At 37.7% G+C, this 125298-nt stretch overlaps 6 protein-coding genes and 1 long non-coding RNA gene across 7 annotated transcripts; 2 read left to right on the top strand and 5 right to left on the bottom strand.

The window, feature by feature from the left end:
- Window positions 1-4: 4 nt before the first annotated feature.
- Window positions 5-1335, bottom strand: LOC143598957 (glyceraldehyde-3-phosphate dehydrogenase, cytosolic-like; the record flags this gene model as incomplete). Its single annotated transcript, XM_077077037.1, has 8 exons — window positions 1306-1335; window positions 1134-1234; window positions 943-1058; window positions 748-847; window positions 450-596; window positions 294-354; window positions 120-217; window positions 5-31 (listed from the first exon to the last, which is right to left on the bottom strand). Coding segments are annotated over exons 1-8 (678 nt in total), but the record flags the coding sequence as incomplete, so codon positions are not given.
- Window positions 1336-38117: 36782 nt separating this feature from the next.
- Window positions 38118-43721, bottom strand: LOC143598962 (exocyst complex component EXO84C-like). Its single transcript, XM_077077041.1, has 7 exons — window positions 43608-43721; window positions 42980-43074; window positions 41862-42885; window positions 40391-40915; window positions 39500-39691; window positions 38672-38808; window positions 38118-38605 (listed from the first exon to the last, which is right to left on the bottom strand). The coding sequence occupies exons 1-7, from the start codon at window positions 43710-43712 to the stop codon at window positions 38323-38325; spliced, it is 2361 nt and encodes a 786-aa protein (XP_076933156.1). The 5' UTR covers window positions 43713-43721; the 3' UTR covers window positions 38118-38322.
- A 12221-nt stretch (window positions 43722-55942) lies between these two features.
- Window positions 55943-57389, bottom strand: LOC143598961 (putative ribosome biogenesis protein C8F11.04). Its single transcript, XM_077077040.1, has one exon. It carries the CDS (start codon window positions 57348-57350, stop codon window positions 56073-56075), a length of 1278 nt encoding a protein of 425 aa, XP_076933155.1. The 5' UTR covers window positions 57351-57389; the 3' UTR covers window positions 55943-56072.
- Window positions 57390-65133: 7744 nt separating this feature from the next.
- LOC143598960 (uncharacterized) lies at window positions 65134-67894 on the top strand. Its single transcript, XM_077077039.1, has 5 exons — window positions 65134-65432; window positions 65809-65985; window positions 66061-66285; window positions 66356-66484; window positions 67422-67894. Exons 1-5 carry the CDS (start codon window positions 65142-65144, stop codon window positions 67653-67655), a joined length of 1056 nt encoding a protein of 351 aa, XP_076933154.1. The 5' UTR covers window positions 65134-65141; the 3' UTR covers window positions 67656-67894.
- An 8223-nt stretch (window positions 67895-76117) lies between these two features.
- On the top strand, window positions 76118-82799 carry LOC143598959 (copper-transporting ATPase RAN1-like). The gene is made up of 9 exons (XM_077077038.1): window positions 76118-76427; window positions 77068-77682; window positions 78393-78822; window positions 79492-79817; window positions 80497-80555; window positions 80635-80977; window positions 81044-81244; window positions 81911-82168; window positions 82246-82799. Exons 1-9 carry the CDS (start codon window positions 76131-76133, stop codon window positions 82720-82722), a joined length of 3006 nt encoding a protein of 1001 aa, XP_076933153.1. The 5' UTR covers window positions 76118-76130; the 3' UTR covers window positions 82723-82799.
- A 461-nt stretch (window positions 82800-83260) lies between these two features.
- On the bottom strand, window positions 83261-84154 carry LOC143598956 (polygalacturonase QRT3-like). Its single transcript, XM_077077036.1, has one exon. It carries the CDS (start codon window positions 84152-84154, stop codon window positions 83261-83263), a length of 894 nt encoding a protein of 297 aa, XP_076933151.1.
- A 20397-nt stretch (window positions 84155-104551) lies between these two features.
- On the bottom strand, window positions 104552-104971 carry LOC143598958 (uncharacterized). The gene is made up of 3 exons (XR_013147218.1): window positions 104930-104971; window positions 104774-104852; window positions 104552-104680 (listed from the first exon to the last, which is right to left on the bottom strand). It is a non-coding gene; the product is annotated as an uncharacterized LOC143598958 (long non-coding RNA).
- Between the last annotated feature and the right edge of the window lie 20327 nt (window positions 104972-125298).

The raw sequence follows: 125298 nt of genomic DNA, 5'->3' as shown, positions 1-125298 counted from the left end.
CGTTAAGTGCAGGCAAAACTTTTCCAACAGCCTTCATAACACAAACGAGTACATTTGTGTTAAACAAGAAATATCACAATCTTTAACTCACAAATAATAATCTTTTTATCAAAAATTACCTTAGCAGCTCCAGTGCTACTAGGAATGATATTGAAAGAAGCAGCTCTTCCACCTCTCCAGTCCTTCATTGATGGACCATCCACCGTCTTTTGAGTTGCTGAACGATACAGAGGACTCGTTAATCAACAACCAAATAAACATGTTGAATAAAACCGAATGGAAGCATATGCAACCTGTTATGGAGTGAACGGTGGTCATGAGTCCCTCAACGATGCCAAATTTGTCATGAATAACCTGCATATAACGAATAACTAGATTAAAGACGAATTCATCCAGATAATGAAATGTTGATAATCTACAATTAGTGTATCAGTGGTGGTAAAGGTGACCTTGGCTAGTGGAGCGAGGCAGTTAGTGGTGCAGCTAGCATTAGAGACGATTGTGATATCGGGCTTGTACTCTTTCTCGTTGACGCCCATGACAAACATGGGAGCATCTGCACTCGGAGCAGAGATAACCACCTTCTTTGCACCTCCCTAATAAGAAAATAACACCAGTGTTATGAACAATTTATTAAAGAAAATAGTGTAAACAATCGTGTCGGGTACTAATTTTATTAAGTAGGTTATACAGGTTAATCAGAACATGACATGTTTAATTAAATCGGTTAAATAGGTCAAAACCAACCTTCAAGTGAGCAGCAGCTTTGTCCTTAGCGGTGAAAACTCCGGTGGATTCAACAACATATTCAGCTCCAGCTTGGCCCCATGGGATCTCCTCCGGGTTCCTATACAACGAATCAATAAAGGCTAACCGGTTAAAAGAATATTCATCGGTTTTAGGTGTATTGCAATGCAAGGATGAAGAAGCATGCATGCATACTTCATGCAAAAAACAGTAACCGGTTTGTCTCCAAAGAGAAGAGTCTTATCATCCTTCACTTTGATCTCATGCTTCTTCCATGGTCCATGAACACTATCATACTTGAACATGTATATCTGAACAACAACACGAACATTACGATGGATTCATACATAGATTCGATTGAAAAGCATTGAATAACCGAGATGTACCATGTATTCGGTAGTAATGAAGGGATCGTTAACAGCAACGAGTTCAATGTCATCGCTCAAAAGCGCAACTCTAGCGACCAATCGGCCGATTCTTCCAAATCCTGCATGACACAAAAGAATTTTAGTGTAACATGAAATGAAAGTGGTTATATATGGATAACAGGCTAATTACCATTGATTCCGATCTTGACCTTGCCCATTATGACTGAATGTATAATTAGTATAGAGATAGAGATTAATTCAGGTAGATTGTGTTGTAGAGAGTGAGATTAATATGGTTCATATATATACATGCAAACTTAGCATAAATGGCGGAGAAGAGGTGATGGTGATTATAATGTGGCGGATCTCTAGTGGTTTGAGGTGGACCAAAGACTTTACCAATTTAGCATAGTTTTTTTTTTTTTTTTTAAATTACAGTATTATTATTATTATTATTATTATTATTGTTTATCTTTTCACTATGTTTTTCTTTATCTTAAGTGTCTTTGTTATCTACGTTGCAAATTTGGTCTTCATAAACATATTCATCTGTAATTATCCTAGCCAGTGGTATCAAATTTTATAAATAAATCTTGTTGCTAGGGAACCTATTTGCTTAGGTTATAAATATATAACCAAAATTTATGATTTTATCAAATAATTAAGTTGTGGCATGTCGAAGAGGACACGGTAACTTATAATGTTGTTTGTTTGTAAATCATTAGACCATCCACGATAATGAGACATGAAACTCTCAAAAGCATGATTAGTTTTCACATTGAACACTAATTTTTCAAAAATACTGTCACATCAAATGCAATTTTTTCTAAAATTATTCAAAAATATTGTCACATCTCATCATTTTTTTTATTATTTCTTAACACTTTTTCTCTATCCGTATATATTATAATATTAAAAGGTCAAAGGAGCTCACCACCAACTCGGTTTTGATTATGTGGCATCTTTTTTTAGGGATAAGACCACACTATTAGTAATGTTTTAGGAACATCAAAATAGAGCTAAATAAAAGTATACAAAGTTTTATTGTAAATGGTTAGTTATTTTCTTTGTTAGTTACAGAATAGAATACCCTCTTATTTGGAAGAGATTTTATACTTCGGTTTACATATTAACAAATCCTAAGTTTTTATTTTAAATGGTTGGTTATATTCTTAACTAGGTTATTAACCCGTGTACGACACGGGTGGAAATATTGAAATTTTCGAACAAACACATGTAATTTGAAAAGACAACATAAGTTGTTATATGATATTCAGGACGACAACATACTTTAAGTTGTAAATAATATTGGTACGAAAACCAATGATTGTGAAATACAAAGATAAACCCAAACAACATTCAAATTACAATATTTGAAAACATAATCAAAAGTTAAAAATGTAAAATTCATAAGCTACTAAAAGACTTTCTTATAAACCAGATTTATTCTTTATTTGTAACTTTGTCTTCCTTGTTTAATATAAGAATTTTAACACCACTCTTCACTCTTGATAAAGCTACATAGAGTTGTCTATGTGTAAACACCGGGTCTTTGAGATATATGTCAACTATTGCTAGAGATTGACCTTGGCTTTTGTTAACTATTATTTTGAGAACTAACTATCCTGTAAAGAATGTTCTTAGAAAACCAGAGTTGTCAGGTAGAATGGCTAAGTGGGCTGTAAAATTGAGTGCATATGATGTCCAATACGAGCCAAGAACAGCAATCAAGTCTCAAGCGCTAGCGAACTTTGTGGCTGATTTCACTAGTGCTCTACAAAAAGAGGCTGACTTGGAAGTTCAACAACTAGAAAAGACCAAGCATCCTTGGATACTCTTCACAGATGGAGCATCCAACGTAAGAGGAACAGGATTAGGGATCCTATTGAAATCGCCACAGGGGGACATATTACCCCAATCCATAGCTTGTGAGTTCCAGGCAACAAACAATGAAGCAGAGTACGAAGCTTTAATCGCAGGTTTGCAATTAGCCAAAAGCATGAGGATCAGGTATCTTCAAGTTTATGTAGATTCTTTGTTGATAACTAACCACTTTAACGGCTCGTATGCTGTTAAAGGTGAGAAACTAATGAAATATTTAGATGTTGTGAAGGAATTGTCAAAATCCTTCGAAATATTTAATATCAAATAGGTACCGAGGGAAGAAAACGCTGGGGCAGATGCCTTAGTAAACTTAGCCTCATCTCTGAAGATCCCTGAGGATTTGAAAATCCCAATAATCCACATTCTCGCGCCAGCAATAGGAGAACAGGAAGTTGGGGAGATAACAAAAGACAAAGAAATCATGCTCTAGGATCCTTTATCCTCAAATAACAAAGGATCATGGATCCATCCTATCAAACACTATATTCAGACTGGAGAAATTCCAGCCACAGAAAATCCCAAGTCCTTCAAGCTCAAGGTATCCCAATATATTTTATTAGATAATATGTTATATAGAAAATCTCTTGCAGGTCCATATCTGAGATGCATCGAAGATCCTGAGACCCAAGAAGTACTTAAGGATTTTCACGAAGGATATTGCGGCAATCACACAGGTGGAAGAGCATTATTTTCCAGGATACTCAGAACTGGATACTTCTGGCCAACAATGAAGAAAGATGCAGTGGAGTATTCAAAGAAGTGTGATGCTTGCCATAGACACGCGAACATCCTTCATCAACCAGCGGAGCCTCTATATCCTATATCCTCCCCATGGCCTTTAATGAAATGGGGTATGGATATTGTAGGCAAACTACCAAAAGCACCAGGTGGAAAAGTCTTTATGCTTGCTATGACTGACTACTTCTCCAAGTGGATTGAGGCAGAAGCATTTGTACAAGTCCGAGAAAATGAAGTAATATCTTTTATTAAACGAAATATTATAACTAGATTTGGTATTTCCGCTGAAATTGTTTGTGACAATGGTTCCCAGTTTATCGGGAAGAGAGCCACTAACTTTTGTGACAGTTGGGGCATCAAAATGATCACTTCGACTCCAGTTCATCCTCAAGCCAATGGTCAAGCAGAGTCCAGCAACAAGATCATCATCAACAATCTAAAGAAGAAGCTAGGATCCAAGAAGGGAAAATGGGCTGAAGAACTTCCTTATGTTCTCTGGGCAGACAGAACTACACCCAAAAATGCGACAGGCCACACACCCTTCTCCTTGGTGTTTGGATCAGAAGCAGTGATTCCCACAGAAATGGTGGTTCCTACTGCGAGAACCAGCATCGTGATCCTGAAGCCAATAAAGAAATCCTTCTTGAAGACTTGGATACTATAGAGGAACTCAGGGATCTAGCAAAAATTAGAATGGCAGCTTATCAACAAAGAGTAGCTGGGGCATATAACAAAAATATCAGAATCAGGAGATTTCAAGAAGGAGATCTAGTATTGAGGAAAGCCTTCCAAAACAAAACAAATCCGGCTGATGGGAAGCTAGCGCCCAAATGGGAAGGACCTTATCAAATTGAGTCGGAAGCAGGAAAGGGGGCATATCATTTGCTCACAATGGAAGGCAATAGGTTACCAAGAGCATGGAATGCCATCCACCTCAAGAAATATTTTTTCTGATCGGGATCCCCTATCCTGAGAAGATATATTATCCAGAAAAGGATCTAGAATCCTTAAATCAGTAACATCTTTCTGATCTATTATTTCTTTTGAATTATTATTAATTTAAGGATAATATATTCTTAATACTTTATATTTTCCAAGTTTTGAGTAACCATGTAGGATTGTAGTGATTCATTTGATGTTCAAGAGGTTGGCCACCTCTCCTTTGCGTTTAAGGTACTTTACTATTTCCCTTGGCCTTACCCACGTTTGGATATGACCCCAGTTTATTGGGCTTGTCCCCAGATTATTTTATGGGCTTGTCCCCAGTATGTTGGGCTTGTCCCCAGTTGCACGGCTTGTCCCCAGATTACACGGGCTTGTCCCCAGTTGCACGGGCTTGTCCCCAGAATATTTGTTGGGCTTGTCCCTAGTCTAATGGGTTTGATCCTAGTTAATAATATGAATTATTTGCAGTGAACTTTCTAAGTTATTATTGAAGATTAAGAAACTAAGGATACCGGATCCTAAAGCTACTCTAGTAAGGAACATTAAGAGTTCAATACTTCTAGTAACCTAGGTCTATCTAGACCTTCTGGTATGATCTTTATTGATTAACTTAAGTTTGATATTTATTGCAATAACTTTGGATATTCTGGTTAGAAAGGCTAATCTTTTAAGAGGTTATTTGATTACTAAAGTCTTTAGCTATTTTCAGGATGCTTTATCCTAAAATTTTCTTTAAAGATGTTATATCCTAAAATCTATGATTTAAGGATATTCTATTCTAGACGATTTTTAAAGATCTTTTATCCTAAAAATCTTTTACTCAAGATTATTTATCAAATTATTAATAATGCTAAACTTATAAGCAACAAGTTTTTGAAAATAAATAACAGGTAGATAGTCAAAAGATTTATATATTAAAATAAGCCGCTAGGAATTATCCAAAATCCTTAACCCGGACTTCGCCATACGAAAAGATGGACCATCCATCCGGGTTAAGTGAAAGTTACTAATAGTTCATAAAGTGCAGGGAAATTAAAAACAGGGACAACAAAGGCTTCATCCCCAAAAACAGAGGATCCCTCCACCTTTGTCACCCCCGCATATTGTCTTAAGGATCATAGATCCTTTACCCTAAATACTATTGTTTATTACAGACCATAGAAATTGTTCATAAAAACATCAGCACCAAATAAAAAAAATGGGCTCGAGCCTTATCTTTTGTATCCTTCATCGCCCATCGTTGCCTTATTTCTACCTTCAGTTCCATCCAAACCCTTCACCCCGCTAGTTCCTGCTTCACCCACATCATCCATCACAACCTCAATTTCCTCCTCGCCTCCACCTAAGTCAATCAAGGCATGCTTCCATTCTTTGATTTCCCATGAAGACTTATCAAAGGATGGATCATTGGCTTCGGTAACTAACTTGATTCTAGCCTCTAAGATAGAGTTAGCTGCCCATACCTTCGCCTCTTCGGCTACCCGATTGATTTCATCATGCCTCTATTTCTCTTTTCTCTTTGGTCATCTTAGCGAGGGCCTTCTCAATAGCAGCAGCTGTTGATCTCAGCATGGCGAGGGTCTTTTCATGTTCTGCAACAGTCTTCTCATAATAATGTCGGGCAGAATCAATGGCCTATGAATAAAAGTAGAATAAGCCAAAGAAAATGTTCGAGATAATGGAAATTGGTGAAGATAAAGGATCCTTACAGAAGAAAGCATGTCCAGGATTTGCTTTTCGGCATCAAAGGGGTTCTCTGTGTATGAGCTTTTCTTTCTCTTGGACCCAGACTTTGTTCGGGTTGTGATTGGACAAGTCTCGGATGTTGGAGTCGAGTTCGAAGTCTTTTTCTTGCTAAGCATGCAGTCGATATCCTTGAGGGAGAATTTGGAAGCAGACTTTCCTGGTTTGGGGGCACCTATAAATAGCAGATAGCAGATAAGTTTTCAACTTTTAATGCTTTTTACTGAAAATTATTATTCTTACTTGACATGATTGATTCTGGCCTTGGTCTTTGAAAGGCTTCAACAGACTTTGCCTGAAAAGTTCTGATTGCAGGATCCAATGACAAAAACCTCCTTACTCTGTCTTCAACTCCTGGAAGATCGGTCAGCAGATCGAAGTTTTCAATTACACAAATAATAGAAGTGGTTAGCGAAACAATAAAATATCCTATTTATGTTATCTAAGGATCCTGGATCCTACCTTTGGTATCCACTTTTTGGGAAGATTAGTTCCACCCAGAATAGAATCTCTTCTTACGAAGAAAAATTGATTTTTCCAGAGGGTACTCTTAAGGGTGACTTTAAAAATGGGGTTCTCTTGATTAGGTTTCGATTTAAAGACGAAACGTTTGGAACCATGGATAACAAGGTTGTACAGGTATGCTAATTTTGCTAAGCCAAACTCGATTCCTTCCTCCACTGTAATCCTTTCTATGGTATGAAGGACTCTCCACAACATTGGCATGGTCTGAATATAAAAAATTCCCGCTAGGTTGAAGAACCTTTGAGTAAAGTTGGGGAATGGATACTTATAACCTATGAGAAACGGTTGGGCCGGAAAGCAAACCCAGGTTTTCGAGATGCTGTCACTACGAGCTGTGGAATCGAAAGGTCGGAAAACCGTGTTGATTGGAAAACATGATCGAATTTCATCAATTTCCGAGTCTGTGAATTTACAGACTTCGGAAGAAGGTGATTGAAGGATGTTTTGCGAATAAATTTCATCATGAAGGAAAAAAGAGGAGGAAGAGGATGTGGAAACAGTCGACATATCGGTTAAAGATGAATAAAAAAGATACCTGAGAGGCGCTTAGATGTGTGATTATAAAAGTATTATAATTACCACATATATAGGCGGCTTGTAATTATGGTTTGTGAATATCAACCGCCTGGCACACGTCTAATCATCTACTATTTTGCAGGATTTTGAATTTCAAAATGACAGCTGTGCACCGCTGTCACCCGCCATTTTGGGGGAAATTGTTAGGCCACGCTTTTTATACTGAGGATCCTTTATCCTTGACTGTCTTATGGATAGTTTGTCCTTGAAATATACGTCAGGATATAAAGAATCGACGATTCTCGGTATTATTTGTTTACTAATTATTGCATTTAGTATGGTGATGTGTTAGACAGGTATATCGACTTCAAGACGAACTTGCATCAATTATCCTCATGGGACATCCTGTAGCTGGAACATGGATCTAGGATCCTAATTCAACATAGCTAATTATGGACGAACTCTCTAGAAGATTGACGTTTAAATAACAACAACGGTATCTAGATTTGGTCTACCGCTTTATTCGCTAGTGGGTGGCTATCAGCACGTGGTCAAAGAGCACGTTGGTGAAGAATGGAAGACTAGCGGATTTATAGGAAGAAGTCGGTAAGTTTGTTAATTACTTTTTCCTTATATATTTGAGTATGATCGATAGGAAAAGACACATGTACTTACACACACACACTAGAGCAGAAGCAAATACTCACTCTAGACACTAGCTTTCGTTGTAATCTCGATCATATACTCCACAAACACTTGTAATCACTTTTTATTCATTAATAAACTCGACGGTGATAGTTTTCACCGTCCGGGGGTTTTTTGTGCCGGAAACCGAGATAACCATATACTCATCGACCAAAGGTTATCTTGTTTATCATTGACTAAAGTACTTCGACCAAAGATTATATTATTAATCATTGACCGGAGCTATTTTACCAACGATTACCTTGATAAGTTTTGACCGAGGTAAGACTATCTTGGTTAAGGGCTTTTTCCCTCATGATCAAATCATCGTGTTCATCAATATCACGCTTATATACTCGTTATTATTGAATTGGTACCTTACCTCACATAACAGATTTGGATACTTGATCCTTAGCTGATTTTTGTCCAAAACAATATATAACATATTTTAAATTTATTATTATCATTACTATCATTATCATTAATAATATTGTTATAAGCTTTATTATCAATTCTTTTTTTATAAAAACCTAACTCTTGATTTAAAACCCGTCATGTTTCTATTTAATATTGATTTAGCTATTTAAAAGCCCAAATAAAATAATATTATTTTTATTTTAAATTATCAATTAAGTACGAGTCCCTAATCGTTAACAAATTAACCGGTAACCCGATTAACAACCGAACCTTCTCGTTCAATGTTTCAAATGTAGTTCAACTAAATTTCAAGTTCATTAATATATTATTTATTCGTTTTCAATTAGTTTTCAAGTTGGATTCGTTCATTTCGTTCATAAGCTTTCTACATTTCGATCATTTATTATTTCTCGATTCGTCAATCGAGGTGAGTACTTTCATATCCCGTTTTCTATCTTTCGTTTTAGGGTGACATTTCATACTTATCAAACTAAATGCTTTATTTTCTTGAATCTTAAACCCACAAACGTGATTGTATACTTTACTTAAATAATTGCTCGATTTGGTGTTCTATGCTTACATGCTTATGTGTTTAACGCTTTTGGATGGTGGAACTATAAATCCTAGACCATTTGGCAACCCCTCATGGCAAGGTGTCGTTAAAGTAATGCAATTAACGATAACTATAAAATCTTAGACTATTTGGCATCCCCTTATAGCTAGGTGTCGCTAACGTAGTTCTATTAGCGATATCTATTTATCCAAGTTGTTGCTTTTATCTATTGTTTCGTATACAAGTTTTGTGGCTTTTTATTACTATATACTTATATGCTCAAACTTATGAATTGCTCACCAACCTTTGCGTTGATAAACTTTATATTATGTAAAGTTACACGTTTGACTTTTGTTGACCCAAGGACTTGATGAAAAACGTTACCAAAACTATTAGGATATTAGTAAAACGAATAATATAATTGTTACTTGTATTCAATTTGTTTGTATGAACGAGATGTGTTGATTACTGATTTATGAAATAAAATGAGTTGAATAAATATTGTCACTTTAAATAGTGTCTTGTGTTTTTGGGCAATCGGTTGCATCCCGGCATGTTCCGCCGCCTTTGGTCGGGGTGTGACAAAGTTCAAGGCTTGTTGTTATTATCATCTTTGCCCGAAAGTTGGTCGCAAACAGTGACTGCAGTTTGTAGTTCATCTACAAAATTACTTTTGATGGGATTCCCGATTTGATTCTTGGAGAAGATTCAAGACGCAGAAGTTCAGGTGAATCATCAAGTAATATATTAGTCACAGAATTTAGAGGTAGGGATAAACAACGAGATAGTGAGAGCAGGAAGAGGAGTCAGTCTAGGACTCGTAACGATATTGAATGCTGGGGTTGTAAAGAGAAGGGACACTTCAGGAATCAGTGTCCGAATGGTAAGAAAGAGGTGAATGTTACAGAAGACGACACATATGACGGGGTCAGTAGTGATGAGTTTTTAGTTCTTAGTGTTGAGAGTAACGTTGATGCTTGGGTGATGGATTATGGTGCATCGTTTCATGCCACTCACTGTAGTGAAACGATGAAGAATCTTAAGGTTGGGGATTTTGGAAAGGTTCGACTTGCGAACGATGATATCCTAGATGTTACGGGTATGGGAGATGTTGATTTGATAACTTCAGCAGGTATTTCTTGGACTTTGAAAGACGTGAGGGTTATTCCAAGTTTAAAGAAACGTTTGATTTCAGTTGGGCAGTTGGATGACCAGGGGCACGATGTTAAGTTCGGGAATGGGCAGTGGACGGTAGTCAAAGGGAATCTCGTGGTTGCTTGTGGAAAGAAAATGGGTTTGTTGTATATGGTCGATATGTCACCTAAAGGAGTGGATCCAGTTTTGTTGAAAGACAAAGTCCGGCTAACAGAATCTCGTGGGCAGAATAATGTTCGTTTTGCAAGTAACAAACCCAGAGCCAAAGTGAAGATTCAGGATGAACGAGCTAGAAAGGTTAAATCAGTAAAGAACATCGTGATAGTGGGAGCACAAGTCGTGTTTCAGTTACAGTTCCAGGTCGACAGTGGATTAAAAAAACCAGTATTCCAGCTGTAAAAGTCTCTCCAGTGGATTACTTGCTTAATATGGAGAGTGTTTGTTCTAAGGTTATCTCAGGATCCAGTAGTTTGTTTCAGTGGGAGCCGGTAGGGACAGAGAACGGGTCAGGGGCAGTTTTAGCCGTGACTGATGTGTTGGAGCTCCGGGGAGCTTCAACGGGCCTTCAGGTTAATTGATGAGAAGGCGGTGACAACTAGAAGTTAAATGTTTAGATTACAGAAGTACAATCAGGAGTGCAGACGAGAGTACTCAAGGCCTCCGAGTGGGAGATTGTTGGGTTCGTTGGCATTGTTGGCCCGATTTATTATTTGAAGTCCAAAGGGCAGACGGGTGTTGGGTGGCCAGACCGAAACCCGACCCGGTTTGGATTTCTTGTTCACTAATTTACAAACCCTAGACTAGTCTCTATTTAAACAACGTTATGTACTTGTAATCCTTCGTCACTCAATAAAAGAAATACCTAGTTGTCACTCGTGGACGTAGGTCAGTTTAGACCGAACCACGTTAAATCTTCGTGTTCGTTTATTGCTTTCGTGTGTCGTGTTCAGTTCGTGTGTGTGTTTAATCATAACAAATTTGATTTGGTAATATGTTTTTTTCACATTCTAAATTAGTTTTGATATTTTCAAAAATCATAAGATGATTAATGATTTTTATACGTGTGAACAAATGCATATTCAAAATATGAAAAACACGACTAATTCCTAAATTCAAGTCTTTGGCTAATAATTTTAAAATGTAAAATACATATCAAACTAATAAATTTTTAAAACCTGACTCGGGAGGTTTTCTTATAACGCTGAATTTTCTTTTTGATGGTGTTCTTGTATAAGTCAGGCTAGAGCGTCAAAATCAGTATATACGACTGACATTCTATTTCAGAAATGCTCACTCGAGTACTGGAGGTGATTTCATACGCTGTTAAAAATAAAAATAACCAGAACCAGCCACCTTAGTTTTTATTAATGGTTTTGTCGCCCTCCATACTTTATACCCACATGTAAATACTATTCAAGCTATATGATATTACCATGAAAAATGGTTGAAATTTTCTAGTTCAAAATCTGGATACTTCTCTATAGAATTGGTTCAATAACACTTTTCAATTCAAAGTATGATTGTCTTTTATGTACATTATATAATAGGAAAAAAGAGAGTAGAACTTTCTTTTCGTCTCCAAAGCACGCGTTAATGAATTTGACAATTAAATTTGTGTTACTATTTATATATGAAAAAAAACTAATCAATTTATATTATATGAAATATGTTTTAGAAATAAAATAAAAAGAAAATCGGTTGACCAGAACTTTAACACCCCGAGTTTTGATTAAATTAATAAAAGTTTTTATTTAATTTTGCTATGCTTGAAAGATAGATATGGGTAATGAACAATTACTTCAAAAGTTAAAACACCCACCATTTACATCACCTTCTTTTCAAACATTTTCTTAGTTTTAAAAGTGGAGCTCGGTTTGTGATTTCTGGTAGATTATGTGTAGTTATAAAGCCTCATCTCAGATATTATGTGTCACGTGACGCCCAGTCAGAGTTATGATTTTTTTCAAAAACATGGTGTAGTCATAAAGCCCCACCCCCAGACGTTATGCGCCACGTGGTGCCCAGTCACTTATAAACTTTTTTTGTTTTTTATTTATTATTAAGAATAATCAAATAACAATAATATTTTATTAAATAAATATTACATTAAAATAAAAATGTAATTTTTTTATTTTGATTCTCGTTTTCACCAGGCGAACGCCGATTCATCGTTTTGATAAAATTAAATAACCAGAACCAGCCACCTTAGTTTTTATTAATGGTTTTGTCGCCCTCCATACTTTATACCCACATGTAAATACTATTCAAGCTATATGATATTACCATGAAAAATGGTTGAAATTTTCTAGTTCAAAATCTGGATACTTCTCTATAGAATTGGTTCAATAACACTTTTCAATTCAAAGTATGATTGTCTTTTATGTACATTATATAATAGGAAAAAAGAGAGTAGAACTTTCTTTTCGTCTCCAAAGCACGCGTTAATGAATTTGACAATTAAATTTGTGTTACTATTTATATATGAAAAAAAACTAATCAATTTATATTATATGAAATATGTTTTAGAAATAAAATAAAAAGAAAATCGGTTGACCAGAACTTTAACACCCCGAGTTTTGATTAAATTAATAAAAGTTTTTATTTAATTTTGCTATGCTTTCGCCTGGTGAAAATCGGTTGACCAGAACTTTAACGCCCAGTCAGAGTTATGATTTTTTTCAAAAACATGGTGTAGTCATAAAGCCCCACCCCCAGACGTTATGCGCCACGTGGTGCGCAGTCACTTATAAACTTTTTTTGTTTTTTTATTTATTATTAAGAATAATCAAATAACAATAATATTTTATTAAATAAATATTACATTAAAATAAAAATGTAATATTTTTATTTTGATTCTCGTTTTCACCAGGCGAACGCCGATTCTCGTTTTGATTCTCGTTTCGTCGTCTTCGCCCTTTTCGTCTTCGTCGTCGTCATCATCGTCTTCATCGTTTTGATTCTCGTTTTCACCAGGCGAACGCCGATTCATCCAAAGATGTTGGACCAAATCCTCCCTTAGTGCGTTATGTATCTCTTTTGACCGCACAAAATCCGAGTTTTCGAGTCTTTGCTCCATACTTGATGGAGTTCGTGGTGGATCCGGGTCCGGTATGAAAGTTGGACATATTGCTCTTCCCTCGTACTCGATGATCATGTTATGCATTATGATACACGCATACATAGCACATTTCATTATTTCTAAAGATCATAGACGACAAGGATTTTTAACAAAATGCCATCGTTATTGAAGAACACCAAAACACTTCTCGATATCCTTATCGCAGACTCTTGCACTTTCTTAAAATACTGTCTTTTTTCATCCATCAATTCTCTGAATGTTTTAACGATTATCGCATACTCTGGATATATTCCATCACCCATATAATACCCATGATGGTAGAAGTTGTCGTTAGCCCAACATGAAGCGACGGGAACGGTCCTAGATATGTAAGTCTCCATCACAGGAGACTGCTCTAAGACGGTTATGTCATTGTTGGAACCGGGAACACCAAAGAATGTCGACCAAATCCAAATATCGTATGAAGCAATCGCTTGAAGGCTGACCGTTGGTCCCTTTTGGTCACCTCGTGTGTATTGACCTCGCCATGCAGTTGGACAATTAGCTCATTTCCAATTTGTGCAATCTACACTCCCTATCATGCTGAGTAACCATGCATCCTTATATGTGCCTCGTAAAGACGTTGTAAATCGCTCCAGTTGGACTCTCTTAGATAATGTGGGCCATATAGTTTCAATATTCCAATATTTTACACAACTTTTATTAAATAATTGATTAAAGTAAACAAGTGATATAATTATTTAAAAAAAAAAACAAAACGTACCGTAACAAAAATAATCCAAGGTGTCCTGAGTTGTTTTATCGGCCATATTTAAATACTCGTCATTGATGTCGACCGTGTTTCCATTGGCGAGCACGCGTACGGCTGACATAACCTTCTGAATAGCCGTGAATCCTAGCGTCCTTCGCCCGTCCGGCTTTTGCTTAAAGTAATCAAGCTCACGCTCCAAATAATTGGTGAAGCGCATAACTAAATTTTTAGAAATCCTAAAACGATGCCTAAAGGTCTTCGGGTTCTTGTATCTCGGCGAGTCGCATAAGTAATCCGCCATCAACCGGTTGTCGGCTTCGGTACGATCTCATTCGAGATATGCTCTTTTTGAAACCCGGGATGGTGGAGAGCTAATCGCACTCGTAACGGAACTCATATAAGTTGTCGCCAGCACAATCGCACTCGTAACCGCCTCTTCCTCCGCCTCGTCTTCGGCTTGTTGGTCAGGCCCGAAAAACCGTTTATATATAGATGGATGATCCATTTATAGTGAAGTTTGTGTGAAGAAATAAAGAGTTGAAAGTGATATTTTATAAATTTGATGAGTTTTGATTGGGGATGAATAAATAATAATTTTTTTTATATAGTAACGATCATATAACCGTTGTGTTTAAAATGATGTTTTTTTAATTATCCTCCCTTTCCAAGCGTTTTGTAAAACGCCAAAAAAAAGCCGAAACGCCGGGGGGTGTGTGCCCCCGGCGTTTCAGCCTATAACGCCGGTGATAAATCTCCACTACGGTAGGTCTTAGCAAAGGAACTTTTGATAGATCTAGAAATTAGGAAAATCAATAACTTACATATTGATATTCTATCAGTTGTATGCATATAGGGGGATCGATTGTTTTGTACAATTCATACCCAATAATATAATTGAGTAACCTTTATGGTATCCACGTCGGGTTTTAAAACCCTAGCCGTCGATCCCTATTCCCCAATTTTTTTCGGCGATTATCTCATTGCTATAGGAGATAACTCAAATAACGCAGCCACGACTGTAGAAAACAACAAAACTCTTTATCACGTTTATTCTGTGTCCAACATATAGAATAAGATTTGCATTCTTGATGGCGTAAAAACAACCTTAATAATGGGTTAAGCTCTTTAAACTCCATGCGAAGGGTTAGGATGTGAATACTCACATCATGGAACCACCGTTCCAGCGAAGACTGATCCGACTTACGAGTCATGAAACTTTATCTGGCGATTTATTGAGACAAGTCATAGAATCCAATTCAACCGCTTACGGAGCATGGACCAAGATCGAATCCATATTTCTTGATATTAAAGAAGCAAGGGCTTCTGCACTTCTAAACCATTTCACCGCCCTGATCGTAACAGTGTGTGCCTCGCTTGATGATTATTGCTAGCAGCTTAAGGATCAGGCCGAGGAACTAAAAGATGTCGTCTAGGGGTGGGAAATCAAATCCAAATGGGTTGTTTTGGGTCAACATAGATAACTTATAATTGGAATGGGTCATGATGGATCAAAAGAATTTTCCAAGGAGGTAAAGAAATGTTAGTGACTTTTGGTTATGGGTTAGAATGAGTTTGTTTATGGGTTATGATGGACTAAAAAAAGATCCATCCAATTTCATTTCGAACAAAATCCACGAAACCGAATAGAAACCGAGAAATCGAAACCGAAATCATTGAAACTGAATAGATACCGAAACCGACCGAAATGAAAAAAAAAAGCAAAACCGAATTGTAAAAAAGCCCGAAAAAATCAAACCTGAACCAATACAAAACCGTTTTTATAATGAGCGAGAACGACAGAGGAAACATTTTAGTTATTTTAAATTTTACGTTTTTTGATTTATATTCTGAGTTATCATTTTTTTGAATTTTTAAGGGGTTTTTGAAACCATTTGTATTTTAACTTTCACTTGGGTAAAGATGAATTAACTTTACACATCGGGAACCATACCCATCCTAACTCTCTTATTTTAAATTCCATCCTGACCCATACCATTCTAACCCATCACCCAAATGAACCCAACCCATTCACATTGTGACCTCTAATGTCGACTATCTCATTGACAAAGCATACCTAGTCTTACAACTGATTGACGACCTCCTTATTGAATACGATGTGGATGTTTCCATCATTAATCAATCTCACAACACATCGAATAATGCCCACACTCTCATTGACATCGAACAAAAATGGATTGTTGCTCGTAACTATCTCACTCAACCTACATGGTGTCCCAAAACCATCAAAATCAACAATCCAACGGAAAGAAATATTTAAAATAAAATTTAAAAATTTATCATAGCAAAGAACTTTGAATAGTTAAAATAACGCTCCAAATGCAAATATGATAAGAGCACTTATATATAGGATGTACCAGCGGCGTATCCACCATGTCCTTATCATTTTTACATTTATACCGTTATTCCAACCACTTTCAATCCTATATTATAATACACAACTTTACGCTTCATGATTTCCATGTGATGACTTCGATATTTATGTTCTGGACCATAATTATTGTTATCGTTGGATGGTCCACATGATTCGTCTCATCGTGTGAGTTTACAAAACATTTGAGTAAAACATGACTTTTGAGAAAACAAAAGTTTTAATTTTATAACACTAGAAAATCAACAATGTATAAAACCATTTCAAAAGTTGTAGTGAAATTTTAAGACGACTTTTAAACGTAAAGATATAAGTATTTAAAATTTAAGAATGGTAGCTTATAAATAGTGAATGTAAAGAAATAAGATAGAATTAGGCTTAAATAAACAATGTATTTAAAAGAAACATTATTCATAAGAGAGATTATAAAAGATAAATAGTTCAAATGGCCATAAGAGGCGTTACAGTAATTAAGAAAATGACAAGATAAGGTAAGATAGATAAAGGGAACGGCAAAGGTCGTTGAGTAGCTTGATTGACGTAACTTAAGGCACCATGAGGATTTGCGGGAATTGGAGCAGTTGAGGTAGATTGATTCGGCATTGCTTGGAAAACTGGAGCTTGAACGGTTTGCAAGTGAGTTGTTAGGTGGAAATATGTCTGGTAAACTTTGAGTTTGTGGTTGCGAGGTTTGGTAGTGTTGGGTTAACTAGGGTTGACCTTGATTTATGGGAGAAGCTTGAGGGACTTGAGGTTGATAGGCTTGAGCTCGTAAGCATGGGTCAAGTAGTAGGGTATAGTCGTAGATTCCGCTTGATGAGCTTGAGTAAGTTGAGGGCACACATTTTGAAGGTGATTTGGGTTCCACAATGGTAGCAAGCACGGGTATTATGAACACCGGGTTGAACAAGCGAGGTAGGTTGTTGCGGAATAGCTTGTGCAGTAGGCGGGATACAGCAAGTGTTAGCTTGGTGGCCATAATGGTTACATTGGGTGCAGCGACGACATGGGGATTCAATCGAGTGGTGATAGTTACAAATGGAGCATGACGGAAAAGGACCGAAGTAAGGTTTCTTGTTTGAGGAGACTTGCGGGTGGGCAGATTTTGTTGCAGCACGGTTCTTACGTTTCTTGTTGTGAGGATGAGTGGAGGTAGATGGTTCGTAGTCACCAGCAGAGGAATTAGTGGGAAAAGTTGAATCGGTTGCATGGAGGTTCCGAATTAGGGTTACTATCCTGGAGATCGCAACAGTTAACTCTTTAGCGATACAGGAAGCCATACGGTGGTCATGAGAATCAGACGATTGATGTCGAGGATAACGTTGGTATCTTGAATGAGTAATTCTATAGGGACCAAAAATGAGGATTTATAAAATGAAGGATAAATTGAGGAACCAAAAGAATAGTAAAATGTTTAATTATGTAAAAATAATAATGTTGTCTTAATAAGTGAGGAATTGCGTCATGAGGATTAAAAGTAAAAGTTTATAAGATGAGGGGGGTACATTGCGTAAATAGTTATTAAATGATGTAGGCAATATGATTAATGTGTGATGACTACATGAGGAGTTAAGTCAGTTTAAAATTTAGATTATTAAGTTTACAATAAACTAACGAAATATAAATTGTTGATGTTGGCCTCCCATGAGCTTTCCATGGCAATTTGAATGGCCCAACGAACTAACGAAAAACAACTGAGTTGGACAGCCCATGAGCGTTACATGGAAATTTGATTGTCCCAACTAATTTACGAATTAACAATGCAATGAAGTTTGTCAGCCCAAAGAGCATTACACGGCGTTTTTGTAACACCCCGACCAAAGGCGGATTATACATCGGGGCGCCACATATTGTTTCATTACTCGTGACACTATTGGGTGTCAATATTTAATAAATATATTCATTCACGCACGCGCAACGTAAACACAAGATAACATAAATCATCATAAATCAATATATTATAAATCATAATATTCGAACAGCAATAACTTGTCTTGATACTTTTTAATCTAGGTCCAAAATAAAGAAAACTTCCTACGTGTCCTCGAGCTCCAAAACAGCTACTGCAAACCTGAACATGTGTTAAAATAAACGTCAAACACTTGCGTGTTGGTGAGAAATCAAGTTTAATACAATACATAGATAACAATAAATCTGCGCGCAACATGTGTATGTCTGGTTTTCAACAAGGGTGTAATCCGATCGGGACCAACTCTAAGATTCATACTCATAGACTGCCAGTGCTCACAATTGAGCTCACAAACATGAAAGACTGTGCAAGTGTAAACAAAAGAGAAAATCATAAACGATAGTTCTCCCGTGTTCATCTAATGGTACCATGAGAACTGCGGAATAGACCGACAAGACGGTTAATGATCCACACATACAAATAAACAGCCGAGTCTACGTCCTCAACACATGGGATACTGCACGACTAAAGTTCATAAACAGTTTAAGACTCTAAGTTTGTATGGACACATGAACATCCCAAAACATTAAAAGCAAAAAGGGATTAGGTACGAGATTACTCACTTGATAAACGGTGCGGTGAAAGATAAAGCAAGAACCAACTTTAAACAAGCACAAGTTAACCTATAATTAAAGATTATTGTTTTAATGATTGGTTTTTTAGTCTTGATTACAAGTTAGCATAATTAGTAAGTAAATTATTATATATAATATATATTACCGGAAAAGCAGGGCAGAACAGGGAGGAAGACGGAGGCAGAGAGGAAGACGGCAGAGAGAGCAAGGAGGAGGTTAAATTAAGTGTTTGTGTGTGATGTGTTAGGAAAAATAATATTATTATTTATAGAGAAACCCTAGGGAACACAATCCCTAGAAAAGAGGAAAATATCTCCAAAAAGTAAAAGATTCCAAAAGCAAAAGATATCAAAAGATATGGCAGCTGCAGGGGACAAAGGAAAGCTGACAGGGAACAGTAAACAGGCATGGGAGGGTCAGATAAAGGTACTGGTCAAAGCATGGAAAAGCAGATCTCAAAAGATAATGTCAGTCACTTTTTCTGTCAACCAATGGGGTTGGTGCGCATGCTGCGCCGAAAGTGGCTTTTCAGACATAAGACAGGTCAGGTCAACAGCACAGAAGATAAGACAACACAAAAGTAAACGGCTAGATTAAACGGAGACTCAAGGGTTTAGCGCGAGAAAGCTTGAGCGCGAAGGTAGACACAGAAGGTCAAGAGTGCGCGAGCGCGAAGGCAGACAGAACCAACCTTAGCGCGCCGCGGGAAGAACTACAATTCTAAGCGCGCTGCGGGAAGAACTACAATTCTAAGCGCGCTGCGGGAAGAACTATATTTCTTAGCGCCGCGCGGGAAGAACTATATTCTTAGCGCGCTGCGGGGACAGTTCGTCTCGCGTATCGCAGTAACAGGTGGTCTTCACGCAGGCTTCCTTGTAAGGAGTCTGGCGCGTGGAGCTGCGCAGACAACCTTAGGCGGGAAGGAACAAAGGACAGGGGTTCAAGGCTTAAGGGCGGGACGGCGACAAGAGGGAAAAGAAGGCGGAAAGAGAGAAGAAGAGGGACGGGACGGCGGAAAGAAAGAGAGAGAAAGAGGCGGGAAGGAAAATATATTATTATTATTAAAAGTAAAATATAAGTATAAATAAATATTAAATCATAAAAGAAAGAGATCGGATCAGAGAAACGGGTACCTGGGTCGGGTCGGATGGGGCAGATGTCACAGTCTCCCCTACTTTAAGAAATTTTGTCCCGAAATTTATCTCGAAGTAGGTTGCGCAGAGAACAGGTGCAGGTACTTGATCTTCATTTGATCTTCCCTTTCCCATGTAAACTCGGCTCCGCGCTTGGACTCCCAGCGAATTTTCACGATAGGGATGCGACTGCGCTTGGTTTGCTTAACCTCGCGATCTATAATCTCAACAGGCTTCTCAACGAAATGCATGGATTCATCAACTTGAACTTCATCAAGTGGAATGTGAAGGTTCTCGTCGGCTAAACACTTCTTGAGATTGGATACATGGAATGTTGGATGCGCATTACTGAGCGCGGGGCGGCAGGTCTAGTCTGTAGGCAACTTTTCCTACACGCGCGAGAATCTTGAATGGACCAACATAACGAGGAGCAAGCTTACCTTTCTTCCCAAAGCGGACAACACCTTTCCAGGGCGACACTTTGAGGAGGACAAGATCACCAACTTTAAATTCGAGAGGCTTTCGCCTACGATCTGCGTAACTCTTCTGTCGGCTTCTGGCAGTCAGCAAATGATCACGGATCTTGGCGATTTTATCGGTTGTCTCTTGAACTAGTTCGGGTCCTGTGATTTGAGCTTCTCCCACTTCGCTCCAACAAATCGGGGAGCGGCACTTACGACCGTAAAGTGCTTCAAATGGGGCCATACCGATACTGGAATGATAGCTGTTATAATAAGAGAACTCAATCAGAGGCAGGTGTGAATCCCAATTACCTCCAAAATCAAGAACACAAGATCGGAGCATATCCTCAAGAGTTTGAATAGTTCGCTCAGACTGACCGTCAGTCTGAGGATGATATGCCGTACTCATGTCCAAGCGAGTTCCTAGCGCAGATTGGAGAGATTTCCAAAAGCGAGATATAAAACGGCCATCGCGATCGGATATGATGCTCAAAGGAGTACCATGGCGGCAGACAATTTCCTTGACATAAAGCTGCGCGAGTTGCTCAACACGGTAGTTTTCACGAATGGGCAGAAAGTGAGCAGACTTAGTCAAACGATCCACTATTACCCAAATGCTATCATGTTTGCTTGCTGTCATAGGTAACTTGGTAATAAAGTCCATTGCTATACATTCCCGTTTCCATGTAGGAATTTCTGGTTGTTCGAGCAAACCAGATGGGCGTTGGTGTTCAGCTTTTACCTTGGAACAAGTCAGGCATTTAGCTACGAACACAGCAATATCCTTTTTCATACCGGGCCACCAATAAGTAATGCGCAAATCCTTGTACATCTTATCAGCGCCAGGATGAATAGAATACCGAGATTTGTGCGCTTCACTCAGGATATCAGCGCGAAGATTCTCATCAAAGGGAATCCAGATGCGATTGAGATAACAAAGAATTCCACTCAGACTGGGCACAAAATGTGCTTCCGCGCCACACGCTAACTCGGCGCGAAGGTTACCATTACTGATGGATGCGCGCTGCGCGTCACGAATACGCGATTCAAGGTTGCTTTGGATCGGCGCGAAGTGAAGCTGCGTGCGCGGCAAGATACAGTTAAGCTGGCAGGGTTTTCGGCTGAGCGCATCGGCTACCACATTAGCCTTACCAGGATGATACCGGATCTCACAATCGTAATCGCTGATGAGTTCGTTCCATCGGCGTTGTCTCATGTTAAGTTCCTTCTGATCAAAGATATGCTGAAGGCTTTTATGGTCAGTGTAGAGGATACACTTAGTACCATAAAGGTTGTGTCTCCAGATCTTCAAGGCAAAAACAACTGCGCCTAGTTCGAGGTCGTGAGTTGTATAATTCTTTTCATGAACCTTGAGTTGCCTCGATGCGTAAGCGATAACCTTGCCTCGTTGCATAAGAACACAACCGAGACCTTGGTTGGAGGCATCGCAGTACACGACAAAATCATCATTACCCTCAGGTAGCGCAAGAACAGGAGCTTCACACAACAAACGCTTGAGCGTTAGAAAGGCTTCTTCTTGCTTCGAGCCCCAAATATACGGTTTAATTTTGTGCGTTAGAGCTGTTAAAGGCAAAGCGATCTTCGAGAAGTTCGAAATGAAGCGCCGGTAATAACCAGCTAAGCCCAGAAAGGAACGGATCTCGGTAGGAGTAGTCGGCGTAATCCAGTTCTTGATTGCTTCAATTTTGGATGGGTCGACATGAATACCCATCTTGTTCACAACATGGCCAAGAAACTGTACTTCATCAGACCAGAATTCACACTTGGAGAGCTTGGCAAAGAGCTGCTCGGTTCGAAGCTTTTGCAATACCAATCGAAGATGTTGCTCATGCTCGGCCTTGGTCTTAGAATAAATCAGAACGTCATCGATAAACACAATCACGAATTTATCCAAGAAAGGCCTACACACCCGGTTCATTAGATCCATGAAAACGGCGGGTGCGTTGGTTAAACCGAAGGACATGACCAAGAATTCAAAATGGCCATAACGAGTTCGAAAAGCAGTCTTGGGAACATCTTCTTCGCGGATGCGCAACTGATGATAACCAGAACGGAGATCGATCTTGGAGAAACAAGAGGCACCTTGGAGTTGATCAAAGAGGTCGTCAATACGCGGTAAGGGATACCGGTTCTTAATAGTGAGTTTGTTCAACTCGCGGTAATCAATACACATGCGAAACGTACCATCTTTCTTTTTAACGAACAACACCGGAGCACCCCAGGGCGAAGAGCTAGGGCGGATGAATCCTTTAGCAGTCAACTCTTGAAGTTGGCTTGCCAATTCTTGCATCTCAGCGGGTGCAAGACGATAAGGAGATTTGGCTACGGGGGAAGCACCAGGGACAAGGTCAACACGAAACTCGACTTCACGAGCGGGAGGGATACCAGGAAGATCATCGGGAAAAACTTCAGGGAAGTCACGCACAACAGGGATTTCGCGAAGCTTCTTTTCTTCAGCAGGTTTAACCACATGGGCTAAGAATGCAATACACCTTTTCCGCATGAGCCTTCGGGCTTCGGCGCAAGACATAAGTTTAAGACCGCGGGAGGGTTTCTCGCCGTAGATATGAAGATCACCATTTTCTCGAGGAATGCGAATCAACTTCTTGGCGCAAATAACTTCGGCGCGATTATGCGTAAGCCAGTCCATACCAATAATAACATCAAAACTTCCAAGAGGCATGGGGATGAGGTCGATCAGAAAATCATTTTCGTTAAGGTTAAGCGTGCAATCTTTAATCACTGAGTTAATTAAAACAGTTTCGCCATTAGCCAATTCAACTGAAAAATTTTCTTTTAAATCGTTGCGCGGTAGCGCAAGCTTCTGCTCAAACGCGCGAGAAATAAAACTTCGATCGGCGCCAGTATCAAAAAGTACAGAAGCATAAAATCCGTTAAGCAAAAATGTACCATTAACTACGTCATTATTCGCTTGCGCTTGGTGCGCGGTTATGTTAAAAGCTCGTCCGCGTGTCACTTGGTTCAAAATCTGGTTCACCGGATTCGCTTGTTTAATCTGAACTTGTAGCCTCGGGCATGCGTTCCGGAAATGACTGGGATCACCGCAGTTGAAGCACGATCTGGGTCGTGGGTTTTGGTAGGTTGGTTGTGGGTTCTGCGGGTAGACTGGTGGTGTTGGCGCAATTGGATTGGCGGGAAGGACTATACAGTTTTCTGCAAGGTGACCAGCGCGGCCACATCGGTTACAAAGTCGACATGGGACTTGAGGTGGGTGATGGAGTCTACAGGTTGGGCAAAAGGGGTGGTTTCCTGTGTAAGGTTTCTTGGTTGGCGGGGCAGGGAGTGCGGGATTGGTTAGGGCATAGTTGTGGACTATAGGGGGAGTTGGGTAGGCTGACAGGGGTTGAGGGGCGTATACTAGAGGTTGGTAGGCGGGTTGCTGGACTATGGGCGGGCTGGTAAGCGCGTAGACTTGTCTGCGCCTACGTTTCTGGTTATGGTTTGAGGGTTCTGGTTTGGTTTCTGTTGGTTCAGGGGCAGATTTGGTAGATTTGGTCTTCTCAGTTCCCCGCAGGAACAGGGTTCCTGCTCTGACATGGTTGTCGCTGAGCACAGCGGCCAATTCGATGGCGTCAGAGAGGGTAACTGGGTTTCTGGCCCATACAGAATCTTGAATTTCCATGGGGAGACCCCCAAGGAATTTCTCTATGGCTCGGCGGGAAGGGGTAACAAGGTGAGGGACAAGCAGGCTTAGTTCATGGAAGCGCGTCGCGTACTCGCGCGCTTCACCGCTGTATTGCTTAAGATTCCAAAATTCTTCCTCCAGGCGCTTAACTTCGTTGGGAGGGCAGAATTCTCGCGTCAAGAGATCCTTAAATTCCTCCCAGAGCATGCTGGAAGCAGCTTCTGCGCCACGCGCATGAGCTACTCCATTCCACCATGTAAGCGCCCTTGCTTCCAGGACACTGGAGGCATATAGGGTTCGTCGGTCTGAGAGGCATTGGGTGTGGAGGAAAGTGTTTTCTATTTTCTCAAGCCACTGGAGCATCACGGTGGCTCCTTCAAGACCTGTGAACTTTGGAGGGTTACCCGCGTTAAAGGACTTAATGTTGTATCCGGAGGTGTTGGTATTGTTTTGGCTCAAAGCTTGGGCTATTGCGGCGGCCATTTCCTGGGAACGTTACTGCGATCGTCTGCGCGAGGCTTCTCTCCTCTGATGGCGGCGAGATAGCGGAGGCATTCTATAAAAGTTTTAATTTTAGTTAATATCTTGGTTTTAGCGCAAAGTATAACCTTATAAAGCTCGGTTTCGCGGAGTTAAATGCTATCAAATGTAAAATATGAATTTAAATGCAAACTTAATAAAGGTAATGAATTTGAATTGAAAATCGACAATTCATGTATCACCATGACCTTCCGAATTCTCAATTTAAAATAACGAGTAAACGAGTATTGGAGATTGACGATTCATGTATCACCATGACTTTTTAATCCTCAATATAAAATATACAAGAAAATGAGTATTGGAGATTGACAATTCATGTATCACCATGACTTTTCAAGTCTCCAACCTCAGAACATAATCGTAAATGGAATTTGAAAATCAACTATTCATGTATCACCATGACTTTTCGGATTTTCAATCCCCACAAACGAATATGTAAGTAAAACCAATAAAAATCGAAATTCAGAAAAAATCGAAATATCGCGAAATAAAACATAAAACCATACGATGCGTCTGCGCAAGCATATTTATAAATAACGAGTAATTAACAATAAGCGCGCAAACATGAGATTTCTCTCATGCGCGAGAAAGGACTCTTAGGTATTCTAGGCCGTTACGTCTAACCACCTATCCTAAAGTCAACGAGCTCTGATACCAATCTGTAACACCCCGACCAAAGGCGGATTATACATCGGGGCGCCACATATTGTTTCATTACTCGTGACACTATTGGGTGTCAATATTTAATAAATATATTCATTCACGCACGCGCAACGTAAACACAAGATAACATAAATCATCATAAATCAATATATTATAAATCATAATATTCGAACAGCAATAACTTGTCTTGATACTTTTTAATCTAGGTCCAAAATAAAGAAAACTTCCTACGTGTCCTCGAGCTCCAAAACAGCTACTGCAAACCTGAACATGTGTTAAAATAAACGTCAAACACTTGCGTGTTAGTGAGAAATCAAGTTTAATACAATACATAGATAACAATAAATCTGCGCGCAACATGTGTATGTCTGGTTTTCAACAAGGGTGTAATCCGATCGGGACCAACTCTAAGATTCATACTCATAGACTGCCAGTGCTCACAATTGAGCTCACAAACATGAAAGACTGTGCAAGTGTAAACAAAAGAGAAAATCATAAACGATAGTTCTCCCGTGTTCATCAAATGGTACCATGAGAACTGCGGAATAGACCGACAAGACGGTTAATGATCCACACATACAAATAAACAGCCGAGTCTACGTCCTCAACACATGGGATACTGCGCGACTAAAGTTCATAAACAGTTTAAGACTCTAAGTTTGTATGGACACATGAACATCCCAAAACATTAAAAGCAAAAAGGGATTAGGTACGAGATTACTCACTTGATAAACGGTGCGGTGAAAGATAAAGCAAGAACCAACTTTAAACAAGCACAAGTTAACCTATAATTAAAGATTATTGTTTTAATGATTGGTTTTTTAGTCTTGATTACAAGTTAGCATAATTAGTAAGTAAATTATTATATATAATATATATTACCGGAAAAGCAGGGCAGAACAGGGAGGAAGACGGAGGCAGAGAGGAAGACGGCAGAGAGAGCAAGGAGGAGGTTAAATTAAGTGTTTGTGTGATGTGTTAGGAAAAATAATATTATTATTTATAGAGAAACCCTAGGGAACACAATCCCTAGAAAAGAGGAAAATATCTCCAAAAAGTAAAAGATTCCAAAAGCAAAAGATATCAAAAGATATGGCAGCTGCAGGGGACAAAGGAAAGCTGACAGGGAACAGTAAACAGGCATGGGAGGGTCAGATAAAGGTACTGGTCAAAGCATGGAAAAGCAGATCTCAAAAGATAATGTCAGTCACTTTTTCTGTCAACCAATGGGGTTGGTGCGCATGCTGCGCCGAAAGTGGCTTTTCAGACATAAGACAGGTCAGGTCAACAGCACAGAAGATAAGACAACACAAAAGTAAACGGCTAGATTAAACGGAGACTCAAGGGTTTAGCGCGAGAAAGCTTGAGCGCGAAGGTAGACACAGAAGGTCAAGAGTGCGCGAGCGCGAAGGCAGACAGAACCAACCTTAGCGCGCCGCGGGAAGAACTACAATTCTAAGCGCGCTGCGGGAAGAACTACAATTCTAAGCGCGCTGCGGGAAGAACTATATTTCTTAGCGCCGCGCGGGAAGAACTATATTCTTAGCGCGCTGCGGGGACAGTTCGTCTCGCGTATCGCAGTAACAGGTGGTCTTCACGCAGGCTTCCTTGTAAGGAGTCTGGCGCGTGGAGCTGCGCAGACAACCTTAGGCGGGAAAGAACAAAGGACAGGGGTTCAAGGCTTAAGGGCGGGACGGAGACAAGAGGGAAAAGAAGGCGGAAAGAGAGAAGAAGAGGGACGGGACGGCGGAAAGAAAGAGAGAGAAAGAGGCGGGAAGGAAAATATATTATTATTATTAAAAGTAAAATATAAGTATAAATAAATATTAAATCATAAAAGAAAGAGATCGGATCAGAGAAACGGGTACCTGGGTCGGGTCGGATGGGGCAGATGTCACAGTTTTAACCGACCAAACTAAATAACGAACTATCGAAATAAATATGGGTAGTCGGAGAATCTTGAGAATCACCACGTTGATTACTCCAACAAAATACGAAATCAAGTTAAGATATGGATAGTAGGAGTGCCCAAGGTTCCATGGATTTTTCACCCAACTAACCATTTAAATAACGGAACACAATAATCAGGAAAACCGAGTTTAGCCACGTATCACCGTGAATTCGGTTAAAATTAACCTAAGGTGTCGGTCATATGGCATTTATGGGTCTCGCTCGGGTCCATAGGGTTGAGTACTATGGTTAGGTTATCACCCAGGTAAGGAATAGCGTCTTACCTTTGGTTCTTGAAACCGTTTTGCCAGTGCCCAACTCACAGTTTCTCTTCCCCTTTCATTTATCATAGGGACATGCCACATAACCTAGCCTTAAGGCGTACGAGCGAAAACAACAGGTGGGAATTCTTAAGGAATTTCCCGAAAATAAAAAAAACAATCTAATTTTTGAAAAGTTTTCTTTGAATGATAAGGCATAGCCTCGGAGTTTGTGTGTGTGTGTATAACAATAAATAATAAAAAATTATCTAAGAAAGCTGTAAACAATTAAAAATTGAACACATAAAGGTAAACAGATAGACACGTATAGGATTCCTAAACGTGTGTCTAAGGAAATTTCTAACGACCTATCTTAAACCTTCGGCTCTGATACCAATTTGTCACACCCCAACCTAAGGCGGAAATGTCGGGGCGCGAACTGATTGCTACAGCTCTCAAGGTACTATCAATGCAATATTTAAATGACATTATCTATTAATTGAATTCCAATATTAAATAAATCAAATACAAATAAGTACATAATTCATAATCATACAACAATACAACTTATATCACAAATGATCTTAATTAATTATTTTCTAACTTAAATTCTTCACTAAGTCTTCACCAACCTGCATTAAATTTCTACGGTAACCTACATATGCGTATAAAATAGAATTTTGTCAACAACACATGTTAAGTGAGTAAACCACCAGTTTAAGACACAACAATAATAATATATAATAAATAAAAAAAGATGCAAACAGTTCCTGTGAGAATAAACAGTTAAGCCATATCACGTAACAATCAACAAACCATAAAGAAAGCAAACCATAAAGAAAGGGCTCAACTAATCCATATAAATGGACATTAGTTACCAAGCAAGTAAAGAAAGTAGCATTCAAACAAAGCAAGTAAGCAAATAGCAAGTTAAGCAAACTGATAAACACACAAGGATAAACAGTTGCGGTTGAGTACTATATAATATAAAAATATATACGAACGCATATGTCCCCAAAACGGTTAAAATAAGTAAAAGAGGGGAGTGAAATACTCACCTTAACAGATGAGCAAACGAGAATAAATACGGTACGACGGGTAAGTAACGTCATGCTCGAGATGTATTAAAGAACGAATCCTAAGCAGTAATAATAACCGAAGAATACAATGAATCAATAGATGCATTAAAAGAGATTAAGAATGAACGGGTATGCTCTTACAAAAGTTAAATGTTTATTATAAATTTTATTAAATTTTATTAAGTAATTATTACTTGTAATATATTTAAAAAGATGATAAAATACATCTTTGTAAATTAAGTAAATGATTGATTCATATATATTATGTATTTATTATATATTCTTTTTTTTATAAATCTTAACCTATAACATACTATAATAAATATATTTAATATTATAAATCATAAAAACACATGTTTATAGATAGAAATGGTTAATTAAATCATTAAATATATATAAAATACATCTCTGGTAAAATACTTAATGATATATATATATATAGTCATAATCAAGTTTCGAAAAACAGTACGTTAAATCTTGTCGGTTTGTAAAAAAAATACTGACTAATTAATATGTTAATAATATTTGTATTATAATTAAACTGATTAAGTATATCAATTATGATTAAATGAGTATAATACTAAAAGGACACAAAAAAATTTTGCATGTAAGTTGCGATAAAAGTGAACAAAACTTTATGAACGGATCAGACGACAGACCCAGACAGCTATAAACCCTAGATCTATCATTCGTTTAATCTCGATATAAACGATCAATTAACCATAGGGTTAATGAGCCAGGCACAAAAACGATTTAGACAGAATGTTTAATTACCTCTTAATTCAACTTATAGCAGGTTAATATGGATGGACAGGGGCGGCTACGGGAGATCAAGAACATGAAGTTGCAGGTGTTGATAATCAAATTAATGAAGGGGGTATTGTTTACGCTGGTATAAGGAGACTATATGCGAGTTTAATTGAATTATCACGTTCATTTATATGTGTAACGAGTTAGGGCTAGGGTCGGCAATGAGTATTACGAAGTGCAGATCAGATTTGATTCGTTTAACATAATAGAAGTGTCGGTTGAGCCGCCTTAGGTATGAGGAATGATATTCCTAGATCAATTCCATAAATTGGCCGAAAATTATGCTTCAAGGATCATCAACGGGTCACGGGTCACCTGGATTCGGGTATGGGTAGAAGGGTTAACCAGTTTGTTAAAAGGGTTAAGATCAAATTTTCATTTTAGACCCTAGAGTTGAGTATGGACGCAAAAAGAGATAGGAGTTTAAGTTTAGGGCTATATTAGCCAAAGAATGAAAGTTATAAATTATAATTAATGAAACAATAATATATTAATTATTAATCTCCTCGATAAACGTGATATTTTTATGTAATAAAATGACCCGAACATCGAACAGGTCGGGTATTTATTAGAAAGATATTAATTCAAAAGGCCCGAGTTGTTACAATCAAGGCTTTTGTTTGTCGCTCACTCACAATTCACTCTCGCTTTCTCTTATACAATAAAGCGTTGGTATAATACCACCAACCACCACAACGATTCCCTATCTAATCGACCGAGACTTTGATATGCGAATCCAAACCTTTGCCTGAATAAGGTGAGAATTTGTGCCATCGTATAAAGTTTTCAATCTCGTGATTATCGTTTAAGATTTTCAGTTTATACTAATACATATTACATTGTATTAGTTTAGGTGTTTAACACCAAGACGCTCTTATTTTGTAAGCTCGTAAGGTGAGACATTCGAGTTCTTGTACAACTAAAATTATTGTGAGACACCTAGGGGCGTTTGGTTCGTGGAATTTGTTGGAATTGGAACAGAATTTGAAATTGAAAATGGAATTTGAATTGGAACTTAAAAGAAATCCAAAATATGTTTGGTTCGTACATTTATTATGGAATTGGAATGTGAAATATAAATGAAAAGACAAAACTACCCCTTAAAGCTTAAAAATGAACGATTGTCTGGTTGGTTCTCACACATACTAAATGTGAGGTTGATACACATAATATAATGAAATACACACAGACACACAGAGGTTGATACACGCACTAATTGACACACATAGGTTGATACACACTACAAAATAAACACAACTAAAATCACTGGGCGGCGGCGACTCGGTGGCAATGGTGGTGGTAGAAATTATAGTAGGTGGCGTTGGCAGGTGGGGGTGGGCGAAGATTGTTGACGGAGACGTCTACAATGAGGGTGTGAGCGAAATCGATGTTGACGGTGTCGCCGAGTGGCGGGAGGCGAATAGTTGCAGCAATGACGGTTAGCGGGGTAACTACATCGGTTGGTAGCGGTTAATGGTGGTAGTGTTGATTACTTCGACGAGGGTTGAGGGTGGTGGTAAAGGTTGGTCGGGGTTATTTACGGTATTTAAATCTTTCCAATGAAATCCTTTGTAAGAATGAAGGAATTCGAGTTCCATAAATCGTGGGATTTCGTTTGAATTCATTCCAATTCCATATCTTTTTCTTATCCAACCAAACACACTAAGGAATGGATTTTAGAATCCAATTCTATCCATGAATTCAAGCCAACCATACAGCCCCTAATTTTCCAACACAGTCATTGAGATTTTTAAACTTGTATAACTCATGACAGAGTATAGCAATCCAAATGTTCTCAAACAGTTTTCATTACATTCCAGTGATTACGTCTTTGTAGACTTACGGGATGGTTACTACTGGTTTGTAAACAATACTTATTTATATCGTTACTTATTGGACAAAGAGTTAACCAATAAGTAACAGGACCACAGTCACATGACAATAATATTTGAATGAATTAAATTCAAAACGTACAATATCCATTACATGAACAAACACTAATTGCATTGCTCATATCTACAAATGAACAAACACTAAAAGAAACTAACAATAACATTTGAACCAATTAAACTCAACCCGCTCAATATCCATTAGAAGAACAGACAAAGAAAAACGATCGGCAACACTCTACTACCGAACCACATTGAAAAATTACGCTCATAATAATAGGGATCAAACATAGTTGTTAAATCACATAAAATCAATACGCTTAATTGATATTACACAAACAAACACTATCGGCAGGTATACTTTGATTAAAGAACAAGTTGATAAGTACGTTATGAAAAATATACAAAATACTAAACTTGTTTTAGGTGAAATCTGAGGTCTGTCATTGTATTGTTTTGATCTTTGTTCTATTGCGGCTTTCGAAGACAAATTCAATGATCTATGGTTTGATTTTTGTGTTTGTTCAACCTTCAATTTATCCATTTTTGTGTTGACTATAGGTGCAGAATTATCGTCAAGCTTGATTACGCTCTATTTAGTCGAAATGTAGAGTTTGAATCGACGCAGATTTAGGGTTTACGGTTTTTAGGATTTAGGAAAAGGATTCATAAATTTTCGGAGTGGAATTTGGGGGGAATTTTGTGACGAGAATACCATTTTTTACAAAGACCAAATTTTTTGTACAATAACTCGCCTCTAAAATTATAAATATCATTGTACTAGGGTTTATCCCTCGTATTACGGGGTTGTTTTATATTTTTCGTTTCTAATATTTATATATTTTTTTGTATTTTAATTTTTATTTATCGTAAGAAAGTTAATAATATACTTAAGGTCTGATGATGAAAGGGTTTAACAAATAATTGAGATATTATAAAACGTTTAAAAGATATTTGGGTTTGTTGAGACACATGACTCGCTTTTTTTTTTTTACTTTAAAACTGTTTTTTTATGATAAATAATATCTTATTTCAATCAGATATTAATTTTAGTATATCACTATTTTATAAAATTTTCATATTAAATATTTGATAAGATTAAATTTTAATTTAATTAGATGTTATAACCCGTTTTAGGCTATCTAAGTTTGAGGAAAATTAGACCTGCGAATTCAGGTTAAATGTATGAAAAGTCTACACTTATAAATAAACAATATGATATATTTGGATAAAGTTAAAATACAAAGGACAACAAAAATAAGAAAGGTGAGAATGATTTTAATTCATTGATCTTAAATTTGAATGGCTTAGATTAATTAAATAAATAAAAATTGATGGGAAGGACATGAAAGTAATAACCCACATTTGTTAACTTTCTCTATCCACATGTCAATTTCCCCATCATTTTAAAACGTACATAATTTTTTCATAAGACATTTTTTTAAATCACCATAATAACAAGCGTTTTTTATCTTTAATATGAGTATCATATTGTTATATAAAAATAAAAAAAAATAATGGGTTTTTCTAATTGTGTTTTTTTGTTGTTCATCTTGTCTTTTAATTGAGTTTTCATATGCATTGTAATATAGATTTTGATCATTGTGTTTTTCAATTGGTACTCATTTTAAAGACAATTTCAAACAAAGATTACATCATTTTGTCTTTTTGTTCGTCATTATGTTTTAGTCATTGTGTAATGCGTTCGTTGTCTTTTATTCGGATTGAGATATGACATTCACTTAATTTGAGAAAAATAGCATTTCGTTCAAGTCATTGTGTAATATGTTGTTTCCATTGTGTTTTATGTTTCAAGTCATTGTGTTATATGTTGTTTCCATTGTGTTTTACGTTTCAAGTCATTGTGTTATATGTTGTTTCCATTGTGTTTTACGTTTCAAGTCATTGTGTTATATGTACTCATCATTGTGTCTTACGTTTTAGGTCATTGTGTTATGCGTATTCATCATTGTGTTTTATGTTTCAAGTTATTGTGTAACATTATTCATCATTGTGTTTTATGTATTAGATAATTTGTTGTTATTTTATCATTATTTTTACATATTATTATTACACAACGGTATTATTAGTATTTAAAAAAACATAATGATGAGTTGAAAGACACAATGATAAGCGAAAAGACACAATGACGTGCGAAAAGACATAATGACGTAACTTTTGTTTTAAATTTTATATAACAAAAGCATACTCATATTAAAGATAAAAAAACGTTTGTTATTATGATGACTTTTTTAAAAAAAAATATCATTCGAAAAGTTATAAACGTTCTAAAATGATGGAGGTATTAACATGTGACTTGCATGTGGAGAGAGAAAATATATACAATTATCTTTATACCATTTTTCTTTTGATCCCACTTCACTCATGCCAATTATTTATGACTTGTCATTCTTATTCGTTTATGTGAAATAACCCTGGTATATTTAAGATTAATATCGGCTTTGTAACACTTATTTCATTAGAAGTAACTATTTGCTATAGTTTTAGCATCAAATTCCCAATTCTCCGATGGAAATGATAACAAGCGATCTAGCGATGCAAGCTGCTTTCATTCTCATCACAATCTTCATCTTCATCTTTATGCAACGAACACCTCAAAACCTGCGGTGGAGGCGCTTGACGTGGCGTTGTCGCCTGCGACGGTGAAGTCATTGAGTTACGCCGAACGGGCGGATGCGTTGTTGAAGAGAGCACAGATTAAGGTCAAAGGGAGTAAGCGAGGACGAGTTGACTCGGCGGTTGAGGACCGGGTGGAATCGGTGAAGCTGAAAGGGGATAATGCGACGGCCTATCGGTTGTTGGGAGAGTGTTATGAGAAGAAGGCCATGGTGGATGAGGCGGTTGGGGCGTATGAGCGTGCGCTTAGGATTGATTCTGAGTGTGGTGCGGCTCGAGATGCGATGAACCGGTTCGACACAATGATGTTGATGAAACTAGAGATGTGATTAACAGGCTGGGTGTAATTTGTAATTTGTAACAAAAGAGGCTATGTTTTTGTCTTTTTGATAACCTGATTATGTAACTTCACCTTTTAAAATTGTTGTATTTAAATTGTTATATCTATATGAAGTTTGTAATGTTTAGAAGCATAATGCAATGTTACAATATGAAATAAGTAACACAGAATTGATTTAAGATTACTCTCAAAATGGTATACTGAATTATTTAGAGGTTGTTTTCAGTACTGTTTGTGTTATGTCTGGTAAAACGGGCAGGTCGGGCCGGCTCAGGTTCACTTTTGGTTGGAACCATGTCGTTCCTCTTTTTTGGGTCAAAATGGGTTTTGACAGAAACAGGTAGGGGTGGTTTTGAATTCTCCTACAGTCCATAGTTTCTGCATCTATTTATGGTGATATTAACATTACAAGAAGATAATCACATATTACAACCATTGAAAACAGGAAAGAGAAACACAGTGAAAAAGTGTGAAGCAAAGTTTACAAAAGTACATATTCATAACCAACAGTAACAGCATTTGAGTTCAAAAAACACATATTTATACTTCTAATGCAAAATTCAACCGGTTTGTTCTGACCCATTTTCTTCAGTCTTTACAGCTAGTGTGTAACATAAACTTTGAGAATCACACTTTTTCTAACAATATAAACCAAATAATGCAAGTAAATGTTATATAAATTTTGAGTGACCATTCCAATCTGCAGTCCCACACAATGCAGTAGTTCAAAATTAATATCCAAGGAAACACCATCATTAGTAACGTTTAAAATCACACAAACATCCAACGGTATAATGAATAGGAGAAATAAATTGTGTTACTCGGATACAAAAAAATTTGTGATATCTATATTTGTTTGGTATGCCACAATAATGTATGGATGCAAATATATCTGGTCGTGTTTTAGATTATGCACAAGACAAAATTTGACAATTTAGAGGTGTTTCACGCTGACCAATTCGATGTCAAATATGATAATCCCCAAGGTCGAGCCTTCTCCGTTAGCAAGGCGTGTAGGATTGAAAATGGTAGTGAACAGCCTTTGCCTGTCAAAATACTGTCAAAAGCACAAATGAAGATGAGTCCCACAAAACAAAACTGAGGAAACAAATGACCATCTGAGGTAACCACCGGAGCCGGTTCAGCATGTGTAGTGGTAGGATTACTGAGTGAGGAACACGGAAAGTGGTCGTACGTACACCTTACCCTTACCCTTAGCATCTTGTGTGTGGTGGGAAAATAATAAAACCTGTTGGAACAAGATTACCGCTCCGATTGATACAGGAGGTCTCAGTTAAAAAAAACTTATTTTATTTATTCATCATTCGCTGAGAACTTAGCCTATTTTACCTTATGCAAAAAAGATTACTAGTAATTGCAAATTGCGGTTTCTAACCTCTACAATGGTGATAATATTCAATTTACGATCAATTCATGGCTGCCTCACAACCTTAAAGATGTGTTTCTTAATCTCTTTGTAAATTGTGTCCGAAAAGAATTGTTTGATTTCTATTTTTTTTTTTTTCAATAGTCAATCTCAATCTTGGGCTTGGAAGTGAAAATGTAGGTCCTTGAACTCAACCGAATATGGAGAAATGGAGAACCTCGCATTATGCTTCAACAAGTATCTTTAACTGATGGTACGGATAGGTAAATATAGCCTAAGGACAGTTCCAAAATGTTTTTCATCGGCTCAATCAAGTGGGCTATTTTTAATGCAACAGGGTTAATTGTTCTATACGTTATGGAGTGGAATACTTGGGTTTAAAAAAAATGTGTTCATTTGGAAAGTGAAGGATATGTTATCGACAAGGGTTGACCTTCTTCAACTATTCATACCAATAGACTCGGTCAAGTGTGGTCTTAGTGAGGATCTTTAGAAGATGGCAGACCATTTACTCACTTCTTGCCAAATCACAAATCAAGTTTGGAGCTTCATTAGCTCGTGGTGTCACATACCCACTATTTTCACATTTTCGGTCCATGATCTTCTTGAAATCCATAAAACGGGTCCTCTGGATTGGGTAAAAAGAAGAAGAAAGCGCTTCATGGTATATTATATTGACGGCTTATTGGTGCGTTTGGAAGACAAGAAATGATGTCATTTATAAAGCATGGTTATAACTAAGACTAAAACTAGAGAGGATATCAAATCTTTGGGGTTTCTTTGGATTAAATATAGGTCTTTGTTTAAACCTCTTCGTTGGAATGATTAGTGGAATTTTAACTTCTAATTTGTTTTGTGGTTTGTGGCTCTAGCATCTTGCTAGTTTGCTGTTTTTAATGAAAGTTGTCGTTCAAAAAAAATATAGTTACTAATTATTAAAATTACTAATGGAATGTGTATGTTTAAATAGAAATATAGCTAGAGATAGATTATAAGCATGTTGTTTTAAATTGTAGACGTTTTATGGCATATGAGCATTATGCAAGTCTCATCCATTGTAATGTCATATTGTAACAATTCTCTTAACACCAAATTTTACTAGTCAAACTGTTTTAAAGCTATATTTAGATCTATAATACCTAACAAAACCAGTCATCACGCTTGCATTTGATCAACCCATATTTTTACTAGATCTTGATTGTGAAAAACTTCTTCAACCATAATTTTCTTTCTGACACAATTTTATAAAATATGGATTCTCTCATACAACTTTAGTTATTTATATATATTTTGTGGGTTTTTATAATTTCATAAACTAGTTTGTGAGAGATTAGTTATTTTCCTCAGATACCTATCAAATTTACCAAGGCCGATTCTGCTAATGTGATACTCTGCTCAGTGGCGGACCCAGAATTTTTCGACAATGGGGTCCCAATTTTTCGTGTTCAAAATTTTCGGGCGGGTAGTTCGGGTCGGGTCAAGGCGAAGAACATAATAAAAAAACAATATCATAATAAAACACACAAAATACGATATATCCCATGAAAGGTATTCCAAATCAATTTTCTTAAGAGTATTACTTGAATAAGATGATGGCTCAAAACTTTCTTTTCAATAATCCTCACATAATTAGCCCTAAAATCCAAGTTTTAATGAAACTAAATCACAATCTAACAACAATTTGATAATACAAGTATACAACATACAGTTACCAATATAAAACCAATCAATATTATATTAGCCCTAAAATTACCTTTTGTTTTCACTTTTGAGACAAATTTAGAGGAGAGCTGTGAGGAGTGAAGCTGTGGAGGCAGGCTGAAAGGAACAGAGGATGGCCGAGTGGCCTGAGAGGGCGCGGTAGCTGGCCGGAGATTCAAAGAGAGGAGGCATGCCTGCGTGACTGGGAGTGTTGGGAAGCACTGTCTGATGTGATGTTGAGAGTTGGAATGGCTGCATATTAGTTTAAACTTTAAAACCCTACTAAACTAATATTAAAAATGATTTAAAACTAAAAAAGGCAAAAAAAAAAACCCAACAAAACCAGCAGCTAGTAAGGGTCGAACTCGGGAACTTTTATCAGAAAACAGGGAACTTTCCACCCGACCAGCTCAATACTATATGTATGGGTTCCAAGTTTTAATTTTTATGGGGTCCTTTCAAAATTTAATATACTGCTTCTACTAAATTTTTAAAAAACATTGGTGTCCCGGGACCCCGATCCATTGTATGTGGGTCCGCCCCTGACTCTGCTACAAGTTGACCAACTACAATTAACCAAATTAACATCATGTAATAATTTTCTTGCCATAATCCCTCACCTGATTGTTCTACAGACAACAAATACACCGACCCAGAAATCGGCTGAACTACAAAAACAGTTCCTATTTTAGTAAAATATTACACAAGAACCACTTTCAGTCACCAGAGAGTAGACAGCTGTGACGCACGGTCCAGGAAGCAACATATCAAGACTCATCTGCAAAATCCGAGAGGCTATCCAACATTTGACTTTCTGCAGAAGCAAACGACTCAGATGTGGTAATCGTTGACAGAGAAGACGGTGATCCCTCAGAATCTGATATCACTTCATCATGTAATATGTCATCATCTTCGTCATCATCATCATCGTCATGCAAGATTATATGGTCTTCATCAATTTCAGAACCATCCGACACCTCATCACCTCCCAACAACTTGTTGATCGCAGCCTTAGCCGTTTCAACAAACCATTCATCCTCCGGAAGCACACTGAAATCAATGATTTTAATAATGGTTTTTGTAATTATAATCTATATTAATTGATTTATTATTTACCTTTGTTGGTTTAGACCTCTGCCTGAAAATGTTCTGATAGCACGAGCAATTATGGATGATGCGGTCTGCTGCACGTTTCTAGATGGGTAACCAGCAAACCGCGCGATTTCAACCGTGAAGTGCATATCAAGAATTAACTGCAACAAATATTAGGCCGGGCTGGGTCAGACCGGATAAAAGGTTTGCCCATTTGACTAATGGAAGAAAGTCAGAAACACAGATCACTACACTTTGAACAAGTATGTTATGTATAAGCTACAAGCATATAATGCAAGGTTTTAAAAGTTATATTAAAGACCCACTAAAATTACAAAACATGCCCCTCCTCTTTAATTGAACCTTCAACTAGTTATGCATAAGTTAGAACACATAAGTTACATTTTAGCCCCTCTTAAACCTATTATTTAAACCCTGGACTTTTTCATATTTTTTTCCTTTTTTTGGCAAATCATAGATTGACAAGGGTCCTATTAATACTTTATAGGCATTTTTTTAGGTTTTCTGTTTGTAACTTTTAAAATATGATGTTTTATAAAACTCCAAATATACCATTGCAACGTGCTTATTTTTACCAACATTTTTTCATGCAAGTTTTGTATAAAATGGAGTTGTACGTGATAATGTACAAGTCGTCATCGGCTCATCGCACCTATGAACATGTTGTTGAAGCTGTGCTTTTTGTAGTATTTTATAAAGTTTTGGGTACGTTAACTTTTCGTGATTTAGCTTGCTGGCACACGCAGGTTTAATACTAGTTTTGATACAAATACAAGTACAAAAGCAAGAAACAAATAATTACATCATGTTATTCTTAAAGAATAAGTTTACCTGTTGCAACCCTTGCGGTTGAAGATTTGACACTTGATTCTCTAAAACGCCCCAAAAATCCTCATCATTAGACATCAACCATAAAACTACAGTCTCGGTTAGCCTCGCAAGCAACACTTTTTGTATCTTTTCTTTACCGAGTAACACATCACCAGCAACCGTTGCTAACTGTTGCAGCTTCCCAAATAGTGCCTGTAAACTCAATAAAAAATGTCAAAAGGGCATAACCGGAATTTCCCAATGTTGTGATTTATAGAGTATACAAGGCTTGTAAACAAACTGCACTTCGTTTATGTTCACATATTTAATAAACGAAGAAACATGAACAAAATTTTTTGTTCACTTAGTTAAAACAAACGAACATGAACACACGTCACGTTCTTTCATTTATGTTCGTGAACTTTAGTTCATTTATGCTAGTTTATTTTCGTTAGTTACGTTCATTAATATATTCTTTTAAAATTTTTTAGGCTTGTTACCATATAGTCTAGTACTCTAGTTTTAACAACTTTTCAAGCAAAACACTTTGTTGTTCACATTTTTTCTTAATTGGTTTTAGCTCAATTATATTTGTTCATCTGTGTTCAGTTGTTTACATTCGTTAATTGTTAGTCTGTTAGCAAACAAACATAAAAGAACATGAACCCGAACACGCACATTTTCTTAACGAGCAAACACGAACTTTCGATTAATAGTTCGTAGTTCGTATTCGATCGTTTGTCCGGTTAAAGTTAAATCGTTTGCAAGCCTAGAGTACACCCCTAGTTGGAAGTTTTGATAGGATTCTATGTGTTAGGCCCAAACTAGTTGCGCCGTGCCAAATTAGGGGTATACCCTACATGAACCTATGCCACAAACCCTAAGCATATTTCAATTAGTAAGATAGCTAACCTGAAAGGGCAAGGAAGGCAAAGGATCAGAATTCCAATTAAGATCGTCACTTTCACCACTTAAATAAATGTTTGCATCGGGGCGCGTTTTACCATCTCTTGAATAAATGAAATTCAAAACATATTGTCTACAGAAATGATCTCTAAGTTTATCAAGTGAATACTGAAGCTGTTTTCTCCAATCTTTATAATCTATCATATTGTTCACTAACGGGGCGATTACAGTGTTATCGTTTTCTGCCGCTTCTTTGCTTTCGTTTAAAATGCTCCAAATTTTGGACATAACCATTGGTAATAGCTCCTCTGCAATGGTGAATGCGGTCCCCAAAAGGGCGAGTTGTTGGGAATCTGTTTCGGCTCTAAACGGCACGGATTCTTTTAACTCCACTAAACTATCATCTTCTGATGGTTCTGGTAAAGCTTTTATTAGTTCGTCAATGTATTGATCAAACAGTTGCAAAATTCTGGTCAACACATTTCCTCCAAAGTGCAAAATCACTAGACGAGTTAGCTGATCCACTATATCCTGTCCAAAATACATACATTATATCGTGTTACATACTGTTTACAATAAAATTTACTATAGCGTTATATACTTTCGTGATCTATATATTATTTAATATTTATACTTCTTTTTGGTTTTGGTAAAGATTAATAACATATAAAAGGAATGAACAAAAAAATATAAATATAAAAACTAGTGTTTAAAAATGGATTTCACAAGTTTTCAAGTTAAAGGTGGATTTTCATTGGAACCCACCCCCTATATATTTCATTTCAGAATTTTCAAATAATTTTAAAACTTTAAGAGCTCTTTACAACCAATCATTTTATTTATTTATTTTATATCATTTTAGGGTAGTTTTTTCATTTATTATTTATACGTAACTTTATGTAACTAAATTACACGTGTAAATTTGTTATTACAAATATATGTAATTGGGTTAATTACACATATGTAAACTTGTAATTGCATATGTGCAATTACAAAATTACATATAATAAATGATGAAACTACACTCAAATAATACTAAATGTATAAAATGCTTGGTTGTTAGGAATTCTTAAGTTCTTAACTTTTTTAAAACTGAAGAGAACCTAACCCTGCATATTATATATATGTTGAAGATATGAATTCTTACCACTTAAAGGGACCCAATTGCAAATAAATTCATAAGAAAGTGGGTCAATTTGGCTTGTAATATATCAATAACAGATCAAGAGGATAATATGAAAAATAAAATTAAATATAAAGAAAATGGATCAAACGGTTGGGCCAGTCAATATCCGCCTAAATTGTATTCAAATGTGTACAAACTCCTAAATTGTTTTCTTTACACTTATGCACTACTAAAGTAATACTAAAGGTTTTCTAATCATGTTTAAAACATCAATCATCTAAAAAATACAATACTACTAATAATGATAGTTGTAAACTACCAGTGTAAATAGATAAAAAGAAGTTTACTCACTTTGACCATGAAAATGAACCTTGTGCCACTATCAACAAGCAGGCCATCAGAAGATATAGCAAAGGTAGACAACGGTGAAGCAAGTCGGGGCGACAATGGCATAATCTCATCAATTCCAGAAAAATCAAAAACAAGTTTTCTCGCCCTTCTGAAATTCAATTCTAAAACCTCTTCTATATATGGCTGCAAAAGCACTAAAAGCACCTTTGAAAGCTTCAATCCCTGTGATTCCAGGCCAGAACAGTGGTTAAGACTAGCTTGAACACAAACACTTGCAGCATGTAAAGCTGAAACCGTCTCAGAAGAAGGTGCATTCTCTTTAACCACCCGTACAAACAGTTCAATCTGCCATTCGGCCCATTGAACAGCTTTGTTACTGTAAACCATATCATCTCCGAACATTGAACTCATCTCTTTTGTTGTTGATAAAATTGTGGAAAATATAAGGTTAGATAATGTGGCGGGAAATGTTTCAGGGTAACAAGCGCATGATGAAAGAAAGAGATTAATATTTTTTTGTAAACGTGCGCCTTTTGCTTTCAGAAAAAGTTGATGACCTTTTCCAAGCTTTACCAAACCATTAACCACGGTTTTTAACTCAGTAGCACTAATTAATGTTTGATCCGTCATTTCAACGAGTTGACTCTCGAGTAACGTTTTCTGTTTCAGAAAAGCAGATTTAAAAGATGATGAGAATTCATTCGATAAATGGTGTTTTCTTTCTTCTGCTTCTATTGCTTCTATTGCATTTATAGCTTCTTCTACTTTATGTTCAGCGAGAAGAATGTCAAGATTTGATAGATGTGATTTCATCTCATCTTCTGTTTTATTTGCAGCTAAAATGTCGTTTTTGTCTTCTTTCTTAAGTTGTTCAGGATTCATGAGGTCTGGGTTGGCTCGGCTCCACTCACTCAGTTCATGATAGACACCACTCAGTAAGTCCTGTACTAAAATTTTTTGTGTAGAGATATTCTTTCTTAGCTCATTCAACTCGTGCTCCGTTTCCACAACCTCTTCTGATAACCTTTTAAAAATAGATATAAAAACGCACAATAAAACTTTAGAATCACTTTTTGATGTTTGCGAAAAAAAAGAGACAACGCAAAAGAGAGGATTACCTCAGAAAAGCTAAGTATTTGGTCCGAGTGTTGCTACATAAATTCTCTACTGCATCCTTCAAATCAAGAAGCTCAAAGCAAAGCTTTCTGATGCCCTATAAATAAAATAAAAGGTTATTGCTTTAGATAGCATGACTTATACATGTTACATATCTGAGCAGGTATTTAAACAGTCTTACTTATTTACATTAGCATCAAGCAGAAAATGTTGCAAACATAAATCATACATAGTTAGTCATAGTTAATCAATCTCCTTAACCAGATTTGTTTTCAGCTATAATATATGTTGGTGTAATAAACAGTCAAGTTCGTTCCCGCGTATATCAAACATAAATCAGACAACCTTTAGACAAAGGTGGAACTAATTCAGTAGTCAAAGAAGTAGTGGATACATACATATAAAGCATTGGAGGTAAAAGCGGAAGGAAGTAATTCAGAACAATGCCATATTGTGAAAGTAAACCCTAATATCCCAAATTGAAACAGCAAACATAATAGGTTATATCTCAATAATAATTAGATTACCGTTGGTGATTTATTATGAATGCATCTGGCAGTTACAATTCCTAGAGATATAAAGCTAGCAAGAAATAAGCAAAGTGAATTCTGAAATGAGTGTATTTGGTACCTTTTCAGTTTTGGATTGATAGATAGTGTCGATCTTAGACTGTGGAGTCACCGATTCGATACATGGAAAGTCTTCTTCTTCTTCTTCTTCGCTGCTACTACTCATTCTGCTTTGATTTGATGTCTCGACTTCGGGTGCAATGCAACTAAACTCTCAGAAGCTTTTGTGCACTTTTGCTTCCGAGTTTGCTGTCGATTTTGATTTCTAATTCTTCGACTGATGTGTTATTCTTCCCCAATCTCAGAAGTTGAACAAACAATAGTAGTAGCAGTCAGTTCAAGTGTAAACTAGGACCCTAGGTTTTTACTCCCTCGAAACCAGCACCCAGGGGTGTTTATGGTTCGGTTTAAACCCGTGAAACTAGTCATTAGTTTGGTTTTACGGTTTGTTTTTTTCTTAATATTTGGTCGGTGGGTTTTAAACTTTTCAAACCGTATCGAATGGTTTGGGTTACGGTTCGTAAAGGAAACCAACCGTATAAAACCGGACCGGACCGTATGATTTAATTATGTTAAATTATTAAATATTTTATGTTGTATATGTGTATATAAATATATTTCTAGACATAATCTTAATTTGTATAAATTATTAAAATGTATACTAATTGTGACAAATAATTTTAATTTGTAGCTAACTTTCAAGCCACCGGGGTGTTTTGGAAGAAAGTATTTGAAGCTTGGCTCGATATAACCAAAAAACCCGAAAACTACTGGGAAAAAGAAGCGGTTCAAGCCCACTGGAAGGGGCTTAACGCCGATTAGGTATGTTTTTTTTTGTATTTCTTTTTAATTCTAATGCATTTTTATTTAATTATTTAAATAAATTGGTTTTTATTTAATTAGTTTAGTTATAAAAAGAAAATAATATAATAACACACTGTGGGCCCAACTTATAGCCCCTACACCATTACACCCAAAAAACAAATTTCCACCCCATGCTGACTGGGCGTCACGTGTCACAATTCGCGCCCAATTGTAGCCCCTCCACTACACATAGCCTTAGGCTGAGGGTAATGGGGCTTGGTTGAGCCCCAGGTGAGCTAAGCAAAATCTGACACGTAGGCGATGACATGGCCATGGATCAAGCCCCTCAACCAAGCCCCAGAGGGTGTAGTGGTCCAGGTGAGCAGGGGCTTGATCCAGTTTTTTATTTATTTAATTATTTTAAATAATACATTAAATAATAATATAAAACATTACATTAATAGGAAGACGTGGTTGGCGGAACAATGGGGCTCGGTGGCGACTTTGATCTCAAAGCTTATCGTCGTTTGAACCGCTTGACAAATGAGTTCGTCTTCTTCGGTAGAATAGGAAGACGAAGACGATGACGACGATGCCATTTATAAATATATAAATAGAAGTTTTGATAGAGAAAATGTATGGTTTGAGTTTTTATAGAAAGTGTGGATTTGTATTTATAGATAAAAAAAATTTAAACTGGCCAACGGTAAAGTTGACCAGTCAACACACCCTCCAACGGCTAGTTAGCCCCGTGACCACAGCCACGTCGGCCGGCCGCGCCCTCGCTCACCGGAGGGGTGTAGCGGTGTTCGCGAGCCACAAAGGCGGCCACGCCCACCCCTCACCCCCCCCCCACTACCCTCAGTCTTAGTGTTTTGTGATTAAAACAAATTAGAAACTCAATAAAAAGGGCGACTTGTCCGGTAGACGATGCTCAGTCGGTCCTGGGAAATAAGCAACAGTCCAACAAATTCTTTTATATTATTATTATTATTATTTTCGTTTACTTTTATTTTGATTCATCTATAAATCTCTTGCTCTATCATCATTTGCAATATCCAATCCTAAAAATCCACATATGGTTTATTGGAATTTGTTTGATGTAAATCTTCTTCTCCCAAACTCTTGAACGGCTCAAGCTTCTCACTTCATAATCTGTTGAGAATTTGTTTGCAGTTGACCTAATGGTGATTGAGGCGGCAATTTTTAACGAGGTGATGGTGGAGGTGGAGGCAGAGAAGTGGTGGTATGATGGTGTTTGTATTTATTGGGTTTTGGGTTGAAGAGGTTGAAAAGGTTTGATACTTTGATTCCAAGAACCAACGTTGACGAGAGTGGTGATAAAGATTGTTCTTATGTTCTTGGTTAGTTTTTAATATAATAAACAATTATCATAAACTATACTTATTTAATATTGGTTGACTTGTGAATGAAAGTGAAAAAGTTGGTTTAGTTGATAGTGTACGTGAAAAAGAGATAAATTAGTTTTTTAATAAAAAGTTTGGTTGGGTTGTGAATAATAGTAGTCTTATATTTCACTGTGGCTCTTATAAAGTTTATAACATATTACATGTTTGTCTAAAAACTACTAATTTGTTTACAAAATATATATTACTTGCAACCTTCAATCTTGTTTCGTATTGAATTTTTTAAAGTGGAAAAGAAATAAAATGATGCTCGAAAATTGCTCGATGTTTAATCGAAAAATGTTGGATTCGATTTTGGCTCGTTTCAGTTTTTGTTCGGTTCGAATTTCAGCTGTTCGGTTGTAAACACACCAAACAACAAGCAAGCCTTAGCTCAGTTCGGCTCAGCTCATGAACAACCCTAACCAGACGATGCATAAACAATGAAACATATCTTTAATCATATACGATAATTTACCAATCTATTAAATTTGACAATTTACTATCAACAATCACCCAAATGCACCGTCAATGTTCCACTATCTAACCATCATGACCAAATGCACTACCACTTCCGATCCTCATCGCAACCAACATAGGCATAGGTGAATATGCACCAACCTTAATCGACTCACAAATTAAAACCAATAATATTTAAAAACCATATCAAACCCAAACTCACACAAATAAGAATCATATAAGCACAAACAATTTAAAAAAAACACACACACACACTCGGACATTGTGCTTCAAGAAGACATCATAAGACCCCTACCGTTCACAATCCAACTCCTCAACTACTCATTAAAAGAGAGAGGAAAATTACCAAACTAGCCAGGCAACTCAACAAAATAGACGTTGACTTTTATTTAGTCTTTGCCAAAATAAATATATTAAAACAACCATTTCATGATATGACCAATAGGATCCGTCGGCTAAGACCGCTAGAATTTAGCCGCGACACAACGTGTGTATTTAAATTCGTTCGAACATCTTTTCAAATAAACCAAATTTAAACTAATTTTAAAAACACCATTGATTCAATATAAGGCATTAAGCAGACGGAGCGAGAAGAGAGGAGGATGATGAATGATCCTAGAGGCTCTTCTTCCTTACGACTTTCCAGAACCGGACAGGTGTCAGACTTTTTCAAGAGATTGTTTATGTTCTTGTTTCAGACTGAATTACCTGGAATGCATGTGCCTATGAGAAATCGCGATGCCACTCATTAATAGTAATAGAACCCTAAGCAAAGTTAAAAACCCGAGCAGAACCACACATGCAAAAATATTTTTCTATTAGTTTGAGATTAGAAATTCAGTCCGAATAAAGATTTGATTGGAATGCTTTGAAATTTAATTTTAATTTGAATCGCTTCAAATTTCAGGTTATTCGTGTCAGAATCATAAAATAAACACATGCATTTAACTAGTTACTTAGAAGTTTTATATGACTAGTATATTTTGTTAGAAGACGTTACATCTGACTTGCAAATGCGGCGGGCTCTCTGCATATGCGATTAGATAAAACACCTTGTTAAATAAACACTAAATAGCACACTTAGCGTAGGCCAATTTTAAATATCATTCTTAGAAGGGTTCTCGTCAACACTACTTTTAGACCATCTATTTGCATGGTTGGAGTAAGACTAGCATGCTTTAATCATAAGTATATATAATATTTTGTACCTGGTCATGTAAACAATAAACATATATCCAAGCACCGATAATGTTACAGTTATAGAGTCAACTAGCTGAGAGTCATTTGTTTTTTTTTTTTTTTTTTATATGTATGAAGTCTTATCTTAGTTGCAAAATGACTTAAGGCTTATTTTACTGTTGTAGGGGAAAGAGACGATAAGCTATTACTACTCATGCTTACCAATATACGGTTGTGTTTATCTAACCTTATTTAAATACTTAAATACTGCAGCTTTAGTTAAACTGGCATTAAAGAAAAATGAAGATTTAGGCTGAACGCCACAAGGTCTCAAATTCGAATCCGATCCCAACCGGATTTTACCACAAAGGGACTTCAGTCAGCGGAGCTCCCTGGAACAGAAGATTGTAGGCTTGGGTTACCTAGTGTTGTTTATGATCGCGGGCTTATGAAATAGCCTTTTGTCATTTGTCATTGGATTACCCGGGTAAGCAGACTTTTTATTGTTGGTCATTCAAACAAAAAAAAAGTACTTCAAGATTGTAAATAAACACAATAAAAATGATGGGACATGAGGCCAAAAGTTCTCCTGGGATAACTTTGATCCAGGCATATCTTTCTAAATTCTAATGGTTTGTAGCTTGTCAAAAATACGTTAGAACATGTTGTTGGTGTTCATACATTCTCATCTTTTTTTAAACGACTATACTTTATTTTCACAGCCATAAGAAGTTATCATGTTCCTCAAGATTGTATACAAATTAACAAAATAATTGTTAATCAACATTATATTCGCTAACTTCAGTTATAATCATTACATTAACTAAAGGACGTGACTACCTTACTGTAGGGGTATGGTACTAAACCCGGCATACGACCTTAATTTATTATGTTTGGCTTATTTTATTATATGGACTAATACAATATTATTGGGCTGAGGGGGTTTTGTGGAGGTAACCCTAACTGGGCTAGGCCCATTAGGGTACCATGATGGTGGCCATGAGGCTCTCTATATAAGGAGGTCTTCACCTTCTTATTAAAGGTCATGCTGAGTAAGAGCTGCCATCATATCATTTTTGTGTCTGTAAACAAGAGATCCTCGAGATTTCTTAGCAGTCACCTCCACACCCCCAAAAAGCCATTGCAGATCTCAAGCTAGCCGGAGAAGAAGATCAAGGCGCAGCTCGTTCATCCCGAAGACCCGGGAACATCGTCATGGATCAGGTCAGGTTCATCTCATGTTTCTACATTGGCGCCATCCGTGGGACGGCAACGAGCTACCCTTCGATTTTCGTCTCGATTCTCGGATCTGTTCATCCATTATTCAGATCTGTTCATCCATTTTCTCCCAAGAAAAATCCAGATCTGGAAGTTTACAGAAAGATGCTTCAAGATTTGTTCTATTAAAGCTCAAAAAGATCCATAGATCTAAAAGATGCTTCCAGATCTGTGTTTATGGAGTGACGCAGATCTGCGTTCACACGCAATGGGTGTCGGATCCAAATCTGATTTTTCAGTGTTCAATGCTGGAATAAGTTCTAGATCTATGGCCACAAAGCAAAAACTGGGAGCAAAAAGGAATGCACAGAAGAATAACAGGCTGTGTACATCGGTGCTCCTCCATCACCACTAGAGCAACTAAAGTTAACAGTCTCGGAGAAACTCCGCCACCGCGGAAACCACCATGTGGGTTTTGCGCAAAAGACTGCCACCATGTGGGTTTTGCGCAGAAGACCGCCACCATGCATGCTCGCCAGCGAGTCACCATTCCGCCGACATGCGTGAGCGCCCGCGGAAACCACCGCGGAAACCACCATGTGGGTTTTGCGCAAAAGACTGCCACCGTGCATGTTCGCCAGCGGGTCACCATTCCGCCGCCATGCACGCGCGCCCGCGGATTCTCACTCCGCAGCCATGCATGCGCGCCCGCGGAAACCACCATGTGAGTTCGAAAGACGACTCCATGCTTTTGGCTTTACGTAGAAGACTCCAACGCCATGCATGTGCGCGCAACCCTCTACCATGCTTGTGCGCAACTCGCCGCCATGCATGCGCACGCAACTCTCCGCCATGCACGCGCGCCCGCGAGTCACCACTCCGCCGCCGTGCATGCGCACTGCCAAGGATCAAGCTTCGCCACCATGCATGCACGCCCGCGAGTCACGACTCCGCCGCCATGCATGTGCGAGCCTGATTTTAATTTTTCATACATGTTTCACACTTCCCTTTATTAATTTGAGCAATATGACAACATTGTATTGACATCAAACTAAAAATAAAACGAAGTAAAACATACATGCGCGAGCTTCAAGCTCAGACGCGTTGACGAGTTTTAACTCTAAAACGTCAGGGCCTTAGCCCGATAATATGAGCCTTAGCTCAAATTACTCATAGCATCCATCCTACGTATTGCGCAGCTGGACCATAAAATACCTAAGCACAACAAAGGCAACACATGACAAAGCATAGTTGTTAAGGTTTCAGGTCGGGGCCGCGCATGGGATTATAATGGATATAGGCAGAGTAACACATACTGACACGTAAAGGCTAAAAAACTCATTCATAATTCCCTATAATAAATGCGCGATAACGTCGCGCAAAAGAGGAATAATGAAATGCCAAGGCACGTGTCAGCATATTCAAAATATCGCAAAATAACTTGAAATATGACAACTGTTAAGGAGTAAGTAAAAATAATTTCCTTACAACCTTGTTCAAATTTCAAAGTGTAAGCATACCTTATAGCACACGCGCGCGCCATCACGCATGCGCCACCGCGGTTCGATACACCGCCACCACGCATGCGCCACCGCGGTTCGATACACCGCCATCACGCATGCGCCACCGCGATTCAATACTTCGCCACCACGCATGCGCCACCGCGGTTCAGTACATCGCCATGAAGCAGCAGCGCGTCGCCGCGGATCACGATGCGCCGTCACGGGTCAATACTCCGCCACCATACATGCGCACAGTCGCGGATTAACATTCCGTCAACATTCACGTGCCACGACAAGTGAACCTCGCCACCGCGTAATGTCATTGCGCCACCACGCGTACACGCCACCGCGGGTAACCATCTGGCCGCCATGATGCATGCCACCATGCATGAGTTTCACCGCTATGAAACAGCAGCGCGCCATCACGTATGCGCGCTGGCGCCGAGCACACGAAAGGTCTGAACATCTCTGATGCATGTCAACACCAACCAACCACATGTATTGACGATTTCATTTTATCCAAAGGGATGGAATTTCGCGCGACGCGCGTACAAGAAGAGAAAAAGAAAAAAAAAACAAGCCCTATTAAAAAAGCAAACTATTAAGTCTAATATCTATCTTACCTCGTTCACGCGAGACAAGACACACATTAGACTGGGGGGGCTTGAAGGGGTATGCACCCGCCTTAACATCGAACGGGGCGGGTCAACCTACAAGATATAGATAAGAGGCTTGAAATCAGGATGTCATGAAGACACAAAGCCAAAACCTATGCGCGTGGTGCATATCACATGCTCACGCATCGCATCTGTGCGTGGCACATCACATGTTCACGCGTCACATATGTTCAGGCATCACATGCTCACGCGTATCACATCTGCGCGTGGTGCATATCACATGCTCACGCATCACATATGCTCACGCATATCACATCTGCGCGTGGCGCATATCACATATGCTTACGCATATCACATATGCTCACGCATCACATGCTTGAAATCAGGATGTCAAGACAAAGCCAAAACCTATGCGCGTGGTGCATATCACATATGCTCGCGCATAACACATCTGTGCGTGGCGCATATCATATATGCTCACGCATATCATATATGCTCACGCATCACATATGCTCACGCATCACATATGCTCACGCATATCACATCTGCGCGTGAGAATAAAGAGGACCTCGCGCATCCCCAGGATAAGCGCATATCACATATGCACACAACCAACCACGTCCCTATCCAAATCAGGATAAGGACAACCATGATTGTGCTCATCAGACAACCTTCCAGAAGGTATCTTTTAAGGAATAAAGAATATGCTGATGTTGACAGCTGCCAATGAAGGGTGGACAACTCAGCAAAGCACATGTGCCACCACGTGATGGCACATGGGTCAAGTGAAATACCTTGGTCAGAGAATAATCAATGAAAAAGCACCAGGTGTCCCAAGTACACGTGGCGCGAAGCGATAGGAGGAGGCCAAAAAGGCCCTAATTGGGTCTGAGCCCAATCATTGGAAACCCTAATACTATAAATACCACACCACCTCCACAGGTGGAGCCAGGCAAGAAAATATATTCTAAGTCCTTTACTCATTTACACAGCACACCGCCATCATACTTGCGGATCACCACTACGCAATCACGTCACAAAAGAACACTGCGCCACATGCGTGGGCGTCGTCGCGGAACAACACCGCGTCATAATGGATGGGTGCCTCCAAAAGTTTGGTTTCTTACATCCGCATCACTGTTCAAGTGGGAGGATGACTCCATACCTTGGTTCTATGCAAAGACTCCACTGCCATGCACGCGCGCCCGCGAGTCATCACTCCGCCGCCATGCATGCACCCACGGATCACTCCGACGCCATGCAAGTGCGCTGCGGACGAACTCTCCCGGCCATGCATGTGCCGCATCGGAGGAACACCCCGACGCCATGCATGCGCAGTGCTGAGGGTCAAGACTAACGCCATGAATGCGCGCTCAACTCGCCGCCATGCATGCGCGCTCAACTCGCCGCCATGCATGCGCGCTCAACTTTCAGCCGCCATGCATGCGCGCCCGTGGATCACCACTCCGCCGCCATGCTTACGCGACCTTGGATCACCACTCCGCCCCCATGTATGCGCGCACCGCAGATTAACACTTCGTTAGACCAAGACCGATCACTAAAGAACGCATACATCTTCGCAACGCAACTTTTTAAAATCGGCAAACTGGGTTGGAGGTCTTATTCTGCTTCGACACGTATAACAAGAAAACCTTCCTCGATCTGAAAGAATTCTCGAGTCAGAGGCACGGAACACTCATGTCGGAAACGTGGAATTCTCATGGCAAAGCAAAAACAATCATCGCGGCCAAATCCCAGAACGCTAACAATAGCACATGCTTGGTTACAAATTCCTCAAGTAAGTGAATTACTTCACAAGTTTTTTACAAAACCTAAAACTTTTTGCCTATATTGATTTTGGTTTAACAATCAAAATAAAACAAAACGAAAAGTATGAGTATATAAGATTTGCATGAAATGGCACAAAAAACTGTGCTTATATTAATGCAGAACACACAGCTATGCACCAAACACTAGGTTGGGCACACCTCATAATTTGCCTAAGGATGGAAGACATCCTAATCATAGGTTGGGAATCCTCATAAACCCATACGGCTACACGCCATACTTAAAGGTTGGGAATCCTCATAAACCCAAACGGCCACGCGCCAATTTTATATGTTTTTGCAGGTTCGGCTACGAGCCGCACAAGCACCTATGACATTATTATTATTATCTGGCCGTTTGTGCCTCCATTATTATTTTGAAAACAAGCCGGGATAGTCATCCCGCGTAGAAGAGGCCCCTGTGGGCCAGTCATTATCATCATTACTTTATAGAGAAATCATTCGCTTCATGTCAATGATTTCATCCCTGCTGTACATGCATGTGCCTCAGGCAGTGTAGAGAAATCATTAGCTTCTAGTCTTTGCTTCACATCAGTGTATAACGACTTCATTATTTTATAGCTCGTAAGTCGCCTCACGCGCAAGCTTCATTATTTTATAGCTCGTAAGTCGCCTCGCGCGCAAGCTTCATTATTTTTATAGCTCGTAAGCTGCCTCGCGCGCAAGTCGCATTACATTATTATCGAGATGCGCACTCTATCTTTTATCAGGCCCCTCGCCACTATTGTTATGATGCGTGCTATATCTTATTCATGCCAGTGCATCATCATTATCATAAGGATCACAACATGTCACCATCATGGAGAAAACCTCTCAAAACTCAAAGACAATAAAAACAAGGCCAAAGAAAGGGGAAAAAACCGCCTCATATCCTAACACACCTTATGAAGTCCAGCGCTCCACCTAAACGCTTGCACGCCTAGGAGCAACACTGGACTTGGGGGGCTTGTAGGGGTATGGTACTAAACCCGGCTTACGACCTTAATTTATTATGTTTGGCTTATTTTATTATATGGACTAATACAATATTATTGGGCTGAGAGGGTTTTGTGGAGGTAACCCTAACTGGGCTAGGCCCATTAGGGTACCATGATGGTGGCCATGAGGCTCTCTATATAAGGAGGTCTCCACCTTCTTATTAAAGGTCATGCTGTGTAAGAGCTGCCATCATATCATTTTTGTGTCTGTAAACAAGAGATCCTCGAGATTTCTTAGCAGTCACCTCCACACCCCCAAAAAGCCATTGCAGATCTCAAGCTAGCCGGAGAAGAAGATCAAGGCGCAGCTCGTTCATCCCGAAGACCCGGGAACATCGTCATGGATCAGGTCAGGTTCATCTCATGTTTCTACACTTACCAATAATTTTTTCGATATATCTTCATTGTCCATTGACTTATTATCATAAGTTAAAACTGAGAATTCCAAAGATAATTACCTGAAGAAACTTTGTATGGAGTGTATAACTATAGTTATGCAATGAATTCAAATCTTGATATGCACGAATTCAGAGCATACAAGCCTCCGAGAAGAAGATAGCAATGATATAGGTGTTCGGAGTTATCCAATTTACATCATATCTCAACTTCTTAATCAACCGGATCTTCTCCAGAGGTATAATTGCATTTGCATTTCTGTTTCTTCCTTTTAATTATCTAAATGAAGTTATAAGTTCACGCTGTTTGAACACGGTCAATAATGGTAACGAGTTGTTTAGGTATGGTTGCTTTGAGATAGGGAAATCGTTGTCGACCGCACTCTGTTCTTATCATCATCAATTTTTATTTATTTGAGGAAAACTAGGGGGAATTCTGACCCGTGAAGGTTAAAAAGATCAAATATCATTTCAGTCTGGTTTTAAATTTTATGGATGCTGTTTACTCATATGTAGGTATCTTAAGCCCACGGAAAATGACTGACCATATTAGTAAGTCACGGCTGTGACGATTATTGCTACTTTAAATTAGCAAGTCATGGCTGTAAACTTTTTGTGACTTTCAAAGGAAAAGTTCCAAACCAACTAAATTATTAAGAGAAAAGTTTTGCTGATTTTATTTGTTGTATGAATTAAAGGAGGAAATTTTATTTGCACCCATTAGCCATTGGGATAAGGAGTTAAAAAACACTTCTGCAGCGACTAATGTTTTGAAGTGCACTTTGAACTGCCAGCCTGTTGTGACCTACACGGACCCATTCGACCCATATTATGTTTAACTATATATATATTGGCTCAGTGCGTTTGAGACAGAACGAATTAGATGCATATGTCAAACATTATTGAAATGTTTTGTGACTCAGGCCCAATGGCGGATCCATGAATTTTTTTCTATGGGGTTCATCTTTTTTCGGTGGTCGGGATATTTGACAACCAAACGTTAAAATTTTCGGGTCGGGTCGTTGGATCAGGTTAGGGGAACATTTCGGTTATGTTAATCTAAAACAGACCATACAAATAAAATACAACATTAGATTAAAGAAAAGACATGGAAAACGAAGAATCTGAATGATGGATTGCAAACAGCGAAAAGAAATGGAAAACAGACCATTTCGGTAATATTCACCGAACTTGCTTACTTGCTACTCTCACTGAATGAGAGTAAATTGATCAAATTGTAACGAGAATCATCTAAGAAGTAGCAAAAATCTGTGATATATAAATGTCACCGATTGCAAACTGCGAAAGGCAGCCAAAGTTCTAAAAACAAGCCAAATGCTATAACACATACATAGATAATTTGCAAATATAAGAATTAAAAGAACATCATATCTGTTGTAGGCTAACATGAATAAAAAGTTGTCAAAACACATTTTGCACTTTTGCAGTCAGATCTACAACAAAATAGATGCTACCAACAACAACAAACAAACATCCAAGTTAGTTAAGAACATAAATACGACTTCTCGCGTTATGAGTATTACGGGCAGCACTGTGGTTGTATTGTGTTTTTAAACTCTAAATCATGTAAGGCAACCATGTAAGGCAACGATGGTTTGTTTATAAACAGAAAAAAGAAAAAAGAAACCAAAACACCGTGTCTAGCATAACTCGGACTCACAACCTGCAGATCCAAATACAGTGTTTTAACCGCTGGAACGCTGCTTTGGTATGTTCTATGGGTTCACTTTGTGTTTTTCTATATATACTCTATTGAAAATCCGAAACTCAGTGGGTTCCCGTGATCCGTAACAAGAAATTTATATATTCACCATTTAAACATCTATCTTATATATTCAAAACCTAGATTCATTGTTATGGTTTCATTCGATCTTAAGTTCTTAACAAGAAATTTATAGTTTTCAAACAAAGTCACTTAAAATCAACACAGACTCGTAACAAAAAACCGCAAACTCCCAAACTAATAATGTAATAAAACATTGCACTAACGCCATAATCCAAAACAAGTTATCATAACAAAAATGCAGAATTCAAACCTATTAATCAAATTCTATAAGATACCATCATCAAAACAAAAACTTTAAACTCTCGAAACTGACCTTACTTTCTTCTTCTCCTTCTTCCCAGAATCCACAATCTGCTTCTTCCCCTTTTTCTTGGCTAATTTATCACTAGACTTGGACTTAACATCATTTTCTTCAACCGCCTTCCTTTTATATGGTTTAACATTCTTTTTCGCCGGTTTCACATGCGAATCGTCACTATCATCAACAACCTTCTCCTTTGTTGATCGTTTCTTCTTTCCCACTTCAACTCCATCAATAACACTCTTTTTCGCCGGTTTCACACGCGTATCATCACTAACCCCATCAACCTTCCCCTTTCTCGATCTTTTCTTCTTTCCCGCTTCAACTTCATCCCCTTTTCGTTTCTTCTTATCCGAACCACCATCATCATCAACATCCAATTCACCACTAATCTCATCAACATTTTCAATGTTTTCAACCTCTACATCATCACCGTCAAGACTCATTTCAATAACTCCACCGTCTTTCGACTCTTGTCCCTCCCCTCCTTCCTCAAGTTTACAATTTTCCTTCACACCCTCAATCTTCAACTTAATATCCGGCAACGCCTGATACACCGGCAACGCAACCGAATCCACAAACTTCAAATGCAAAGACCTCACACCACCCAACTTCTTCCCCACAAACCCGACACCCCCTTCAATCGCCGCCACAACATTCTCCACAATCTCATCTCTCGTCATCGAAACCTTGGCAACCTTCACCACGCTACATGTACCGGACCCGAAAAACAACAACCCGGAAGCACAGGCTCTCTCAATCTGCTCCTTCCAATTCTTATGACCCAAATCCACACCCAACGGCAACTTCTTCTTCCTAAAAAACTGTTTCCCTAACAACTTAGGCAAAAGATGAATAACCCGTTTATCCGCAAAGAACATATCGTACGAGTCACACAGCTTCCGCTTCGATTCAAACGGCTTGTAATCTGTTCTGAGCTTGGAAAGCTTGATAACCTTGGAAACAGCAATCCCGTCTGCCTTAATCTTCTGTTTAGCGGCTTTAGAGGTGAGATTCGAGCTGGGTCTGTCGTCGATTATTAAACACAGTTCGGACGAATCGGGTGAGATGATGGGGTGTGGGAGTGGTATTTTGTTAGGGTTAGTTCGTTTCTGTGGGAGTTTTTTGAGGGTGAAGTTGAGGTAGATGAAGTCGTCTGAAGGTAAGAGTTGTGGGTTGTGGGAATCGGTTTGTTTGGCCTTCCATTTCAGTAAGGCGTCCACGGCGGAGTTGACGGCGGCGTCGGTTGATGGTGGTATGGCGGCAGCCATTGATGAGTGAAAGAATGAAGAAGAGAAAGAGTAAGGGTTTTTGCAGGGGAGATGTTTTAAGGGTTTTGACCTAGTTCTAATTTTATAAAGCAATGTTACGAATTTAGTCCTTCAAGTATCATATGTATAACCTTAAAGTTGAAAACGAATGAATTTACATATCACGATGCGACGGGATATTTCGGTAAAAGTCGTGTGACGATGGTTCGGTCTCAAGCGTTAAGGTGGTTTCAGTCAAGTTCGTTACGATACCGAAACAAAAACAAAACAAAAAATTATTAACATTCGGTCGATTTTCGTTACGCCGCCAGAACTAAGAAAATATAAATAAATTACACCAATAAGGTGCCGTCAAGTGACCCAACAACACAAAAACTCCTAACTATTAAGAGCTTAAGTTTGTAGTAATTCTAAAATTTTGGTGAAACTTGAATCTTGTTGTTAATTGCGCTTGAGAGACGAAGCTAATAACAATTGTGTTAAAGATAAATTTAGTTGTATAAGACCTATGTATGTAGACATGGAATTCACGGGATCGGGTTTAGTTTAAGCGGGTTCGTGTTAGTTTCAAAACGACCTGTGAAACTATTTAGCTAAATGCAGTGAGTTCGGGTTGACGTGGTGTGTTAAACGGTTACGATTTTTTTTAAAGAAGATTTAGAATGTGTTTTACAACTAAATCCGGTTGGGTATCTTTTGGCAAGCTTTATATTTTTTTATATATATAAAAGGTCAACTATTTTATGTATAATGCAGATATTATTAGTTCTTTTACATTGATATGGAAGGAAAACTAACAATAAGCTCACATCGCTATCCCCTTTTGTATAGTAAAATTAAGCCTTTTATAAACTACATTGATTGATTTTGTTGTCGTAACATTATTATGCATAATCGATGTACTCGGCTAAGCGGCTCAACAATATAAGGCGTGAAGAACCCAATATCATCAAATGCAAAAGGAATAAACATGTGTTGGTTGTCACATATTTATTTTTTCTTATAAGTTTACAATTTTGGTTATCAACTACAATATATTATTACGTACCCGATCTCTCTTCGTTACAGTTTTATCTATGTTGCAATTTGCATGACTTGTTTTTTGTTATGTGGAGATTAGGGAGTTCGAGGGTTGTGTTTCTTTTGTTGCTGTAAAACTATGTTTGTAGCTAGTTCGGGGACGATTATTGATCTTAAAGTCATTGATGTATGATTAGATGTTCCTTGTGTTAGAAAATAAAAAGAAAAAGAATATTATTATAATTAGAGTGGATCAGCTCATCATCATTTCCTTTTTATGAAGATTGTGACAAGCTTACATATCGGTCATTAAGGACCGTTAGAGATCATTCTAGAATATTTCCCAACTTCAATTGTGATTGTATTTCCTTTCTTAGCTCATAGTCTTCTCTATTTATGTAATATTGTTTCTCTGTAACATTACAACAATACAAGCAAATATACATTTTTCAAATTTCAATTTTCAACATGGTATCAAAGCAGATACGATCTTAGGATAAACCTGCTCATCCTCTACCATTTTTTTTCTCAAGCTATTCAATCTCACATAGCCACCATGCCCGATAATGATGATCTTGCATTACAGATCACCAATATTCTCAAAAACAGTATGAACAACCAAAACCAAACCCAGAAACAAAATTTGTCTGATAGCTTGAAAATCAGCCTCATGCTTAACAGTCAAAACTACGCCCTGTGGGCTCGAATGATTCGAGTAGCAATCGGGGGAAAGTCAAAAGCTCTTTTGAGTCACCTTTCCGGAAATCCGGCACCACCAGACCCAACCAATGAAAAATATGAACAATGGGAACAAGATGATTTAATCGTGTTCTCATGGTTAATTCAGAATATCGAACCCGCTCTCGCAAGTAACCTAACCGAGTTTCCCACAGCCAAAACATTATGGGACGCTTTGGTTGTTACTTACAGTAGCGGGAAAGCAAGTTGCAAACCTTCGATCTCCATGTCAAGGCGAACGGGATAAAACAAAAGGGCTCACCACTTGAAGATTTTTGGATCACTACGCAAGGGATTTGGGGGGAAATTGAAAGAAGAGATCCAAACCCCATGACCTGTTCTATTGACATAGCTACCTACAATAAAATCCGGTCAGAACAAAAGCTTTTTCAGTTCCTAAACGCCCTTGACCGACAATATGACACTATAAAAAGAGAGATACTCTGGTGGGACCCGTTACCCTCGGCGGAGGGTGCCTACGCTGCCGTTCTGAAAGAATTGGCACATCAGGGTATACTTGGAACTACCACCGACAACTCACTCATTCAAAACGGTGTGGCGGCTGGATTAGCTGCCAACGGGTCACACGAATCCGGAGGTCTAGGGTTTCTGTCGAAAGGGCGAATTGGTCAGATAAACTCTAACAATATTTCATCATCCCGGCTTGACAAAACGAAATTAAAATGCAACCATTGTGGTATGATGAAACATACCAAGGACCAATGCTTCAAACTTGTCGGAGTTGATGATACAAGTAACAACAGCAACCAGACGAAAAATGGTGGTGGCGAACAGCCTAGGAGCTCCGGCTTAGGTGGAATCGCATTCGCCGGCGATGAAAATGAGGGCCTGAATCACGATGGAGGTAACGGGTTTGAGATTATATCCTCAAACCCTTCCCTTTTTAATTTAAAATTCTTTGATCCTGATGTTATAAAACTGTTAAATACACCCACTGAACGACATGATATTTATGATAATGGACAAAGAGTTTTTAATAACTCTAAAACCCCCACCAACTGTTCAAAATTCTTTTGTGTACAACAGTAACCAAAATGAAGATATTTTCAAATATAAAATTAATAAAGTGACACCACAAACTCATGGACAAGCAAATATGGCAACATAAAATGGTAAGTTAAATAAATCTTGGATATTCGATTGTGGTGCTACCGATACTATGACGTTTGATTTATCTGACATATAATCTCAAAAACTAAACCTGGAATCGACCACATCAAAACCGCTAACGGGGGAATAGTTCCATTAAAGGCGGGGGGGACTATTGAAATATCCCCAACTTTAAAACTCTCAAACTGTTTGTATGTTCCATCTTTATCATATAAATTATTATCTATTAGTCATGTGACAAAGGAATTAAATTGTACCGTCTTAATGCATCCCACATTTTGTATTCTACAGGATATCAGGACGGGAGCGATCATTGGGCGTGGCATTGAACACCAAGGATTGTATTATGTGGAAGAGGTGACTCAACATGGTACTGTGATGCTAGCTCATGAAACTATTAATAGAGAGGCTTGGTTATGGCATAGAAGATTGGGACATTCTTCCAACGGTTATTTACATCTTTTATTTCCTAAATTATTTCCTTCAAATAAACCATTAAATTGTGAGACTTGTGTTTTAGCTAAAAGTCATAAACATACTTTTAAACTAAACAACACAAGAGTTAAATTACCTTTTTCCCTTATCCATTCGGATGTATGGGGACCGGCAAAAGTTACCGGAGGACAACACTTTTGTTTTTTCGTACTCTTTGTTGATGATTGTACTCGTATGACATGGATTTATTTTCTAAAACATAAACATGAAGTTTTTAATAAATTTACTATGTTTTATGCCATGATACAAACACAATTTAAAACCAATATCCAAATTCTTCGATCTGATAATGGTGGGGAGTTTGTAAACGATTCAATGAAAATATTTTGTCAAACAAAAGGAATAATTCACCAAACGTCTTGCTCCCACACTCCCGAACAAAACGGCACTGTCGAACGAAAAAATCGCATTCTCTTAGAAATAACCCGAGCGCTCCTGATTGAATCTCAAGTACCTAAGTCTTTTTGGCCCGAAGCTCTTGCTACTGCCGCGTATCTTATCAATCGTCTACCAACAAAAGCCCTTGACCTTAAAACTCCTATCCAAGCTCTTTCTGAATTTACAAAACTACCACCCACCCTTACATTACAACCACGAATATTCGGGTGCTCTTTCTTTGTACACATACCCAAAATTAACCGAACCAAACTCGACCCATGTGCTGAAAAATGCGTATTTGTAGGCTATGGTGTAAATCAAAAAGGGTATCGTTGTTACAGTCCAAAACACCGTCATATGTATACTACCATGAACTGTGACTTCCTTGAAGCTGAACTATTCTATACCTCCCAACAAAGTGGCCAGGGGTAGAACGACCACGACACACTTAGTTGGTTAAAATGGGTTCCAAAATGGGCTTCATCCTCCGAGGAGGTCAATCACAGTACCCAAGATGAGTCACCAAATTCACAATCACAACAATCTGGACCAACAATCAGTGTTTCAGACCCAGATCCTCCTGACCTGACGTTCGAGGTAAATAATTGTCAAGCATCTGAAAATATACCTGATAAAGAGACTCATGAAACTCATGAGAACCTAAATACTGATATATCTAATAAGAATGAGACAGAAGAACACATAGTGCAGGAAATACAAAAAGAACCGGTACAAGAAGAAACTGCTAAGAGGTATGTTCTACCACCAAGAGCTTACAGGGGTATTCCAGCAAAACGATACTCTCCAGAAAAACAATCCAAATCTTCTAGGTACCCCATAGCGAACATAGCCAAAGGGAACTTGTCCAAAGAAGCAAAGGCTCTTACTGCATCCCTTTACACCGAAAAAATCCCAACATCTATAGAACAAGCCCTAGAATCAAAGAATTGGAAAGATGCAATTGATACAGAAATGAAGGCTTTAATAAAAAACAGTACGTGGGAAAAATGTGATATTCCTCCCGGAAAGAAACCGGTGGGATGTCGCTGGGTCTTTACTATTAAATACAAACCAGATGGGTCTGTTGAAAGATATAAAGCACGATTAGTGGCTAAAGGATATACCCAGACATACGGGATCGACTACTCAGAAACATTCTCACCGGTAACGAAGTTTGACACAATCCGAGTCCTATTTTCGATCGCTGCAAATGAAGGATGGCCCCTTCATCAATTTGATGTTAAGAATGCCTTCCTACATGGAGAATTAGAAGAAGAAGTTTATATGGAAGCTCCGCCTGGGTACACAAAAAATTTCAAGGAAAAAGAAGCATGTCGGTTAAAAAAATCTATCTACAGACTTAAACAATCTCCTCGAGCTTGGTTTGGAAGATTCACTCAAGCAATGAAGAAATATGGATACCAAAAAAGCAACTCTGACCATACATTGTTCCTTAAATGGAGAGGTAACTTTGTGACTTGTTTAATTATTTATGTTGATGACATGATCATTACAGGAAACGATGAAGAATAAATGAAGAAGTTGAAGGCAAACTTATTCACAGAATTTGAAATGAAGGACTTGGGAAGGCTTAAGTACTTTCTTGGAATTGAAGTACTAAGATCTAAACAAGGGATATTCATATGCCAAAATAAATACATACTTGACCTTCTAGCAGAGACAGGAATGATTGATTGACAGCCTGTCGACACCCCAATGAGGGTTAACCATAAACTCCATATGGAAGAGAAAGCTGAACAAACCGACAAAGAAAGATACCAACACTTGGTAGGTAAACTAATATACCTCTCGCATACCTGTCCAGATATTGCATATGCAGTTGGAGTGGTCAGCAAGTTTATGCATCAACCTCAAAATACCCACATGGAGGCAGTAATGAGGATTATCAAATATTTCAAAGGAACAGTAGGCTATGGAGTTCTCTTTCAAAAAAATACACATATGAGGATCCAAGTATATACTGATGCAGATTGGGCGGGAGACCAAGAAGATCGCAGATCTACATCAGGATACTTCACATTGATTGGCGGAAACTTGGTTACTTGGAAAAGCAAGAAACAAAAAGTAGTAGCTCTGTCTAGTGCTGAAGCTGAATTCTGAGGCATTGCACGAGGCGTGGCAGAAGTATTGTGGGTTCATAAACTTCTGACTTCGATAGGGTTCCCTCCGACCGAAGCAAGTAAGATAATGTGTGATAACAAAGCCGCAATACAAATTTCAGAGAATCCTGTCCAACATGATCGTACAAAACACATAGAGATTGACCGGAAAATCATCAAAGAAAAGATTGAAGCTAGAATTATAGAGTTGCCTTTCATTCAATCAGAAGACCAATTAGCAGATATATTAACAGAAGCCGTCAACGGGAGAAACTTTAACAATTGTCTTGACAAGTTGAACATTGGAGATCCCACTACTCAACTTGAGGGGGGGGGGGGGGGGGTTGTTAGAAAATAAAAAGAAAAAGAATATTATTATAATTAGAGTGGATCAGCTCATCATCATTTCCTTTTATGAAGATTGTGACAAGCTTACATGTCGGTCATTAAGGACCGTTAGAGATCATTCTAGAATATTTCCCAACTTCAATTGTGATTGTATTTCCTTTCTTAACTCATAGTCTTCTCTATTTATGTAATATTGTTTCTCTGTAACATTACAACAATACAAACAAATATACATTTTTCAAATTTCAATCTTCAACACCTTAATTGTGGATGAATAAAACATGTTTTGTTTAAATATCTAAGAGAACAACTTCTCCACTCATATGCCACTTCAAGGTCTCAATTTTTCCTACATGTAACAAGTTTCCATCCATTTTCTCATAGTTTTTTCGTCTCAAGCACTTTAGTATTAGCATTGGTATCACATTCATCTTATCTTTATTTTGTTTATCTATAATGAGGCGTCTTCGACCAATGCTACTCGAACGATGCATTTATACTATGAACCTCCAATTGTAATTCGAATGTCTTTGCAAACACAAGATGTGACTCAAAATAAATGCTCGAAAGGTTGCTGTTTAAATACGCGAGGAAATGACTCGCTAAAGTGCCCGACTCGTATGCTAGTGCTGCAAACTTGACTCAAAACAACTTTTTGAAGTTTGAACAGCCCAAATCAAAATGGTTCTCTTCTTTCTACCAGTTCAATTATTAAAAACTACTCTAATAAATATTAAATAAATGTTTCTATTTAAAATTCCCAATTAGTTATGTACTAATTTAAAAGAAAAGGGAAACAATAGCAAACGAAGGTGATGACTAATGAATATACTATTACTACTACTTTTATATATTAAATTATGATGATCACCTTCCATTCACACTTAAAGTTTGCTTCTTCTCCAGGTTACCGGCTACCTTTCACTCATCAGCTCTATCTTAAATTATCATTTACTACAGCATTTCACTTGAAATTATAGCTGTGTTTTCTTAATTTCGTTTGATTGATATCGGTTGCTTGATTATTCCACGTCTAATTTTGACAGAATGTTTGATGTCACACACACGTTAATTAAAGGAATTATTATTGTATTCATTATCAATTTGAGTATTCATCAAGCTACTCTGCTCCTCCCAAACATACAGGATTTTAGTTCTTACGGTTTTTTACTACCAATTTTGACCTAATTTGATCTGTGTAAGTGTAACAGGTATTAGGTGTCAATTGTCCTGCTGGTTGTTTGGATACATGTTTTCAAATTAATTATTGCAGCTATAGAATCATAATCAGTAGTTTAAATTTAGGTTCGGTAAGTGATTTTGACCTATCTAGATAGATAATCACATCTCTTTACCTTGTATTCCAGATATGACTATATCTAACCTAAACTAAAACCAGTATATTATGATCATAATTTGCTTAATCCCACATCCAAACACCCCTTTGTTTTTCTTGATTGTTACCCAAGTGATGGTATCTGAAGCCAGACGCTGTCGTTTGTCGGTTATCCAGATTTCGGATACTGGATTCTGTCATCTAATATTGATCATTATCAAAACAATGGATTACTTTTTGGATACTGGATTATCCAGATATCTGAGTTTAATTTTTGGCCTATTTGTGCAGAAAATCCATCAAATGGCTCGTTCTGCATTGGATGAAATGTCTAAAACCGGTGCTTTTATTAGAACTCCTTCGACGTTTCGTAGTTTGATATCACGGGATCCAAACGCCAAATTTCCCGCTGAGCCTGGAAGATACCATTTATATGTGTCTTATGCATGCCCTTGGGCCTCTCGGTGCCTTGCCTACTTGAAGATCAAAGGACTCGACAAGGCCATTAGTTTCACGGTATGCTTACAGTTTCGAGTCATTGTAACGTTTCACGGATGGTCCATGTGATTTGCCCATATTGCATGTATAGTCCCCACTTTTCTAAAATTACACAAGTAGTTCCTGATGTCCACAAGTTATGGTGACAATGCAACACGCCAGAGGAGGGTTAGAGTTAAAAAAGATAATAATTTTTAAATTTAAATGCAAGGGTGTTTTGGGTATTTTTAATATTATATCCTCAAAACGTAACGTCCATCTACTCTTAAGGACCATCCGTATTACGTTTGAGTGAACAATATGGGACCGTCCATGTAATTAACTCAGCCAGTTAAATTATTTGTAAAACCTTAAACCTTTAGCAGTTAAGTTTTAATACTTGTTTAAATTTCAGTCAGTTAAACCCATATGGGAGAGAACAAAGGAAAGCGACGAGCACATGGGATGGGTGTTTCCTGACACCGAGACCGAGCAACCGGGGGCTGCTCCAGACCATATTAATGGAGCAAAAACTGTACGCGCATTATATGAGCTTGCTAGTGCAAACTACTCTGGAAAATACACCGTTCCTGTATGTATACTGAATTATATGAGTGTTTATAACTTGTTATATAGTTGATTTATGAATTATGATGATTGGTTATAGGTTCTATGGGATAAAAAACTAAAGACTATTGTGAATAATGAGAGTGAAGAGATCATTCGCATGTTGAATACTGAATTCAATGAAATAGCAGAGAATCCATCATTGGATCTTTACCCTTCTCATTTACAAGCCCAAATTAATGAATTAAATGAGTGGATTTACAGTGGGATAAACAACGGGGTTTACAAATGTGGATTTGCTAAGAAGCAAGAGCCTTATGAGGAGGTATCACTTTAAATTTTGATGTTAGTATAAAAGTTTAATGAATTCTCATTATTTATGTGTCCTTATGTAGGCTGCTAAACAGCTATACGAGGCTTTAGACAAATGTGAAGAAATACTTGGAAAACAAAGATACTTATGTGGGAACTCGTTAACAGAGGCAGATATTCGGCTGTTTGTTACCCTCATACGGTTTGATGAGGTTTGTACTGTTGCCTACATGAAATTCAAGGGTTTGGGTTTAGTCTAAATGGGTTCGTGTCAGTTTCAGTCGAACCATGAACGCGTTTAAGTAAATTGGTTGGGTTTGGGTTGACCTGGCACTGGCAGGTTAAATGGGTAACATGTTTATTTTTTTAAATGTGTTTTATGTCACGACTTAATATGGTTGGGTAATTTATGCCAAACTTTATAAATTGAAACAAATATTGACAACATCTATACTTTAAACGTAATTGTTTTACATACATTTGCATGTTTTGTTGTAAATTTTAGAGTATTATAGTGCAAAATATGAAAAATATCTTTTTTGGGTTAAACGGGTGGTGTTCATCTCAACCAGCAAATATTTATATCGGGTTTGGGTTCACGTATCTGACACGATTTTCAGGTTCATGCCAAGTTTTTGGGTTTGTCTGTGTTCGATCCTCCAACCCACGAACATGACCTGTTTAGCACCGTCGCACAACGGGCTAACGCATTTATCAGGGCCAACTCCAAGAATCGTGAAAAATGTTTGGGCCGAATGCGAATAAATTTGGGCCTTAAAGTAGTTAAGGAATTGGGTTTAAACATTAAGAATATATATATATATATTCAATACTAATATATATAATTTAAAAAAAAATAAAATTTGGGCCTATCAGGTTGTCGGGCCGGGGTCCGTCGACCTCCTGGCCCTGCCTCATAGCCAGCTCTGCTCTTTATAGGTGTTTAGATGTGTATATTCAAAGTGATTATTGGAACGTTAAAAATCAGCATCAGGTTATGTTACACCATGAGAAAGTAGTTAGAATTAGATATGGATAATTTTAATCTCCCTGAAAAACCAGTCTTGCTTCAATTCCTAGGCATCGTTAGTAGCTCGTATTATTATTATTAAGTTAATTAGTTATATAATTCAATATATATATATGCAGGTTTATGCAGTTCACTTTAAGTGCAACAAGAAATTGCTACGCGAGTATTCAAATTTATTCAACTACACTAAAGACTTGTTCCAGATCCCGGGTATGAGTAGCACTGTTAACATGGAACATATCAAGAAACATTATTATGGAAGTCATCCTTCCATTAACCCCTACGGAATCATCCCGTTGGGCCCGAATATTGACTATCTTGCACCTCATGATAGAGACCGATTTTCCAGTTAACTACAGCATATTGCTTGTATTATTATTACGTACTGGAGCTCTCTTTGTTACAATATTGTTATCTTTGTTGCAACTTGCAAGACTTGTTTGTGTGGTGTTTTTGTTGTCAAACTATGTTTGTAACTAGTTTGGGAATGTTTATTGATCGTGCAATGTTTGTGTGCGTTTCTTAATGTCATGAGGCACGACTAGACACGTTCCTTGATGGTGGATGAATAAAACATGTTTTGTTTGAATTACCTCCTTTATAGCAAGTCAATTGCTCTATTTAAATTTCTTATTTACAACCCTAAGGCATATTTAAGTTTCCAAATAAAATAATGGAGCTCTAAAGTCAGTTGTACCTTAATGTGAAGAGTGAAGCAACCATTTTTTATCATCTAAGATGTTAAAAGCATGCCCTTTTCTATGGTTATGTACTTATGCATATAAGGTTATGTTAATGGAAATGGTAAAACATACCGTTATATTATTTATTTCAAAAACAATTTTTTTTTACCTGAAACATGTTGTAGCAACAAGAGTACATCGGACAATGTGTTGATTATTTCATCTCGCGAATGTAATGACGAAACACATGGTGCTATGCAACCTTGTAGTAGCTATAGTTGTGTGGTAGATCATATATGGTAAAATAGAAAAACTACTATGATGAAGTTTTTTATATACCAAAGGAGTTGAAGTGGTGAGTTATTGATAACGAGTATGTGTTTCCTAAATAAATGTAGCATGAGAAATTGAGAATGTTATGTTAAACTATATGAACACAAGAATGCATTGTGGTGTTAGTTAAACATGATGTGCTAATAGCGACAAAATATGCTATTGAAATTCATCAACGGATAACATAGATGAAATCACAAATTGTTAATGACCCACAAATTTATCCATGGGCTAAGATTTTCAATATGCACGAACTGGTCACTTGATATATTGAATTGATTTGACTGAGAAAGTGGTATAACCAAACTAACATGTATTTAACTAGCTTTAGAATTAAATGTTATTTTTTGTTTTTATTTTTTTAATCTTTTAACTAGCTTTAGAATTAAATGTTATTTTTTGTTTTTATTTTTTTAATCTTATGGGACCATTCCTTATTTCTACTTAAACCAAATATGTTTAAAGTAGAGAGTTACATTGGTTTTATGAAGAATTGAATTTTGTTGTTATTAACAGATACGGTGTAGACAGTGTTGTAAAAATCATTCGTCACTAATACAGTGGCGGCCCAATCATTTTTGAGACCTAAAGCAAGTTTTTGTTTTGAGAAATGAGTTTGGTACAAATCATAGAACAACCACCTTTCTTTTACTTTTTTCAACAACAATGGAAAATTTTATATATTTATCAAGGGAAGAAAATAGAAACAAAATGGGAAAAAATAAATAAAAAGACAAAAAGAAGGGAAAATGAATAAAGAAGAAGAGCAATCCGATACACTCGAACTTGGATAGAAATGTTAGTTAATTTACCTAGGGAAGAAAATAGCAAAAAATGGAAAAAAAAATATAAAATGACTAAAATAAAAGAAAAAAATTGAAAAGCATGCTAGACACTCGAACCTGGGTAGGAATGCTACGTTAGAGCATTCTCAACCGATTCTCCAAATTATGTGAGAGGGTTCTCTATTTTTTAGAGATGATTAAAAGTGGTTGTGAGAGGATGAGAAAGAAAATGTTACTGTTCATGGTTAAATTTGAAGAAACACACTGTTCACCTCTATGATTTTTTAATACTTTTGAAAGCGTTTGTGAGTGAATGAGAGAAAAAATGTAATGATAAAAAAGTATTATTTAATTGAAAATGAGAGAGAAAAGAAGATGTTTTTAGTGTAATTATAGAGATGGAGAATAGATTGAGAAATGCTCTTAGTTAACATTTAAATGTAGACGACTATTAATTAAACCACCCGCCCATCATACAATGTTGGATTAAGTGTCAATTACTTAGTTTTAAGTTGTTTTTATGCAAATATATAAATATTTAAATTTTTATAAAACGGGGGCATCAAGCCTTGGCTTCACCCGGCAATACTATAGGGCCACCCATGCACTAGTAGGGCGGTGAGGACTAGCGATTAATCATGATTAATCGGATCGAACTTAATATATAATTTTTAATTTTATATATACAGACACACATTTTATATGTAACTAGTTTGAGGCCCGTGTATTACACGAATAATTAATGAAAATTTTAAACTCTAGTCATTAAGTAAAATTCAGTCAACAAAATAATCATATATGTTAATACAATTACAATTTACACTAAAATTGTAAAACCTACATAACTAAGGTTATACAAATATGTTATAAACTAGTATTTAAACACCCCCGCGATGCGGGGGAGGGGGGAGAAATATAAACCTTACACTAAATCAACAATGAACAATTGTGATTATTATATTTGTTATTATGATTATGGTCGTGTTCTCACGTACTATTATTGTGAATGTACAACCATACATTAAAAATTGTTTTCTTATTCTAAGAACTTCATTGAATTCTGTTGAACCATATGCGTTTTAAAGGATCAAGTTATAAGTCTTAACACTCCAATGAAAGTGTTTTAAGCACATGGGTGGAAACCACACTTGTATGTGAGCAAACCACACAGTGAGACTATCCAACTGCTTGTTTTCAAGCAACACAATTGCCATGCCAAGAGTTTGACGTTATCATCTCCTTATGTAAACCCGACATAACCACCACCCCAGAACAAATGTGCAAACACTTTAGGTAAACTTCAAAGTCAAAGTCTTACATCGAACACCTCATGTGAGCCTTTTTAAAGCCCAAACAAACAAACAAACATGCATTTCACCAAACACCTCATGTGCACTACATCTAAAACAGAGCCTGACAACATGATGGAGGCAGTTTTGTGTTTTTTTTAACACTTTGAAGCTCTTAAGCACAAACCACCTGAATGAAGATGGTGGTGCGACAGTGGTAGTTAAAGACGGAAGTACAATGGTGGTTGCTGTAGAGAGAGAGAGAGAGAGGGCACGGATGCTACTGTTGGTGAGAGAGAAGAGAAAAGAGACGTGTAGAGAGATGGACATCTTTGTCTTTTTATGATGTAAAGTAGATAGCATTAAAAATACGTGGAACCATATGATATGAAAGAAAGAAGACATCTGGCAAATCAAAATAGTAACACCATAGCCATAGTGGGAAGACACGTGTTAGCAAAGCAGACAATACAACATTAGTAGCATACCATACCACCAACAATACACAATAAAGATTTTATGCAGTAAGTACAACAGATGATGCACTGCTTTAGTTATAAATGTATATATACTAGTATTTAGCCACCCCCCGTTGCGGGGGAGAAAGACAACGATCAAGAATGGTTGTTACGAAGGAGCGACTTAGTCGCCATGCGTTGACGTTTTTTTACATAATAGTCATTTAGCCCTTTGTTACATTATAAGGAGTCTTTAAACTTTACAAAATCTTTGCAGGATGTGATTACAAAATAGCATTGGTAGTCTCTTTACATACATGTGTAGAGTTGCCAAAAGTAGTAGGTCACCATTAGTTGTCACAATGTGTAGCCCTGTTACAGTTGTTATGTATCAGTTGGTTTTCCAGTGTAAATTTTTGTGTCTGAATAGCAATTTAGTATTTGTATTGCTATTTACCTGGTTATTGCAGATGTTCCCAAAAAGCTTATGGTGCACTAAGTACATCCCATGGTTTAAAAAACGGAATGAGGCGGCACCTCAAGGCGAGGCGGCAAAAAACCGATTATGAGGCGGCGCCTCTACGTCTGAGATTATACGTACGCCTCTAAGGTCCGAGGCGGCGGAAAAACGGTGAGGCGGAGGAAATGATTGAGGCGGAAAAACATCCAAAGCGTCAATATGATGGCAAATTCCGGCGCGGAAATCAAGAGGAAAGAAGATAACGACTGGAAATCAGGATGAAGGAAGTGACGACGACTATGGAACTTACGTTTTAGTGATTTAGGTTTAAATAAGTTTAAATGTTATGACCTTAAACCCCCTCTGTTTCAATATTTTACCTTTACTCCCTGAAACTTATAAATCTTTACACAAAAGTGTCATATCAGTTTGTGTATTTTAACTTTTAACCCCCTCTATCTTCAACAGTTTACATTTAATCTTTCAATTTATAAATTTATACATAAAAACCACAAACTTAACATTATAAATTTATACATTGAATTGTAAAGTTTTGTTTCTTGTTATTTTTTGTTACATTAGCTATGAAAGTTCTTTGTTTGATGTTTAGTATTTTATATCTTTTAAGATATATAAAAAATATATATATATTTAATTCCGCCTCTGGCTTACGCCTCGGTTCGCCTCGAGGCTTACGCCTCTTGAGACTAAGGGAAAACGCCTCGAGGCACGATTCCGTACTTTTAAACTTTGGTACATCCTTTGTTTCTTTTCGTCCGGCCCTGCAGTATTTGTGTTAGCTGTATGTGTTTGATGACAGTTACTAATCTGTAAACTTGGCGGTTTATATTACCTCATTTAAATTACAAATGTAAACCTGTCATTGACATTGCAGTGACCTATTTTGACCTTACAAAGTCAAATGCAGCCAATACAGCACATTTGGATACAATTAACCCAAACTGCATAGGCAAAAAGACATACAGTTTAGTTAACATGCGTTGACTTTCCAAAAGTGACTAATAAAACTATACAAACATGCTATTACTAAACCCCAAGCATGCATATCCAGCCAAAATACAACATACACAGCCAAAATACAACGTCATATCTAACCACAAAGTCAATAGTTGCAAAGAAATTTAAATATCTTAACAAATTTGCGGCAACAAACTAATGGATTATATAGTTGGTTCCTAACATTTTAAAGTAAAAAAATCATTTCAATGCACATTTATGAACATGACAAAAATTGTAACGAAATTAGTTAAGTTTCTCTAGTCATTTTCAACAAAACGTAAAATCATCAAAATAACAACTTAGAGCTCAAATGTCTTACTGTATAATATTTTTAGTGTCAACCAAACCGAATTAAAGAATAGAATATGATCAAACTAATAAATCAAATCCATTATGCAAACCTTTTTAATTAAATTAGGAAAAATTCACATGCATTTTCAAACAACTAATTGTCACCTTAAATATCAAATGTCATCTATAAATAGAATTCATAAATAATTGTCCCTAATTGTCAACCTTAGCACCGAAGGATGTCATGGAAAAAGCAAAGTTGTAAGCCCTAATGCTCGCCATGAATTCACTTTGTTGAAAAAGATGAATGATGGTGCTATAAGGTCTTCTAGGAAGTGGTAAGACAACACGACCACCTTTGCAACACTGATTGTATATAAGTTGTTGACACACAGCGAACCTCCTCCTATATGTCAGGGCACTTTCAAGGAAGCGAGGGGATCAAGCTGTTGACTCCACGAGGAAAAAGACGTTGGCTTTAACGCAAATCGTAAACTCTAATAAGCAAAATCGAGCTAATATAAACACACAAAATCATGTGAATCTACTTAATAAAAACGTAAATACTAACCAAATACCGATGACAAAGAAGTGAGATAGGGTGGTTGTGTGCGCCGGTGAAGTCGGATGAAGCTCCGTCAAGTGATGGTGTGCTCCTATAAGTTGAATCAGGTCGATGGTGACCCAAATTAAAACCCTAAATTGAAGACTTCTTTAACTGGGAAAGGTAACATAACAGGCAATTAACAAGATAAGCACCATAGACTGAGTACAATTCGTTATTCACAATGTACAACAACCAATGCGACAACTCACTTGAAATTGTAAACATATAAATAAATAACTGAATAAGTACAAAACTTTCTTGGACATTACATCTCATCTGTTGTATTCATTGGTATACATTATTTATCAAAAATCAAAATCGTTAGTCATGTCTGTTTGTAACACTTGATAAGGTAATACATAGGTTTTCTTGTAACTCTTGATGTAGGCAAATTATAGTTGTCTGTGTGACAAATAAGATTCTTTCAAGTATATACCAAATTACCAACCCTAAATAATGATAAACATATTCATGAAACAAACAAAAAATATATATTTATGCACATAAAATATCATACCTTTTAAACAATTATAATAATTTGAGATCATCAGTTCATGTTTATCTAAAAAAACATGATTATCCCAAAAACATATTACCTGAACTTTGGTGATATAATCCTTCTCAAAATTTTTAGAATCTGAAATTTATTGATCATGATAAATTTGTTGTCATTAAAATTTTGTGTATGATAAATTTTTAATTGATTTTATATATTACAATTAAAAGTTGTATAATCAAGCAACATGTATAACCGAAATTAAAATATAATAAACCGATTTGTTTTATTTCATATGAATGTTATTCACAGGATATGACAAAGACATATTAATCTTAAAACCATTGTTCAAATAACAGTGATTATTCTGAGTTAGCAGAATATTAGAATATTTAAATTTGCGTAAAATAAATATAGTGATTCTTATTTATAATAGTTCAAAGTATTGGATGAGAAATGTTTAAATTTTGAAAACTAATCTCATGTTATTGTCTATTTGTTAATATTATGAAAAGTTGTTGGAATACTTAATTAATCAATATATATATTTATTAAAAACTTATAGAGAAAAAAAAAAAGAAAAGGCAAAGATTTATGATTTTATGAAAACATGGTAAATGACTTTTACATGATTAACCATTTTTTTTTTACAATTAATATGAAAATGAAATATCCTTGAAATGTAATGAGAAACATAATCAAGTCACAAATAATAAGAAAAATAATAAATAATTATATTAAGTTACATTACAATTAAGTTGTGAATCTTAAAACTTTTTTATAACATACTTGAATAATAAATATTATGACTGTAATTGTTTTAAAATTTTGTGTATAGATTTATTGTTTTGAATACAAATTATAATAATACATTTTAATTATATACTAACCAACACAAAACACTAACATAACCCAAATTCCTTGTATTTGTATAAAAATAAAATTAATTAGTTAATATAATATTGAATTTATGTAAAAACCTAACGAAAACGATACTCTATGAATCAAGGTTTCAATATCCTAAATGATTTTTGCAAAGCGAAAATAGTGGATGACATTAAAACAAATTTCTTGGTTTAAAATTTTGAATTGGAATGCTTTTAATTAAGTAATTTGTATTATAAGACATATTAAACTAAATATATTTAAATGTATAAAAAAGTATAAATCAAGTCATAAAATATATGTTTTTTAACATTTTAGTCTGAGTTATGAAAGAAAATATTTAAACTAAATATTTATTTTCTTATTGATAAAACCCTTTATATTACACAAAAAGTCAATGAATTAATTAAAACTAAACACCAAGATTTATGTAATAGGTATTCTCCATGTTTGCAATATTTATATAAAATGTTCGGAGCAAATTAAGAAATACACATTTTCCAGAGTTCAAATGCATATGAGAAAATTTTAAATTAAAATCTGAAACCAATCTTATATAAAATATTATGCATTGTTGCTCGATTCACAGTTTAAAAACAATTTGTAATTTATTATCATACAAATCAAAATTCTTGACAATGATGCGCATTTATTTTTTTTAATTTGCAATTACCTGTGACGTGAAAATTTTATTCTAACAGGCTTGCAACTTCAATATTAAAATTTCCTTATTTTCTTATTTCATCATTAATGTTAATAAATGAATCGATTAGGATTTACCTTTAACAAAAATAAACTTGAATTTACATATTGAAATGATTTAAAGATAAGGGACCATATACTAAAATAGGTTGTAAAAAAGATGAGGAGGGCTATAAGATTGACAAATGACAAAATTAAGTAGTTTTTTTATTAGAATAGATAGATTTTCAGTTTTATACATACACTAGTTTTTATCCCCCGTATTACGGGGGTTGTTTTATATTATTTGTTTTTAATATTTATTAATTTTTTAATTTTTTTTATTGTATGAAAGTTAATAATATACTTATGGGTTGATGATAAATTGTTTCATAAATAAATGAGATGTTATAATCCGGTTTAAAAGCTATATGGATTTGATGAGACCCAAGACCCGTTTATTTTTTTTTACTATAAAATTGGTTTTTAATTATAAATAATATATATCTTTTTTAAATAAATCAGATATTAATATTTAGTATATCTCTACTTTATAGGATTTTTATATCAAATATTTGATGAGATTAGTTTTTATTTTATTAAGATCTTATAACCCGTTTAAGAAATATATGGGTTTGATGAGACCCATACCCGTGAATTCGGGTCAAGTGCATGAGAAGCAATCCGTCTGATTCTAATTCTAATTCTAATTCTAATTCCAATTCTAATTCTAATTCTAATTCCAATTCCAATTCCAATTCCAATTCCCTGTTGTTGTTGTTGTTACTCTCTCTCTCCGCCATAATACGTACGTAGGTTAGGGTTTCTCTCCGTCGTTCGATGGCGCCGACCTTTAAAGAGCTCCAACTGACGGAGGTTCGTGATTCGTCGGTAGGCGTTAACCTAGAGGACGTTAGGCTTTTAGATAATTATTATGATGAGGATAGCTTTTATGATGATAAAAGCAAGGACAACGGAAGCGTTACCAGAATTCAGGTGAGAGTCACCGGGATGACGTGTGCAGCCCGCTCCAATTCCGTCCAAGCAGCGATTAATAGTCTCGACGGCGTCATCAGCGCCTCCGTTGCTTTGTTACAGAACAAAGCTGACGTCATTTTTTATCCCAGTTTGGTCAATGTGAGTCTCAATTTTTGCTACTTTATTACTTAAAATATTCATCATGTGACTGTAAGCTTTCTGAAACATTACGTTGCCCCAAATTTATGTTATGTAGTTTTAGGAATTAGAGTTTTCTTATGAACTAAATACATACATTAGGTTGTTGAGTTTGTGGTTCAACGAGGCCCTTAATTGTTTATAAAATAAGAACCTGTTGGGGATTTGGAGTATTTTGACTTGAATTTGCAGAGAGTCGTATGGAAATTTTCCAATCATCACTCACTTTTATAATTTATTATTATTTTCTAAAAAGAATAATGGTTTTAGGGTAGTTGAGAAGAGTGGTGCTTATTGTTTAAGTGGTTTTAGGGTAGTATATGGTGTAAATGACATGGCATTATGGGATTGATAGGTATTGGGGTACCTTGAGTGACCACCCCTCTTGCCCTTAGATACTGCAGGTTAATGATATGCTATGGACTAACATTTGCTTGAATTTAGGTCTTTGCTGTCCTTATTTCATATTTATTAATTAGAGATTATGAATGTTGACAAGATTATTCTTACATTGTAATAACTGTATGCTGTTTATTGTTTATAATTTTCCACCTGATGTGTTCATCAAAAGGAAGTTTATGGTGTTTTGTTCATTGTTCAGGATGATGATATTAAGAATGCCATAGAAGATGCAGGATTTGAAGCTGAAATTCTACAAGAACATCCCACTACAAAGTCAAACTCACATGGAACTCTAGTAGGCCAGTTTATAATTAAAGGAATGACATGTGCAGCTTGTGTTAATTCTATTGAAGGCATATTAAGAAAGCTTCCTGGTGTTAAACGAGCTATAGTTGCACTCGCTACTTCACTAGGCGAAGTAGAGTACGACCCTTCAATAATCAGCAAGGACGAAATTGTAAATGCAATCGAAGATGCTGGTTTTGAAGCTTCACTTGCAGAAAGCAGTGGACAGGATCGAATCACGTTAGGAGTTACAAGAATATCCAATGAGTTGGATGAACATATGTTGACAGAAATACTATGTAACATGAAAGGAGTGAAACAATTCAGTTTTAACAAGATGTCAAGCGAGTTAGATGTTTTATTTGATACCGAGGTTGTTGGTCTTAGAGCCTTAGTTGATGCAATGAATGAAGAAAGCTCTGGCGATTTTGAAGTACGTGTAAAGAACCCTCATATGAGGATGGTTTCTCAAAATATAGAAGAATCTTCACACATGTGGCGCCACTTTCTATTCAGTTTGTTACTCAGTGTAAGTAAATTAACTTCTATTAATGACTTAGTGGTTTATAATGTCTTGACCCTTTTACAGACCATCATATACAATTTAGGCTTGTAAATGAATCGAACAAGGTGTGTCCGTTCGTTTAAGTTTAACCGAACAAATGCCCGAACACAAGCAATTAAACGAACGGAGTTTTTCTTATTTGTGTTTGCTTGTTATGAAATTGTTCCTGTTTGTTTGTTAAGATATGAATGAACGATTATCGAACGAAACTGACACAAGCGAACAAACTAGCTGAATAGAGATGAACAAACATAACCAAGGGAACACCACTTAAAAAGTAAACGTGAACATCAATCTGTTTGGCCTAAAAAAATTATGAAATCTGATTGAATTGTAATAGGTGATACTTTTAATTCATAAAAGTATACTTAATTGTAATGGACCCAAAAAAGTTTAAATGAATATACAAACAAATGTACAAAAAACACATAAATGAACGAACGTAAACGAACGTCCACGAACATAATTGAAAGAACGAGACATGTGTTCATGCTCGTTCGTTAAATAAATGAACAAAAAAACTTCCCACTGAACCGTTCAATGAACGTCAGGTCGTTTACAGGCCTAATACCATTCATGAGTTACGTAGTACAATCATGGGAAGCTTAGCTGAGGGTATGTTGGTTCCTTTGAAGTGTATAATCTTTTCTAGCCTTTTTTTTACCTGATTACAGATTCCTATCTTTGCAATGCGGTTCATATGTCCATATATACCCTTTCTTAACTCCATATTGCTCTCGCGAATTGGACCGTTCCAAATTGGTGACTGGTTGCGTGTGGTGTTGGTAGGCCTCGTGCAGTTTGTTATTGGGAAGCGGTTTTATCTTGCGGCTTTCAGAGCACTACGAAATCGTGCAACAAACATGGATGTTTTGGTGGCACTGGGAACTTCAGCTGCATACTTCTATTCTGTTTATGCACTTTTGTATGGTGCAATTACAGGGTTCTGGTTTCAAACATATTTTGAAACAAGTCCCATGTTAATAACTTTTGTCTTGTTTGGGAAGTATTTGGAAACTATAGCAAAAGGTAAAACATCAGATGCTATAAAGAAGTTAGTTGAACTTGCACCTTCAACAGCTTTACTGCTTATCCAAAACAAAGGTACACAATGTTACTAAACGTTTAGCGGTTTAGGAAATTATGTTTTATTATATTTTAGTGAAAATTGCATAAATAGTCCCTGTGGTTGACCATTTTGCAAGTTTGGTCCCCAAGTTTTAAGAATTGCAAATTTAGTCCAAACATTTGTGGAAGAGTTGCATATTTAGTCCCACCGCCAATCCAAGTTAGTTTTAGTGTTATGAGGGTATATTTTTTGTTTTACTTTTTTTATAAATGGCTTTTCATTTTACATGTTTTTTTCATTTATTTGTTTAAAACATATAAATATATAAAGCTCGGGGTTGTTGTAAGTGGCAATTTCCACATGTTGATGTTTATTGAATGTGATGATGCTCTTTGAAGGTTCGCACCAAATCTAAGGTTTAGTTTAAAAACCGAAGATGATGAAGTCGACATGAAGAGTTATGGAGTTTGAACGGGCATTTTATTAGGATTTCAAATTAGAAAAGACGCAATTATCGTCACATGAAATCACTTTTCGATTTAGAAACTAAATGGGGTTTACGGTGGAAACTAAATGAGCAATCTCTCAGTTTCTCACAAATGTTTGGACTAATTTTAAATCTGAGACCAAAATTGCAAAATATCAAGCCACAGGGATCATTTGGGGAATTTTTCTCTATATTCTAAGTTCTGGGTTTCTTGCAGATGGAAGTGTAATTGGAGAAAGGGAAATAGATGCATTACTGATCCAACCTGGTGACTTATTAAAGATTGTTCCTGGTTCAAAGGTTCCAGTTGACGGTCTAATTGTCTCGGGTTCAAGTTATGTGGATGAGAGTATGGTTACTGGTGAGTCAGCACCTGTATTGAAGGAGTCTAATTGCTTAGTGATTGGAGGTACAATAAACTTACATGGCTCCCTCCATGTTCAAGCCACAAAAATAGGTTCTGACACCGTTTTGAGCCAGATAATTTCATTGGTTGAGACTGCACAAATGGCAAAAGCTCCGATTCAGAAGTTTGCTGACTTTGTATGTACACATTTTAAACATTATTACACTTGATGCACAGGTTACTCATCTATTCATCTAAACAAAGTAACAAACGAACGTTCAGTGAACAATTCGTGAACCATTCGGTGGGAAGTTGGTTTATGTTGTTAACTTGTTTATTTAATAAAATAACGTACACGAACAAAAAAATTGTTCATTCAATTAAACGAACGAACATGAACAAATGTCTCATTCGTTCATTTATGTTCGTGAATGTTTGCTCATTTAAATTTGTTTACATTCATTTATGTTCGTTAATTTACATTCGTTTAAGTTCGTTCGTTTATATATCCGTTTAAATTCTTTTTGATCTATTACAAATTAGTCTAGTTTTAGTAACTTTTTAGGCACAACACATTGTCTTCACATTACTTTTAGCTGGTTAGCTCAGTTTTGTTCGTTCATCTATGTTCACTGTTCAGTTATGTTCGTTTGTTTACATTTGTGAACCTTCTGTTTATACTGTTTGCAAACAAACATAAACGAACACAAACATGTTCATATTCCTAATGAATGAACACAAGCAAAACTTCGTTCATTTAATTGCTCGTGTTCGATCGTTTGTTCGATTAAAGTTAAAAGAACGAACACGAACATGCTCTGTGTTCAGTTCGTTTACAAGCCTATACTCATCCATGCTTTTATTGGTATGTGTCAGGTTGCAAGCATTTTTGTCCCTACAGTTGTTGTATTATCAATGACAACATTCATGGTGTGGTATGTAACCGATGCCTTGTTAAACTAAAGTAGTGATAATCAATAAATACTTTTACATTATTATGTAATTAAAGTGCAGGTTTTTTACTGGAGTTATTGGAGCTTACCCACGAGACTGGCTACCTCTAAACAGCACCTACTTCGATTTTTCACTTATGTTCTCGATTTCAGTGGTGGTTGTTGCGTGCCCTTGTGCACTTGGTCTTGCCACACCAACCGCTGTCATGGTTGCAACTGGGGTCGGAGCCAATAATGGTGTTCTGATCAAAGGAGGAGATGCATTAGAACGGGCTCAAAAGGTTCGTTATGTGATATTTGATAAGACCGGGACATTAACTCAGAGTAAAGCTACAGTTACCACTGTCAAAGTGTTCACAGGAATGGACCGTGGAGAGTTCTTGACACTAGTCGCTTCTGCTGAGGTATAACTCACATGATTATATAGATATTATACATACATTACTCAATGAGTCGTGTAACTATTTCAGGCTAACAGTGAGCATCCTTTATCAAAAGCAATAATGGAATACGCTTGCCATTTTCATTTCTTTGAGGATCCTAATGTAACCAAAGATTCTCAAAATGTGATCAATGATGAAAAAATGATGGGATGGCTTCTTGATGTGGTTGATTTTTGTGCGATTCCTGGAAAGGGCATTCAGTGTCACATCAATCAGAAGCAGATTTTGGTGAGACTCGGAAACAAACTTGAAAAAGTATCATATGTAATCATGTAAAACTATCATAGATGTCCTTACAAAGTAGTTAAAATATCATATATACTCAATTCATTATAAACTATTTAATAAATGACCCTTTACCCTTATTTTTCAAAAACTTTAAAATTTCATATATGCTCATTTTCAACTTCAAGTTTTTTTTACCCATTTTTAACTTCAATCTTTTCTACCCATAAACAATAGTTTCTCAAAATTTCAGATTGCTTATTGTTCGATCATGCGATTATACGTGGTTCAATTATCTGATTCGAGATCGATTATCTGATTTGAACATACAGATTTGATTGTTTTGGTTATCTGTTGTCGTGAGAACAAAAGGGAGAGACACTGGTTTGGTTTGCTTTCTATTGTCGATGTTGATCAAAATCCAAATAAAAAATATGGTTAAACGAATATAAGGGTAAGGGGTAGAATGGTTATTAAGTAAAAAATCGTTAAAGTTGGGTATATATGATATTTTAAGTCTTGGTTGGGTATATATGAAAATTTTCAAGTTTGCAAGGGTATATATAATATTAATCTTAATAAATAGGCTGTGTTATGGTTTGTTGTTTAATCATACTGTTGAATGAGGATTCTGCAAATGTTGCTTATACATGCAGTTATTTTGAACAGGTTGGTAACAGAAGTTTACTGAGCGATAAAGGGGTTAATATACCAAGCCATGTTGAAACCGTGGTGGTGGAACTTGAAGAAACCGCAAAAACCGGGATCTTGGTGGCATATGATTCTCAACTCATCGGTGTCGTGGGTATTGCAGATCCGTTAAAGAGAGAAGCAGCTGTTGTTGTTGAAGGTCTTTTCAAAATGGGTGTCCGATCGATCATGGTCACTGGAGACAACTGGCGCACTGCTAAAGCTGTTGCAAACGAGGTTTGACCCGTTTAACCCCTTAGAGATAAAACATAACCATAACCAGTTGAGAATTGAAATGCCATTTTGGTCTGTAGGCTGGCATTCAAGACGTGCGGGCAGAGGTGTTGCCAGCTGGCAAAGCTGACGTCATCCGTTCGTTTCAAAAAGACGGGAGCATAGTGGCAATGGTGGGTGACGGGATCAACGACTCACCAGCCTTGGCTGCAGCAGATGTCGGCATGGCAATTGGGGCGGGGACAGACATTGCAATAGAGGCTGCTGACTATGTATTAATGAAGAACAATTTGGAAGATGTGATCACAGCCATTGATCTTTCACGAAAGACGTTTGAGCGTATTCGTATAAATTATGTGTTTGCCATGGCTTACAACGTTATTGCGATTCCTGTATCGGCTGGTATTCTGTTCCCGTGGTTGAAGTTAAAGTTGCCGCCGTGGGTGGCAGGTGCGTGCATGGCGCTCTCATCTGTAAGTGTTGTTTGCTCTTCTTTGCTTCTGAGACGGTATAGAAAACCTAGACTTACTACTATGTTGGAAATAACTGTAGAGTAAACGTTAGAAATGTTACATGTTTTTATAAATATTTGTTTTTATTTATTTATAGTTCAGCTGTAGCTGGTTTGCGCGTATATACTTAAGTGAAGGGAGGAGTCTTTGAGAGTCTTTTTAGAGGAGAGGGTATGTGGGACTTGGGAGGGACAATAATTTTTTGGCAGTCTAGGGGATTTAAACAACAGCAATATTAATAATAATAGCAGCGGCAGCGGCAGCATTGTTTCTAGGTTTCTGACATTAAGCCTTAACTGAAACTAGGTGTTCCGACATCTTACATGGTGGATCTATCTAGGTGACAACTTAGCATACATCCACCATGACCGGATTGACGGGGAGTCCAAGATCTGCTATCTCACAAACTAGCACATGCATATATAAATAAAAAATCTCAAATGTAATAAAATTGCGTTGTCAAGAATAAATATAGAACATTCAATATAAATATTTTAAATTACAATTTTTTTGAATCTTTTTATCAAGATATCCATTTGCTTTGGACGTTTTAATACAAAAAAAACAAATAAATATATAAAAGTTAGCTTGACAGCGCGAGACCTTGATCAACAGTGACCGATGCACTTCCTTCAACCATCATATCTGACTCGATAAACACTTGATTATTTGACACATTCCTCAAAATAGTTTTAGGAAACAAATTACTTCCAGTACTCATCAACGTATGTTGAACAAATTTTATTTGTCTAGGAAAAAGAAGTATCTTGTTAAAATCGACTGTCCACGAGGTCCCATTGACTGGTGTCACACCATTAGCAACGGTCGCCTTCATGTTCATCCCGTTCACAACATTATTTTCAACCACAACCTGGCCGATCTCATTAAACTCTTTAGTTGTTTGATCCAACTGAACGATATCCACACCTTTGTTCGAACCAGAAAACATGTTATTCACAATGTTTACTCCATCCACGACCCCACGAACCGACTTCAAAACAATAAACGCGTCTCCAAGAAAAAAACAACCTGAAACATGAAGTTGTACTGGGTCTTCAGCCACTATCCCTGTGTAATCAAAGTAAGAGTTAACAATTCGGGTTTGTGTTATCCCGGGCACCTTTGTATACACCCCGGTCCCACCAAACCCATACGCCTTATTGTAACAATGTACGCCGGTGATAATATTAGCTTGACCCGAAACCATTATCCCCACTTGGGCTGAGAAAATGACAACATCCATGACGGCGTTGTCGTTTCCTTGTAGGTCAATGGCCGTGCCCATGAAGTTGCGTTCATTAGGGTCATTGCCAGCGGTTATATGCTGTCCTAGGAACGAGTTGCGGATGTATGTCTCGTGACCTTGTTGTACTAGGATGCCTGTTGTGGTGAAATGGGCGATGTAACAAATGTCAATGGTTGTTCTAAGTGAGTCAACTACTTGAATACCACCTCCCTTGAAGTTGCAATCCAACATTATGTCTTTAATTGTTATGAACTCGTATTTGTAATCATGATTTGCGGAAGATGATGAGGATGATAGGTCTAGTAAATAGCTATCGGTTGTAAAATTGTTAGATGCTTTTAGCGTTCCTCCAAATATCTATTTAGGGATAAATAAGGTCCGTTAGTTATGTATGGCAATTGACTTGAATGTTAGTGATGGACCTAATAAAGTACATTAGACTATATGTTGTGTGGTTTAACTAAAAATTGTATAACAATGAGCTTTCAGCAACCCACCTTTTAACAAACGCATAATTAATTACACAAAAATAAATAAATAAATACGAGAAAATATCTAAAAAAGATGAACGTGTGTGTGCGTCCATGTGATTTGTGGAGAGTAGCAGAGGTGTGGACCCCACCTCTTTGTGTTAAAGGGTCTCCCCTCTTGACACCCCCTTTACGACCATGTTTTGATGTTTAACTACGATTTTGGGTGAGGTGGCATGGGACGCTACCCCACAACATAGACTCTAATTAGTACAATACTAGGGAAAACAAGGGCGGATGTATGGTGTAGGAATTGTGTTATGTAATGCTAATAATTTTTTTTACATATGTTATATACATATATTAGAATTTTGGTCAGAGCTGTCTCGTGGGTAAGCTAAATGAGGCAATGGCTTTAGGCCTCCAGATTTATAGGGCCTCCATCTTAAATAAGATATGTATTATGAGATTTTGAAAGTAGAGTTCTTTTAGAATTAGTAACTCAATGATGAGCCACAGGCTAAGGATGATTCCTTCATATCTATTTTCACGGCATATCATCCATATTCTATAATTCTTGTATACTCTTTAGCGCTATACGTATAAAGAAAAGAAAATAAAAAGGCCTCAACATTTTAGTTAGTTTTAGGCATCCGAGGACGTTGAGACGGGCATGATTTTGGTGGCATTTATATATTTTCAAACAATGTTAATTGTCTTATATTTCAAAGATGACGTAGTACACCCAAAAGAAAATGAAGTGAAATAGTGAATGGATGTTGAAATGTAGAGACATTGGTTACATGATTACTGATTGTTTGTATTTCTTAATCCTAAATTAGAATTTTCGTTGATCTCAATGATCTGAATCTGCTATTAGCAATACGCAAAATAATGTATCAAGTTTCGTTAAATATTATCTAATAGAAATAGAAGATTAAAGATTTCTTTGATGGTTGGAGTGGTTATGAAAGACACCAACCATGGACTAAATCTACATGACCAATTAGAAAATGCACTTTAGATATCATACAAACTTTCAGGTGAACCAACTTGTTTATTTTTTCTGGATTTACTTGTAAACACATACAAGTATATCAATATAAACTTGTATGCTCAAAACTAGACATAGTAATGACATGACCGTCTCGTGAGTAAGCTAAATCAAGCCAGTGCTTTAGGTTTAGTCTTACATGGTATCCATCTATAAGGGTTATGTATTATGTGTTTCTGAAAGTAGACTTTTTTAAAATTAATAACTCATTGATGAGCCAAAAGCTAAAGATGAACATCATATATCCATTATCATTGTATATTATCAATATTCCATAATTTTTGAATACTCTCTACTGCTATCTTGGTTTAAAATAGCGCGCCTGAGGCGAGAGGCGACCTAAGGCGAGAGCTTCATCACTTTTGCCTACTCAAGGCGAGCAATGTTCAAAAGGCGAGAGTGAGGCGCTATTTTTAGGCAAAAAGCGGCCTGAGGCGAAGCCGAGGCGAACCCGAAGCGAGCGCCTTTCGTACAGATGTCGTTTTTATGCATCAAAATGTTGTAAAACATGTTTTTTAGGTTGTACAAGTAGATAATTTATATATTGAATCATATATAACACCTATTTATTTCTACATTTAGAGTTGATATGCTAAAAACATAAGATATATATTTAAAAAAAATATATAAAAACCTTACGTTACGCCTCATATACGAAAAACTTTCGTTTTTTGCGCTTCGCGCTTGGGTTTTAGACCTCATCGCTTTTGTTCGCCTCTCGCTTTTTAAAACCAAGGGTGTGCCACCTCACCCCATCACATTCCATCACTAGTGATAGAATTTAGTGAAGGTGATGGTAGTGTGATGAGTTTTGATATATATATATATGTGTGTGTGATGGGTTTTGTATGGGGATTTGTGTGCGTGATGGCTATCACGTAACCCCTCTAATGGTGGCGGCGGTGTTTGTGATCCCATCACTCGTGATGGATGGTCCATCACAGACCACCCCGTCCCCTCTTATATACAAATCTTGCAAGTTTTACCAAATCAGATAAAGTCATAAATAACATGATGTCTCGCAAAAAATAAATGTAACCTAAGAATATGTTCAATTGACCCATTCTAAGAGAAAACGTTGATTCGTTTGGCATCTAAGGATACGATTAGTAGAACATATAGAATAATATAATTCAAAAGGAAATTTTAAATTTGAATTACATCTCTTATGTGTTTGATTTCTAGAATTTGTTGAAATTGGATTTCATTTCCATTTTTAATGTGCTTATTTTCATTTTTAATGTGCTTGATTTTCATATAACTTGAAAACAATTATAAATCCCTTCACTTTTTACCCAAAACAAATGAAATCCACCCCCACCCCCTCCTCTTCAAAACACCGTAATTGGCATTTTATCCCATAAAACACTCACACAATAGCAATGTAGGGGCGACATTGATGGTTTTGGGGCTTTGGCTCAGCCCCACCATGTACTACCTTACTAAACAAAACGAGGTCACCACATGTCTGATGGTTTGGGTGTTAGACTTGCTGGACTCTCATCTACCATGTGATCAAAACATCCATAGCAACGTGGCTTACTCCCCCCCCCACCCCCCACTCCTACGCTAGGATAGTCTGCTATACACATAATAAAATAAAAATGCACCAACATTTTAGTTAGTTTTATGCCACCGAATTCAATATGATGCACACCTTAAAACATACTAAAATTTCATTTTATTTTATTACGTATCCAAATACGCATCGAGTTAATATTGCAAGAAGTAAGAACAACATTTTGGATGATTGAAGAGGTAGGTCCCAGCAGAGCCCAGTTGGACCCGCAAGACTCACCTTGAAAAGGGACGTCTGCGCAGTTGAACCCGCAAGACTCCTTAACGGACGTCTGCGCGGTTGAACCCGCAAGACTTAACTTAAAGGGACGTCTGCGCAGAGACCAACTGGATCCGCAGGACCCACCATGCTCAGAGACGTGACGTCCTTACGCGCAGTACGCAAGCGGTTCCCGCAGGAAAAGCCTCCCAATGGTGAAGTACTCCGCCTGTTCCCGCAGCTGCGGATACAAGCCATCAGGGAAGGCTACCCGCGCAGCAAGGCTACACGCACAAGACACTTAACTCTCATAATAATTCAGTAATGTCACCTGAAGAAGGAATGAGCAAAGCCGGGAATACTCCCGCCCAAATGAGCCAGTCCGTATGATACTGGAGGATCTTTTGTACTGTACCTGACAAGGTATGGACAAAAGATCTGACCAAAGATACGACAGCTCACTGACAACAGTATGACGAGCAGCACGCTCTTGTACTGTATGTCACTATTAGCCGCTGCCTACTCACCAACCTGTCGGAGGACGTGCATAGCCTGCAGTTGGTGGAACAGGAATAGTACACAGCCGGCCTGGTCACTATTAGCCGCTGCCTACCCACCAACCACCAGCATGGCATGTGCGTAGCCCACAGTTGGTAGAACAGGAACACTATTCAGCCGGCTGTACCTTCTTGGAAACCTACCTTCGGCTATAAATACTCCAACACCTTGGAATGGTATCATCTCATCTTATATCTTATATCATATCTCATATCTTGATATATTACCTGATATCTGCTCTAGTCATTCTCTTAATATACACTTATATTCAAGAGCAATCTAGTCTGATTCTCACGCCGGAGGGTGGTCACAAGGAGGTACCCCCCCTTCTCAGTGACGAGCTCACGGTGTCTGTTTTGCAGGTTATCAGAAGAACAATCTTTGCCGGATCTAACCCCTCGTGGGAAACATCTACTTAACCCCCAGATTATCCGTAATCTGCCCGGGGTCGATTAGTGTTTCTTCATTGGCGCCATCCGTGCATAAAAGCTAGAACTTAAGTCTTTTTCAGTTTTCTCAAAACTTCTGGAAAGATGGTTAAAGTTACTCCGGTCCCAAAACCAACGAGTGACCAAGAAACCCCGGTAACCACAACCCCAGCTACTGGGGGGAATACCGACGACTACACAGTTTTTACGAACACTACCCCGGTTACCCAAGTCGGGGCAAGTGCAGTAAATTTTACGAACACTACCCCAGTTACTCGAGCTGGGGCAAGTGTAGTAAATAATCTTTCACTAGGATTCACCGATACCCAGTTAGAGAGACAACGAACGAGGCTCCCCCGCCAAACACTCGATGAAGTCAAAGCGTGGGCGGAAGTACGTCAAAAAGAATTCCAAGCTGAGTTGGATGAACGCTTACGTTCACTCCAACAGGCTGATGAATTCGGAGAGTACTTGGACGATGATTCGGAGGAATCCGATAGTGACGCAAACCCTCGTCATAGGGCGAAAGGGAAGCGTAAGGAAACGGACTCCCAACCGAGAAGGCATTTTGGAGAAACCTTCAAACCAAAAAACGCGGGTGAAAACCCACGTGACTTCTCCAAAACGTTTAGACCAGCTGCAAATGCGGGAACGTCCAAATTTGCAAGGGACATTGCGGAAGCAATCGCCCCGAAAAGTGCCAAACAGATGTCCAACATCGGCACTTACGATGGTATATCTGATCCAGACGATCATTTGAACAGATTCATAGCGGGGGCAACCGTCAGTAGTTGGACGGAACCTACGTGGTGTTACATGTTCCAAATGACGCTTGTTGGGGCAGCTAGAGCGTGGTTCGATCGTCTACCGGTCCACCACATCTACGATTGGGCAGACTTCCAGCAGAAGTTCAGCCAACACTTCAGCCAACAGAGAAAGTATACCGAAGAGCAATGGACAATCCTCAACTGCATCCGAGAGGAAGATGAGTCTTTACTAGACTTCATCACGCGCTTCAATTCAAAGAAGCTAAGTCTGGGCCCTATTAGCGAAGATCTTGTTCGCGCTGCTTTCATCTAGGGCGCGAAAGATCCAGAGCTCATCCGCACCTTAACGGGTAAAGATGGCATGCCGTCCACATGGGATGCCATCATGACAGCAGCTAAACGCTTTACGGAAACGGAGAAGCAACTTGGTAGAGATCTCCCCCAGAGCACAAACCTCTACACCCAGAAAACAAGAGAAGACAACGTCCTTACCGCCCGACTAAATAAAAAGCGGAAGCTAGGCATTTGGCAGTCAAAGGTAAACTTTGACATCTCATCCGGCTTGCAACATCGGTTAGGCGGAAGGGATAACGTACAGTCGAACCAGAACTCCAGATGGACGCCACTCACCAAAAGCGTCACCGAGATATTCGCCACTGAGAAGCTCCCATGGCTAAAGGCTCCAATAATCCGACATCGTCACAATGCTGATCGGAGCAAATACTGTGACTTTCACAGGACAAAAGGCCACAACACTGAAGAATGCACAGACGTGAAGGACATCGTCGAAGCATTTGTCAGAGATGGAACGCTCGCGCACATCGTGGCGTAACGAACGCTGAGCAGGCTGATGCGTGTAGAACCCCAGTTGGGGAAAACACGAATAAAACAGCAGCTTCAATGTTGGAGACTACATACTGCGTAAACAACGAGATTCCGAACCAAGTGCATATCGGCTCGAAAGGCTCGATGACACTCCCAAGAACATGGAAGGGAGCTCAATTACACAATCTGCATGTAGATCAATTCCAAACTTGTAAAAGAAAAGGCCCAGAGCCACTTCTAATGGAAATGATTCTCCTTATCACATTGACGCTGATGGTCTTACATTTATACTTACGAACTTTCCACTGATATGCCGGTCTTCACCGCATACGTAAGTGGGGAAAGAAGTCGTTGCGTGTGGAAGGCGGCAAAACCCGCATAAACACAAAAAACGGCAAACCTTCACACAGGTCAGTCACAGGTAAAGTTTGGTCATCCCACTAAATGAAAGTGCCGGTCCTAACCGCACAAATCATGATAGAGGAAACCGAACTAACCTATTGACAACCATGCGTCGAACGGTTAATTTATTCAAAACACTGATATGCCGGTTTTCACCGCATAAATAAGTGTAAAGAAATCGTTGCGTGTGGAAGGCGGCAAAACCCGCATAAACACAAAAAAAACGGCAAACCTTCACGCAGGTCAGTCATAGGTAAAGTTTGGTCATCCCACTAAATGAAAGTGCCGGTCCTAACCGCACAAATCATGATAGAAGAAACCAAACTAACCTATTGACAATCGCGCGTCGAACGGTTAACTTATTCAAAATACTTAGAAAATTTCTAACAGAAGGATGAGGAAAACCTCCACGCAGGTCAGATATAGGTAAAGTTTTGCCATCCTAAGTGCAAGTGACGGTTTTACCCGCACAATCACGAAGGAGGAAGCAAAACTTCAACCTATTATCTACCACGTTCAAAGGTTAAGTTATTCTAAACACTTAGAAAATTTCTAAGGAAAAGATGAGGAAAACCTCTACGCAGGTCAGATATAGGTAAAGTTTAGCCATCCTAAGTGCAAGTGACGGTCTTACCCGCACAATCACGAAGGAGGAAGCAAAACTTCAACCTATTATCTACCACGTTCAAAGGTTAACTTATTCTAAACACAGAAAATTTCTAAGGAAAAGATGAGGAAAACCTCCACGCAGGTCAGATATAGGTAAAGTTTAGCCATCCTAAGTGCAAGTGACGGTCTTACCCGCACAATCACGAAGGAGGAAGCAAAACTTCAACCTATTATCTACCACGTTCAAAGGTTAACTTATTCAGAACACTTGGAAGGTTGCTAATTTAAACTAAAGTATGCATGAGCAAGTCATATAACGTTTATAAAGCAAGTCATCCAGTGAAAGTAGCGGTCCTACCCGCACAAAGATTTATATTTCATAATAATTCAAGTATTACAAGAATGGCCGGGTAACTACCCGCCTACATGAATATAAATCTATACAATGTAAACATATCCTAACAGTGGGAAGGGATCTTAAGGTTCAATCTTCAGGACCACTCCCTCCAAACCCACTTGTACCCGCACCATCAGTTGGCTGTGGCGGTTCAAGGAAGGTCTTTAGAATGGCTAGCCCATCATCAGCAGCAGCAACTTCGTTCACCTTCTCCACCACCGGATGCGGGAAGGCGGCATACTGGTTCACTGCTTGGTCATATACAGCTTCAGTATCCACATCATATAAAGGGAAGTTGGAAGGCGGGATGCCTTTCTCAATGAACCCTAGACCAAGCAGGAAGCCGACCTTTTCCCCATCCTCATGAGAAGCGTTGAGGGCTGCGCTCATGGCATCGTCGTATGATGTGTCTGTGAAGACTCGATGCACAACCTACAAGAAAAAATACAAGTATCAAAACCTTTTCTATGTACAAAGAAAAGCGTAAAGATATTATGAAATTACGCATACCTGAGACAACGTTTCTCGAAGAAGCCATTCCTTGGCAACCAGAGCCTCCTGGAGGGCAGCTTGAGCTTGGTTACTGGCGCGTTCGGCTTCACTTTTGTTAAGGTTGGCAAGCAACACTTCCTTAGCAGCAGCCTCTTCAACGCCCTTTAGCTTCCGCTCAGTGTGGTCAAGCACGCCCCTCTGGTCCAAGATCTCTTGAAGCTTCTTGGCGTCTTCCATAGCCAAGGCATCATGAGCCTGCTGGAGCCTCTCTAGCTTGGCTTTAAGCTCCTCATTCTCAATGCGTAGAGGCTCAGCAACAGGTTCAGCCTTGGTGGCTCTCTCAGTTGCGTTCCGTGCAGTTTCCTTAGCCAGCCGAAGCTGTTCGTTAACAGCTTGGGCAGCCTTGGAACGGGCCTCAAGACGGGCCTAAACTTCAACTTCAAGGGCCTGGAAGGCCTTCTCCTTTTCTGCAGCCACTGCGGCAAGCCTCTTGTTCTCCTCCCGGATGGCCCGCGCCTGAGCCACTTCTAGGCTACGCGCCGTCTTTAACTTGTCGTTTAAAGTAACTCGACGCGCGGCTGCATCCGGGCAAGGAGAATCCGCAGTTCATTCGACAGCCTACCCTCCTGGTAGCTGGACATGGCTTCCCCCAGCGCACCGGCGGGGGCGGCGTGGCGCGCCCATTCGACGCATTCTACAGGCGTCCGAAGGGTTGTTCCTCGGCGGATGTTCCATCGTGGAACATACACTTCATTGGAATCCGACACTGTAAAAGCAAAAAGCAGTTAGGAAAAGATGATAAATATATATATATATATATATATATATATATATATATATATATATATATATATATATATATATATATATATATATATATATAAAATAAAGGCCAAAATAACCCTACGCACCTGTAGGGTCGACGACAGGCCTGTAGCCGCCAAACCCATCACCCGAACCTAACGGATATCCATCCAAGAGGTCAGGCAGATGGGAAGGAGGCAGAGATTGGCTTGACGCCCCAACCCAGGACATACCTGAAGGACCGGCCGTAGTCGCCGGCGCCGGAGGAGGCATAGCGGAGGCCGCCGTGGTAGAAACCCACGGAGGTGAACTCACCGGAGGTGAACTCACAACCGCGGCCGCGGCTGTGGAAGAATCCACAGAAATACTCACCGCCGGCTCAGTGAAAGAATCAGTGAATATGGCACTGACAGCCGGCGGGGACGTCGTCACAGTTGGAACAATTGGCTCAACCGGGTGAGCAACTGAACCAACTGAAGCAGGCGCAGTCGCCTGGGTCATCGCCTCAGGTAGGTTGACCAAACCTACCTTCATGGGTCCAGAACTGCTACCTCCCGCTCCACCCTGGAATGCGGTAGCATCCACGCCTGCACAAAGAAGATATAAGTATAATGGTGGAAAGCTATGCAGAAAAAAGTAAAGGAAGATTATACTTACGGGTTTTCTTGAGCCTAAAGGTGCGAACAGGCGGGGACGAACCAGATGGAGCCGGCCTCTTCATACCGGTCACCGTCGTCGTCCTGGGCTGCTCGGAGGTGACAGTCGTCTCAGCCTCCGGAGCAGTGGTCTCAACACCACCTGGGTTCCCCGCCGCCTCCTCGCTCTCGGTCTCCGAGTTTGACCGGTTCCCCGGATCGGCAGTGGAGGCAACCTTCGCCTTCGCCTTCCCGCCGGCGGCCTTCTTTTTCCGCACCAACAAAGGACCATCTGCGGATTCCTCGTCAGAAGATGACAAGATTAGAGGAATTCCCGCAGAGGTTTGAGCATTGAGAGGGCGAGGGTTAAAAAGTTCTATACCTGGCCGCCTGGCGCTCAGGATCTCGTGGCCTGGCGGGTAGACCTCCACGAACCGATCCGCCGTTTGCTCAAGGATAGGCAACTCGTGCTCATCTAGAGCACGAGTACCCATCCGAGCGGGACCATCACTCTCCCGCGGCTGCAGGAGAGACTGCAAGTCGTTTCCCTCTGAAAAAAAAAATGAAACAGTTAGAAGAAAAACCTATATCAACAAAGAAGACAGAGCATACCGTAAGGGACAGAGTTCAAACCGTATTCGAGGACGATGGGAATCTGTGACGCCTCCTTCCACACCCGGCTCATCCCGAGCATCACCATCCCGGACTCCGCAAAGCGGTACACCGGAGTCTGGATCCGGGAGATCTTGGCGAACCACTCCGCCTCCTGGTGGTTGAGGGCGTGAAGGGCGGGGAGTGCTCTCCCATTCTTAAACGTCATCGCAAGGGGGACGACGTGAGCGGAGATATAAAAAAACTCCCGCTTCCACGACCGAAGACTGCGCTCGGTAGCGCAGATCTTCAAACCCTTGATCCGATTGACCAAGGTGTACCACCCCTGGATGCACCTCCAGGAGTAGAAAGTCATCAACCGATCAACGTGAGGCTCCACGCCCAGAATGAGGCACACCCACTCAAAGTGGCGGATCTTGGCGATCGCCATCGGGTGTACCTCAGTCAGATGCACACTGTGTCTCTCCAGAACACGGTATACAAACTTCGTCAATGGGAACCTGAGATTCCCATAAACGAAGAATGCAGCGTACACCCCTATCTTGCCCTTGGGGGCATCGTACACCGTCTGATGAGGCTCCGGAAACTCAGGCTCGAAAGGCTCGAGCATGAACTTCCGGACGATGTACTGGTAGAGGTCAATAGGAAGAGCGCACTGGCACTCGCCAGCAGTGCTCTTGTCGTCCTTTTCGGACGTCGACGTCGGGTTCTCGACGAATAACTCAGACTCCTCGGCAGTGGCCTCAAAATCACGGGTAGAAGACATGTTTTGGATGTACAGAACAACGATTTTAGAAGAATGCTCGACGGAATAGTGAGTATTCGCCGGAAATCGTTTGGAAGATGAAGAGAGAAGTGAAAGTGTGGACTAAGGTGCACCCTCTCGCCCTTTATATACTCATCGCAATTAATGCGATGAATTTAATGCGGAAGAGAGAGAAATCGCAGGTGTAATGAAATTATGACACGTGGCAAAGAGCAAGCTGGCAACAGCTGTTGAAAGGACGTGTGCCATTAATTTCGCGGCCACGCGCCCGAAAAATCGCGCCCACGCGCCTGAAAAAGCGTCTGGAATGACCATGTACTGTCACGTCGCCATAACTTCCTGCACGTCCTGACACTGTCAGAAGAAACCGTCGGACGACGTTTCAACAGTTTGGACTGTTCTTATCCTTTCACCAACTCTTCGAATTTCAAAGATTCAAAAAGATTCAAAAGTAAGCGGGAATATACCCCTTAGCTTGCCAACCAAGTAACTATAAGACAGGTGCGAGTACAGTGTTAAGGCAAAACCCTTCACATACTTAGCACCTGCAGGGAATTGAAGCCAAGAATACCTCGGCAACCAAGTAACCATAAGACGGGTGCGAGTACAGTGTCAAGGCAAAACCCTTCACATACTTGGCACCCGCAGGGAATTGAAGCCAGGAATACCTTGGAAGTAAAGTAACTATAAGACGAGTGCGGGTACAGTGTCAAGGCGAAACCCTTCACATACCTAGCACTCCGCAGGGAATTGAAACCAAGAAGGATCTTCTGGGCCGTGCTTGCGGAAACGGGAATAACATCCCCGCATAGCGGGAACGTCGAGAACTAGATTGTTTGAAGCTCCAAGATGGAATTGGTTGTTTAAACATAATTGATCACTATGTTCAAAACTACCAAAACCTCATGGGGAATCTACACAAGTGGAACTCAACGCTCCTGACTTGCGAGGAGGTTACAGACCTACCCGCATCATACCCAAAGATCAACCAGGAAAGTCGGGAATTTCTGCACGTGACATTAGGACTTCCGCGGGAAGAATCCCCATGGAAAACCTTAAAACTAAACCCTTTTCAAAACCCTTTGCTTAAAGTCCAAAAGTTCACCTCACTTATTAACAATTCATGAGAAGAACATTGGACTGGGGGACTTGAAGAGGTAGGTCCCAGCAGAGCCCAGTTGGACCCGCAAGACTCACCTTGAAAAGGGACGTCTGCGCAGTTGAACCCGCAAGACTCCTTAACGGACGTCTGCGCGGTTGAACCCGCAAGACTTAACTTAAAGGGACGTCTGCGCAGAGACCAACTAGATCCGCAGGACCCACCATGCTCAGAGACGTGACGTCCTTACGCGCAGTACGCAAGCGGTTCCCGCAGGAAAAGCCTCCCAATGGTGAAGTACTCCGCCTGTTCCCGCAGCTGCGGATACAAGCCATCAGGGAAGGCTACCCGCGCAGCAAGGCTACACGCACAAGGCACTTAACTCTCATAATAATTCAGTAATGTCACCTGAAGAAGGAATGAGCAAAGCCGGGAATACTCCCGCCCAAATGAGCCAGTCCGTACGATACTGGAGGATCTTTTGTACTGTACCTGACGTGGTATGGACAAAAGATCTGACCAAAGATACGACAGCTCACTGACAACAGTATGACGAGCAGCACGCTCTTGTACTGTATGTCACTATTAGCCGCTGCCTACTCACCAACCTGTCGGAGGACGTGCATAGCCTGCAGTTGGTGGAACAGGAATAGTACACAGCCGGCCTGGTCACTATCAGCCGCTGCCTACCCACCAACCACCAGCATGGCATGTGCGTAGCCCACAGTTGGCAGAACAGGAACACTATTCAGCCGGCTGTACCTTCTTGGAAACCTACCTTCGGCTATAAATACTCCAACACCTTGGAATGGTATCATTTCATCTTATATCTTATATCATATCTCATATCTTGATATATTACCTGATATCTGCTCTAGTCATTCTCTTAATATACACTTATATTCAAGAGCAATCTAGTCTGATTCTCACGCCGGAGGGTGGTCACAAGGAGGTACCCCCCCATTCTCAGTGACGAGCTCACGGTGTCTGTTTTGCAGGTTATCAGAAGAACCATCTTTGCCGGATCTAACCCCTCGTGGGAAACATCTACTTAACCCCCAGATTATCCGTAATCTGCCCGGGGTCGATTAGTGTTTCTTCAGATGCATACCTTAAAACATACTAAAATTTCATTTTATTTTATTACGTATCCAAATACGCATCGAGTTAATATTGCAAGAAGTAAGAACAACATTTTGGATGATATTAAAGAAACTAAGATTTTAAGATATACGCACCATGATGTTCCCTAGGCCGGCATCCGGCAGTTTAATCGGACGGCTGATCTTGTAAATCCCTCCTTCCAGGCTTATCCGTACCCCTCCAAGATTGGTAATACCTTGCATCAAAAACCCGTCACTAGTAATCGAAACCGCCTCAGATATTGCCGCAAGGATTGCATCTGTGCTGTCGTTCTTCCCTGTAGGATCCGCACCATACTCAATCACAGAATACACTCCCGAAGATGTAGATGGAGATGAAGATGAAGAGAGAGAAACATGTTTTTGTGGGAAGAAATAATTAGACTTAAATTCTTGCAACTTTCGTATGTGAAAGTGGTGATCATGACCGATCAACGAACCCACAGGAGATGAATCTGCGATGAATGCATGATTAATGATGACGAAACAAGATAACGATAGTAGTGCCATGATGTTATTGCGTGTTATCACGCTCATTGTTGGAGTTTCTTGTATTAATCTCATGACTAATCATATAACATTTGTATATATGTGTATAGGCCGGTATAGTGGAGACGACAATGGAAGTGCGTGGAGGGCTAAATAAGATGTTGAAGAACAAATAAGTTTTACATGGGAAATTTATAGAAAACAAGTGAATTGTACAAAACGACATTCAAACTTATTGTGACAATAAATTATGATTTTATGTTTACGTGTGATCCCGGCCTATACAAAATAAACTTTAATTAAATAAATTTGAGAGTAATATACATTAAAAAAAATAAATGGCATAGTTTAGATGATGTAGTATAATTTGCTATTAAAAAGTAGTATACATTAGTATCAGATAGTAAGTAATAGGAAAGGGAAAGACATGTAAGCTTAACCAACTTAATTTGTTCAACATTTCAAATCGATTTATCATTTATGTTAATCATTTGGGATTTAGTAAAATGAAGTTGGGTCAAGACGAACATTTGTAAGGAAAAAAAAAGTCAATAGTTTGTTACAGATGAAAACATCGTTTTTTTTCTCTATCAAAATAGACTTGGGTTGAAATTAGTCGTCTCAGGAAACCGTATAAAAAATGTATGCCAACTATTATTGTTTTATGGGAGTTAGTAGTGTGATGGTGGAGATATTGCAACCTTGGTTTAAAAAAGTGCGCCTGAGGCGAGCCGAGGCGAGAGGCGACCTAAGGCGAGAGCTTCATCGCTTTTGCCTACTCAAGGCGAGCAATGTTCAAAAGGCGAGAGTGATGCGCTATTTTTGGGCAAAAAGCGGCCTGAGGCGAAGCCGAGGCGAACCCGAAGCGAGCGCCTTTCGTACAGATGTCGTTTTTATGCATCAAAATGTTGTAAAACATGTTTTTTAGGTTGTACATGTAGATAATTTATATATTGAATCATATATAACACCTATTTATTGCTACATTTAGAGTTGGGATGCTAAAAACATAAGATATATATTTAAAAAAATTATATAAAAACTTACGTTACGCCTCATATACGAAAAGCTTTCGCTTTTTTGCGCTTTGCGCTTCGGTTTTAGACCTCATCGCTTTTGTTCGCCTCTCGCTTTTTAAAACCAAGATCGCAACGGTGTTAGTGGCAATAAAAATGATATGTGACTGTCATCGGTATGTGTGGTATGGACAGTAATGGCGACAATGGAGGCGGTGAGCCGGCAACGGTGGCACTGGAGAAAAACAATGTCATAAGCAGTGCTAGTATATTTTTACCCATTTTTAAGTGATTTTTATTAATCATAGCTATCATCTTTTGGTCGTTGCCGGTCCTAACTAATGAATTAGCGATCAACGGTCTCATCTTTTAACGTATTTGTTCCCAACAGTCCACGATTAACAGAATTGTAACTGCGTTACTTGCAGAGTTGCAGGTCACCGAAAAAAACGATTTTGGTTGAAAAAGTCATATTTTTTTGCCGGAAAGCAACACCTAAACACTGCCGCCGCCACCATCACCAACCAACCACCACCATTATAGCACCATCAATCGATTCCCACGATTGTTCTAGGGTTTCGACGACCTTAATAATTGGGCCGTTTACTAGAAGAAGATTCCTAAATGTCCGATCCAAGGTTACAAAGATGTTTGAGGCGAAAATGTTGAGTTTTTTGGAAAAAAAATGTGAGTTTTCCGGCGACCTGCATGCATCAAACGGTGTTAGAATTCTATTAGTCACGAACCGTTGGAAACAAATACATTTTAAGATGATACCATCAGCAACCAATTCATTAGTTGAGACCGATAGCAACCGAATTATGATAGTTGAGATTAATAAAACCAATAAACCTTAAAAAAACAAAATAAAATCACACCATGATAACGTGCATTTTATTTTTTCTAGTTTGGATATGCTATGGCTATAGTTATTCTTTATTAAAAAATATTAACATGTTACATGATTATCAGTATTTGTGTATCTCGTCGCATCATTCGGACACTCCACACTAGATTTATGTGTGCGACGATATTTAAATGCTATTCTAACGAATTAATACATATCAAGATACGTAACTTAATAAAATAATGCATTAGTTTTAAGAAAGCAATTTGCTGTCAGTCATTCGTTATCTTTTCCACATTAAAAGAACGAGTTTGGTTTGGGGGTTGGGGTAGTTTGATACCTTTGAACAATACGGTTTCTGTAAGTCATAAATGTGGCCAGTGACCAACTTCCTACTTCAAATCCTGAACATTTGACTCTTGCATAATACATACATGTAATGTAATATTAAAATTGTGTTTCGTTGGTTCATGAGGTTGGTGACTTCATTCAAAAGTTATTGAATGTTACCATGTTAGCCTCCGTAATAATGCGCTACGAAACATAGGATTTCATTTTTTATTACTTTGAATTCACATAGTTTTGTTTGCACTTTTTCTTTTCTTAATTGTAATACTGCATGACAGATCCAGAAATTTTAGTCAATGAACTTCAAAAAATACTAATCTAGAATGGATTTGGTCAAACTAAAACATGCCAACCAAGATGAACCGGGTAAAAAAGTTACATTAAATAAACTATGTATAAAATTTAAGCAACAAATTTCATTAAACATAATAAACAACATACATATTACAATTGACATTTACGTGATTTTATCTTTTGAAAATGGTTAATTATACCATCATTCATAACATATGCAAGTGCTTTTTAGCAAGAATTAAAAATGATACTCTAAACAAATTCATATTTCGGTCTAATTATTATAATAGTTATACTAGACTCTAAATTAGCAAGAATGTTTTAAAAACCTAGAACTGAAATCATCGTTGCTCATAAGCCAACAAAAATCCCATGGCTTTTGAACTTCAAGAAACACGTAAACAATCAAATCAAAACGAAACCAACATAAATCAATATAAAAAATGTAAATAATTGATGAGCGTATATCGTATTTCAAAATAAAAACAAGAAACCGAAATCACAAAAAAATTTGAACGACATATACCTGATCAGATAAAATATTTTCATCTCTCACTCCCATACAACTTGTGGCTTCCAAAATTTCAATTTATGATGCGGTTAGACAATTAAGCAATTTGAGCTTAATTGTTACTTTTCAAAACAAAATAAAATTTAAACTTGGAAAGTTGAGCTCAAATAATAATGACGGGAAACATGCAATTTATTGATCAGCTCTTTTAAAAAGTTTATTTGCAGACAACGTTCTTTACATGACATGTTTGTTTGATTTTCGTTATTTTGACTAACTGGCATCTAAAAACCCCGTTAAGTTTTGGCATGTGAGGCATTTAAGTCTTTTTACGCATACTATTTAAGTATATATAATTAAGGGTAAAGTTAAAATACAAAGTGAAACAAAAATGAGAAGTGAGAAAGATTTGTAACCACACAAAAACCTCATAAAAATAAATTCAAAAAAATAATAAAAAAATCATAACTCAATATATAAATAAAAAATGAAAAAAATTAAAAAAACTAAAATGTTTCCGCCATCATTCCTGTTAAAGAAAACAAAAAATAAAAAAAATTGACGAAAAGACACAATGCCGAGATCAAAGACACAATGACGAAAACGAACAAAAAACACAATTATAACTAAAAAAAGACACAATAAATCGCAAAATATAACACAATGCCGAACAAAATATACTACAATGTTGAGTAATATAACACAATATAAAGACTAAAAACACAATGCCAAGGAAAAAAAACACAATCAATGAAGAAAATAAACAAAAAACACAATGATAAACAAAAAAACATGATTTTTTTCACTTACAATTTTTTATGAGAACGAGAAAGACGGTGGAAACATTTTTGTATTTTTACTTTTTTCGTTTTTTTTATTAAATTTTGAGTTCTGTTTTTTTTTTAAATTTTGAAGGTTTTTTTATGTGGCTAAAATCTTTCTTATTTTTGTTCTTCATGTGTAGAATAACTTGACTCTTATAATTAAAAAACAAATTAAATATATTATTAGAAAAAGAAACTAAATAATGTTAAACAAAAACCTCGTTAAGTCTTGGCATGTTTGAATTTATCTGAGTTTTTGAGTTTTTGGACACAGTTAGTGTAAATGACAAAAAACGAATGTATTTTGTCAAATAAAGGGCACCGCTTGCAAATAAACTTTTTAAATGTTCTGAACATAAATCACATATATTTTAAAGAACAAATTTGTAATTATGTCTATATTATAAGTTTATAACATAAACTAGAGATTTGAGTAGGATGTCTATGCTTCCCTGATTTAACACTGAGTCCACCCCTCATTGCAATATTAAAAAAGATATTGTTACATTTACAATGATCAAGGTATGTCCTAGAGCAGTTTCTCAATTTCATTAATCAATCTCAAATTATAAAAAGTAACAATATATAATTAAATGTAGATAATTATGGTTTTAAGATTTGTCTACGATAAAGTTAATTTGTAGTTTATACTTATACATACCCAAAAATGACATAGGAGTAACAAGATCGACACCATTTTTGTACGAAAAGGCATTAATTTTTTATACACTTGAGACCTACACTCACACACACCATGACCCTGCTCATTTTTACAAGCTTTCATATTCCTATTTGCCATCATCCATATAAGGAAAACTTAGACAAGTATAAAGACTTCTATAAGGGATCCGCAGTGGTAGTGAAACGACGACTAGCCAAATTACTGTCACGTAGATGAAAAACGACCCACATAAATATATAAGATGATTTCACTGATTCAATATAATTAAAATAATACTTAAAACAAATAAATTAATAAGTAAAAAAAAGGATGAAACGGGAGTTTGTTTTTGTTTGATTAAACAAATAGGGTCCACACGTGCACCCTCAATGTCGTTTCTCCTAAAGACAGGAAGCTTTTTGGCCAAAAACGCACCATCATGGTATGGGGGCGTTTTCTTTAAGAAAATCATGGGAGTGAAGAGTGATGCCCCATTAGTCATTCTCCGGTGCCCCAAATGGTGCAGTTAAAATATTTCAAATTTTAATTAATTTTCGATACATAACACTATTCTCAAAAGAAAATAAGTTACACAACTCTATTTTTGTATGAATCATACATTTTTAAAAGCTGACCATATCCCAGACATCTTGATGCACATATTTAAACAAAGCATCATGAATAAAATGGTAGTTCCAGGTCTCTTAATTCTTCATACCAATAAGTTAAAGAACTAATAAAAACTATCAACTCCAAATTCCATTTTCAGTCGATATTCGTCATATCTTAGCTAGAACATGTAAGCTTTAATGTTTACTTTTAACATAACTTTCTGGATTTTCACCTTAATAAAATCATCAACGACCCTTAGTGGTTTAACATTTTTATGACAATTTGAAACTTGGGGAAAGACCACAATTTTACACTTTGATTGGGGTCCCAAAATGGTTAAACCCTCCTGTTTGTATGCTGCTAAAATATTTTTTGGGAAAAAATTATCATTTTTACAACCATAAGCAAGGAGTAAAGAGTAAAGAGAGACCACAACTAAAGACAACAATATATAGTTAATAACGGTTCAAGTAAATGCTTACACATAGACCTTACGTCCATTCGTTGCCCCCCTATCTAAATATGTTCTTTACTAATTCTTTCAAACCGATAAGATTTTCGATCCCTATCTGCTTCGGGCCCAAAACCCATCTACTACTCTACTAGCCTAGTCCACGACCTAGCTACAAGTCCAAAGCTCTTTAAATCAACAAAATTTAAAAAGCTTTGGACTTTTATCTAGGCATTGGACACGGCAAATTGGGATGGGAAGAAGAATAGGCAGGCATGATCATCATATCCATCTCTTGATCACTGTTGGCTTTATAATCAGTGCCACGATCCAACAAATGTTCTCTCTTGTCGGACTCGTCAAATGGGCTAGTTGAGCCATGCGGTATATTTCCAACCTAATAACCCATTTAAGGAACCTAACAGGAAACAAGACTCGTCGGATCGTGTCACAAAATATAAAGGCAATAGAGATCGAGAGAATGGAAATGATGACTGTTTAAATCTTGAGTGTTCTTCTTCCCATCCCGATATGCTGAATTCCCATCTATCTATCTTTAAATTTTGTATTTAATCTTCCAACTAGGATTTCGACCCCCCGCGTTGCGGGGGGTTGTGAAACCATAAACGAAGCTCAAATCATGGTGATCGAGAGTCAAGCAAACCCTCTCGATTGTGATCATCACAGCTTCAAAAAATGACAAACTAATTCAAAGTTTGGTTTCAAAGCATCATAGCACAAATGAATTACAATAAATCAACGACTCCGATATGGTTACAATATCAAATAACGGAGTGTCATCATAGCGAAACACAACGTACAAACAACATAAGCGGACTGAGTCACAAAAGCCGTTAGCAACCAAACTTCATTCAGGTCTTCCTAATACCAGTAAAAAAAGTCAAAGTTAACCTTTAAGCGAATAAGAAAATGAAGCATAATAGGCTCAGATACATGATCATCATAGCCGTTATCAACGAAACCAACTCAACGTACGTCGAAAAGCCGGCAACAAAAAAACCGAATCACAAACTGCCTCGGGTTTGTGACAAAGGAAAACTAATTGTGAACATCTAAAAATCATATAATCCATAAAGATTCAACAATTGTAAAAGAAAAACCAACCGTTCTACTCAAAACAAAAATGAAAAGGAAAAATATATGACAAATGTATAACATCGAACCCAAAATCAGTAACAAAAAATGTAAATCAAATTATTCATTGCTCAGATCTCCACTATGGTTGCAACATAGGTTGTCACGCCAAATGCCGGAGCATCATCATAGCCTAGATGTAAAGCCACCCCAACTGCCAAACAGGCGGCAAAAAAAACGCATCCGTGAACAAACGGTATAATCACAACCACCATTAAATCAATGAATATTTAAGAAATCTTGGAACAAAAGTTTAAAATAAAATCATCTTCGCTAACCCAAACTAAAAAGTAGGGTGCAGACCATAAAAAAAATTGGACTGAGGTACACTAACCATCATCTAGCTTGTGGTTTGCATTTTGAACAAACAATAATCATATGTACATACACATTTGTTTAAATGTATATGTATATATATATAATACATACACATATATGGATTGCACACGTAGTCTTGACGTGATACGTATATAATAGCTCAGTCAAAACACTTAGAAAATATTTAACGAACCCGAAGTAGTTTATTACCTAAAAGAATGCACGATACACTTGATTACGAACAACAAATCTGTTGTCAGACACAAAAACTCCCGGTGGTCGACAGCCATCGGTCTCCACCATCATCGCCCCCTCGGGTTCCAAAAACAACCGGAAACAGTCACATCATCACCGTCAACCTAGGGTTTCCAAAATGGTTCTCCACATTGTTCATCTGCATACAAAACCCATCATGACGAACATCAATAAAAGTATAAAACTAAGCAAAAATATTCACAATTGAAGCAAAAACGAATCATAGAAATACCTATTTATTACGGCTTATCATCTCGTTACAACATTCGTGCACATTCGATCACAGTGTCTTTTGGCGAGTCAAATAACTACTATAAATGCGTTGGTGGAACTTAAAAAGGAAAATAACCTCAAAATAACATATATTGTATGTGAATATCATGCGAACCTTGAACTGATATGCAATGTTGAGGCTATTAGAACCCCCACATGTGGTTGCTTGGCTTTAATAATCTTAAAGTAAAATTTCCAACCCAAGGCTCAAGACGGTCTCATGGCTGCAATGTATGTTGCCACGTCAAAAGCCGAAGTATCATCATAGCCATAAAATGAATCTCAAAAGGCGTAATCACAACAGGCTCAGGTTCACACCGGCTGCAACATAAGTTTCCACGCCAAAGTGAGAATCATCATCACAGCCATAAACGAATATTATGACCCAGTTAAACACTAAGCGTTTAGAATGTACAAAAAAATGCGACTTAGGTAAAAGAATCTAGGATTAGGCTCAGGTTGGTATCACGGCTGCAACATACATTGTTACACCAAAAACCGAACATCATCATTGCCAAAGAGACAAAATCACATACATAACCATTATACTTCTTAAAGCCCGATCGAAGTCAAAGTCAATCCCTTCTAATAATTCAAGTGACATCCATAAACAAATATGATGACTGAATTAAAATGTAAACTTGAGGCTCAGGTTGGTATCTTGACTACAAATATTGATACGCCAGATACCGAACATCATCATAGCTATAAACCAATCTAAGAGGCGGAATCACAATAGGTTCAGCTCCTCACCATGGATGCAACATAAGTTCTCATGCCTATGATCAAAATATCATCGCAACTATAAATGAACGCCATTAGATTTGTAATGAGGCGGTCTTACTTTCTAACGACAACCAAGACATCTCAGTTGCCCAATCCAAGACAACACATGCTCAGATAAACATCATTGCTGGGTCAAATTCAACTCGTTCAAATTATTCAAGAAGTTTTAGTTGAATGATAATGACATACATTCAAAGTCACAACAGAGCAAGAGAAATTGTAGATGAATTTGTAAGTGTCATAATAAAGCAACAGAAAACGTGCAGCTCATCATCTTACACTGGCGGAGAGAGGCGGCAAGAGGCCACGGGACCACCGGCACAACCAACCGTCTCCGCCTAAAAGCCACACCAATAGAAATCATATAAATATATAATCATATTTATGATAATCTAATAGTAATGTGATGAGGAACATCTCAGTATTAAGGGCAATAATGAATGCAGATCATTAGTTAAAACTTTAGAAAAAAAAATTAACCCATCAAATGTTGTCACACCTTCTTTGTAGTAGGCATATCCAAATCGATATCCCACGTTTTAGCTTTTGGAAGACGAAATCACAGAACTTATGTATCATCCCCTTAAATGTTTCGACTTTTAGGTCAATCCGGTCTTAACTTTTTCAAACCATATGATATATTCCACGCCCATACTTTGAAGATGAGGCATTTCAACAAATGTTGCATCGATGTAGCAAACACAACTCACAGTCAACAACTTTTCAGAAGACAAATATTTTTTACTTTCACTTGAAAACTCAAAGTCACTATTTAAAGAGCTGAACATTTTTTTGATTACTTTTATAACTCTCGTAGGCACTTAAATTACTTTTGGAGCTAATTTATAAACAACAATAAGCTCAACAATTTTAAGACTAAAAAATCATTACAGTTTAAAAGCTCAAAACGATACAAAAGTCACAACGCGAAAAACTGAATCATGGCTGCAACAAAAGTCGCCTCGCCAAGAAACTGAACCATGGCAGCAACAAAAGTCGCCTCGCCAAGAAACCGAACCATGGATGCAACAAAAGTCGCCTCACCAAGAAACCGAACCATGGATGCAACAAAAGTCGTGTCGCCAAGAAACCGAATCATGGCTGCAACAAAAGTCGCCTCGCCAAACCGAATCATGGCTGCAACAAAAGTCACCTGGCCAAGAAACCGAACCATGGCTGCAACAAAAGTCGCCTCGCCAAGAAACCGAACCATGGATGCAACAAAAGTCGCCTAGCCTAGAAACCGAACCATGGATGCAACAAAAGTCGTGTCGCCAAGAAACCAAATCATGGCTGCAACAAAAGTCGCCTCGCCAAACCGAATCATAGCTGCAACAAAAGTCGCCTAGCCACAAACCGAATCATGGCTGCAACATAAGTCGCTTTGCCAAAAACCAATAACAACAGTAGATGCCAGTCGAAGCTCAAGAGAACGTTATTGCTTCAACGGCGGCCAAACTAAGGCCATAATCGTCACTTAAAATAGAGACATAGCAGAGATGCTCAATGATTGTCTCAACTACATCAAAACAATCCATCCCAAATCAAACAGTTAACAAAACATCACATGAAGAATTTGTTACCATGCATCATTGGAACAAAGCAAACACCGGCAACAACCTATCAACATACTGACCGTCGTTTGAGTCAATCAAAAACCTAATTATTCTAAATAGTTAGAGCAAGTAGGGTATCGTATCACAAGGAGTATGTGGTCAATGCAATTCGTGTAACAGATTTAATATTATGAAGTAAACGGTTTTAGTGCTAATCACACAAGGAATAGTTTAAATTAAGAGAACTAGCAACGAACAAGTAAACGAGTATTACGCAGTTAAGAAAGCAAACCACACCCGGGAATTCAAGTAAGCAACCAAACAGTATCTCATGTAACCTAACAGATTGATTATCAACGATTAACTAAAAACTGATCAACCAGACAAAACCTTAGACGACAACAATTACTTTATACACGGCACTGGTTATCAAACAGTCCTTGCCAGTATGACTCAGTTAAGGGTAATTGTACGTTTTATCGTATTCAATCTAACCAAACAGTTATATGACTAATTATCTAGCAACTGGTAACAGATCGTTCATACCAAAGTAAACCTAAACCGGCAGAACACACAGAAATACTAAACATCAATAATCATATATCAATCATCAATAATCAAAACATAAGTATTCTTAATCACAAGAGAAAAACTGTAAAGAGTTACAAACTATACATCCCGGGTGCTATTCTAGGAGATTAGCCGAGCCTAGACATCATCAAGTCTTCGATACGGACGATATGGATCATGTGGAAGGTCTTGACACAGGCTATAATGGTGGAAATCACCTCTTGGAGCTGCTGGAATCGTCTATGGTTCGTCCAAACGGAGTTAGGGTTATTATTTGATGAAGAATGAGATATAACCTATTTTTCCCGTCTGCACACCCGTCGCGGTAAGCGATGGCTATATCACCATCTCATCGTGTACCGCGACCAAAGAAAACCTCATATTTGGATTCCTTTCGTCAAGAAACCCAAAATTCATATATTATGGCTCCCGTAACTCATTTTCTAGCTCAGGATGTGCTCGTTTTACTTCAAGGTCGCATTTTGTTAACCCATCTTGTTCAGTTTTAGCATTGGCTTATGATTTCTCATCCATACTCTTCTCGAATCCTTGTAACACTTCCCAAGACATCAAATCATGCTTCGGTCTTCCCGAGATATCATTCCATGCTTGTACAGGTCTCGCATTTAGCATCTTTAACGATCAATTACCTGAAATACAAAAGCACGTATGAAATACCAAAGTTCTAACAATATACTCAATAAAACTACATAATTAATACACTAATATATATACAAAATACCCGACCATCACATCCCCACACTTATCTGTTGCTTGCCCTCAAGCAAAACTCTAAAGTAAACATCGACCTCCATCATAGGTATGTAGATTATCGCCATTAATACTAGTAAGGTTTAAGGTCATACCCAATTTCCCAGACCGACACTTTCTAGATTGACATCCCACAAATAAGGTTAAATGATATTATAAAAACAATAGAGCCGCCCAGACGAGTGTACTTTGTTTTTGGTTAAGGCATACATGTTCATACCCCTCACACTATCAACACTCCTCTCGGTTTAATATCTGGACTAGCAAAAGATGTGCCAGTATATGTCTCTGTCCTCAAATACCAAATATGAGTTACAACTTAATAAGCTTGCAGGTCAGTCTTATCTCCACCCATTACCCACCGGTTGCATAAAGACTCGGAATAGGGTTTTGCCGAGGCTTAGGTTGGGTGCAGAATAGGCATATTTAGTGACTAAGGTGAATGAAACCCATTTTACAAATACACAAACAATTAATCAAAGATAAATAGACTGCTAATTACATAACTGAATAAGAACTGACTTTCTTTTTGACTTTTTGCTGATATTTTATATATATATATATATATAAACGAACTTCAACGAACTACAGAATACATAACTGAATATAAACATACATCTTTTTTTTTTCTTTTTTTTTTCATTTTTTTTACCAATAGATAATACACTGAAGCAAATAATTATACAACTCTGACAAACACATACTTACAACTAAACCGAGACATACGTACATTGTGTACTATGCTCAACAACTGACTATATACAACTCGATAACGAACTGGATTTCATCACACAGGGTTAAAATATAATGAAGGCCAAGGCTGAAATGGTGTGTAATGTCTGGTTTAGCAAATAAACAGGAATGAGGTCCAAACGGGCTCCTAGGGGGATAATGTCGGGTAAGGAAATTTATTTAGTGGAGGAAAAGTGTATGTAAAGGTTTTCTAAAGTCCTAATCTCTATACAGGTGGTGGTATTAAGATCTCGATAAGCATGTGACAAGCAAGTTCTAACTCTGTAAAACATACCGGTTTCCCTCAATCAATGGTGTAAGACATGTTTTATATCTATTATATAATATGTGTATTAAGTATAGGGGGCCATCTCACAATATGTCTAGAATAATGAGCTGCCGATATGAAACATGTATACCCGTCCCCTTGACTCGTTATCCCCGCCTAAACGACCCCATTTTCAACTTCTCTTTTTTTGAAAACATTTGTGAGTAAGACTATCGAGAAGCTGGAAAACCAACCATGACCAGAAACCTATAACTTGGCATTAATGACAATAATTAACAGTTAACAACTTTGGTTTCTGAACACTCTTCGAGATACTATCGGGCTAAAATTTTTCAAATTTCCCCCATCCCCACACTTGAGGTTTACATTGTCCTCAATGTAAGAACACTTAACACTGTCCTCAAAGTTAAAAATGATAGAACGATTAATAAACATTTGAGGGACGGGGTTGAAATTGACTTTTTGACTATTAAGCAATTTTAAAATTTTGGGGCTCATGTGTGGCGGTTCTACTAACAATTATACAATTACACTTTTAACGTTTAAAATAACAGAAACAAAATTAAATTATGAAACTGAAATCACCTGATATCAACGTGACTGGAGAAGGACCAGTCGGCTCGTGAACTCTCGTAACACTTGTATACTCTCATCTCATCCAATACCAAACTGACAATCGAACCTGCAAAATCTCGAGATGTGTAGAAGCAAGCTTCTCACAAGTGTAATACATAGGTCTTTTAAGAGTTCGAAAATGAATAATTGTTGATTTTATTAAAACAATTACCGAGCCAAATTAATTCGTTTCATAATAAATTCTGTTAAATTAGTTAAAAATGTTAAAAGATCTAACTCATTTTCGTAGGAATCACGATTGCATTTAGCGTATGCAACAAGCCCTGTAAACCCCCGGTAGCCCGGGAGGACGAGTGGGGTCTCGTGAGGGTTTATAGTGAATAACACCCACAAAGTTCGGTTACAACAAAATATACACGTACCTGGATTAACCAAAGCAAAAAGAACATGAAAGCACTCTGGGTAGCTAAACGGACGCATCAAAATCCCAACTTTTCTCGTGGTGCGGTATCCCCACACTTAGCTTTTGCTATGATGGTACACTTGAAATACAATTAGTAATATAAAAAAAATTCAAAATTTAAACTAAAAATATACAAAATGTACAATTACCACCCTTTTGAAACTTTTATGGCATTCAAGGTGGGCGTCTGGCCCGCTCCCGTGCAACCTTCTCATTATAAGCACGTTTTTCTTCAATCATTTGTTGCCAGTCTTCTGATAGGCCATGATCTGGCCCGAACATCCTCACTCTCCACTCTCGATCATTTTGGTTGGGTGGATGTCTAACCTTCTTCTTCCTTGGTCGGTTACCTTTCTCTTCCACCTTCTCACTCTGTAGTTTCTCAAATCCCTTCTTATCTATCCTGTCATCACAAAACATTCCTCTTTTCTACGATCCTTGTCTAAGGATACACACTTGTCAACAAGAGGGTTAGTAGAATTTTCAAACAATAATAACCGTTTATCACGGTCTCCACACTTGATTCCCAAAACCCGCTTAGCACAATCAATTACCGCATGTGCTGTGGCGATGAATGGCCTAACCAATATGACCTGTGGTTGTGTATTATTCCCACGTTTAGCATAGTTAAGTACAAGAAAGTCAACTGGGTAGAAAAATTTCTCCACCTGAACCATTACATTAGTCACCATGCCCCAGGGAAGTGTATGGCCAACACCACGGTGGTGTTTACCTTTTCTAATGGGCCAAATTCATACTGATCATATAAACTACCAGGCATGATACTAACACATGCTCCAAGATCTAGAAGTGCCCGATCAGTTTTAAATTTACCGATTTGAATTGATAAAAACAGCACTCCTGGGTCTTGGAGTTTACTTGAGGCGGTATTATTCTCCACCTCCTCATCTCTCATGTTGGTCAATTTACCATTTAAACATTTTTCACACGTGAAATTTTCACAAAAAGACATTTCATATGTTTTTGGTTCTGATTCATTTTGAAAAACTGATTCATTTTGACCGACATAATCACTCTCACCACTAATATCTTCCACCACCCCCTCAACAAATTGTGGTGGTGAATTCACTTCAACACAAGAAATTTCAAAATGAGGTAAAAGACTTACAGCATTGATGTGCACATTGTTTCCCTTCTTGGATCTTGAGCAGTAATGATTCGGGTTGAATGTAGTATCACTCGGGAGTTGACCTGCACTCTTTTGCAACTTTGCCATATCTGCTGCGAGCTAACCAATTTGCTTTGACATTGCCCCTGCTGACTTATCATGTAACTCAAATTGTTTCTTCGTTTCAGCCTTATGATCTGTCATAAACTTCATCAAGGCATCCAACTTTGAGTACACCGACTCATCCGCATTTACCGAGGACCCCCTCTGCTGGTCCTGATTACCCGATGAATTTCCACCCCGGTTACCGTCTCTGTTATACCCCCGATTCTGATCATACGAACCTTGCTGCTGCTGATAACCGCCCTGGCGGTAATTACCCTACGACCTGTTCTGGCTCGATCCCTGAAAGTTCGGGTTCAACTGTGTAGACGCGTTCCCGTAACGAAAGTTCGGGTGATTCCTCATGCCCGGGTGATAGGTGTTTGAATTCAACCCTTGACCATTGGAATCCCCGTAAGTATGATTAACTTCCTCGGTGTCATCCTCCTCATCATCATAATACTCGGGGCAATTTTCTGCCTTATGCCCGAGTTCACCACAATCTTCACAAACCGGGAATTTAACACCAACTTTACTGACCTCTTTCTTCTTACCCTTTTTCAACTCAGCCAGTTCACGTTCCAACTCGATAATTCTCGTGGACTCACTCGCGACTGACTTAGCTGATCTTGATGAATTACCCCGTCTTCGTCTTTCAGCTGCTGCTTCTGCCTTGGAATCTTCACACATGAACTCCAAAATTCCAAATCATCTTCCTCAGGCTGATTCAACAACTGACCATTACACGAGGCCTTAAGATGCTTTCGGTCCTCGTATGTCAAACCATCAACAAAGCATTTTACCAGTTCCCTCAGTTCGATTTGGTGATGTGGGCATTTTCTGATCATATCCTTATACCTGGTAAAAGCTTCATGGAATAACTCACTCGGTAACTGTGAAAAATGACGAATGTCTGAACGGGTCTCGGTAGTCTTTGACTGTGAATAAAACTCGTTTAGGAAGACTTGTTGCATCTCGGCCCAGTTTCTGATACTATGCATCGGCAGCGAATTAAACCATAATTTTCCTTGTCTTTTAACGAGAATTGGAATAACCGCAACCGAATTTCATCTTGATCAAACGTACCGTCACCAATAGTCCCGCAGATAGCCGAAAAATCGGTTAAGTGTGAATACGGGTCTTCCGAAGCCATCCCGTTGAAATGAGGAACGATGTTGATGTAGGATGGCCGGGACTTGAAAGTTCGCTGTCCCTGCCCTTGTTCATGTGGAACCAACGGGGATTCTCCGGCTGAGATAGCTGGTCTGAACCGACTGTTAACACCATGAGCCGGGGCTATGTAATTCTCCTTTGCCCCCCCGGGGTTTCCCATACCGCCCAGGTTAACCGGAATACCACGAACTCTTTCGGGCCGTTCCGCCCGATTCACCCTGCCTCGATCCCTTCCGTTTCTGTTCACTGGTTCAGCCCGTCTTCGATTAACAGGCTCCTCCACTTCATCTTCATAATTATTATCACCCTCGATCTCTGGTTCACCAACCTCGTTCTCGGGCTCAGCTGCCCGATTATCACTAACCCATCTGTCAACCTCATTGTCAGCTGCCCGAAAACCTTCGTTTCCATTATTGTCTTCACCCTCATCCTCATCTTCAGTCGGAACACTCGATTGAACATCATCAATATTTATCCGAACTCGGCGGTTGGGGTTATTGTTTGGAGCGGATGGTCCGGCTTGGTTAAAGTCGAGGTTTAAGTTTCGGTTAGGATTTCGGTTTCGGTTTTGATTTCGGGTTCTGGAGGCATGAGCTGAGTTGTTTTGGTTATTCTGGTTATTGAAGTTTGGTGGGTCGGGTATGTTGTCTGGGTAAAACGTGTTGGTTCGTGGAAGTGGGTCTTGGTTTTGGTTATTGTTCTGGTTCTGGTTTTCGTTTTGGTTCTGGTTTTGGTTTTGGTTCTGGTTTTGGTCTTCCATTTGTGAGTTTCTGTTTTGTACTCGGTTCTGCCGAGCTACTTTCTCGATTTCGGGCTCGTAAACTAACGGAGACTGTCGGCCCGAATGGCGGGTGCGCATAAACCTGTAATCTGCACAACTAACACAACCCGCGTAAAATGAAAAAAATACAAATAAAATAAAGTTTAAACTAAAAACTGAAAATTAAATTAAACACGAAAATCAAATAACACGAAAGACGAAAAGCGCATTAACTCCCCGGTAGCGGCACCATTTTGATGACCGTTGTTTGAGTCAATCAAAAACCTAATTATTCTAAATAGTTAGAGCAAGTAGGGTATCGTATCACAAGGAGTATGTGGTCAATGCAATTCGTGTAACATATTTAATATTATGAAGTAAACGGTTTTAGTGCTGATCACACAAGCAATAGTTTAAATTAAGAGAACTAGCAACGAACAAGTAAACGAGTATTAAGCAGTTAAGAAAGCAAACCACACCCGGGAATTCAAGTAAGCAACCAAACAGTATCTCATGTAACCTAACAGATTGATTATCAACGATTAACTAAAAACTGATCAACCAGACAAAACCTTAGACGCCAACAATTACTTTACACACGGCACTGGTTATCAAACAGTCCTTGCCAGTATGACTCAGTTAAGGGTAATTGTATGTTTTATCGTATTCAATCTAACCAAACAGTTATATGACTAATTATCTAGCAAATGGTAACAGATCGTTCAGACCAACGTAAACCTAAACCGGCCGAACACACAGAAATACTAAACATCAATAATCATATATCAGTCATCAATAATCAAAACATAAGTATTCTTAATCACAAGAGAAAAACTGTAAAGAGTTACAAACTATACATCCCGGGTGCGATTCTAGGAGATTAGCCGAGCCTAGACATCATCAAGTCTTCGATACGGACGATATGGATCATGTGGAAGGTCTTGACACAGGCTATAATGGTGGAAATCACCTCTTGGAGCTGCTGGAATCGTCTATGGTTCGTCCAAACGGAGTTAGGGTTATTATTTGATGAAGAATGAGATATAACCTATTTTTCCCGTCTGCACACCCGTCGCGGTACGCGATGGCTATATCACCATCTCATCGCGTACCGCGACCAAAGAAAACCTCATATTTGGATTCCTCTCGTCGAGAAACCCAAAATTCATATATTATGGCTCCCGTAACTCATTTTCTAGCTCAGGATATGCTCGTTTTACTTCAAGGTCGCATTTTGTCAACCCATCTTGTTCAGTTTTAGCATTGGCTTATGATTTCTCATCTATACTCTTCCCGAATCCTTGTAACACTTCCCAAGATATCAAATCATGCTTCGGTCTTCCCGATATATCATTCCATGCTCGTACAGGTCTCGCATTTAGCATCTTTAACGATCAATTACCTAAAATACAAAAGCACGTATGAAATACCAAAATTCTAACAATATACTCAATAAAACTACATAATTAATACACTAATATATATACAAAATACCCGACCATCAAATACCACAACTCAACCGGCGACTGAGACGAAATTGCGACCACGATACACCGCTGCCATGAAAAATCGTATGTCACCGTTGCCGGTGACCGTCGCCTAGGGTTCACAAACAGATGCCGGCAATAATCAAAGCATTGCCGTCGCCTAGGATTTCAAAAATAGAACCCGACATCAGATGAATCGGAGCCGCAACAATCACATGTCACCGGTGGCGGCGATATCTCAAACAGCAGAGAGGTAATCAAATTCATATAACATAGAGAGAGAAAGCCATTTGTTTCTTTTAACAAATGAACAACAGGTGTAAACGAACACCCTTACGTGTAAGCTCGTGAAGGTAGATACAACAATCACTGCAGAAAGTACAAACAGTAATTCGTACAGAAGTTCTCTTTAAATATATATATATATATATATAATATGCTTAATGATTTTATTGTATTTTGAGAAGTAACAACTCAAGTCACAAAATTGCCACCTCATCGCTTTTCTCTTTCCTTTAATTCGCAAACCTGGCACTCTAACTCTACTTTGCATATTATCCCACCTGGCCACCCATATGGCCATATGTATATGTACGATTACGTATTTTTGATTTATTTTTAGGGAGTTTGTTTGATACATAAAAGACTGCCAGGAAAGGAAAAAAACAAGTTGTGGACGAAAGTAAAATTACAAAATCAGATCACAATGATGAGACTTAAAAATATTACATTTATTAAAAAAATAAATGTAAGAAAGTAAGAAACATTTACAAAATTCCGAACTCACATTAACACGTCCAAAATATAAAAATTTCAAAGTCAACTCTCATCTTAATCCTTGAATGTAAACTTTCTGAAATTATTTTCTGTCAAACTCTTCCCGGCTACTGCTTGTGGATCAGCCACCTGAACTCCAGTACTAGAAGATGTGCCTGTAGTTTGAGATCTTTCTCGTGGAGCTATATCATTAAACGACGATGGTAACTGACCATTATCATTATTATTATTATGAAGATCGCCGCCTCCGAAAGGTTGAGAAGGCACAAATGGCCTCACAACATTAAAAGACGGCGGCTGCACATTCTCTCCGGAGTTACCGAGCCCATGGTTGACTGGAGGACTTTGGTCAACGACAACAGTATCACCAGCCTTAGGATTGTCAGTGGGTTGCTGGTTGGAGTATGAAGTGTTTTTAGTCATAGCGGATTTCGTTGGTTTGTTGGAATACATAATATTGCCCATGGATCGATGTTGATTTTTGAATATGGAATTTAATTGGATCATATATAAGATAAATAAATGGTGTTATTTTTGTAGACAACACTATTACACGGTTGGAACACAAAGGGAAGCAACATAGGAAACAAGTAGATAGACGCTTGTATGACATTGTCAAAGTCAACCAAACATGTTTAAGTTCATTACCTATGAATACGTTATTTCATTCTCATTTTCATTACCCCATACCAAACACTACCTGAGTGTTAAAGTGTTAAAATGGGGGAGAGTAGGGGACGTCAATAGTGGCGTTCACATCTATCACTTTCATAATCTTGGTAAAATAGGCTAGAATCCTTGTAAGCTTCATCCAGGTATGAGCGCCAAATATTACCATGTGAACATGGGTGGCGTCCCCAAAATCAACCACAACGCTTGGTCCAAATGTTACCATGTATTCTTATTTGTTTACCTTAGTTTTTTTTTTTCATTTTATTTACTAATTAATTACTATTATTGATGAGTTACACTCGTAACCATAACCGTGTCAAATCCAACACATTAGACCATTCTAAATGGGACTAATATTGGTGAGCCCAACTTAATATAAATATTTCTCTATAAATTGGAAGGCTTTCTCATTTTATGGAGACAGGTTGTCGTCTACTCCCTCAAAGCTCTCCACATTTCTATACTAATAATAGCATCTTCAATGATGGAGGTGTTTATTTTTTTATTAACGGCAAAAGGAAAATTTATTAAAAAAGGGCTAGCAAGAAACTAAAACACCAAGAAACAGGAAAAAGAAAGAGCAACAAAAAAAAAAAAAAACCGAAACAAAACCTAACTACCCTGCATCAAAAGGGCCCCAAAGAACCCACTCAGAGGCTTTATTCCTCATTCTACGTCTAACCCACAAAGAACTCACAACCTTAATATCAGCCAACAACTTTGTTAGAGAGATCCCCTTTTTCTAAAAAATTACCTCATTTCTCAAATTCCAGATGCACCAACAAGAAATAAGGATAATGGCCTGAGTAATCTTGCGTTTAGAAGCTGCCCCACTAACTGATTTATGGAACTCCATGAAATCTCTGAAAGAAAAGGCATATATGGGATCAATTCTGCACCATTCGCTAATCTGCATCCATATGAAATTTGCCACCAAACACGAAATGAAAAGATGCTCAACCGACCCACCATGATTACTGCACAGATGACACACATTTGAAGCCACCGAAATATTGCGTTTCAGCAGGTTATCTATAGTAGGAATTCGATTCATTTCTGCCCGCCAATTAAACAAATTTACTTTTTGGGGTGTCCAATTGTTCCACGAGAACTTATAAGCCTCTAGATTATGAACCGCCAACGAGTATAGTTCTTTAACTTTCTTAACCGAAAAGGCATTACCAAGCTTATCTCCCCACAACCTAGCATCCACAGTGTTAGAAAGTTGTAAGGAATCAATCAACCCCAACATCAAATTGAACTCTGAGACCTCATCTGGAAGAACTACCTGCCGCTTCCACCTCCAAACCCACTGACCCAAACCCCCATCATGTAAAAAACAGTTTGCAATAGTAATCCTTTTGTCTCTCTCTAAAGCAAAAATTCACGAAAAATGAGTAGCCAGTGGCTCTTCGCCAACCCATCGATCTAGCCAAAAATGGATATCACTACCACAACCAACAACTCCAATAATCAGCTTCCTAATGTCAATGTTAACCTTCAACAAGTCCTTATTAATTCTGAAGATATTTTCCAAGTTCTGGGAATAGACTCCTTCACCGGAATTGAGTTCCAAGAAGAAGAATTTTGGTGAATCGACCAAATAACATTCCACCACAGTCTATGTTTTTCCGTTTTAAATCTCCACCACCACCGAGACAATATTCCCATGTTTGAAGCTCTAAGACGAACAATGCCCAAACCACCTTCATTCTTCGGACGTGTCACCCGCTCCCAGGCAACCCAATTCTTCTTTGCCCGGTCAAGGTCCCTACCCCACAAAAACAATCTTCCAACCCGATCTAACTCGTTTAAAACAATGTTGGAGGTGTTTATATTTCCAAATACATCATCATCATCATCATCATCATCATCATCTTTCCACTTTTCTTTTATATATCTCTCCTCTAACTTACTTTTATATTATAAACTCCTACTTTAAAAATACAAACCCTTCTCTTCTCTCTCTCTCTCTCTCTCTCTCTCTCCTTCACATGGAACTCTCTCTTCTCCACATAGATTTCAAACCCCTTGTAATGATACCATTGGATATGCCCTAACTAGGTTAGAACACGTGTGATACGCTGATTGAATAAAAAATATAACAAAAAAATAAAATAAATAAATAATAAAGATATATACCATAAATGAGTCATAAGATATAAATAATTGCATAACTTAAAATAAACATACAAACTGCATATCTTTAAGTAATCCCTTGACTTTTGTTTACTGTCATCGCAACAAATCTCGGGCTTTATGCATCTATTTAAAGAGAGAATTAGCAAGAAAATGTTTGCTGCTAATACCTTTCTTTGATAATCTCATAATTATTACTCTTTAGCTTCCTCCAATTAGTTCACTAACCTATTAATTCGTTAGAAACTAATACAATGGTAAATAATTTTAATATACCGACGCAAATTGTAACATTAAATTAAGTTTTCAAAAGAACAGAGACCAAAATTCATGAGAAGCTTATGAAAAAATGATCGTTGTTTAATAATGTCAAATATTCATTATGTTACACACCAGATATAAGTGTTTTGACTTCCCGAAGTAAAAAATAACGATAGCTAAGGTAGGCTGTTTAAAATCCTATTCTTTTGTTATATATATAGAGTTGAATGAACCCATATCACTAAAGCATATAAGAACTGCTGAACGCCTGTATCGAAGAATCAGTAAAATAATAGCATTAGAATTGGCCAAACATAAATATTAAGGGGTGTTTGGGATTCCTTATTTTCATCAACTTATAACTTATAAATTTTTTAAAAAGTTAATAAGGTGTATAAGGTGTTTGGCAAACCATAATGCCTTATGGATTTTAACTTATGGTGAAGGCAAAATAAAGGGGTTTTGAAAAGTTAGGAATATGTAACTTATTAACTTAATGAGTTTGATTTACCTATTATACCCCTCTAACCCTTAAACCCATTAGTCCATTACACTCCTTTTAAAAAATAGTGTTCTTTTTGGTCATTTTGGTTTTCCCCAACACATAAGCTAATCCAAACATTTTTTTAAAAACTTCTTTTCAAAATTTCATAAGTTTATAAATCTTTTTAACCAAAAGTCCTTTTTTCACTTAAATAAACAATCCCAAACACACCCTTAATGTGCCAAAACTTTGCATAAAAAGTATATACAAATTATCATGTGACTTTATTACCTTTCATCTCGCGACATGTGCCTGAAAATACTTTTGACTTTGAAAGAATTTCTTAGGATTTGAAACCATCCTATATAATCTGTAATTTGATATAAGTGATCAACAATCTAGAGAACAATTAGTATTAAGTTAAAGGTTTATACTTTATAGTAAATTTTCTTACTTTGTGTTTTTGTGCTAGTAGTGTATGCAAGCTCGCAAGTAGAATGTATGCAAGCTCGCGAGTGGCATCCCTGCAATGCATAAGTACTCCTATCACCTAAAAAACAAAAGAAAATCATTACCATAATTATTAAAAAAATAAAACAAAAGAAAATAGTATGAATAATGAACATATGAAAGCATACATGCTTAGCATCATCTCAAAATTTTATTTTCCCAACAATTCAAATGAAACTAATGCATTCCATGGTAGTGGCTAGCTAGAAGCACTCTTTTCAATTTCAATTTCAAACATAAAACAATTACCTCAGTAATATACTTGGTAAATTCCATTTCAATTTCAAAAAATAAAACAATTACCTCATCATTTCCATATGGCTTATTCCACAACCAAATGATCTTCAAAACCTAAACACACTAAAAGAAAACCAATCAATTGCAGAAAACATCACATATGATCGATGAACTACGGGGACTCAAGTATGAATCCCACTTGTGTAACTTTTGGGTGGATATTGACAATGAAAGATTTAAACTGTGCCTTGTTCCAGAGGTGGATCCAGGAATTTTCGCTACGGGGGCACAAAATAAATCGAATAAAAAGTGGGTCGGGTCAAAAAAAAAAAAAAAACAAGAACGATGAACAATTTTAGAGGCCCAGAGCGGAATGAATATTTGAGACATATGAAAGAGTAAATTAGTTTTCCTTTCACACACTATTTAACCGTTAAAATGTATAATATATTATATATGATATATCTTTATATAGTTAAGTTGCGTTTTCTTAAAGTTACACCTTAAATCAAATAAGCTAAGTTAATCAACAAAATGTAAATTTAAACTTTAAATCAAACTAGTATGTGTACCCGCGGGTTGCGGCGACAGGTTAACGTATTAGATGTATTTTCAACAAAAACCAAGTTGTAATTCAACCCATTACGAATAAAAAACAAACTGCAAGTTGTAATCCAACATGCAAGCAATAAAATAAAAATCTAGATTCTTTACATCGTTAACAAAATGGGAAAAAAAGTGAACAATGAGAATATTTGAAACTTTATACCGCAAACAAAACCGTACGAAAAATACCTTACAAATTTACCTGAGACAGTTTTGACACGAAACTGAATGAAACTTTCAACTCGCTTACAATTTACAATTTGCAACTAATGAAGTGATAACTAAAATAGTGAAATACGAAACAAAAGTTAATAAAAGTTTATTTGTGACATTCGTCAAATTCGGGTCCGATTTGTATTCGTTTTGTAACCGTTTATCATGTAAACCGACCCATTTTGTAAGCCGAAACTTATGATATAATAAAATGATGGATTTTATGTTACAATATTGATTTACACTTGTTGGGTCTTGAAAACATCCTTTTCGGTCCTTAAAATGCGTTAAAAAACACTTAAAACGAACTTCAGAGGCAAAAATTGTCAATGTTCAAACTTTGGAATTTCCTGGCCACCCCCCATCCCACTACGCGATGAAGGAACCCTCCTTTGGCCGCGTGGCGTGACGGCCTTCAGACCAGCAGCTGCCAAATGTGTTTTCTTGTTGGTTCTATTATCCAAAATCCGGTTTTTAACCACTAAATCACTTGTTTAACCCATTTAAGCTTATCCTATAAATACATGGCCCTCTCCCACATTAATCCCTGCTCATAAACCATTTCCTCACCCAAATTTAAAGATCTTTAAGGTTGTTTTTCTTTGTTTTTGATAAGTTTGACTTTCAAAGTCAAACTGACCAAGTCTTGCATTTTTATTTAGTTTACTTAGCCTTAATTAATACTTGAGGTATATCGTACAACATATATATAATATACACCCCTTTCTACCTTTGGTGTTCACTTTTCTGGTCTCGGTCGGTTGAGTGTCGGGCCTCGTAAGGCAATGCTTCATGGAGGACTTTCGTAGTCATTGATATATATATATATATATATATATATATATATATATATATATACTTATATAACTTGTTTATACATATTAACAATGTTTAACTTCTGCTCATTTTAGTTTGTACATCATAGTTATGAAGTTCTATGGTTACAGGTTTGAAGAGACTAGCCTCAGTTTAATCGTAAATAGCTCTAAACCGTAAACCGAACTTGTTTACTAGTTTTGTTAAATAATTGTTTAAATATGATTTATGTTAGATTTAAGTTTCTAAAATCATTCTTATAAGTTCTATGGTTATGGGTTTGTATAATCTTACCTCGGTCTTAACCTGAAACAAGATCCGAACCGAAAACCGAACTTTCGTTTAAAGACTTTATTGTTAACTTTTTGGTTGTAAAACTTAAGTATCTTCATTTATAAATTATTATACAATTTCTTTGATATTTGGGCGTGTGGAAACCATCCGTGAACTTATTGTGAGATGGAAACAGAACCAAACCGAACTAAACCAATTTTACTCGCTTAAGACACACAAGTGTGTTTTTAGCTATCAAGACTTGTATATTTCTTTAAAAATACTCTACAAACTAATTCTAATTATTTTCTTAAGTACTTGAAAATGTTAGATCTAACTTGATCTCATAACAAAGTTTGGACCGACAAAACCGAACACTCGCTTAACGGATACTGTTAGTTCTAAAACAATAGAACAATATACTTGGTTAAGTCTTATTAAATTTCATTGAGTTATCTCATAACATTTATTATCTTGGAAAGTTAACTTTGGGTTTGACCAATTATCAAAACCCGAACCAACAACCCGAACACTCGTTAAAACCCGATTTAGAATCTATATTATAAAGGGACTTGCATTCTTGCATTTTTACCCACCTTATTAGTTAACATAGGTTGAGTAAATATTAATGCTAGATACTTTAACCCGATTTCGAGCAAACTTACATTTTTAAAGAGCTAGTATTATAATTTATTAAATAGTTACATTTTAAACCTTAAACTTTAATTGTTTATATTTCTTAACATTTATTTTATCCTGAAGACTTTCAAGACAACCTTTATAATACAAGACTTCTTTTATTTTAGGCTTCGTTCGTTAAACCCGTCGTTCCAGTTAAACTCCAAATCATCCATCTTTCAAGTTTATTTACTTGAATGTGAGTACTTTCATACCCCGTTTTCCATCTTTTGTTTTGGGGGGTGATATTGCATATTTATTCAAACTAAATGCTTTATACTTGAGTCTTAAACCACAAAGTTTATTGTATACTTTACTTAAATAAATGCTTGATTTGGTGTTCTATGCTTACATGCTTATATGCTAACGTGTTTATCGTTTTTGGATGGTTGACTCACGGAATCCGAATCTATTTGGTATTCTCTTATAGACGGTGTCGTTAATGTATTCTTATTAACGATCTCATATGAAATCCGAATCTATTTGGTATTCTCTTATAGACGGTGTCGTTAATGTATTCTTATTAATGATCTCACATGAAATCCAAATCTATTTGGTATTCTCTTATAAACGGCGTCACTAATGTATTTTTATTAGCGATCTCATTTATCCAAATTATTGCTATTATTTATTGTTTCGTATACAAGTTGTGGAATTTCCTATTATATACATATTTGTTCAAAGCTATGAATTTCTTACCAAACTTTGTGTTGATAAAATTTAATTTATGCAATATTATAGGTCTGACTTTTGGTTGACTCGAGACTTGGAGAGAACGCTATTAAAGACCGTTAGGATATTAGCAAAAATGAACAATATATTATTTGCTATGTTTTGTTATGATTATTTTATGAACATGTTATGTGACATCTTATGATTTTGTGGAATTAAATGAGTTATTAAATATTGTCACTTTAAATAGTGTCGTGTGTATTTGGGCATTCCGTTGCACCCCGGCATGTTCCGCCGCCTTTGGTCGGGGTGTGACAGATTGGTATCAGAGTCACAAGACTATAAGACAGGTGGTTAGATGTAACGACCTAATATAGTTTTTGCTCTAAGGTCCCTATACGTGTGCTTATACATGTTTACTTTACTTGATTGTTCATTGCACTTGTTTATTTATAAACTTATTTAATCAAACAAAAGATCATAAATGTTCACATACACACACTTTCATAGTATACGTAAGGTATCATTACCTTAAAACGCAAAAACATAGATTTTTATTGTGTTTTATGGATTACAAGCCTAACTTAATCCCATTGTTTTGCATTTATATCGGGTTTGTAGCCATTATAGAATGCGAGACACAATGAAACGACCATTTGACAAAAAGATTCCAAGAATCGAAGGTGATTTACTTACATGGGATGGTTGAATTGTAGTGGTCGTTTTCTAGGCCAACGAACTGTGTTATACGTGTCAATACTTTAAGTAGTCGAATGCGAGCGTTCCGGTCCATCCAAATTTTCGGTGTTGAAACAATAGAACAACGGTGGTTCGTGGACTAGTGTTTCGACATGACGTTGTATTCCGATTTATTATTTTTGTTACAATCGTTATTTGAGTCATAAACATGAAAAAGACGCGGTGGTACGTGCACATGTTTAGACTCCAATATGTTGTTTTATAAAATATTTTTAGTGTCGGAATAACAAATCATGGTGGTTCATGTACGACTTTCCGACTCTACAAATCTCAAAATCTCAAATTTTCAGGCTACGACCTCTCAAAATCATTTACGTTTTGTTTATGGATTGTTATTTATATAAAAACGTTTTATATTTTTTGTTTAACACTAATATCTCCTCCTCACTAACTCTAGAAATTCACAATCAAACTTAAATTTTCGTTTTATTTTTATACACCCTCATATTCATTCTATTTACCTCAAACTTATTCCATCTCTTTATAACCTTTTTTTTAGCATGCCTCCGAAAGTCGCCACCCCGCGCAAGAACTCCAACCCGACGCATGGCTGCTTTCGTCGTCAAACAAATGGCTGCGGTGATTCCCGAACTTATAACCCAAATCCAAGCTACCCAACCTCCTCCACCCGTTGTTGCACCCATTGAACCCAAACCCGCATCCTACTTGTTTAAGCAATTCACTAGTGCTAACCCAACCGAGTTCTTTGGGACAAACCGTGCAACTACTTTGTTGCAATGGTTTGAATCGATTGAGAGTGTGTTTCGACACAACGAGCATGTTTAGAAAAAACGGCTCTTACATGGTGGGGTAGTGTTATGCACTTTCAAGGATCGGAAACGGCTATGGCTCTTCTATGGATCGATCTCAAGGCACTCATGATGAAGAAATTATATCCTAAACACGAGCTCCAAAAGCTCGAGGAGGAATTTTGGAACCTAAAGCAAGAAAGTGGTGATAATGCCGCCTATTCACTCCGTTTCCACGAGTTGA

This window comes from Bidens hawaiensis, unplaced genomic scaffold (genome assembly GCF_021521415.1).
Source record: "Bidens hawaiensis isolate Kalapana, Puna unplaced genomic scaffold, B.hawaiensis_p1.1 tig00051313_1, whole genome shotgun sequence".
NCBI lineage: Eukaryota > Viridiplantae > Streptophyta > Magnoliopsida > Asterales > Asteraceae > Bidens > Bidens hawaiensis.
This window is presented reverse-complemented; position numbering and strand designations above follow the sequence as displayed.

Bases quoted from the DNA above. Each gene is read 5' to 3' on its own strand.
- LOC143598961 (XM_077077040.1), bottom strand. From the start codon at position 57,350: ATGGCTGCCGCCATACCACCATCAACCGACGCCGCCGTCAACTCCGCC.
- LOC143598956 (XM_077077036.1), bottom strand. From the start codon at position 84,154: ATGTTGGATTGCAACTTCAAGGGAGGTGGTATTCAAGTAGTTGACTCA.
- LOC143598962 (XM_077077041.1), bottom strand. From the start codon at position 43,712: ATGAGTAGTAGCAGCGAAGAAGAAGAAGAAGAAGACTTTCCATGTATC. The intron at 43,075-43,607 runs GTACCAAATACA...TTTTATTTATAG, and splicing joins ATCAATCCAAAACTGAAAAG to GGCATCAGAAAGCTTTGCTT. The intron at 42,886-42,979 runs GTAATCCTCTCT...TATTTTTAAAAG, and splicing joins AAATACTTAGCTTTTCTGAG to GTTATCAGAAGAGGTTGTGG.
- LOC143598959 (XM_077077038.1), top strand. From the start codon at position 76,131: ATGGCGCCGACCTTTAAAGAGCTCCAACTGACGGAGGTTCGTGATTCG. The intron at 78,823-79,491 runs GTACACAATGTT...GGTTTCTTGCAG, and splicing joins ACTGCTTATCCAAAACAAAG to ATGGAAGTGTAATTGGAGAA. The intron at 80,556-80,634 runs GTATGTAACCGA...ATTAAAGTGCAG, and splicing joins ATGACAACATTCATGGTGTG to GTTTTTTACTGGAGTTATTG.
- LOC143598960 (XM_077077039.1), top strand. From the start codon at position 65,142: ATGGATTACTTTTTGGATACTGGATTATCCAGATATCTGAGTTTAATT. The intron at 65,433-65,808 runs GTATGCTTACAG...TTTAAATTTCAG, and splicing joins ACAAGGCCATTAGTTTCACG to TCAGTTAAACCCATATGGGA. The intron at 66,485-67,421 runs GTTTGTACTGTT...ATATATATGCAG, and splicing joins CCCTCATACGGTTTGATGAG to GTTTATGCAGTTCACTTTAA.